The sequence below is a fragment of the Triturus cristatus genome, chromosome 2_1 (assembly GCF_964204655.1).
Source record: "Triturus cristatus chromosome 2_1, aTriCri1.1, whole genome shotgun sequence".
Classification (NCBI taxonomy): Eukaryota; Metazoa; Chordata; class Amphibia; order Caudata; family Salamandridae; genus Triturus; species Triturus cristatus.
The window spans coordinates 62,657,328-62,801,506 of record NC_140581.1 but is presented as its reverse complement, the minus strand read 5'-3'; positions in this window follow the sequence as shown (position 1 = coordinate 62,801,506).

Genomic DNA, 144,179 nt, shown 5'->3' with positions numbered 1-144,179 from the left:
AAATGGGAGGCCGAGGTGGTTAAATACCTGGGCATTTGAATCAGCTGAAACTTACAGGAGGTGTGGAACTTAAACTATGGACGTGCCATTATCTGGTTGGAGGAAAAGGATGCACTATGGGCTAGACTCTCATTATTATGCCTGGCAGGGAAAATCGCCCTAGCTAAAATGGGAGTATTACCAAAATGTCTTTATTTATTTGCCATCCTCCCGATCCCCCTTACACATACCTTCTTGAAGTCCTTAAGATCACTGCTAGATTCACTGGTATTGGCGGGTGGGCAATTAAATGCCTGGTGTGTTCAGGCTAAATTCCTCCACCACTGGGTTCACCCGACACTCTGCCAACCTCATGTAGTTGTGGAGATGGACGCGGTGGCACCTGTTCCACTCTGTGTGGTGCTGTACAAACCATACCGCTGCCATTGAGATGGCACAGATACCACTGAGACCCTACGCTGGGTATGACATGAGCTGCAAAAGAGGGCAGGTGCTCCCATACTATATGCCCCTTCTATGCCACTAGCACACAATCCTATGTTACCTAACATGAAAGGCGGAATTAGCAGAACAATAGCACAAAAGTTGAACCCCCCCATATTCGCAGACCTATACCTGTAGAACACATTTCGACCCCCCCAGTTGCAGACGAGGGTCAAACGGTGCCATTTACTGAAATGTTCCTATATCATAAGCTCCGGGCCACCTGTTGCTCCCTGCACAACAGTTTTCCGGAGCCCCCACCACCTCTGTCAGCATTAGAAAATGTGCAAAGCTCACCTTCACCCCGTAAGGTTGTTACATGACTTTACACACACAGGCAAAACACAGCACCATTGGTTAAGCCCAGAGCATTACAGGGGTGGAACGATAAGCTTACGGTCCCGCTCACTGAGGACCACTGGTCATTTTGTTGCTGCCAGATCACTGAGTTATCCCCCTATTCTAGGCTTCGCCTGGTCCATTTCAAGTTCCTCCACCGTTTATACAGGACACCCATAGGCTTGCATCGCATGGGGTTGAGAGATGATGAAAGCTGCTGGCCCTGTGGGTTTACTCCTGCGTCCTTCTTACACATGGCATGGGATTGTCCGAAGCTAACGACATTCTGGTCCACGATCTTTACACTGATCAATCAATCAAGGAATTTGTAAAGCGCACTACTTACCTGTGAGGGTCTCAAGGCGCTGAAGGGAGGGGGAGCTGCTACTGCTCGAAGAGTCAGGTCTTGAGATGTATTCTGAAGGTGAGCAGGTCCTTGGTCTGCCATAGGTGGGTGGGGAGGGTGTTGCAGGTCTTGGCGGCGAGGTAGGAGAATAATCTGCCACCGGTGGTCTTTCGTTGGATGCAGGGGACAGCAGCGAGGGCGAGGTTTGCTGAGCGGAGCTGGCGGGTGGGGGTGTAGAAGTTGAGTCTGTCATTCTGGTAGGCTGGTCCGGTGTTGTGGAGTGCTTTGTGTGTGTGGGTGAGGAGTTTCAAGGTGATCCTCTTGTCGACAGGGAGCCAGTGCAAGTCTTTCACGTGGGGGGTGATGTGGCTGTGTCGGGGTACATTGAGGATCAGACGTGCGGAGGTGTTTTGGATGCGTTGTAGTCTATGCAGGTGTTTGGCTGGTATTCCTGCGTAGAGTGCGTTGCCATAGTCCAGCCTGCTGCTGACGAGGGCCTGTGTAACAGTTCTCCTTGTTTTGGATGGGATCCACTTGTAGATCCTGCGGAGCATGCGGAGGGTGTTGTAGCAGGAGGAGGAGATGTCGTTGATCTGCTTCGACATGGAGAGGGAGGAGTCAAGGACGAATCCGAGGTTGCGTGCTTGGTCGGTAGGTGTGGGTGCTGTTCCCAGCGATGTTGGCCACCAAAAGTCGTCCCAGGCTGAGGGGGTGGATCCGAGGATGAGGACCTCCATCTTGTACGAGTTCAGTTTCAGACGGCTGCTCTGCATCCAGTCGGCGACGGCCTTCTTTCCCTCGTGGAGGTTTGTTTTGGCGGTGTGCGGGTCCTTGGTGAGGGAGAGGATGAGCTGGGTGTCGTCGGCATAGGATATGATGTTGAGGTTGTGCTGACGGGCTACTTGTGCGAGGGGGGCCATGTAGATGTTGAACAGCGTCGGGCTAAGTGATGATCCCTGGGGAACGCCGCAGATGATGTTGGAGGCTTCGGATAGAAAGGGTGGGAGTCGGACTCTCTGGGTTCTGCCGGAGAGGAAGGATGTTGTCCAGCTGAGGGCTTCCTCATGGATCCCGGCTTCTTGGAGGCGTGTTTGTAGGGTGCGATGGCAGACTGTGTCTCGAGGGTGGCCGACAGGTCCAGGAGGATGAGGGCTGAGGTTTCGCCATTGTCGAGTTGTCGCCTGATGTCATCTGTGGTGGCGATGAGGGCTGTTTCAGTGCTGTGGTTTCATCTGAACCCGGACTGGGATGGGTCCAGGATGTTGTTGTCTTCGAGGTGGTGGGTTAGTTGTGCGTTGACGATTTTCTCGATGACCTTCGTCGGGAACGGGAGCAGGGAGATGGGTCGGAAGTTCTTGAGGTCCTTGGGGTCTGCCTTGGTCTTCTTGAGGAGGACGTTGATTTCGGCGTGCTTCCAGCTGTCCGGGAATGTGGCTGTCTTGAAGGAGGCGTTGATGACCTTCCGTAGTTGGGGTGCGATGGTTGCGTCGGCTTTGTTGAACACGTGGTGAGGGCAAGGGTCTGACGGTGATCCAGAGTGGATGGAGTTCATGACCTTGCGTGTTTCTTCGTCGTTGACGTTGGTCCAGGAGGTCAAGTGGTTGGTCCAGGTGGTGTTTGCAGGGGAGGAGTCTGGTGAGGTTGGGTCGATCGGGATGTTGAAGCTGTTGTGGATGTCTGCTATCTTCTGGTGGAAGAAGGTTGCCAGAGCTTTGCACAGTTCTTGTGAAGGCGGGACGTCGTTGGCGTTGGGGTTGGAGAGTTCCTTCACAATGCTGAAGATGTCTTTGCTGTCGTGTGCGTTGTTGTCCAGTCTGTTTTTGAAGGAGGATCTTTTGGCCATTCTGATGAGGTGGTGGTGTCTACGAGTGGCGTCCTTGTGGGCTGCGTGACTGTCAGATGTGCGATCATGGAGCCATTTCTTCTCCAGTTTCTGGCTGGCGCGTTTGGAGGTCTTTAGCTCGACGGTGAACCAGGTGGCTTTCTTGCTGGCGTGGTTGATGGGGGGTTCCCTGAGTGGTGCAAGGGTGTTGGTGCAGTCTTCAATCCACTGTCTGAGGTTGCGGGCTGCTATGTCTGGGTCGGTGGAGGCCTCAGGTGGGTTCTGGGTGAGGGTGGAGGTCAGTTGGTCTTCGGTGACTTTGCTCCAGCATCGACGTGGGAGTTGTTGGGTGCGGTGGTGCGTGGTTGGCTTCTTGAAGGTGAAGTGGATGCAGCGGTGGTTGGTCCAGTGGAGTTCGGTGGTGTGGTTGAAGGCGACGTGGGTGCCTGTGGAGAAGATGGGGTCCAGCGTGTGGCCGGCGGCGTGGGTGGGGGCGGTGACGAGCTGCCTGAGGCCACGGTTTGTGAGGTTGTCGATCAGGGTGGCAGAGTTGGCATCGTTGTTGTTCTCGAGGTGGAAGTTCAACCAGATCATTGGTACACCTGTGTCCCCCACCCCTCTGTTGGGCTTGCAGAGCTATGTCAAAGACACGCCAATTAAGGTACGCAAACTGTATGCACTGCTTCTTCTGTTTGCCAAGCGCCAAATTGCCGTGCACTGGGGAAGAAGGAGGGAGCCTTCTATCAAGGAGTGGATCAGGGACATCACGTATGGTCACGCTCAATTAACCACATTCTGGGAATTAATGCCCCCCACTTCGTGACCTAGGGACATTTGAGAACCGTTAATCACTTGGCCCAGGGAGAAGCAGGGGTCAGATGGGGACACCTCGACATACACGGGGTCAGCAGATGGGCTACTGTGAAATGTTGTAGCTATCTTGCTTTACAGTTAACCCACCTGCAGTGCATGCGATACAAGACGAGGCTCTGGACCTAAGGTCATGTTCCCCATTTGCTTATTTTTCGATTGGTATTGCAATGTGGTGCTCATTTACATCTTTCTGTTTAGTCTTAGTGCGATGGGTGCATATTGTATAACACTTGTAATCTGATTGTGCAGATTCTACTCCTAAACAAGCATTGCTAACATACTGGCTGGTTGTTTATTGTGATGATGTATTTTCTTTTGAAAATGCCAATAAAAAGAAATAAAAAAAAGAAGACAAACGTCATCTAAAACCACACATTTACAACAGATGTCTGTGAGGAAATCATCTGAAATCTACAGGAACCACACATTTCCTACCACCCAGCATTCCCCCATGTCTGGCAATAAAAATGGAGCCTCATTTGTGTTGTAGGTGTAGTGCTGGCAATGGGAAACATCCCTGAATCCAAAATATATATATACACATCACATTTTTGCAATGAAAGCTGACCCTTTGTTGAATTGTGAGTAGCTGTGGATATTAAGTCCTACCTTATCCAACACCTATGCAAATCTAACAAACATGCACATTTTTGACAACTGCACAACCAGAGAAGTCCAGAGGTGTATGACTTGCTTGAGTCTCACTAGATAATTTTAACCAGAAGCTATTGCAAATGCCAAATACTGATATGAAACATCCATTTGCCTCACATTTCTGTGATGCAAACTTATGGAATCTGTGGAGAGCCACACATTTCCTACTACCTTAACTTTCTCCATGAACACTGATAAGTACAGTACTTCACTTGTATGGGTGGACTAAGAGACCAAGACACAACAAGTCCCAAAGAGCTACATTGAGAGATAAGCAATAGCGGTAGCAGTGGTATTTGGGGCCGTGCTGTAGTCCCACCCATTCAAACCGATAAAACATAAACATTTTGAAAATAAGACATCCAAGGAATTCCTGGGTGGTGTGCCATGCATGGATCACAACAGGATTTCATACCCTGTATGCCCTGCAAACCTCAAACTTTGCCTGAAGTCACTCATTTTCATTACAATGCTCTGATGGAAACTTCAGGAATACACAGGAATCCCCAAAAGTCCTACCACCTGGCATTCTCCCAATTGTACTGACAAAGATGCTGGCCCACTTATGTGGCTTGGCCTACTGCCCACAACAGAAATGGATGGAGCCAAAGTCAATATGAAAACTATTGTGAGGGCTCCCATCAACCTTATTTTGAGTAGTTTATGTAGCGGGGTCCCACGGCAGCCACATGAGGCTCAATAGGTATGCCTTTTATGAACCTTTAGCGCACAGACTGCTAAATTAAACTCCTTCCAGATTGAGGATGTAAGTTGGGGTTTTCAAGGAATGCCTTCCGAGGCCACATTCTTTGAACTGAGGGCCATATTTATTAAGAGTTCTGTAGCTTTTGCACCACTCAAGAGGGTGCAAAAGTGAAACAACCATTGAGATGTGATTTATCAAGCTACACCAGGCATCTTTCTGTGCCCCTGGGTGGCTTGATAAATCCAGAATAATGAAACACAGTGCAAATTGATGTGCCTCATTAGTCTGCCCCAGGGATGCATTCCATGGGTGATGATTAGGTGCTCCCATGCAAAACCCATGGATTTTGATGCATTCCCTGATTTACCATAAATGGTAGATCTGGGAATGCACCAAAACTGCTACTCCCCAGGTGAGGCGTGAAAACATTTCTCCCTATTTTTCCTCTTTCACTGTGTGCTGCATTTTGCAGCACACACAGAAAGAGGACAATGCATCAGGGGAATGTTTATGTGCAAAAATGTGCCCTTTTCTGCACAAAAACAATACTTCCAACAAATCAAACACCCTTGTACTATGGTGCAAGAGTGCCTGTGTTGGTCCCTGGTAGCGCATTGTGCGCCAACGCTTGAAAAAGTCAGAAATGCACCAACCAATGTTATGTATGGCCATATATGACCTTTCCATTTCACTCAATGCAACAAGTTAACTTGCTGCGCTGGATTAAATCATGATAAATATGACCATGAGTGACCATATCGACATTTGAAGCTCAGGCAAACATGCTAGGGAAGACAGCCTCAGTTCCCTAAAGAGCATGTCCTAAACTACAAGGAATGTTAGGTTTGACACACAAGGTAGTCAACGAGATTGTGATATATGTCCTGTTCACTGTTAAGTGCGGTGATATGACTATAATGTACTTGTCATATGACAGGGATGAACATGGCGAGCAGGACAAACATATTACCCATACATGTAGGGTTAGATGCAGAGTTCTTTGCAATGTTACGATCTTTCGTAAAGTGCACTGTCACCTGGAAGAGTATTCTGTCTCCAACGCAGGAGCAGTCAGGGCTGATACATGGATTCACCTGGTTTAAAGAGCCAAGTGTTTAGCTTTCTGTAGAATATAATAAAGTTAGAGATGTGTAAGAGAAGGTAATTCTGCACTTTTAGAGGACCCTTTTGCTGTTCGGGTACTTTGTAAGCATGGAATGTGTGTGAGTGTACATATCCTACTGAGCAAATGTGTTTATAATGTTTCTGAAAGCGGGGGTGGTTTTGAGGTATGTTGTGCCAGTGCTGCGTAAGGTTTTGAATGCGTGTGTCAGGGGTCTGAAAATAGCTGTGGATGGGGACACAGTGAAAGTTTTTGAAGTACAGGGTGATTGTGTGGTGGGAGAATGAGTGTGGGGGCTCCCTGCTGTGCTCTGTATGGTTTAGAGTCATTTGCTCAGTTGAATGTGGGAGTAATTCAGTATCAGAGTGAGTGTGGCTCCTATCTTGTTGAATCCATTCGTAAAGGTGAAGTGATGGCATGTGTAGCTCTTCGTCTTCTGCATTTGATATATCCCTGTGAAAGCACACCTAGCCTAAACGTTTCCTACCTGTTCATGTCTCTGTTCCTTTCAAAGCCCTGACTAATTATGTATACTTGCTGAGTGAACCTTTACGAATGCCTTGTGTTGATAGCTACTTGAAGCTTAAGGAACCATGTCTTTCATGCACCTTCTGTGCACTCACTGTTCTTAATCCAACTACTTCCAATTTGTGTATGCACATTGGAGGTATCAGCAAATGCCTTGCAAGGCACACAGTGCTCAAACTGAGTGAACATATCTACCTAGCATATCCGGTATATCAGGGTGAGATTGAAAATCATGGTGATGGCATGACACAATAGAAAGGTGTGCTTGGTACACAAAACCATCCTGCAGTGGCAAATGGATTGCTCAGGATCATCACAATTTGTATTGTGTCACACTGCCACATTGAGAAATGAAGAGTTCAAAGCAAAATTAGAAGTGACTGAGTCCTGTGGGACATTTGTTTGGCTCATTACACTTGCCCTGGTTCTCGTGGGCAAACAATGTGGTCGTTGTGTTTTATATATAAGTTCCCTGAAGAGCACTTCAAAAACTAGTCAAGTCATTAATTTTTTATCGCAACGGGTACTTTGCGACAACATGACTTTTTTTCCATCCACCATTATGTGCAGTGTGGTGACTATAATGCAATTGTCATTCGGTGAACGGAACACCTACCACGCTCTGACGGTGGATAAATGCTAGGAGCAAGCCATAAGCAAGTCCATCATTTCCTCAAGAGGAGAAAAAATATAATCTACAGCTGCTTGCCTAGTGAAGTAATGTCCTTTGGAAGGTAGGTATCTATGCGCAGCCATTGAACGTGCTACTACAGCTCCACCTCAGTCAATTTCTCAATACTTTTGTATGATACCACATAAAGCACATTGGGCTGGCTCAGATAAGCACTGGGGACAGTAACTCCCCACTGCCTAAAGTATGCAAAGTTTACTTGCATAAAGCAGATTCTACAAAAATAACATAGCTGAGTCTTTTTAGTTTTTGCAGGAATGCAGTCATCAAAGTATCAATCCTGCAGCATTGCTACATCCTTCTGAGCATATGAAGAGGAGGCTGCTGCTTCTATAGCATTGAAACTTCAATGATGGTCAAGTAAAAGTCAAGGAAAAACACGAGTCTTCCTGTGTTGGTCTGATGATAAACAACATACACTTTGTATGTTGCTATCGGTATCAGGTGGATGAACATTTTCTAATACCAAGTGTGTATTTCACAACTCACATTGCATGGCTGAATAACCTTGAAATTCTTATCCACTCCTCCCATGTACTTGGCATGATTTAGTATACAGATAGGCTTGTGGACTTCAGCCACCTGATCTCAAACTGTGATGCGTAAGTGGTCTCTTCATGAATTGTAGTGAGCATGTATGCATCTCGACTATCAGAGAACTTGATGGCATGATATTTTGTAGGAATGCAATTGGGAATATTTGAAGTTTCTTACAAATAAGTTCTCTCTGGAATCCTTTGTGGTGACAACAAACTGGACTGCATGCTACAGTGCCAGCTTTGTACAGCTCAGTGAACAGCTCTACTCCTGTATAGAAATGGTCCACACAAAGGTTATAACCTTTGAGAGGAGTGGCTGATCAAACTCTCATACAGTCTTAGTATGCGTTCTAGCATGGAGAACAAACCTACAGAGGTTAGAGTGGAGTCTTTCATTGTGTTCACTCTCAGACTGTAAAAATTGCCTTTAGAGCTCTCACATATATTATGTACAACAATATACTGCCTGAATAAAAGACACACCTTGAAGAGGATCAAGGTCTAATTAATTGATACATTCTTTCCAGGAGTATAAATATCTTTAAACCTGGCAGACAAATGATCCACAACAGGGCAACTGTCATAGTCTGAATGGTTCTGGGGCAATTCAGCAGCATTTTATCATTGGAATGCAGTATATGCTGCAATAACAAAAAACGATCTCTGCTAATGGATGGTGTGAAGATGGACATTACACAAACCATGCAAGTAGACCTGTAGTGCTAAGCACAAGACCTAAAAATTAGGTGAGGTGGGAGTCCACTGGTGTGCCATAGAATGAGTTCCTAGAGTGCCTCCATCCTCCCTCAGAAATTGTTCTGAACTCAAATGTGTTTGCTTCACAATTTGCTAAAAGAAGTCAACATCCAACACAAAGAAGGACACAGTCAACTGGCAAAAAATGTGCTGTATTGACTTTACATCTAGTATCACTATGAGAACGGGAACATTTGGGCCACACAAAATTGGCAAATCCCAAGAGAGAACTCCATGTTTGCTTGCTTGCTCCATTGCACAGACTCTGCTTGCAGGTGTACATAATGACTGCCATCATTATGTGCCTCAGAATCACTGGAACTCTGCTTACTTATAGTCTCTTCCAGATTCTGCTTTATTTTCCTCTCTCTCAGATGCTGTCTCAGTATCTGATCCTGCCTCAAGGAGGACCTCCATAACCTGAGTTAGGGCCTGGACTGTAGTCATTTATCGAGATGTCATCTCACTGACTGGTTAAAACCTCCCTTCTAAAACAATGCTCTATGCAGAAGGCAGAAGTATTGTTCTAAATCAGTTGGTGGGTGTGTGTGAGATGTGTGCAAAAGTAAATAAACACAAACGTACTTTTCTTGTTCGCTAAACTTGCAGGTTTCTCCATAGACATTAAAAAGACAATAAAACACACTGTATTACTTCACCTTGTCACATACTAAATACAACGGCATAATTTTGTCATGGTGTCTGAAAAATATTATTGTAGGGGAAGCTAGTGGGCCTTTGCCACTATAAACCTACTTTCCGAAAGCCAAAATATCTACCACTCTGATCTCAAGAGGCACACATTTATATAGTATTTCCTTCAACTTTGTGAGCAGGTATGCCCCTTGATAAAACACACATTGTTATCAGCAGGGTCACTCTAGTATGTGACAAAGCTGACTAACTTATGCAGCAACAAAACACAAATTACGTGGAATAATGCAGCACGTTTTCTTATAGAATTACTTCAGTATTACTTCATTATTTTGGTATTTCCAAAGTTGATAATACAGGTTGGGCAGAGATTCCACGTCATTATCTACAGCATGGCAACAAAATAAAGAAATAAGCAAATAAAATAGCAGCAGTCAACAATTTTGCAGGCGTTTCCACTGCATGCGAACATGTGTTGCACATTTTTAGCAACTTTTGGCCTGTTTTACTAACAATAATTTTATTTATAATCTACAAAGGGGGTCGGCCCACGTCCTGAGTGCTGACCCCACCTACATTTCCTTTATATTTATTTCAGAAATATCTTGAATATCATAAAGTTCATTTAAGTAGTCTATCCGAGCACAGTAAGTGCCCAAGTAAATCGGTGCTCAACTTACATTTGTCTCTGAAAGAAGAGTTTTCATGTATATATATCTGGCCGTTGCTTGAGCCTCATTTTGCCCGTGAACAAGAGCACAGGAGTGCTTGAAACGCATTGGGCTGTGAAATGTGAGGGAGAGACTGTTCTTCCGCTGAGCTGTAATTCTGCAATTAAAAGGTGAAAACTTCCCGCTGTGGGCGTCTCCTCATTGACCCAAACTCAGTTTGTGGATGTTTAGCGGCCGGGCTCCGGTTACTTGACATTGATGTTAAGGGATATGTATGCGATGTTTTCGCACATGACGGGCGGAGGGACGGGGAGGGTACTGACCGGGCATACGAACAACCTTATTGATGCTGGTCTTCACATTTGTGATTATTTTTATTTTCGCGTTAAGGTAGTGTGGCTCATGATACTCGACGCCTCTCGCACCGTGGCCGGCCTGTACGGTTGTAGGCCCGTATTTGTATACTGACATTTTTTCTCAATAAAGGGTTTTCGAATGAATTATGGGATCAGCGTCATAGCAAATCATTAGGGTTGGCGAAGGTTTTTAATAATGACCAATATTCCCGAACAATAGAAGACAGATAATACAGACCCTTTGCCTGAATTTTGGATTGATGAAAAATTTGTATCCATCACACCTGTCTTTTTCCAGAGTTGTTAGAAAATGGTTGACTGTAGCTTAAGGTATCTGCCGAATGCAAGGTATGGTACTTTGTCCCATAATATACGACTGATTGAGAAACAAATGCACGACGAGGGAACTCGAATTTAGGGACAAATAAAATGAAGCATCTTTGTATAGTACAAAGGAAGGATATAGCAGATCTGTGGTATTATACGCTCCTACAGCTAGCCTGGTACGTGGTAAGTAGAACTTTTTCGTGTTTATGCACGCTGACGCACTTTGAATGCTGTCCCCCCCGTTCTTTTCTTCCCTGTAGGCTACATCGGAGTTCCGACTGAAGAATGGAGTGGCCATGGAACGCACTCTGCTCAAATGTAGGGAAAGACATAGACAAACGTTGTGAGATGGTGCGTGGAGGGCAGACCACCACTGGGAACGTGAAAAAAATGTATGGTATGACTGTGCGTATGTGCCCTGATTGTACGGTATGAATGTGTATGTGTTACATATGCCTGGGTCGCTTGTGAGAACGTCTTCGTATGACTGAAATGCTTGTCTATCGATCAAAGGGAGGGGAGTAAAAAAGTCCGACACCTCCCCCCAAAATGAATTACGGAGAATACTGAAAATGCGCAGCACGCATAGAAAAAGGACAGGAAAGGAAAGGTCCCCTTTACCCAAAATAGCTCTATGTCTTCATCTTAAGTTTCTGCGCTTGATGTATGTACTGTTACGCCCTATCCGGTATTTGTGTGTACGTGAACGTTGAATTTATGTTTTTCCCCAGCTTGTGTTTTTTTTTGTACGTAAAACCGACCCGTGCTGCTCTATGTTGTGTGTACACCAAGTAGTCTATTATCGTACACATTTGTCACTCTCTCACTCTCGTTTTATGTCGTACGTGTACCAAATAGCCTACTTGATGCGCATGTCTCTCTCTCTCTCTCTCTCTCTCTCTCTCTCTCTCTCTCTCTCTCTCTCTCTCTCTCTCTCTCTCCCTCTCACTCTCTCTCTCTCCCTTGCACTCTTTTTGAATAGATGACAACACGGTACCTCCCCAGTATGTGTATAATTGGCCTAAACATGACGGTGTTTGAACAAATTGACAGAAGCAAAACGACCGTAGTTTACCACACTACTACCTCGCCTTTCTGTAAAATGTTGAAACTTAATTGGCTGAGAAAGAAAGGACAGGTAAGATGACTGATGTCTTCCAGTCTGGCCCTTATCACGGGAACTATTAGTCAGTGGTTTTTGTTTTAGAGCTCTAACGATTCCACCTCCATCGCTCAGAATCGCCCCGCCCAATTGCACAGAAATAGAGCATCTAAGCACCCCGTCCTTCCAGTATAGTCCCAGTCCTGTACTAGCCGTCCCTGGATATATTAAGCAATACAGCTGATGACCTTGTTTCTGAAGATACATCGCCTAAAACTGATAAAGGTCAACTATTGTCTCCAGCAAGAAAAATGTTTAACTTGTGTTCCTCCCCAAAACAGATACTTGTGAGCCTATGACAGTAGCACCTCACACTTTTTCATACACTTAGCAGTCCCCGGAGAAAAATATGGATAGACAGGGCTTGTGTTAGAAGAACGAGTCTCTACCGGGGAAGCCGGTTCGAATTTTGATAGACCAGAAAGTTAATAGATGTCAGACTTCTTGCAACGCTTATAAGGTACAGGAATGAACACATAGCAGACCTGATGATGGAAATTTGCAAGAACACTCACAAACCTGCACCACAGCAATGATTAAAGAGTTAATAGACTTCCACCATAGAGTGACCGATAAACGTTTCCCCGACCCCTTGGGGTTGGGAGAGAGAGAATGAAGTGTGTAAACGTCTTCCCTACTAGTTCTCTAAGATTTTGTTTCTTGTACTCATTCAAAGATAACATGTGGTCATCGGAGAAGAGGGGTCGGACGTGACGCACAGCCAGGCTGCGGATCATGGAAAATCTATGGCATCGACCAAGGGGGAGCCACGGAGCAAAAGGATGCGGGACGAGGCACCATCCTCAGCGTGGAAAGCGGTAGAAAGAAGGGTTATCCCGAAGCCCCCGCTCGCTGATCGGCCCGTGCCTGAAGTCCCAGCCTGTTGAGCCCGATTGATGGGCCCAGTGCTGAAAGATTCTGCCCTCCTTGGTCCGCTTTTTGATCCGATCCCACTCCACCCCCTCTTCCCTCGGCCTCCCAAGGCACCCCTATTTTGAACTTGACTTGACACAAGAAGAATGAGATGCGGGTACTCCGTCTCAAGGTACCTATGATAAGACCAGTCAAGGGACAGGACAAAACAGGACTGTGATCCAGGAGCAACGAATGGTCACACCCTGCAACGCGAAAGCCTGGATTTGAGCTGGACCTTAGCTCCGCCGCCGGTGCTCAACAGCGCCAACTAAAGAAGAAGAACAATGAGAGCTTACCAGTGATGGCTCACAGTAATAAGACACTGGAAAGAAGAACCCCCTTTTTTTTTTACATTACCCCCCCCTCCCTGACTGTAACTCATGGTGAGTTGTATACCTCTCCCAACCACCTTTGAATTGACTATCTTCCAATCAAGTTTCCAAAGTCTTTTATCGGTCACTTCCAACTGCACACTAATAGTTAAGAAACATTAACTTAGTATAAATGATAATTGTATAGCATTAGCCGTACACATGACTATGCTGTTTAGTTTGATCCACACGAAGTCTAGGCCTTAAGTAATGTGCGTAATATTCCTTGTTTTGCCAGACCACTCTTTACAGTATCATGTTTGTGTTTAAGCGAGCTTCCCTCCACCTATCTCCGGGTCTGACATATGACGCAGCTGATGTAACTCTGTATGCGCTACCTCCTCGCCTATCACATCAACTACATACAATTATGTACAATTGTGTCAGATTATTCCTGTCTGTCCTGAGGCTCTGTACTTTGAAACAGGAATGCATGAAAGCATTTACGATGCCGTGGCTAAAAGTTTAACGAAGGTGGATGTCGGCTAGACAAGCTGGCTAGATATGTTGAAAAGGGAGGACTGTTAAAATCTGGTTTGCGATGTCAACATAATCGGCGCCATCCTGTCCCCTCTCAGGCCCGCACGCTCGCTCAAGCAGTAGCCATTTTTAAAAGCGCCATGGCCCCTCTGCCCCTCACCGATCACCAGCGCGTTCCCTAGGCACTGCGAACATCCCCCGCGCGCCGGCCACCCCCGCTCTCTCATACATGGGCCATAAACCCCCTCCTTCTGCGCGACCCTGCCATGGAACCACATCCCGCGCCTGACCAACACCCCCTTTCATCCCATACTTTGTCATATATCCTTTTGGTAACCCCTTCCTCCACGCCTGATCGCCCGAACTAATCCCAGGCCATCACCTAGCCCTGCGGACGCAGTTTATTGCCCCTACTGTAAAGGAAACACCTCACATCTAAGGTATTGCAGTAGATCAAGGCCCCCAACCCTTGTGACCCGATCAGTTGCGCACACCCCCGGAAATTGGCGGAATGTCCAGCTGTGTGATAGCCATCTCCTACTATGGGTGGGGTGGGGACTTCCACTGTAGTTATGTGTGGGAACGGGTCCGAGCCGGGGATTCCGAGGATGTTCTTTCATGTATCAAAGCAATCTCAAGAATGTGCCATGTACAATAAACCGGTAATAAAGCAATAAATCTGTGTATAAGAGGCCAGGCCTCAGAGATGTAGAGAGAGCACCTCGTGACGATACCTTGCTGTCTGATCTGATGTGTTCTCCTCCGGAGAGAATAAACCTTTGTTTCCTGCCTTCCAGTCTTCAGCGCCTGCCTCTTTTGTTGGTTAATCATCGAATGGTATAAGAGGCGATTACCGCCGGGCAATACTTGAAAGGTTATCGACTGAAAATGCCGCTACCATTTAACACATTGACCACTACATTAGCATAGAAGTTGACACCTGAACTATTTTCAAACTGATAACCAAAAATTTCTTCAACAGTGTCCAATTTCTTTTTACTTGCAATTACAACATTATATTGTTCTTTTCCCTTCTCGACACCTTCAGAAACGACATTTGGTATAGAACTTATCCTTTGACTTGTACTTTCCTTGTCAGTATTTTCCACATCGATGGCTTTGGAATCATAAGACTTGTTGTTTTAAGTTTTTTTTGTTCTCTGCTATTGGGTACAACAGCACATGTGGCATAATCTTCAAAGAAAGACAAAACAGTTTCATCTGAATCTGTTCCAAATTTGGGAGCGTCCTTGATCCATAACAACATATGTATATGAGGAGCACCTCTTGCTTGATACTCCTTTCTCCAAAAGAAATCAACAACTTCTCCAAGAGGAGGATTCTTTTTATTGCAGATGAAAGACATCATAGCTTCAAACCTATGATTGAAATATCTGCATAGATTAACAGGATCCAAAGAGCACAATTCTCCAGGTGTCTTGTAGTCAATATTTTTTATATTGGAAGAAATTCAAGTAAATCATCCCAAGCATACTCAGCACAGCTTAGTGTAACAAACCATGTAGGAGTTCCCAAGTTCCGTAGCATACATTTCAGTTCTCCATGACGACGATACCAATATTCATTAGTCCCACGCTGACATGCCATCAGATTAATCAACTGAAATTCTAAATGATCATCTCTCTGATGCACTTTATCCATAAAATCCTTTGCAGTTACATTTTGCAGATGCATTCCAGTTTTTAAAATGTGATTTACTGCATACGAAAGTCCAGAGAAGTCACTTTCAAACAGAAGATGAAACATATAAGGGATACATTGTCAAAATCTTCTGCATATAATCTTGTTGTCCGATATTCAGATGCAGGAATCTGCACAGGACGTTCATCATATCGTCCACCTTTTCCTGTTGGAAACAACTGTGGGAAACAACGAGCTTCCAAGCTCTCTTCCCATACACTCATGGGACTTCCTGTTGCTTTTTTCATTTGGAACAACTCAATCGTATTCCCCATCACCTCTTTGGAATGAAGTGGGTGTACACTAAAATGTTCATAGATTTCTTCACATCTGGACATGTCCACTTTTTCAATTTGTCCACTTAATGTTTCACTATCTTCTGCTAAATCAATTTCTTCTTCTCCAACAAACACATTTCTATAGTACTGATTATTTTTTAACAGATACAATGATGCCTTGTGCACTTTTCTAACATCCACTAACTCTTGCCAGATTTTCTTATTCTTAGTAGGAACTAGAATGACTAGTGGCTCATTTTCTGCATGGTCTACACTAATAGTTTCAATATTTTTCATTAAATCTAATGGTAAATACACAACTCTTCCTTTCAATCCTCTTTGCAACTCTGATGGAGGTAATTTACCTGTGTTAGGCTCCATACGAACAATAGCCTGAAACGGGTGAACACATTGAATGAGAATAGACGCATACGTATTTAAATCTATCAGCTCTGGATGAATAGCAACCAACTCTAGATTATTATGAACAGCTCTAGCTGGCATTTTATTCTCATCTAATATGTAATAACAATATTTGCAAATACGCTGCTCAGATCCCAAATCAAAACAATCCTCTACCAACAAAAATGTTGCAAATTCCATCCACTGATCATTATCTTCTATTTCACTTTTTAAATACAGATTGACACCCCTAGTCTGAATTTTATAGTGAGTTTGCCGACAACAAATACAAGAAACATTTGGTCTTTCACCTGAAATTACCTTAAACTTTGTGATTTCATCCTCAAATTTTTTTGTAATTACGGGTTCTACATTGTCTTCAACATTTTGTTCTACTAATGTGTCAGTTTCTGCACTCTCTTGCTGAGGACCAAAGTAACAAAACTCAATATCATCACAAACTTTCTTCACATCTGATACTGACCAACGCAAAAGAGCACTGTTCAACTCATTTAACTTTAGTGCTGGACTTTTCGCATCATACAATCTTCTCACTAACTTCCGCATTTGAGTATGATGTACTGCCAGCATCCTGAAATGGTGAAAAACACTTTGACAAACTTTCCTAGAAAGACAAGCCAGAGAATGACCTTGCAAACCAGTTTTTTTTCTCACTCTGCAAGGGTCTAGTCCCTGCAACACCTTAATCATTTGTTTAACACTTTTTTTACTATATGCTCGTAAAAAAATACATAATTTATCAATAGCTTCCATTCGTACACTACAAATACTACTCCAATTCCAAGTGTACACAGGGTGTTTAGGACGTCTCCCTAGAACTTCATCAGCTATCACTTCTTCTGCATTTCTTTCAACCATTTTCTCTTTCTCAATTGGACAACCATCTCTAACCTCATAACCTCTACCACTGGTGTCAACTGCATATAGTCATTTTTTGCTCTGTAAATAACTTTCTTCATTAACGATAAGGCTCTGAACTGGAACTGTGTTTCCATTCTCCCCCAAAAAATCAAAAAAAAATGTTCTATTAATTACTCTTTTCCTCCTACTTTTGGCCTTCATTAAATGGATTGGTTTATCTAGTTATCAAATTCTGTTATACTAAAATGAATAGTTTCCTTTTTACTTCAAAAGCCTTTCAGCAATGTTTTCAATATGCTTCTTCTTTTTATAAAATAGAGCTCTCTTTTTATATTTCTTCACATCTTTCAGCAAATTATGTACTAGTCTCTTGTAAAATATTTTTTTGCGTAATTCCTTATACTGATTTTGCCTTGTTTTACCATACATTGTCTACTTTGACTGAACATTAGCTTTTTTGCTTTTCCTCCTATTTTGATTTTTTTTTGTCTAGTTGAAGCATTCTCAGTGGTTTCAGCATTCTGTACATTCTGTTTGCTCCTACAAACATTTTTAATAAATTGCTTTGTGATCTTACCAGAAGATTTTTTTCTTTTTATCCACATTATCTTGTACATTCAATACTTGTTACTGTTTCTTCAAGTAATTCTCCTGTCTCTGTTCTTTTCTTTTTCTTTTTTCTGGCATGATTTCTCTATTTTAACGTTTAAAAACAGTATCTGTATAAAAGAATCACAAATAAAAGTATATTAATAACTTTCAAATGTATACTATTCTATTACTGTAGAAACACATTTTATACAAAAACTGACTAAGAAGCTATAGCCCTGAAGCACAACTATGGTTAAAACACTACATGCATAGTGCATACTACTTTGAAGCAGTTCATGCCCTAAAGCCTACCTCACTAAAAAACTACATGCTAACTGACTGAATGATTACAGTACTATAAGGAGACACACTTGGTGAGTGACAGGGTGTTTGCTAGAAGTGTATGAATACTGACATGGATATTGATGGTGTGAAAGACAAGTGTGTATGTGATTAGAGCCCTACATGCATAGTGGACATGTGTTTGAATCCATCCATATGATAAGGCCTGTCTTAGTCCAATAGTACTTGCATACTGACTGAATGTTTTGAGTATTGCAAGGAGAGTGCCAGGATGAATTTATAAGTATTTGTATTTTGGTGCAGTAAATACATTAGTACATGGTGCTGAATAAGTCACTGGAGAAGTATAAAGGGAGTGACAGAGTGTTTGTGGGAACTGTATGAATACTGTCTGGGATATCGAAGGTGTGAAAGACAAGTGTGTAGGTGGCTAGAGACCTACATGCATACTGGATAGACATTTGAAACAGTCCATAGAGTAACACTTGGATCACTGCAAAACTGCCTGGAAGTGTTTGAATACTGACTGGGGAATTGAAGGTGTGAAAGACAAGTGTGTAGGTGGTTAGAGGACTGCATACATAGTGGATAGGTGTCCATGTGCTAAGGCCTGTCTCACTGCATGAGTACTTGGGTACAGACTGAATGATTAGAGTACTGCAAGGAGAGTGCCTGGGTGAATTTATAAGTGGTTGGCTTTCGGCACAGTGAATGAATTAGTACATGGTGCTGAATGGGTCACTGGAGAAGTATAAGGAGAGTGACAGAGTGTTTGCGGGAACTGTATGAATACTGTCTGGGATATTGAAGGTGTGAAAGACAAGTATGTAGGTGCTAGAGACCTACATGCATAGTGGATAGACGTTTGAAACAGTCCATAGAGTAACACTTGGATCACTGCAAAACTACCTGAGTACTGACTGAATCATTAGAGTACTACAAAAAGAGTGACTCGGTGAATCTTTTTAAGATTTTGGATTCTAGTGTAGTGAATAGATTAGTACTTACTGCCAAATGAGTCAGTGGAGGTGTGCAATTAAAATGACTAAGTGTTTATTGGAGTTTACAGATACTGACAGAGAAATTGAAGGTCTGTGTTGGTAGTTAGAGGCCTCCATGCATAGTGGAAACACGTTTGAATCAATCCATGTGCTAAGACCTGCCTCACTCCATTAGTACTTAGGTACTGACTGAATGATTAGACTATTGCAAGAAGCGTACCTGGGTGAATTTATAAGTGTTTTAGTTTTGGCGCAGTGAATGCATTACTACATGGTGCTGAATAAGTCACTGGAACTGTGCAAGGGGAGTGACAGGATGTTTGCTGGAAGTACATGGATACTGACTCGGGAATTGAAGTTGTTAAAGACAAGTGTATAGTATGTTAGAAGACTGCATGCATACTGCATAGACTTTTGAAGCAGTCTATGTGGTAATGCATGGTTCACTACATGAGTACCTGGAAACTGACTGAATCATTAGACTACTGCTAGGAGAGTGCCTGGGTAAAACTTTTAAGTTTTTCAGTTTTGGCGCAGTGAAGAGATTAATACATGGTACTGGATCAGTCACTGGATGAGTGCAAGATGAGTGACATGATGTTTATTGAAGTATATAGATACTGACTAGTTAATTAAATAAGTGAAAGACAAGTGTGTAGGTGACTAGATGCCTGTATGCATACTGGATAGGGGTTTGAAACAGTCTATGTTGTAAGGCCTGGCTCGCTGCATGAGTACTTGGATACTGACTGAATGATTAGAATACTGCAAGGAGAGTGCCTGAGTGAATTTTAAGTGTTTGGGTTTCGGCGCAGTGAATGGTTTAGTAAATGGTGCTGAATGGGTCACTAGAAGAGTACATGGGTAGTGACAGGGTGTTTGCTTGAAGTGTATGGATACTGACTGTGGAATTAAAGGTGTGAAAGAGAACTGTGTAGATGGTTAGAGAACTGCATGCATAGTGGATAAGCATTTGAATCAAAGCAGTTATGTGTATTCAAAGATATGAAGTACCCAAATGCTTCTCTCACAGTGGTTCCCAAATGCACACAGACTCACAGTGTGATTCTAGACAAGCAACACTATCCCTAGGAGTTTATCAAAACTCATTCACTACTGTGGAAGGGGTAAGGGGACTGCACACAATCTACATATTTCAGTACTGCACTTTACTGTCAATGCCTGACTCATTTTATCAGTGCATAAGCAATGACTGGCTTCTAATGCTACTAAAACTTGACAACATGACAGGTTTTAAAATATTTATCTGTCAGCAAATACACGATGTTACCAAATGCTTCTCTTACAATCCTTACCCAAATGCACACAGACTCACAGTGTGATTTTGGGCAAGCAACACTATCCTAGGAGTTTACCAAAACTCATTCACTAGTCTGGAAGGGGTAAGGGTACTGCACACAATCTACATATTTAAGTACTGCACTTTAGTGTCAAAGCCTGACTCATTTTACCAATGCATAAGCAAAGACTGGCTTCTAATGCACCTAAAACTTGACAACAAGACAGGTTTTAAAACAGTTATCTTTCAGCAAATAAACAATGTTACCAAATGCTTTTCTCACAATCCTTACCCAAATGCACACAGACTCACAGTGTGATTTTAGACAAGCAACACTATCCTAGGAGTTTACCAAAACTAATTCACTAGTCTGGAAGGGGTAAGGGTACTGCACACAATCTACATATCTAAGTACTGCACCTTAGGCTCAAAATGATTCCTAAATGTACACAGACTCACTGTGTGATCCTAGACAAACAACACTATCCCCTGCACTATACCAATACACATTTCTTAATCAACGAATAATACATTTTAGTGTTCAAACATGACTCATTTTGCAAATTTATAAACAATGACTGATTTCTAATTGTACCAAAATATAAAAACAGCACATTTATCTTCCTGCAAAGAAATGAAAAACACAAATGCTTATCACAGAATGATTTCTACATGCACACACACTGTCAATAAGATTGTAGACAAAAAAAGTACTCCCTGCACTTTACCAGGAGAAATCAGCACATACATCCCCTCACAATTAAATAACTCACCTTTCAAGTTGTTTTGTAGATTAAGAAGTATATCAGTCACACACCAGATATCAGTCACACACCAAATTTTCTTATATAGAATCTCTGCACTGTGCACCTGTCAGCAAAGTTTCCCTCTCATTTTCCACATATATACATGTAAACATCAAATCACATTCCTTCCCACATAAATTCAAAAGTAAACACACATTTCTATTGGTTAAACATTTCAACCCTTTCCAAATGACATAAATGTGAACTCTACCCCCAATCTGCCTTCTGCCTGTTACCATAGAAACAGGTCATGGAACACTGAACCGAGCACACAGGTCACAAGTTCAGCACACAATGTTGCTAATCAAAACAGCAAGTGTGCTTGACTTTTCAACATATCAGCTTATCATATATAATGTTCCTTTCAATCACTTTTTGTTAACCAATAAGAATCATGCGTTTAAAAAACAGAAACATGCACCCTACCTTTCAGTGTAGAAGGTTGTCAAACAACCAATGATTTCTTGTCTTTTTTCAAAACTGCATCTTTGCCACCATTTTAGAAAAATCTTACTTTTCAAACTGCCATTTCATTTACAGAGACCATCTGAGTGCATCCAGACCTCCCTTCAAGATGCTTAGAGTGTGGATTGTGGGACACAGCTATATATTCTGGAGCCAAAGGTATGCAGAAAACAAAGCCATTCACAAAGACCTAGGTTTGCCAAATGTAGACATTAAATGGATTGGACAGAGAGGGTTAAAGTGGCACCAATTGATGCCATTGGTAAAATCCTGTATGCATATACAACACCCTGACTTCATAATAGTGCACTGTGGTGGCAATGACCTAGGCACTTTGACTGGGGTAGGTCTGGAAATGCTTATGAAGGACACCTTTGCAGAATTGATTTCACTTTTTCCCAAAACTGCCTTTATGTATTCTAACATATGCCGAAGGCAGAAATGGAACTGGTCCAATCATTTTTGTCCACAAATTGAGAAAGCTAGGAAACATGTGAATAATACTGTTTCTGCTTTTCTCCGAGACTATAGAATGGGGTCCATTTACAATAACAATCTGCGCTTTCATATGCAAGAGATGTATAGGAGAGATGGAGTACACTTTACTGATGAAGGAAACAGAGTGACTTCCTCAACAACTTTAGACTCTGTATAGGTACTTACTTATAAGTACCAAAAACTCTGAATGAACAGAACGGCTCTTTTTAGAGCTACTCAACAACAAAACACTTAAGCTTGATGTTTATCTCCCAAAAATGTCAGTTTTTTTTCATTGGATCCGCGCACCCAACGCGTTAGGAACCGCGCACCCTGCGCTCATTTCGCCGTTTAAAAAAAAAGGGGGTCCCCAGGGGGTCCTTCGGGGACCCCCTAAGCGACACTAGAGGGTCAGAGTATTTCTACCCTGCCCCTTTACATCTTTCACACACTTGTTTACCTTACTTAATCAGCCTCGCTTCTACCGAGACACAAAATGGCTGCCAACAGTTCCTGGTTGCGAATGTAGACAGACACTTGACAGCCAATTAGCATTCAGTGCGTGATTGGGAGGGTGCGCGCTCAGTTCGGGGAGGGTGCGCTTAGGATGCGCATAGGGTGCGCGGATCCTCCGAGGCCATAGATATGGCCCCCCTAAGCCCCAGGGACTGCCACCTTCCCGGGGCCTATAATAATTATAAGGGAGGGCCTCGCAGTTCCCCCAATCCTCGGGGACCACCGCCTCCCCGGAGCTTCATAGTAAATTAGGAGGGCTTGCAGGCCCCCAAGCCTCGGTGACCACCACCTCCCCAGGGCTCTGCAAATTGAGGTAGGGGGGCTGCATGGCCCTCCTCCAGGAGCCCTTGAAGGCCCTGGGGACTGCCACCCCCCAGGCCAGCTTCTGCAATGTCCCGGGGTGCCCACCCCTGGGACATTTCTATTTGCTATGGCAGGGCAGGAACCGTGTGGCTTCCACACTGCAATAGCAAAACCATAGCAAAACCTACTCTTGCTTCAATGAAGCAAACTAGGATTGTTTTTGAGCAAGGGAAGCTGTGGTGTGAAAAGGGTGCATGGCCTCGTATCACCTCTATGTAATCCAGCTTTTCACTGAAAAAAACACATAAGGTTTTAGGGACGTTATAGTTAGAAATTAGCATTTAAAAAACCTTACAAATTCACTGAAAAAAACACGGGTCTCAGGGATGTTATAGTTTGAAATTAGCATTTAAAAAACCTTAGAAATTCACTGAAAAACCCACAGGTTTGAGAGACGTTATAGTTAGTTGGACAATTCTCTCGTACAAAACCAGAGAAATGTGGCCGTTATAGTTAGTAGAGCAAACTATAACTCGCGTTCCCGCAATGCACTGCTGATGACATCAAGTATTACATCACTTATGACATGGTCAGTGACATCACTGATGACATCACTGATGACATCTCAAATGACATCACTGATGACATCACTGATGATATCATCAAGTGGATGTGTATTTCTATAAAGTTTAAATATGTTATATATATATATATATATATATATATATATATATATATATATATATATATATATATATATATTATCTACTGGCGGTCGCCAGTAGATAGTTATAGTTAGGACCGAGTTCCCATAGGAAATCTGAAAATTCTATTTTGAATAACTTTGGTGCCGGTTGACTTATCTTCGTGAAATTTTCAAAATTAATGGGGCGCTCCGCTCAGCTCCTACCCTGAAAGTCTTGGGGTCATTCGTCAAGCGGGGGCTGAGAAAAAAGGGGGTCCCAAAACGCGTTTTCCCCATGCATTTTCCCATTGGACCTTTAGTCGAAGGTACAGCCCGAACGGCTGAACAGAATTACTTGAAATTTGGCATGGAGGTAGTCCTGAGGTCAGGCATGTGCCTTTTCCTTAAATGGTGTCAATCTGTTCAGTAGTTCTTGAGAAAATAGCAGTTAAAAGTACATAAATATCTATAAGCGCGCACCGTGCGCGCACCGTGCGCGCACCGTGCCGTGCGCAAGCGTAATTCTGATTGGTGGTTAGATGTCAGTCAACATTTGAATTGGTCGAAATCAGGAAGTGTCGCACGCCATTTTGTGTGTTGCACTGAAAAACAAAGGTGGAGAACGTGAAAAGGGGGCAGGGTAGAGAGTTCCTGACCCCCTAGCCTTTGTCAGGGGGTCCCTGAAGGACCCCGAAGGGTGAAAAAAACATTTTATTTCCTTTTCAAAAAATCGCGGGGTGCGCGCACCGTGCGCGCATGGTGAAAACCCTCCCCCCCCAAAAAATATATATATATTAAAAATATATTAATACATACATAAATTAGCATTTAAAAAACCTTACAAATTCACAAAAAAAAACATAGGTTTCACACACGTTATAGTTAGGAATTAGCATTTAAAAAACCTTGCAAATTCACTGAAAAAACCATAGGTTTCACACATGTTATAGTTAGCTGGACATTTCACTCGTAAAAACCAATGAAATTCCCCCGTTATAGTTAGTTCAGGTAACTATAACTCGCACGACCGCAAGCCACAATGTGTCATTTCAGATGTCATCAGTGATGTCATCTGTGATGTCACTGACCATGTCATGAGTGATGTAATATGTGACGTCATCAGCAGTGCATTGCGGGGGCGCGAGTTATAGTTAGCTGAACTAACTATAACGGGGGAATTTCATTGTTTTTTTACGAGTGAATTGTCCAGCTAACTATAACATGTGTGAAACCTATGGTTTTTTCAGTGAATATATATATATCTATGCCAAGGTGTATTGAAGAATGAGTGGGTGTATAAGTCTGAAAGGATGATTTAGGAGGTGCGTGACTGATTGTATAACTGACTGATTAAGCATATCTTACTGAATGCATGGGTTAGTGAGTAAACTGTGTAAATGTTTGTATCAATCTGTCAGTTGGTGTAAAGGCGGCTGCATGGGTTGGGGAGTAGCTACATGACTGTCGATATGGCTTATTGATTAGTTGGGTGCGTATCTGTATGGGTGCCTGAGTGCCTTTGTGAGTTGGTGGGGGTAGGTGACTCTGTGCATAGATGTGTGAGTGGGTGATTCACTGTGTGTATGGGTTCAAGAGTGCATCTGTGAAGGTCTATATATGTAGGTGAGTGTGTGTATGGGTGTGTTGGTGAGAGTGTGGAAATATGGATTTTTATGGTCAGTTATGTCCTCTATCTTGGACCCCAACGGTTTCATGTATAAATCACAAGTACATGTATGCTCCCTCCAGTTCCAGTTAGGAAGACGCAAACACATGTGCGTCCACCGTCAACATGTCCTCTTTCAGATCCGCCATGAATGGGCCGGATATTCTATTCCTAAGTATGAAAGGCCACCGGCTTTATATGGTTCATTTATGCCATTTTACAGTCCAGGCGAGTAAGGCCCTGATTCTGCCATTAAGCCTTTCCCTGCCTTCTGCCTCTGAAAGCTCCAGTCTGAGCTCGCATCTGTATCCATGAACTTTGTCCTATTCCCTGCGCGGCTAACGGTGCCTGACTCAACCTGTCTGCTTGCCAAAAAACTGTATTTCACCTTCGAGATTATCTGCTCCGCTCCCCATCCAATGCATTCCTGTCTAGTAGTTTAAGTAAACATTCTTCCAGCTACCGAGCAAAAGGCCCGGCTTCTCTGTCTTTATGCAAGTAATTCATAGCCCTGTTACTATGGAAGATTTCTGCCCTCGCATCTAGTGTAGACACTTAGACGCTTGTACACGCACTCACAGTCAGTATAGAATAGATTTTGTCCGAAAGACCTTTCTTTTTGGATAACATAGTTCTTTAAACATAGGATGTTAGATATGATTTGGGATTAGGTTGACTTGACCCCCCAGACTTCTGTCTCCACATGTAGAGCTAAATGTCAAGTCCCCTTCACCCCCTAGTTGCACGTCAATCACACGTCATGCTGCTGCGCGCGCATCTCTGCCGAGTATTTCTGCTGACATTGCGAAATTCTTTCATGGAACCACCCTATTGTGACATCATACCTGATGACGTTCTTTAAGTTACGCCCAGTTACACCCATTTTAGTTACGCATGTATGTTTTTATCTTTGTTATCAACTGTTACGCCTCATGCATCTGTTTCACTGTAATGCCTATTGTATAAAAATGATTACTTGTCAATAAAGTATTGTCCTTCACTTCCTGAACCTTCGTGGTGATGGAATATGGAGTCCATCAATTCGAATTGATTTTGGAATAAAGCCCGTTCCGAACCTCTAATACCACGGATTCTGCCTCTTATTTTACTGAGCTATTATTATAGATTTTCCGCATCAAATTAAGAACCGGTAATTAAATTATTTACCACATATATGGCGCCCGAATAGGGACACTTTCTCATCTCACGCGCCGGAGGTGCGTTGCAGGCCCGGTCTCCTGTCACAGCTGGACGGACAACAACGCGTACCCACAGGATTTCCTGTATCTCCCTCCTGCCGAGCGGGGGTAACTGAGGCTGCGATCAACACCCAGACGAGGCGGTGAGAAGTGCGAAGTATCCCAACCAGAGCCTAGCTGAGAGAGCAAGATCCGAGGTATACAGAGGCCCACCAGTTTCCGAAGTTTCCGAAGTTTCGAGTCGAGTCCAGTCCGGTTCAAGTCCAGTTCAGTTCAGTTCCGAGGCCTTCCGTTCCGAGCTACCCGGTGAGTACCATTGTCGGGGAGGCGTTCTGACGTGCACATAGTTTGTGCCGGTCAAGACGGGTTTGGGTACACAAATCCGGTCTGCACTGTTTCAGCAGTGTATCTGTACTGTTCAGCAGTATATCAAGTATGTCTAGTATATAATTCAGAATTACCTAGTTAGTGCCGAGTATTATGCTTAGTGACTAGTTCCCTAAATGGCCATCATTGTTGTTCATTAAATGTTAAATGTTAAAATGTTTTAAATACGTTCTGCATATTGTGGTGTGAATGACTGTTCATTATTGTGTCTTGTTGTATTAAACGTGTTCAAAATTAGGTATCAGATCAGTTCTCAATATGCCACTCTTTTCGAAATTAAGACAGATCAAAACTAGAAAAGGGGTACTCGAAGAAGCTGTTCCCATTCCTCCTAGGGACACTCCAGGGTACTTCATGTATCATAAACATGGCCTAGACACCATATTATTTCTTGATTTATGGGTAGACTACACCAAGGAATTACCAGAAAGTCAGAGGTGGCCCGCAGCTGGGACCTGGGATGCAGATTGCATCATGAAAGTAGAGGAAGAATTATGGAAAAAGAAAGCTAGACAGTCACAGAAAGATGCCATTGAATTATGGCGTAAAGAATCATATAGACGTACAGAAAAAGCGCTCAGACAGGAAGAGAAAAGTAAGGAGAATTCAAATAAAGTTCGAGAAAATCTATTAATTGAAGAAGGTACTCGAGTAAAATCAGAACAAATAGACAGACAAAGAAATGCCCTTATGAATGGTATGTATCCTCTTCTGGCCGAAGGGTTACCTAAGGCTACTCCGGAGATACCAAAAGATTTGCCACCCCCATTGTTTCCGATAAAAGTACATCCCAAAGGGCATCCCAGAACCGCAGAAGATGTTTTTCTTTCCTCTTATTTAGACGACGCAGCTCCCGAGTATGCTAATACTGCGCCACACAGACCGCCTGCCGAGGGGGTTCAACACCAAGACCCTCCTCCGTCTGTACCTCCGCAACAGCAAACTCCGACACAAGTTCCGGCAAGCACATCTGTTTCTACATCTGTATCCACACCTATGGTTGCTATATCACGTTCAACAAATCCTTTCACACCCAGCACCCCAGGTGGTGCTACCAGAGGTACATCAAACATTTTTTCCACGCCACCCAGAGTAAATAAACTTTCCTTTCAAGAATTAGCCCACCAACGTACGCCCAAACTAGTAACTCCCGACATGCTCAAGGAACTTCTAATAGATTGTAGATATGACCCTGTGCCCGGAAAAGGGGACGAAATGCTGCTGGCATCATTACGTATCCGACGAGCTGCAATATATTTAGGGAGGCTACCAGGAATGACTACACATTTAGAAAATATATATCACTTTGTCCAGTCAGGGCGAGATTCTGAGAGTATTAACAGAGCCATGGAGTACCAGAAAGTGGAAATACAGGGGGAACTGTTACGTTTCCTCATAAACTGTGTGATCAGAAATCAAGACCGACCAGGGGTAAATCCGGAAGAAATGCAAATTCTTACCACATGGAGTCGGAATATATCAGAGGGGAGACATGATAAACGATCATGTATAGTAGCTATGTGCCGCAAGATCCGCAAAGAAGTAGAACGAATACACGAAGAAAGATTAGCAGTAGACGAGCCTGAACAAACCGAAGAGGAGGAAGAATTAGAACTGCCCACAGGACAGTTAGAAACCATGGCCTATGTAGGTAAAGGAAGATCTTGCAATAATACTAGATGCTTTACTGATCCGATACGTCCGATACGTCCAGATAATAGCAGAAATTTCCAAACCCCTATAATAAATATAAGGTCCCCCGAACATTCGTTCCAAGCCGCTGACAAATTACTCCGAGAACGAAGGGGTTATCATATACTCGATTCTATGGACGAACAAGAATTAGCCAGGTCAGCCGTTCATTGGATTGATAGTCCCGGAAAATATAGTGATGATACATTAGCGCACACGTTTTTGAACCTCACCCCAGATGAACAGCGTTTAGCTGGTATCTATATGGTTCAACAACTCCTTATATTATATAAAAGCCAACACTCCGATCCTGGCCCCTTACCTGATATATTGACTGAATTACTCACGAATAAATGGAGAGGTTCAGGTACTGAGTTAATTAGAGAAATACTAGAATCCAGAAAGCAGTACATTCTTTTTGTATGTCCCGAACATGTCTCACTGCCCATCAAGGAAAGAACGACGTATTATATGGATAGACAGAATCCCTTACGCGAAGTCCACCCGATAAAAGGTGAGGACAATCAGTTTAAACGTGTGTTTGTATACACACCCATATCTAAAATAGAACTATTAGAAATGAAGAAAGTGGTACCCAGTCATGACAAAGACCCAGCGGGTTTCCACCGTGAAATTAAAGACATGTTGCTCATGGGAGAGTATACCTATCCCGACATTATGACAATATTGAAGGTATTAATGCCTGCGGGCATTTACGAAAAACTCAAGGAAAAGGATTGGGAGGTGGGAGACCAGAAGATAGATTGGACAGCATTAGAAAACGAAGAAAAAGCTCGAGGTCCAGGTTCAGGGCTTGGGGAAAAGACCAAAACACTACCAGGTTTACTAGTACAGGTACTGCCACGTTTATTAACTACGAAAAAGGAAGACTGGGGTGCAATCTCAGCCTGTAAACAAAAGCACGATGAGGACACTAGTGATTTCTATGCCCGATTCGAAAAATGTTTTGGTATAAATAGTGGAATAAAAGCAAGTAGCGAATCGTATCCACATCTGTTTGTGACAAAATTAGTTGAAAATTCCTTGCCCCAAGTTAAGAATAGAGTATTGAAATTCGAGAGTACATGGCAAGGTAACACTCCGTCACAAATGTTACAAATGCTACAGTACCATCACAATAGAATTAGAGAGGAACAAGAACATGAACAAAGACGCATGAAAGACACGAAAATGAAAATGCTAGTTTCCCAGACAGTTCCAGCTGACGGTCATAAAAAGGGTATGACACAGTCCAGTGGTCCAGCAGGTCCTGTAAAAGGGACATGCAACTATTGTAAACAGCCAGGCCATTACGTACACGATTGTCCAGTTTTAAAACATAATATCGCCATAGGTAATACAAAAGAAAGACCACGGCCACTTAGACAGGATCAGAACCAACAAGGAGCTCCGCAGCATGCACAGTCCATGCCAGCTCCGCAACAGTCTATGCCAGCTCCACCACCGCAGCCTATTGCTGCCACACAAACAACGACACAACAGATGTACCAGACCGCACAGTATGACTATCCTGATTATCAACGATATTCATGAAACAGCCTAGAGAGGGAAGTTGGCTTACCCCTTATCGAGGTCCCTGTAGATCAAGAAGGACCTTATGTACACAGTGAACTATTAGGCCAAGATAGAACATTTTTACTTGATACAGGGGCAAGCCGAACAACAATAAAACGTAGTGAAGTTCCAGGGGCACCCCTCTCAGGCTCACAGAACATTTCCCTTGGCTTTTCAGGAAAACCTATCATTAACGAAGTATCACAGCCTCTTCCACTTACGATTGGTCCCTTGACACGAACTACAGATTTATTACTTACTAAATCATGTCCAGAAAACTTGTTAGGTATAAAAACATTGAAAGCTCTAGGAGCTATAATATGTTGTTCTCCGGAAGGAGTAAGATTGTTTTTACGTGATTTCAAAGGGCACTACGTGTCCCGAGACATGGATCACCGACTGCAGACTTTACCCACACATTTATGGGCACAAGGCCCTACAGATGTTGGTTGCATGAACATTACCCCATATCGAGTCACACTAAAGGCAGGAGTGGTACTACCACGAATGCGACAATACAAGTTACCCCCAGATGCTGTAGTGGCTTTACTGCAAATCATTGACGAACTTATTACCCAAGGAGTGGTTGTGGAAACCGACTCCAATGTATGTAATTCCCCGATAATTCCGATTCTTAAACGAACTGATCCGAAAGCCCCGCCAGTATATCGATTGGTTATTTATCTGCGCGAATTAAATAAATGTATTGTACCACAATACCCCGTAGTCCCAGACATTTCTTCATTACTGACAGCCATTGATTCCGAAGCAACATTCTTTACTGTAATTGATCTCAAGAATGCCTTTTTCAGCGTCCCAATAGATCCGGAAAGCCAATACTTGTTCGGATTTAGTTTAAATGGACGAAGCTTTAAATTCACACGCGCACCTCAAGGATTCACAGAAAGCCCCAGCATCTATAGCCAAGCACTGAAACGAGAACTTGACAGTATCCACATGCCAGTCAACACTGCCCTGCTTCAATATGTCGATGATCTGCTGATCACCGCTAGAAGCGAACCTGAATGTGAAAAAGCCTCACTGACGGTTTTAAAATTTTTGGCCGAAGAGGGGCACAAGGTGTCCCCTTCTAAGCTGCAATTCTGTGTCCAGCGAGTTGTTTACCTTGGGCACTCGCTGTCCAAGGAGGGAAGGCAGCTTACACCCGATCGCATCCAGTTAATTGCTAACATGCCAATACCCAAGACACAAAAGGAGGTGCGGGCTTTTATAGGCCTCACTTCATATTGTAGGCAGTGGATCCCGCAGTATGCATTTCTAGCAAAACCACTCATTCAGTTGACAACACAGGAGGCAGCCACATCGACTGTCCTCCCTTGGACTCAGGAACATACACAAGCTTTTGAAAGCCTAAAGAAAGCTTTATGTCAAGCACCTGTTTTAGCAACACCATGTTACAATAAACAGTTTACACTCTTTGTTACAGAACGCGAAGGCACTGCCTTGTCAGTACTCACACAGGAACAAGCAGGATCACACAAACCATGTGCTTATTTTTCTAGTACATTAGATCCCGTAGCTCAGGCTCTGCCTGCGTGCCTGAAATCAGTGGCAGCGACAGCTTTAGCAATCCGACAAAGCGATGCCATAGTGTTAGGACACCAATTGACGGTACAAGTACCACATGCAGTAGAGGTTCTCTTGAACCGCACACAAACACAACACTTGACTATAGCAAGACTCACCGGTTACGAATTAACATTGTTTCAGCCACACATAGAAATCAGACGTTGTAGTACATTGAATCCTGCCACACTGTTACCAGTAAACGGAACAGACCCACTAGCACATGATTGTATTGAAGTTATTACTATCACGACGAAACCTAGACAGGACTTGACAGACGTCCCATTGTCAGATCCAGACCTGACGTTGTATGTAGATGGTTCATGTATGAGAACAAGTACAGGAGAGTTAGTGGCCGCTTACGCAGTCACAAAAGACACTGAAATCATTGAAACAAATTGCATAAATACCTTGTCAGCTCAAGCAGCAGAGCTCATCGCTCTGACACAGGCCTGTATTCAAGCCACAAATAAAAAAGTCAACATATACACTGATTCACGTTATGCATTCGGAGTTGTACATGACTTCGGCGTGCTGTGGCGAGAGAGAGGTTATTTAACTTCTCACGGTGCCCACATTCAGCACGGACCCCTCATTCATGCCTTATTAGATGCAATACATCTACCCACTGCAATATCAATTATGAAATGTAAAGCTCATACGAAAGTTACTGATATCATTTCCCAAGGCAATGATCTAGCTGACAGAACAGCTAAACAGACTGCTCAAACTCACACATCTGACATGACAAAGACAATAGTTCCGACACCAACACATTGCATGATGGTTAAGGATCCCGCTCTTGACGTAATTGACATACAGACACATGCTACACCAGATGAAATAAAGAAATGGACTGAATTAGGAGGGATCCAAACGGATCAAGGATGGATGACGAAGGAAAAATCTGTATGGTTCCTTCCTGATTCAATGGTCCAAATTATCATTAATACTGTACATAGTCCAGCGCACCTAGGAGAAAAAGCTATGCTAGACAGCATTCAACACATTTGGTTCAACAAACATTTACGAGCAGCAGCTAAACAAAAAGTTCGTACCTGTATGATCTGTTGTCAGTTTAACCCAGGTAAAAGCATTCCCGTAGAACAAGGTGGGTTTCAGCCTCCTGATCACCCTTTTGAAGTCCTCCAGATGGATTATATCCAGATGGAACGATGTCGAGGATTCAAATATGTTCTCGTAGTTGTCTGTGCTCTTTCCCGTTGGACAGAGGCATACCCGGTTTCAGATTACACTGCCCCGACTACTGCCAAACAGTTAGTTCGAGAATTCTTCCCACGGTACGGTTTACCACGTGTTGTCTACTCAGATAACGGCCAGCCGTTCTCATCCGAACTAATGAAACATGTTTCACTTTTGTTAGGCTATCAGTGGAAATTTCACTGTGTCCGACACCCCGAGGCAGCAGGTCTCGTGGAACGACATAATCAAACTCTGAAAATTAGATTGGCCAAAATATGTAGAGAGAAAGGTGTCGACTGGGTAGTAGCCTTACCAGTTGCACTCTTTTACATGAGAATGGTAGCGCACTCTCGAACAGGGCTATCCCCTTATGAGGTGGTCTTTGGCAGACCACCAAATATGTGGGGGACGCCTATACCACGCAAAATAACTGATGTTGACTGTAATATGCTGACAGATTACCTGGCTTCCTTGATGTCTGCACTACAATCTTGTCGTTCACAGGTAGCTGCAGCCTTTCCCGACAACACCGAGGTGAAACCCCATGACGTAATTCCCGGGGACCTGGTGTTAGTGAGGAACTTTGACCGGAAGTCTCAGCTGGATCCTAGGTGGAAATTGCCTCAACTCGTACTGTTAACCACAAGGACAGCCGTGAAGATCGAAGGTCGCAAAGGCTGGATACATTCAAGTCATATCAAGAAATTTCATGGACTACAATCAGATGTAAACGATACACCTCGCGTGTCTTCACCGATTGACTCAAAGCTTCCTTTGGTTGAACAGAGTAATCAGGAACAATATAAACTAAAACTAAGGTCTAATAAGTCAGACAATTTGATTGTTTAATTCCTCTCCAAGGTGAATCGGTCGAATTTGTCTCTGACATGAATCCCCTAGACCTGAATAGAGAAAGACACCGAAAGAAGCAAATGAAACAACATGCGTACTGTAAATCACTGCGTAGTCATTGCACAGTGACGTTATTAATTTTGTTTTTCTTAAGTCTTTTAATAATAGCTGCAAGTATATTGTTGCACATATATTATCCTATTTCTAAACATGTTTACAATGTTACTGCTGAACATTCTTTTAGTGAATTACCCCCGCATGAGTTGTCCTATAGATTTGCGCTGCGCAATAACACTTTCATTAGTATGTTACATCATTCCCATCAGGCTAGCAATGCTACAAATTGTTGGATATGTGGCCGACTCCCTCCCTATCAGAATTATAAGGGAATTCTGCCTCTCTTTCCATATCCGTTCACACACAATGGCTCCTGTGGAGCATGGTTTAGTTTGATCAATTCCCTAGATTCGAAGTCCGCAGTTTATCAAGACAACTGGGTATGGGGAAACCTGAACTTAGTTTTACTCAAAGTCTGCTACCCTGACAAGAAGGGACTTCCCAAAAGAACAGGAACTGACTTAGAAAATGAAGTATATGGATTAGGTAATTTCACGCTTAATCTCATGATCCTGAATGTTGAATCTGAAGCTGCACCAATTTTGCCCGCTATGTCAGTATTTCCAGTTAAAGGTGAATTATGTGTAAGAAAGAATGGTTCTATACATATGGGCCATAGTAGATGCACCACTGTAATAGAATTCAGTGATCAAGGCAAGTCTACATTTAGAGCTTCTCGCCATTCCTACTTCATATGTGGTCAGACTGCATATACACGTTTGCCTCTAGATTGGGATGGTACCTGCTACATCGGATTCCTTTTGCCACCTGTTTTCCTAGCTCCTCCTGATTATCACAGAAATAATCATGTAGTACACAATAGAGAACGGAGAGATCTCCCAATAGTCGATTACACTGAGACAGCATGGGAAAAATACACAGATTTCAATAAAGGTCTCTTTCCCTATATAGGTACAGTTACCAATAGTAAGCTGATACGTAGATTAACCAGAACCCTTGAAGCAGTAGTGAACGAAACTATTTCCGCCTTAGGCAATTTAACAGAAGAGCAGTCTGCTATGCGGATTGTTGTGCTTCAAAATCGTCTTGTCCTTGACGTCATCCTGGCCGATAGGGGCGGAGCTTGTAGGGTCATCGGATCAAGTTGTTGCATTTTCATACCAGAAAATTGGCCATCTGTATATAAAGCCATAACTCGCCTTCATAAGATTGTAAGCCAGATACACCAGAATCCAGGCACCTGGACTTGGTCCGGTTGGTTTTGGAGTGTATTATCTACCTTTGGATGGAGGGTCCTATCCTTCCTAGGTATTGGCTTTCTCATACTATTCAGTTGCTGCTTATGCCTACAATGTGGACCAGCGATTTGTGGTCTGTGTGCCACATCGTGTATTCCACCATCAAGATTTCATTCATCCCGGAAGAAGAAAGAAGAACAAATGATGCTATATGAACAGATCAACGGATTGATGAAGATTGATATCTCTTAAGGGCAAGTAGGGGACAAGGAGGGAATGTGGAAATATGGATTTTTATGGTCAGTTATGTCCCCTATCTTGGACCCCAACGGTTTCATGTATAAATCACAAGTACATGTATGCTCCCTCCAGTTCCAGTTAGGAAGACGCAAACACATGTGCGTCCACCGTCAACATGTCCTCTTTCAGATCCGCCATGAATGGGCCGGATATTCTATTCCTAAGTATGAAAGGCCACCGGCTTTATATGGTTCATTTATGCCATTTTACAGTCCAGGCGAGTAAGGCCCTGATTCTGCCATTAAGCCTTTCCCTGCCTTCTGCCTCTGAAAGCTCCAGTCTGAGCTCGCATCTGTATCCATGAACTTTGTCCTATTCCCTGCGCGGCTAACGGTGCCTGACTCAACCTGTCTGCTTGCCAAAAAACTGTATTTCACCTTCGAGATTATCTGCTCCGCTCCCCATCCAATGCATTCCTGTCTAGTAGTTTAAGTAAACATTCTTCCAGCTACCGAGCAAAAGGCCCGGCTTCTCTGTCTTTATGCAAGTAATTCATAGCCCTGTTACTATGGAAGATTTCTGCCCTCGCATCTAGTGTAGACACTTAGACGCTTGTACACGCACTCACAGTCAGTATAGAATAGATTTTGTCCGAAAGACCTTTCTTTTTGGATAACATAGTTCTTTAAACATAGGATGTTAGATATGATTTGGGATTAGGTTGACTTGACCCCCCAGACTTCTGTCTCCACATGTAGAGCTAAATGTCAAGTCCCCTTCACCCCCTAGTTGCACGTCAATCACACGTCATGCTGCTGCACGCGCATCTCTGCCGAGTATTTCTGCTGACATTGCGAAATTCTTTCATGGAACCACCCTATTGTGACATCATACCTGATGACGTTCTTTAAGTTACGCCCAGTTACACCCATTTTAGTTACGCATGTATGTTTTTATCTTTGTTATCAACTGTTACGCCTCATGCATCTGTTTCACTGTAATGCCTATTGTATAAAAATGATTACTTGTCAATAAAGTATTGTCCTTCACTTCCTGAACCTTCGTGGTGATGGAATATGGAGTCCATCAATTCAAATTGATTTTGGAATAAAGCCCGTTCCGAACCTCTAATACCACGGATTCTGCCTCTTATTTTACTGAGCTATTATTATAGATTTTCCGCATCAAATTAAGAACCGGTAATTAAATTATTTACCACAAGAGAATGAATATCTGAGTGGTATTTTTGTAACTACATATGTGAAAGGCAGTGTATGTGAGTGTTGGAGTATATAAATGACTATACATGAGAGTGAGTGATTTCGAGAGTGGCTGTTTGGATGAGTGAGTGCTTGTATCAGTGATTGTAAAAGAGAGTAAGTATGTGTCAGAATTTGTATAAATAAGTGAGGTGGTTAGTGCATAACTGTAGAGGTGAGTAAATGGGTGTGAGTTATTTTATTTTATTTATTTTTACGGTTTTGTGTAGTGCGAACAAGACCCTTGCGGGTATCAGAGTGCTTTACAGGGTAAATACAGGTGTGTGAAATATACATATAAATACAATGAATTGTGTGAATACAGTACTGGTAACCATTAGAGACTAGCACATATCTACAAGCGTGTATAAGAAGGTTCAAGTGAATTTGGACAAGAGAATCGATTTCAATTTAAAAAACAAAAAAGCAGCAGACAGATTAAGTCTTGTGTCTAGGGGCAAGGCATTCCAAATCTTGGCAGCCATTCCTGAGAAGGTACGATTGTATGTTTTCTTCTTGGAGAACTCCTAGTAGATCTTTTGCCATCTGATAGTACTAGTTTCTCCGCAAGGAATCTGTGTCATGCAGGTGATTTTCAAATGGATTCTGGCATCAAAAGGTAACCAGTTGAGGGCACGAAGGTCAGGAGAAATGTGGCAGTTTGTTTTAGAACCTGTGATGAGTCTAGCAGCTGTATTGATTGAGGCTCTTAGCAGAGCGGTCATTGATCTGGGAAGGCCACAGAGTTCGACACTCCCATAGTCCACTCTGGGAATTACTAGAGTTTGAACTGCCTGTTTAAAGTCATTTGCGGGTATGAAGAGTTTCAGTTTTCTTAGGGTGTTCATCTAAAAATTAGCTCCTTTAGTTGCAGCGCTTATGTGCTTCTGCATATTTAGCTTATTATCCAGGTTTATTCCTAGAAATTTAGCGGAACAATGATGAGAGGTTGACCATCAAGTGCATTTAGGTTCTTCATCCACTTGTGGATTATGGCTGTTTGGTTGGGGGGAGTGATTAGGAGGAATTCTGCTTTTAGTGTGTTTAGTTTTAAATGGTTCTTTGCCAGCCAGGTCTGTGTTTTTTGTAGGGGTGGGCGGAATTTGCGAAATTAACTTTCGCAAATTATCGCGAAAATGCTGAAAATCTCCGCAAACACGCCGGAAATATCGCGAAGACTAGGAAGTTTTTTCCCGCCTGTTCGCGGTATTTTTTGCGTGATCGCGGGTCGCCAACTTACCCATGCGGTTGCTCACGGGCGCGGCCATCTTGTTTTCACTTGTCCCACCCTCTCGCGATGCTCACTTCCTGTTCCGGGTCGCGCACTGCATGTTCGCGCCCGTTCGCGGTCGATATTTCCTGTTCGCGACCGCTTTTACTTGATCGCGTTGCTTTTTGCTTGCTCGGGGAGAAAATATCGCGCAAACTTGCGCACGTGGTCGCAATGGGCGCGGCCATCTTGTTTTTCACTCTATTGCATGGTTCTGGGGCCTAATTTTGAATCCTCCCAAAATCTTTTCAACCATTTGTTTATAGCCACTTTTTTTGGATCTTTCTTACTTAATATTTCTCTAACTATTTTCCTGCTTCTATATTTTTGGTTTTTGTCAACTTTTTTTTTGTTTTTTAGCTACTTTTTCTCTTTCTATTGCCTGCTATTTATTTCCTTTACTCCTTTATTTATTTTACCTTTTCTTTCCTGCCCCGTCCCCAGAACCATGTCCAAGGGTAGGGCTGTTCGCCGGCGCAGCCAGAGCCGCGACCGCCTTTCTTGCGGAAGGCGGCGCCCACAAGGGGTGCAGGCACGGGCCTTATTTGGGGAGGTGGAGTTGGCTGCACTAATTTTCTTTGTGCAGCGCCACCTCCCCTCAACCCTGGCAGCAGGTGGCAGGCCTGGGTCCGGGTAAGGCCTCCGGGAGCGTCGGCAGCGGTGGGGGAAGGTGCGCCGGGCAGTGTCACGCTTCTCTGGTGTCCGGCGCACCCAGGCGCAGCTGACGCACCGGTGGTCCGACATCTTGGACCATGAGCAGGACCTGCTGGAGCTGCTGGGAGTGGAGGTCCCGGGGCTTGGTGAGTACCTATTTAATTATTACTACTTTGTGTCTGTTCTTCTGCTCTGTGTTATATATTGCGAATATCTTTTTTTTCTTCCAACCAGCTAAAATGTTGCTGCTTACATTCCAGGTTAATTACATTTAAAAGTCTGTGATTTATTTTGACACAGGTGCTCTTCTGCGCTACTACTAATCTTACTTGTTTGCAGCTTTGCGTTTGCGCTTGCTTAGCGTGATTCTTTACGAGTTTATTTTAGAGAAATTAAGTTACGTAACGCTACAGTGACTCTAGTCCACTCCTTACTTTGTCCTGTCACTAATAGATAGGGGCGGATTGATACTTAGGTTTAGGTACTTTGTATGAGCTTCTAATTTGTTAGTGGTATGCGTGAAGTCTTTATTAGAACCGTTTCTAGTTTGTTCAATGAGTGGTGGTAGGCTTAGCAGTTACTTAGCACTAGCAGATCAGCATCAATCAATCAAACCCAAATTTGGTGTATACAAAAAATGTAGTCATGTTCATGTGTCCTCCATGATTTGACCATATGCATTGTTGAGGAATACAGTGGAAATGCATACTTAATGTACAATTGGCATGCCTGGAATAGGTGGGCTAGGTTGGGTGGTACGTTGTACTTAGGCTTAGTTGTAACTTAGTATTCTGGAATCAGAATGGAAGACTGGATTACTGTTGATAAATAGTAACTTAAGTAGTCGAACTGCGAATCCCCCGATATTACTTGTTGACCAGATGAGATCGGTCAATTTAGTTATTGCAATTGTTGTTTACATAAGTGTTTTTTGACCGTTGTTGAAAAATATTGTATTTGTTTGACACCATCCATCAATGTTTGTCTCTTTCTTATATCTTTCCTGTTCATCAGCACCCAGGGGCAGACCGACAGGGACTGGGCAGTCGGCGGGACACTCAGAAGAACACCACCAGGAGGACACCGCTGAGGGCTCCTCTGCTGGCCCCAGTAAGTCTTCTTGTTTTTAATAATATTTCTTATTCCATAACTTTTACTGCCCCATATTTTTCCCGAACTATTGTTTGTTTCCAAATGCTATTTTTTTTACCACCAATTATCCTTCGATCTGTACGGTTTCAAAAATCTTATCCCTGCCTCCGCTATGATGACTCTGAGTACTACTACTACTACATACTATCAGTCTGTCTGTACTGTAGTAGCTAGTCTTGCCCAGTTGGCCAGTGCCACTCTTTGTGAAAGGTTGTAATATAAAACTCACATTCACCAGTAGCTCGAGCCATTGAGTCCAATCCGTCGTCTTCTACTACTTTTACTCTTATTGATCTTGAGGCTTTGCAAATTCACAGCAACAACAGCCCTACCAGATTTATTACTATTTTGATATGATACCCTATAGGACATACTACTTTTGTAGGGATCTTGCACATACACAGACATTTGCACCAGAAAATAGGATGTTGGTGATGGTAGGTTGGACCTTCCTTGCACACCTCAATCAGAAATTCCGCACACACCACAATTCCACTGCTTGACTATAGTACTGTCTTGTCATAACTATTAGGTCTCGGAACCCTCCCCCCAAGATACCCAACAAGTAGACAACCCAGAACATAACACACCCAACCTCTCAGTCGTGGAAGCAATTCACATGCACCCCCTTACTTTAATTTGCTCACTCGTGTAAGTTAGTCCACACCAAATACCACCAAGTCTATGTAAGTTCAAAATGTTTATTTCAATTTGAGAAGGTCTGTACACTGTTTTCTTATAAATGCAGCACCAACCGGAAAATCAATAACATTAAAACAATGTACATTGTTACACTTATACAGTTGGGAATTAAATCATGATAACTGAACAGTGGTGGAAGGCAGCTCCACCATCCCCTAGGAATTTAGTTTATATAAATTTATAAATGAAGATGTGAGTGAAGGGACCCCTCACCTTAGAAGAACCTAGTACTGGTAGTTGTTGCATCATTCAGAAGCTCTGGTTCGTAGAAGGGAATCTTGCGTCTAATGCGAAAAATGAAATGGTGTGCGTTAGTATATTGCAACTTGCAAGCATTTCTCAGCCGTGCCAAAAAGTGTAGCATTTATGGATAAGCAATATGGACTAACAGTAATAGTAGTACACCAGTACTTCCTAAAAAAGTGGCTTGTTAATGTTTGTTGACCGCTTGTACGCAGCGCGTAGACTAGACAGTAGCAGTGTGAGGCAGGTCATGTGGGCTCAAAGGTGTCTTAAGAAGCTGCAAGGTAATGTCACATGTCTAAAAATAAAAGACACAAAGGTAAAATGGTAGCATGGCTAGGGCTAATTAAGCAAAGGCTACAATGATCAAATATAACTATTAGTGTCTACTCTACTACTACCTGATTTGTACTAGTGATGTATGTTAGTATTAACTCATTTTTCAACCTTGCTACTGATCAATAGGGGGGAGGTGTATATGACGCCTAATAAATGTGTAATGTTTTCTAGGCGCACTACCGACCACCATTGCCGGGGCCAGCGAACAAGGCGACGCGGAGGGCGAGGATGCGGCAGTTGCTGCCAATACCGACGATGGAGCGGTAGGGGGAGTGGCAGCACCAGTGGCAGGCGGTGGTAAGTTAGATTCATAATCCTTAACTATTGTTGAACTTGACAATACACTCACTGCAAGGGTGTACTGTATGTATACGTATACTGTACAGTTGTGACTTAGGGCCCCATTAGGATGGTGGGCGTATTGCCCCCGCTGGGCCGGCTGAAATTCACTGCTGACACCGCAGGGGCAAACCTTCCGCCATCCCTGTAGAAAATATTCAGACCCCCCCACATGTCAACCAGGCGGAAAAGGGTTCAATATGCCAGTGGTGTCTCTCTGAACACACCGCCAGCCATCTAATCTGCATTTTGGAATGCCTTTTCGTGGCGGCATTGCCGTCCGCCACGGAAAGGCATGCAGACATTGCAGAGTATGCTTGGATGCCCCCATGGAGGGCACCTACCTATGCTATGGTACCCCCCCGCCTTTCAAAGCAAAACGTGACAGGCTCCGTGCGGGGCCCGTCATGTTGTGCTTGGAAAAGCAGCACAACATTTTAGCATTGCTTTCAGCAAAGCCAACCAGAATGTAAAAAAAACAGGATGCGCCCGCCACTGTGCCGGGCGCATCATCCTAATTAATTGTCCCCACGGGACCCCCACCCTTTTTAGCATGAGGATGGCGGGCGGACAAAGTCCGCCCGCTATCCGATGTCGTAAGTAAGTATGAGTTGTTGGGGACTTTTGAAGAGTGAACTAAAAGACTAGAATTCCTTTAATTGGCATAGGAGCGGGAGTATTGAGTAACCAATGGCCTCATCTATCTGATTTCAACTCTGCTTTGGAAGTTTTAAGGAGAAGTGTACCTGGTGCACTGTTCAACTAAAAAGTGAAAGACGGGTGGAAGGAAGAAGGACGTGCAACATTTAAAATGTTATGTACTACTGTGCTTTATTTTATAGTGCTACTCTACCATGCCACTATGTGTATAAATAATTACCGTGTCCTACTGTTTTTCTAAGAGTATATTTTACAATTGTCTTGTTCTTTCCTTTTTGATACACAGCTACTCCGGAACAAAATCGGAAGGAGTTGGCCGCCAAGGCACGGCACCGGAAGCTGGAGGCAATCCAGCGAGAATACCGGCGGCTGGTGGTCTTAGCCGAGGAGGAGGAGGAGACTGCGGCTGCAATTGTTGAAGCCTCCTCCAGTGGCCCGGGCCCCAGCCACCACCCTCCAGCGGTACGGCACCACCGTCTGGCAGGTGCCCGCCGCCACCGTGCCATCTCCGGTGCCCCCCCCACTGTGGCTGCAACTGCCGCACCCTTAGACGCCACGTCGCCCGTTTAGAGGGCGAGATGCGCCAGATGCGTGTCCTCCTTGAGTCCCGCCCCACCACTTAGTCTCTGTCATCCTGTTTTGCCCCTTTTTTAATTCTTGTTTGGGTGGGTGGGTGAGAACTTGTTTGGGCGTTACGGACTACTATGGACATTGGTTGGGGTTAGGGAGGGGGGGGCAGCTTTTGTGGGTTTAGTTTATTTTTGTTAGGGTAAATTAAATATATTTTTCTATGTTACATGCAATGTTGTTAATGTTTTGTAGGTGGGGTAACTGTTTTACATCACACTGTTTCCTTGCTGGTGCATGGCTGCCCATAGCCTGTGTTTGATTTCAATAATTGGCTGACTGTATAAGATACAAACAGATAGATGCGACACACCTCACTCATTGACTGGTCCTTCTTGTACTTTCAGTCTGTCCTCTAGTCTATGCATTCTTTGTACTGGTGTGTGAAAATGAAATCATTGACAACATGTCCATTATTAATTCTGCCTCCCCCAAACTTCTCTCTTACCGGTGCTTGATGTTTATGTCCAACTGTGGCACAGCACTGGCTGCATGGTGAAGATGGTTTCCTTTTTCATACATGCCATGATTGGGGTGGTGGTGGTGGTAGCATAGTAGTAGTAGTAGACACTGGCAGGGCGGCAGCATTTGCAAAAAAAGAAAAGGAGACAGTCAATCGCCTTTGAGAGACTGTTAGAGGAGTAGTTGAATGAAGTACAGTACAGAACTTACCGAGCAACAATAATATGCTCAACTATTTGACAAAAAACCAGAATGGTGGTTAGGATAGCCTACTAGACAGAGTTACAAACTATAGTTGTGTCGAGTCACTTGACTAGGCCTACAGCCTAACAGTTAGTGCTGTATATGAGGAATGACAACAAACAAATCCAATCAATGCCGGCAATTCATGCTGAGGTATATGTTCCTTTGTTAAAAAAAATAACCTCTGAAATATCCTGCTCATGGGTGGCCAAGCAGAAGAAGATCATCGCTCTGCCTTGAAATTGAAGTAGTGTTGCTTTCACCACATCCGCCCCAGCAAGTGTGTGATTAAGTATTGGTGTACATTTAATTTAGTTACACCTCGACAATAAGTCACACAGCATGGGGGAAGAGGGTTAGGGTTTGTTGAATGGATGGGAAGGGGGTTTTTGGGAAAGGTTTGACATAGAAAAACAGTATGCATACATAGACAAACAAACAACAACCATTGAAGACTACCATATCCATATGTTAAGGGAGAAAAAGGCAATGCATGCATGATGATGAGACCCGGATTACATACACTTCTAGTTCTTGTTCTGTTATTCCGGCCTTAATACTTTTACAGATAGCAAATAGAAATGTTAAATATTGGTAGGGAAGAATCGTACACACAGAGCAAACCTAATGATGATAATAACAACTCCAAGAACACACTGTTGTAAAGATTGTATAGAAAATATTAATCAAATTATTTAAAAGAAGATTAAAGTGGATACTGTTACTGTGTTATCCTGGTAAAAAATGTGGACTGGATTTGCATCTCGGCATTCCTCTTGCTGCTCTCGTCCATCAATCTTTGGTGTGTCGCCTCGCCACTCACCACTGCCCGGCTGGAAAAAAAATGTTGATTTATTGGTAAGGTAAGAATGCATTGTAATGTTTTCCAAAGTATAGGGCAAGGCCCGGCCTGTAATTGTAGATGGGAAAACCAAAGGGGATATTGAGAAACAAAGTTGAAACAAATGCACAAGTTATGGTGTAGTGCAACAAGAACACTTTCCGAGGTGGCATGTATGCATCATCTCTACTCTAGTCTGTTTCCAGCATTGACCTTCAACAGTAACAGGAGAGAGCAGGCCCACAGTGCTTAGCAGTAGCACATCCTACGTTAACACTTTAGAGTCCTTTTTTTTTCTCTCAAAGAGTTGGACAAACGCAAAGCACATTATCCATTCCAAACATAGCATTTTACAGTTTAAGTTAGTAAAATCAATGCACTGCAGTCATCCCACCGCTACACTCTATTCAACTTCTACACAGACATTTGGGTCTGCTGTGGTTGTTGTTGATGTGTTTACCTTTAGGCTTTTCCATTTTATGCCACTCATGAAACGTCCTCCTGACTTTATCATCATCTCTGATACTTTTACTGACTGACTGTGAAGATCGGCCTGCAGTATAAGTACAATTTTTATGACACAACACAACAAGAGTAGAAATATAAATATTACTGACTTGAGTCATTCTTATTGTGTACAGAAAGATAGATTACTAGTACACTTTGACATCACTTTGTGCACAACAAACAAACAACGGAAACACAAAGACCAATCGCTCAGAGTCAGGTGTCCAATGCATGCCATTAATTGTCATCATTTCCTGTTCCTTCTCATCTTAAGTTATCGGGCCGTCTATTTCGCCATCATCATGATGGACGGTGCTGTTGTGTCAATCATACTAATTGCGCAGATTGAGTGAGTCCCCTTCCTGTATTGAATTAAAAGCAATGTATCACCAAGCTGCAGGAGAAGTACAAATTTCTTATTTGCAAGAAGGGGAAAATTGAATTCACCTTGAGTTAAGTTTAGTGTGTTCTGTAGAAAGTTGATTAGTGGCAGTGCACAATTACGTAAATTCATGCACAACAAACACAACAAAATCTAAATCATTCAGTCTGCGACTCTGCGTCCAATGCATGGCATCAATCATTACCTGTTCCTTCTCATCTTAAGTTAACGGGCCGTGTATTTCGCCATCATCACGATGGACGGTGCTGTTGTGTCAATCATACTCATTGCGCAGATTGAGTGAGTCTCCTTCCTGTATTGAATTAAAAGCAATGTATCACCAAGCTGCAGGAGAAGTACAAATTTCTTATTTGCAAGAAGGGGAACATTGAATTCACCTTGAGTTAAGTTTAGTGTGTTCTGTAGAAAGTTGATTAGTGGCAGTGCACAATTACATAAATTCAAGCACAACAAACACAACAAAATCTAAATCATTCAGTCTGCGACTCTGCGTCCAATGCATGGCATCAATCATTACCTGTTCCTTCTCATCTTAAGTTAACAGGCCGTGTATTTCGCCATCATCACGATGGACGGTGCTGTTGTGTCAATCATACTCATTGCGCAGATTGAGTGAGTCCCCTTCCTGTATTGAATTAAAAGCAATGTATCACCAAGCTGCAGGAGAAGTCCAAATTTCTTATTTGCAAGAAGGGAAAAATTGAATTCAACTTGAGTTAAGTTTAGTGTGTGCTGTAGAAAGTTGATTAGTGGCAGTGCACAATTACATAAATTCATGCACAACAAACACAACAAAATCTAAATCATTCAGTCTGCGACTCTGCGTCCAATGCATGGCATCAATCATTACCTGTTCCATCTTATTTTCAGTTAATGGCCAGTCTCTCTCGGCTCTGAAAGGAGGATAGCTATAGTAGTCATCTGATTCATGCTCCTCTTCTTTTGGAAGGACTAGGAAAGTTTGAATTTGTTGTTACCATCATCCAATCATCATTCATGAGGGAAATGGAATTGAGCAGGAGATTCAGTATGATGGAGCGGAGGAGCTGGATTCGGAGGATTGTACTGTGGAAATATGGATTTTTCTGGTCAGTTATGTCCCCTATCTTGGACCCCAACGGTTCTATTCGCATGTTACAAGTACATGTATGTTCCCTCCAGTTCCAGTTATGAAGACGCAAATACATGTGCGTCCACCGTTAACATGTCCTCTTTCAGACCTGCCATGAATGGGCCGGATATTCCATTCCTAAATACGAAAGGCCACCGCCTTTATATGGTTCACTTATGCCATTTTACAGTCCAGGCAAGTAGGCCCTGATTCTGTCATCAAGCTTTTCTGCTTTCTGCCTCTGAAAGCTCCAGTCTGAACTCGCATCTGTGACCATGAACTTTGTCTCATCCTCTGCGCGGCTCACGATGCCTGACATCAGCTTGCTGCCTGCCAAGAACTGTATTTCACCTTCGAAATTATCTGCTCCGTTCCCTGCCCAATGCATTCCTGTCTAGTAGTTTAAGTAAACATTCTGCCAGCTACCGAGCAGAGGCCCGGCTTCTCTGTCTTTATACAAGTAATTCATAGCCCTATTACCATGGAAGACTTCTGCCCTCGCATCTAGTGTAGACACTTAGACGCTTGTACACGCACTAACAGTCAGTATAGTCAGTATAGAATAAGATTCTACTCCAAGAAGGCCTCTCTTTTGGATAACATAGTTCTTTAAACATAGGATGTTAGATATGATTTGGGATTAGGTTGACTTGACCCTCCAGACATCTGTCGCCACATGTAGAGCTAAATGTCAAGTCCCCTTCACCCCCTAGCTGCACGTCAATCACACGTCATGCTGCTGTGCGCGCATTTCTGCCAAGTATTTCTGCTGACATTGCGAAATTCTTTCATGGGACCACCCTATTATGACATCACATCTGATGACGTACTTTAGCCACACCCAGTTACACCTACTTTTGCTACGTATGTATGTTTTATCTTCCTTATCAATTGTTACGCCTCTTGCATTTGCTTCACTGTAATGCCTATTGTATAAAAGTGATTAATTATCAATAATGTATGTACTTCACTTCCTGACCCTCCGTGGTGATGGAACCTGGAGTCCACGATTTCGAAATCGTCCATTGGAATAAAGCCCGTTCCTAACCTCTAATACCACGGATTCTGCCTCTTATTTATTGAGCTATTTTTATTATGTTCTGTATCAAATTAAGTCCCGGTAATTAAATTATTTACCACATGAATGGCGCCAGAATAGGGACACTTTCTCATCTCACGCGCCGGCGGTGCGTTGCAGGCCCGGTCTCCTGCCACAGCTGGACGGACAACAACGCGTACCAGCAGGATTTCCTGTATCTCCCTCCGGTCAAGCGGGGGCGACTGAGGCTGCGATCAACACCCAGACGAGGCGGTGAGAAGTGCGAAGTATCCCGACCAGAGCCTAGCTGAGAGAGCAAGATCCGAGGTATACAGAGGCCCACCAGGTTTCCGATGTCCCGACGTGTCCGAAGTTTTCGAGTCGAGTCCAGTCCGGTCCAGTTCAGTTCAGTTCCGTTCCGAGGCCTTCCGTTCCGAGCTACCCGGTGAGTACCATTACTGGGGAGGCGTTCTGGCGTGCACATAAGTTGTGCCGATCCAGACGGGTTTGGGTACACAAATCCGGTCTGCACTGTTTTAGCAGTGTATCTGTACTGTTTAGCAGTATATCTAGTATATCAAGTATATAAATTCAGAAAATTCCGTTAATATCGAGAATTATGTTTTGTGATTAAGTTTTCTTAGATCGTCATCTTCATTGATGCTCATTTAAAAATGTTAAATGTTAAATGTATTAATACGTCCTGCATATTGTGGTGTGAATGACTGTTCATTATCGTGGTTTATTGTATTAAGTTTGTTCAAGACCAAGTATCAGACCAGTTCTCAATATGCCGCTCTTTTCAAAACTAAGACAGATCACAACTAGAAAAGGGGTACTCGAAGAAGCTGTTCCCATCCCTCCTAGGGACACTCCAGGGTATTTCATGTATCATAAACACGGCTTAGACGCTATATTATTTCTTGACCTATGGGTAGACTACACTAAGGAATTACCAGAAAGTCAGAGGTGGCCCGCAGCTGGGACCTGGGATGCAGATTGCATCGTTAAAGTAGAGGAAGAGTTATGGAAAAGGAAAGCCAGACAGTCACAGAAAGACGCCATTGAATTATGGCGTAAAGAAACGTATAGACGAACAGAAAAAGCACGTAGACAGGAAGAGAAGAGTAAAGAGAATTCAAATAAAGTTCGAGAAAATCTATTAATTGAAGAAGGTACACGAGTGAAATCAGAACAAGTAGACAGACAAAGAAATGCCCTTATGAAGGGTATGTATCCCCTTCTGGCCGAGGGATTACCTAAGGCTACTCCGGGGATACCAAAAGACTTGCCACCCCCATTATTTCCAATAAAAGTACATCCTAAGGGGCATCCTAGAACCGCGGAAGATGTTTTTCTTTCCTCATATTTAGATGACGCAGCTCCCGAGTATGCTAACCCCGCCCCACATAGACCGTCGGCCGGGGAGGTTCAACGCCAAGATCCTGTATCTGTATCTCTACAACAACAAAACCTGACACAAAATCCGGCAAGCACGTCCGTTTCCACATCTGTTCCTACAGCTACTTCTATAGCTGTGTCCACACCTATAGTTGCTGTATCGCGTTCCACGAATCCTTTCACGCCCGATACTCCAGACGGGGCTACTGGAGGTGCTACCAACATTTTTTCTACGCCACCCAGAGTAAATAAACTTACTTTTCAAGAGTCAGCACATCCACGTACCCCCAAACTCATAAATGCCCGCACGCTTAAGGAACTTCTAGTAGATTGTAGATATGACCCCGTGCCCGGCAAAGAGGACGAAATGATCATGGCATCATTACGTATCAGACGAGCCGCGGTGTATTTAGGGAAGTTACCAGGAATGACTGTGCATCTAGATAATATATATCATTATGTCCAAACAGGGCGAGATTCTGAATGTATTAACAGAGCTATGGAATACCAGAAAGTGGAGATACAGGGGGAACTGTTACGTTTCCTCATAAATTGCGTAATCAGAAATCAAGACCGACCGGGGGTAGATCCGGAAATAATGCAAACTCTTACCAGATGGAGCCAGAATATATCAGAAGGGAGACATGATAGGCAAAAATGTATAATAGCCATGTGCAGAAAGATCCGAAAAGAAATAGAACGCCTACACGAAGAAAGATTGGCGGTAGACCAGTTTGAACAAAACGAGGAGGAAGAAGGATCAGGACCGTCCACAGGACAGTCAGAAACCATAGCCTATGTAGGTAGAGGAAGATCTTGTAATAGTACTAGATGTTTTACTGACCCAATACGTCCGATATGTCCAGATAATAACAGGAATTTCCAAACACCTATAATAAATATGAGGTCCCCCGAGCATTCGTTCCAAGCCGCTGACAAATTACTGCGAGAACGAAGGGGTTATCATTTACTCGATTCTATGGATGAACAAGAATTAGCCAGGTCAGCCGTTCATTGGGTTGACAGTCCCGGAAAATATGGTGATGATACAGTAGCACACACATTTTTGAACCTCACCCCAGATGAACAGCGTTTAGCTGGGATTTATATGATTCAACAACTTCTTATACTATATAAAAGCCAACATTCAGATCCTGGTCCCTTACCTGATATATTGACTGAATTACTCACGAATAGATGGAGAGGTTCAGGTACTAAGTTAATTAAGGAAATACTAGAATCCAGAAAGCAGTACATTCTTTTTGTATGTCCAGAACATGTTTCACTGCCCATCAAGGAAAGACCGATGTATTACATGGACAGACAGAATCCCTTACGAGAAGTGCACCCAATAAAGGGCGAGGACAATCAGTTTAAACGTGTATATGTATATACGCCCATATCGAAAATAGAATTGTTAGAAATGAAGAAAGTGGTACCCAGTCATGACAAAGACCCAGCGGGTTTCCACCGAGAAATTAAAGACATGTTACTCATGGGAGAGTATACCTATCCCGACATTATGACAATATTAAAGGTATTAATGCCTGCTGGCATTTATGAAAAACTCAAGGAAAAAGAGTGGGAGGTAGGAGACCAAAAGATAGATTGGACAGCATTAGAAAATGAAGAAAAGGCCCGAGGTCCAGGTTCGGGGCTTGGGGACAAAACTAAAGCACTACCAGGTCTACTAGTACAGGTACTGCCACGTTTATTAACTACGAAAAAGGAAGACTGGGGTGCAATCTCAGCCTGTAAACAAAAGCAAGATGAAGACACTAGTGATTTCTATGCCCGATTCGAAAAATGTTTTGGTATAAATAGTGGTATAAAAGCAAGTAGCGAGTCATACCCACATCTGTTTGTGACAAAATTAGTTGAAAATTCCTTGCCCCAAGTGAAGAATAGAGTATTAAAATTCGAGAGTACCTGGCAAGGGAATACCCCATCACAAATGTTACAAATGTTACAGTATCATTACAATAGAATTAGAGAAGAACAAGAACATGAACAAAGACGCATGAAAGACACAAAAATGAAAATGCTAGTCTCCCAGACAGTTCCAGCTGAAGGTCATAAAAAGGGTACGACACAGTCCGGTGATTCAGCAGGACCTGTAAAAGGGACATGCAACTATTGTAAACAACCAGGTCATTACATACACGACTGCCCAGTCCTGAAGCGTAATATCGCCACAGGTATTACAAAAGAAAGACCACGGCCACCTAGACAGGATCAGAATGAACAAGGAGCACCGCAGCATGCACAGGCCATGCCAGCTCCACAACAGTCTATACAGTTTGTGCCAGCCGCACCAGCGCTGCCGGCTGCTGCCACACAAACCACGACACGACAGCTGTACCAGACCGCACAGTATGACTATCCTGATTATCAACGATACGCATGAACCAGCCTAGAGAGGGAAGTTGACTTACCCCTTATCGAGGTCCCTGTAGACCAAGAAGGACCTTATGTACATAGTGAATTATTAGGCCAAGATAGAACATTTTTACTTGATACAGGGGCAAGTCGAACAACTATAAAACGTAGTGAAGTTCCAGGGGCACCCCTCTCAGGCTCACAGAATATTTCCCTTGGTTTTTCAGGAAAACCTATTGTTAATGAAGTATCACAGCCTCTTCCACTTACGATAGGACCCTTGACCAGAACTACAGATTTATTGCTTACTAAATCATGTCCAGAAAACTTGTTAGGTATAAAAACACTGAAAGCTCTAGGAGCTATAATATGTTGTTCTCCGGAAGGAGTAAGATTGTTTTTACGTGATTTCAAAGGTCACTATGTGTCTCGAGATATGGATTCCCGACTGCAGACTTTACCAACACATTTATGGGCACAAGGCCCTACAGATGTTGGTTGCATGAACATTACACCATATCGAGTCACACTAAAGGCAGGAGTGGTACTACCACGAATGCGACAATATAAGTTACCCCCAGATGCTGTAATGGCTTTACTGCAAATCATTGACGAGCTTATTGGCCAAGGAGTGGTTGTGGAGACCGACTCCAATATATGTAATTCACCGATAATTCCGATTCTTAAACGAACTGATCCAAAGGCTCCCCCAGTATATCGATTGGTTATTGATCTGCGCGAATTAAATAAATGTATTGTACCACAATACCCCGTAGTTCCAGACATCTCTTCATTACTGACAGCCATTGATTCCGAAGCAACATTCTTTACTGTAATTGATCTCAAGAATGCCTTTTTCAGCGTCCCAATAGATCCAGAAAGTCAATACTTGTTCGGATTCAGTTTAAATGGACGTAGCTTTAAATTCACACGCGCACCTCAAGGATTTACAGAAAGCCCCAGCATCTATAGCCAAGCACTGAAACGAGAACTTGACAGTATACACATGCCAGTCAACACTGCTCTGCTTCAATATGTCGATGATCTGCTGATCACCGCCCGAAGCGAACCTGAATGTGAAAAAGCATCACTGACGGTTTTACAAGTTCTAGCCGCAAAGGGACACAAGGTGTCCCCTTCTAAGCTGCAATTCTGTGTCCAGCGAGTTATTTACCTTGGTCACTCGCTGTCCAAGGAGGGAAGGCAGCTTACACCAGATCGCATCCAGCTAATTGCAAATATGCCAATACCCAAGACACAAAAGGAGGTGCGGGCTTTTATAGGCCTCACTTCATATTGTAGGCAGTGGATCCCTCAGTATGCATTTCTAGCAAAACCACTCATTCAATTAACAACACAGGAGGCAGCCACATCGACTGTCCTCCCTTGGACTCAGGAACACACACTAGCTTTTGAAAGCTTAAAGAAAGCTCTATGCCAAGCACCTGTTTTAGCAACACCATGTTACAGAAAACATTTTACACTCTTTGTTACAGAACGAGAAGGTACTGCCTTGTCAGTACTCACACAGGAACAAGCAGGATCACACAAACCGTGTGCTTATTTTTCTAGTACATTAGATCCCGTAGCTCAGGCTCTGCCTGCGTGCCTGAAATCAGTGGCAGCGACAGCTTTAGCAATCAGACAAAGCGATGCCATAGTGTTATGACATCCATTGACAGTACAAGTACCACATGCAGTAGAGGTTCTTGTGAATCGAACGCAAACACAACACTTGACTATAGCACGACTTACAGGTTACGAATTAACATTGTTTCAGCCACATATAGAAATCAGACGTTGTAACACATTGAATCCTGCCACACTTTTACCTGTAAACGGTACAGACCCATTAGCTCATGACTGTATTGAAGTTATTACAATAACGACGAAACCCAGACAAGACTTGACAGATGTCCCATTGTCAGATCCAGACCTGACGTTGTATGTAGATGGTTCATGTATGAGAACAGGTACAGGAGAGTTAGTGGCCGCTTATGCAGTCACAACAGACACTGAAATTATTGAAACAAAGTGTATAAATACCTTGTCCGCTCAAGCAGCAGAGCTCATCGCTCTGACACAAGCCTGTATTCAAGCCACAAATAAAAGAGTCAACATATACACTGATTCACGTTATGCATTCGGAGTTGTACATGACTTCGGCGTGCTGTGGCGAGAGAGAGGTTATTTAACTTCTCACGGTGCCCACATTCAGCACGGACCCCTTATTCATGCCTTATTAGATGCAATACATTTACCCACTGCAATATCGATTATGAAATGCAAAGCTCATACGAAAGTTACTGATATCATTTCTCAAGGCAATGATCTAGCTGACAGAACAGCTAAACAGACTGCTCAAACTCAAACATCCGACATGACAAAGACAATAGTCCAGACACCAACACATTGTATGATGGTTAAGGATCCCGCTCTTGATGTAATTGATATACAGACACATGCTACTCCAGACGAAATAAGGAAATGGACTGAATTAGGAGGGATCCAAACGGATCAAGGATGGATGACGAAGGAAAAATCTGTGTGGTTCCTTCCTGATTCAATGGTCCAAGTCATTATTAACACTGTCCATAGTCCAGTACATCTAGGAGAAAAAGCTATGCTAGACAGCATTCAACACATTTGGTTCAACAAACATTTACGAGCAGCAGCCAAACAAAAAGTTCGTACCTGTATGATCTGTTGTCAGTTCAACCCAGGAAAAAGCATTCCCGTAGAGCAGGGTGGATTTCAGCCTCCTGATCACCCTTTTGAAATTCTCCAGATGGATTATATCCAGATGGAACGATGTCGAGGATTCAAATATGTTCTCGTAGTTGTCTGTGCTCTTTCCCGTTGGACAGAGGCATACCCGGTTTCAGATTACACTGCCCCGACTACTGCCAAACAGTTAGTTCGAGAATTCTTCCCACGATACGGTTTACCACGTGCTGTCTACTCAGATAACGGCCAGCCGTTCTCATCCGAACTAATGAAACACGTTTCACTTTTGTTAGGTTATCAGTGGAAATTCCACTGTGTCCGACACCCCGAGGCAGCAGGTCTCGTGGAAAGACATAATCAGACCCTGAAAATTAGATTGTCCAAAATATGCAGGGAGAAAGGTGTCGACTGGGTAGTAGCATTACCAGTTGCACTCTTTTACATGAGAATGGTAGCACACTCTCGAACAGGGCTATCCCCGTATGAGGTGATCTTTGGCAGACCACCAAATATGTGGGGGACGCCTATACCACGTAAAATAACTGATATTGACTGTAATATGCTGACAGATTATTTGGCTTCCTTGATGTCTGCACTACAATCTTGTCGTTCACAGGTAGCTGCAGCTTTTCCTGACAACACTGAGGTGAAACCCCATGACGTAATTCCGGGGGATCTCGTTTTAGTGAGGAACTTTGATCGAAAGACTCAGCTGGATCCTAGGTGGAGGTCGCCGCAATTGGTCTTGCTCACCACAAGGACAGCCGTGAAGATCGAAGGCAGAAAAGGCTGGGTACATTCAAGTCATATCAAGAAATTTTATGGACTACCATCGGATGTGAAAACCACACCTTGCGTGTCTTCACCCATTGACTCAAAACTTCCTTTGGTTGACTCGAGTAGTCACGAACAATATAAACTAAAACTTAGATCTAACCAGTCGGGCAATTTGATTGTTTAAGTCCTCTCCAAGGTGAAGCGGTTGAATTTGTCTCTGACATGTATCCCTTAGATCTGAATAGAGAAAGAACCCGAAAAATGTTGAAACGACATGCATACTGTAAATCACTGCGTAGTCATTGCACAGTGACGTTATTGATTTTGCTTTTCCTAAGTCTTTTAATAATTACTGCAAGTATATTGTTGCACATATGTTATCCTATTTTTAGACATGTTTATAATGTTACTGCTGAACATTCTTTTAGTGAATTACCTCCGCATGAATTGTCATACAGATTTGCGCTGCGCAATAACACTTTTATTAGTATGTTACATCATTCCCATCAGGTTAGCAATGCTACAAATTGTTGGATATGTGGCCGACTCCCTCCCTATCAGAACTATAAAGGAATTCTACCTCTTTTTCCATACCCGTTCACACACAACGGCTCCTGTGGAGCATGGTTTAGTTTACTTAATTCCCAAGATTCGAACTCCGCAGTTTATCAAGACAACGGGGTATGGGGAAATCTGAACTTAGTTTTACTTAAAGTCTGCCACCCCAACAAGGAGGGACTTCCCAAAAGAACAGGAACTGATCTAGAAAATGAAGTATATGGATTAGGTAATTTTACGCTTAATCTCCTGATCTTGAATGTCGAATCCGAAGCTAATCCAAGTTTGCCCGCCATGTCAGTATTTCCAGTAAAAGGTGAATTATGTGTAAGAAAGAATGGTTCCATACATATGGGCCATAGTAGATGCACCATTGTAATAGAATTCAGTGATCAAGGCAGGTCGACATTTAAAGCTTCCCGGCATTCCTATTTTATATGTGGTCAGACGGCATATGTACGTTTGCCTCTAGACTAGGATGGTACCTGCTACATTGGATTCCTTTTGCCACCTGTTTTTCTAGCTCCTCCTGATTATCACAGAAATACTCATTTAGTACACAATAGAGAAAGGAGAGATCTCCCAATAGTCGATTACACTGAAACAGCATGGGAAAAATACACCGATTTTAATAAAGGTCTCTTTCCCTATATAGGTACCGTTACTAATAGTAAGCTGATACGTAGATTAACTAGAACCCTTGAAGCAGTAGTGAACGAAACTATTTCCGCCTTAGGCAATTTAACAGAAGAGCAGTCTGCTATGCGGATTGTTGTACTTCAAAATCGTCTTGTCCTTGACGTCATCCTGGCCGATAGGGGCGGAGCTTGTAGGGTCATCGGATCAAGCTGTTGCGTATTCATACCAGAAAATTCGCCATCTGTATATAAAGCTATAACGCGCCTTCATAAGATTGTGAGCCAGATACACCAGAATCCAGGCACTTGGACTTGGTCCGGGTGGTTTTGGAGCGTGTTATCAGCCTGGGGATGGAGAGTTCTATCCTTCCTAGGTATTGGCCTTCTCATACTATTCAGTTGCTGCTTATGCCTACAATGTGGACCAGCGATTTGTGGTCTGTGTGCCACATCGTGTATTCCACATCAAGATTTTCGTTCAAGATCCCGGAAGAAGAAAGAAGAACAAATGATGTTATATGAACAGATCAATGGATTGATGAAGATTGATATCTCTTGACGGGCAAGTAGGGGACAAGGAGGGAATGTGGAAATATGGATTTTTCTGGTCAGTTATGTCCCCTATCTTGGACCCCAACGGTTCTATTCGCATGTTACAAGTACATGTATGTTCCCTCCAGTTCCAGTTATGAAGACGCAAATACATGTGCGTCCACCGTTAACATGTCCTCTTTCAGACCTGCCATGAATGGGCCGGATATTCCATTCCTAAATACGAAAGGCCACCGCCTTTATATGGTTCACTTATGCCATTTTACAGTCCAGGCAAGTAGGCCCTGATTCTGTCATCAAGCTTTTCTGCTTTCTGCCTCTGAAAGCTCCAGTCTGAACTCGCATCTGTGACCATGAACTTTGTCTCATCCTCTGCGCGGCTCACGATGCCTGACATCAGCTTGCTGCCTGCCAAGAACTGTATTTCACCTTCGAAATTATCTGCTCCGTTCCCTGCCCAATGCATTCCTGTCTAGTAGTTTAAGTAAACATTCTGCCAGCTACCGAGCAGAGGCCCGGCTTCTCTGTCTTTATACAAGTAATTCATAGCCCTATTACCATGGAAGACTTCTGCCCTCGCATCTAGTGTAGACACTTAGACGCTTGTACACGCACTAACAGTCAGTATAGTCAGTATAGAATAAGATTCTACTCCAAGAAGGCCTCTCTTTTGGATAACATAGTTCTTTAAACATAGGATGTTAGATATGATTTGGGATTAGGTTGACTTGACCCTCCAGACATCTGTCGCCACATGTAGAGCTAAATGTCAAGTCCCCTTCACCCCCTAGCTGCACGTCAATCACACGTCATGCTGCTGTGCGCGCATTTCTGCCAAGTATTTCTGCTGACATTGCGAAATTCTTTCATGGGACCACCCTATTATGACATCACATCTGATGACGTACTTTAGCCACACCCAGTTACACCTACTTTTGCTACGTATGTATGTTTTATCTTCCTTATCAATTGTTACGCCTCTTGCATTTGCTTCACTGTAATGCCTATTGTATAAAAGTGATTAATTATCAATAATGTATGTACTTCACTTCCTGACCCTCCGTGGTGATGGAACCTGGAGTCCACGATTTCGAAATCTCTCTTATGCCTCTTATTTATTGAGCTATTTTTATTATGTTCTGTATCAAATTAAGTCCCGGTAATTAAATTATTTACCACAGTACTGTCAAATAGCAGACACCTGAAACTTGTATATTAAATTAGAAGAGTAGAAAACGGTGGTAATGGATTTGTTGTGATTCACAAGTTTATAACGGGAACGACAGACACATGAACAAAGGGGGAAAAAAGGGAGAAAGACAGTAAGTGCGAGCCTAATTGTCAGGGAAGTATAGCTCGTCCTCAAACTCTGGGGGTTCAGCCAGTAGTAGGTAATCATCTGACACAATACTTCCGTCACCTGAGCCGCTGTCCTCATCTTCCTCCGTTGATTCATGTATTGTGTAATTCGGTGGTATGAAGTGCTGATTCATTTTGATCATTGTTAACCTCTCCACGTGTTTTGGAGATAGACTGGTCCTTCTCAATGTTACAATGGAACCAGCAGCACTGAAAACACGTTCGGAAGAGACACTTGCGACAGGGCAAGCCAGATAGCTTATCGCCAGCCTGCTGAGCTGTGGCCATTCAGACCTTTTCCTATACCAATACTGCAATGGGTTTTGATCAACGTACACCTCTGTTGGGTCGTCCAGATAGGCCTGGACCATCCGCTCAATTTTCAGGGTTGCTGCTGGTAAGCTTTTGTGCTGTTTTTTCTGTGCATCAGCACTGTGCTTACAAAGGCCCATCTTTACATACCAATCCTGTAATGATAATGATTGTACTCGGCCTAATGATCCAGTTATTGTTTCTGTAGTCGATAGTGATGGTGAGTGTTGTGATTGTGAGCCAAACACACTGCCTTCAGCCGACGAAGTTGCACTTGATTCTGCATGGCCTGCTTCAGTACTTGTTGTGGGTTGATCTTGCGGGCTTTTTATTAGCAGCCCTTCGTTTTCCAACTTACTGGCTGCTTCAGCTATACAACTTTTGTAGCGGGCAACATCAATGTCGGAAAAAGCAAGGAATGTCTTCAGTAGTCCTAATTTTGCACGTGGATCCAGAATTGTGGCACAAATGTAATGTTCTTGTGACAAAATTTTATTTTGTATCCATACATTTTCAGCTAAGCGCCGGGATAAGCTCTCCACCAAGTCATGGGTACAGTCCTCCTTGCTGACTTCACGTGTCAAGACCTCAAAAGGAGACAGCATCTCAGTCAGGCATTTAATTAGGCTCCATTGCTCCATGTCAAGGTTCATGCCTTTAACAGTAGCATTTCCTCTTCTGTTCCAGACATATTCATGGAGTGACCTGTACTGCTCATACAGACGATCAAGCATGTAATACGTTGAGTTCCAACGTGTTGCCACCTCCTGGATGAGTGCCTTGACTGGCATCCTATGTTCACGTTGGATGATCCTCAGCTGCTTCCGAGCTTTAAAAGAAAGGCTGAAATAAGTGCATATTCTTCGGCAGATGGCCAGTAAATTGCTGACTATGGGTTCTTTTTTCAGAAAGTCTTGAACTATAATGTTTATGCAGTGCGCCAAACACGGAACCCTGAAATAGGAACCAAGTTCCATTACTGCCATTGTGTCATGCCCCGCGGTCCTGCCCCTGAGACGTGTATAAGTATATAAGGAGCGAAGGGCGTGCAAACGCTGCTTAGCGTTCTTGCACGTAGCCCCATTTCCGTCCCCTTGGTGTTTGCCTGACTTCCTGTTCATTAGTGTTTCCTGTTTCTGGTTGCAGTTGATCTGAAGAGAACGAGTGCTGGTGGACTCGTTGTTCCTTGTCTGGCGGGTCGTTGGCGTTGTCGTGTTTGCCGAAGCGGCAACAGTAGGTGCGCGATTCCATCTGGTTGGTGTCGCTTTACCCAAGTGAAGTCCCGTGATCAAGTAAGGTCTCGGATTCCGTTTCAAGTCCTATGGTGTTACCGTGGATCCCGTTCCACACGCTGTTCTTCTGTGTGGACACCTGTGTTGAACCGTGCATTGGTATTTTGTTGTTCATAGTAGTGGAGCCTGCAGTTAAGGCGCCTCTTGGTCATTGACAGGCAGGTGTGAAACCTGTTTTTGTTATTGTGAAACCTGTTCTGTTATTGTTCATTCTTGAATATCACTCGTCCTTTGATATAAAAGATCCTCCATTGATTTAGAAAGGTATTCCCGATTTATATCCCGCACTACATTCCCCTATACGTATTGTAGGTGGGGTTAACTAGCGTGGACCACCGCGCACCATTTAGGAGGCAGCAGTGCATTACAGAAAACCCGGTAATCTTCCTTTGCAACACTTGTCATAGAGATAGGGTGGGGTTTACATATGATTATCCTCCTTGAATTTCTGACCAATGAATATCTCCTCCCTTCAGCCCTTTAGTAAACCACTCACCTTAGGAGATTATTAGAAGAAGACGTTAGTTTGCCTCCTTCCCAGTTCGCGTGGATACTGACGGGGTGAGCCCGACACATTCTTTGTTTAAACACCGTCTCAGAGAGATTGCTTGTTATTAAACTTGTATCTTGTCATAGGGATTTCTAGCATTGCGAGGCAACTAGAACCATGCTGAGAGTTCCACGAGAGGTGAAAGATAACCATGGTAGGTTTCCCTAACCTAGAGGGTCCATACATTGAGGTCACTTGAAATTGATGCACATTAATTTCGATTTTATTTTACAGCTGGGAGCTCCTGCCTTTTAACCCTGATGTGGTCCACCAACACAACCTGCTTTTCTCCCCACCTACCCTTGTTTTGTTTCCCTGTTTTCCCCTAGCGTGTCCTCCATTACTCTAGAGTCTGATAGAGTCGGAGGGCCGTGGGGGACGACTGAGGACTTATCTCCAGGATCCTGACGCTCCTGTGGAACATACTCAGCGATCCTTACACATTGTCTGTGGCAACAAAACCAATACCAAGCCCTCTTGGCCGCAGCCATTCCAAAACCTTGCTGCGAAACTCGTGTAAAATGTTTTCAGCCGTATGAGATTTCTCCATGGCGAACATGGCTACATTTGCATGTTTCCGAGTACCTTCAAAAATCGCAGCTGTGTCAACAACACCTTGTGCAGATAGTTTATCTCTAACCCCCACAAAAGAGATCCAGTGTGCAGTGATGCACATGTAATCTGTGGCTTGGCAACTGCTCCACATGTCTGTTGTCAGGTGGATATTGTGCACAGCACTCTGCTGCAAAGCTTGTCCAACCAATTCCAGCACATCATGATGTAGTTTCGGAACAGCAATTCTTGCGAAATAGGACCGGCTGGGAACTTTCCATTTCGGGCAGATGGCAGACACAAATTCAAGGAAACCCACCCCTTCCACAAATGAAAAAGTAAGAAGGTCCAGCGGTAACATTTTAGCCAGCTTCGCATTGTACAATCGTGCTGTTGGGTGGTTGTGTTGGAACTGCCCCTCCAACCTAAACATGCTCTCAATGGTAGGCTGGCTTACTTTCCTCAGTGGTGCTGTTTTCATTAACCCACTAAGGTTCAACGACACAGATTGTCTCATTGAGGTACTCGCCGGTCGCCTTGGTGTCTCACCCAGACTCTGAGTATGGCTCTTACTGCGGTGCCACTCTGATGTTACTGAGGAGGATGTGGGCGTTACCACTGCACTACTGGGGACAGGGCTAGAAATGCCTCCCTCTTCTTCACCTGCCACCGCAATAATATCGCTCTCTGATTCATCCTGACCAACTTCAATGGGTTGAGTTTTTCTACTTTCTTTTAACTTAAGTAGGTTATCATCCCACACAATAGTGTGGTGTATTCTTAGATGACTTGCTTGTCCTCCGGTACCATAGTTTGTACCAAGCTTACCACGCCGAACACCTTGCCGACAAATTGAGCATATAGCAATGTTCTCCTCCTTGGCGCTAACAGAAAAGAAGTCCCAAACTGGGGAGGAGAACTTTCTGGCACTGCTGGATGTGCCACTTCCAACACCAGATTAACTGGAGGGGGTGCTTGAAATGTGACCCTGTGCACCTAGACTGTGACTTTTACTACTACTACCTACTGAGATGGTTGAGCTGGATGTAGGTCCCTGCCGGGCCTTGGAAAATATGGCAGTTGGAGGTAGTGGTGGTGTAACCTGTGTTGGTGATATCCGTGCTACATCCCGCTCAGTAGCAGCCTTTCTGGATAGGGTGAGAATGTTGGTCTCCAATCCCTTTGGGGCGGGAGTAATGTGCGTGATGACTGGCTCGTCTTCATCAACATCATCACCCCCCTCTTCTTCATCTACCTCCATAACTCTAAGTTTTTCTGGGACCTTCCTTTTCAGAAGCATTGTCTTGTGGCCTATATCACTCTCAGACTGAGCTGGTGGGAGCCAAGTGGCATCACGATCATCAGAAGCGGGGCTTGAAGAAGAAGATGATGGACTAAGTCTCCTTTTCCTTGCTGGTGGTCTGGAAGACAATAGATCTTCTGAAACAGTGGTTTCACTTTGCTCCACTTTGTCTGCAGGAAGCTCTATTTCCTGAAATGCCCCTACGTCAGGAGCAACAACTACTATGGTGGGCTGCGGCGGCCGCTGCTGTTCTTGTTGCGGCGGCCGCTGCTGTTCTTGTTGCAGCGGCCGCTGCTGTTCTTGTTGCGGAGGCCGCTGTTGTTCTTGTTGCGGCGGCTGCTGCTGTTCTTGTTGCAACAATGTCTCAACGTGGGATTCATTGGAAGAACAAGTTATTCAAAGGTGAGACATATCTTAAAGTATCAGAGGAATGAATCTATATAGAGAAGACACAGGGAGACCCAGAATGTAGGAAGGAATTGTATTTTCAACACACGATGAACATATTGCGTCATATGTACATATCATATAGGTTAAAAGCACTGCGTGACACTTAGTGAAAGTGTAACCGATAAAATACTGTGCACAAGTGCTCGTGAAATTTGTGACGGCGCAAGTGACACATAAAGTGGTATATACAGCGGTGAAAAGGCGCAACAGGAAGAACAATGGTACTTTAAATATGCCAGAGTTAGGGCATTTACACAATAAATGTATGAAATTTCAAGGAGCAATAGAGCAAATGCCCATGTTATAAATGCGCCAAAAGTAACGCTGTTGAAGTCGACGGCGTTTCGGCCTGTAACACTCTAGGCCATCATCAGGACTGGTTACACATATTTTGAACAGTGCTAGGGTAAAGGAGAAACAAATCTCAAAGAGAAGAACTCGATTTCAAATGGACCAAAGAGGGAGAGAAAAGGGGACAGTTGTGCAAAGGAGTGGTGGCCAAGGGCGACGCAATGCGGCCATATGTGCAGGGCTACTGAGTGGCCGTGGGTGACAGGACTCGGGAAAGGCCAAGGAGCAGTGATCGGTCAAGTTGTTTGAAGACGAAAGTGGGTTACTCCCAAGTGCACGGAATGAACGCAGAATGGGAAGTGACCGAGTTGGAGAGAGCGAGCGAGGTGGAATGTCCAAAAAGTGATGAGCGACGTGGTCGAGTTATTTATACATGTGCTCGATAGACGAAGAAGTAGACTACGGGGGTGAAAAGGTAGTCGAATTAAAGAGCGAGACCGAGCCTCGTGAGATGTACAAATAAATAGTGATTATAAAGGGGTAGGGAGGGGAACTATGTGCCTCCGAAGCGATTAGGTGGAGTGGACGGAAGTAACCAAGAGGTGACAGCGGGAAGACCCCAGGAAAAGTCCGGGGACAAAAACTTACTCGCACGGTACTGAACGAAACGGCAAGGCAGGACCACGTGTGGAATCAGGCAGGTCCGTGGTAGTCACAACTGGAGCGGGGAGAGAAGGCAAGGGGTGAGGGGAAGGGCAGAAGGGAAACATTAGAGGGGAGGGGGAGCAAGGATTGCATTTACTTAAGGAGGGAGGTGTGGCGCAGTCAATAGTGAAGCTGAAAAAAGGAAAGGCGAGATTAATTACGGGCCAGGTGGACGGGTCAAGGGAAAGGGAGTCGCAAGGAGACACTCCCCATCTTCAACCTCTCTCAATATAATCTCACGCCATATGAAACCAACCTCCTTAGTAAAGGATTATCGTTTGTACCCACAGACCGAAGTAATTTTTTCGAGATCCAGGAGAACTTATTATTGTTCTTCAGACGAATCAGACTGAAGCAGTTCTTCTCGGAGAGACCCTCATGGGACCTGAACACACGCTCCCCATTTCATTTACCATCCACCTTTAATCCTCCATCAGTACTAATGCCCCCAGAAGTTCTTACTTTTGAAAGAAGGATTCTACTTGAAATGAAGAACATTCAATCACAACATGAATTTGTCCCTTATAATCTATCCTTGGAAGAGAAACAGGCCCTCCATCACCTTAGCAAAAACAAGGATTTAATCATCAAGCCCGCAGACAAAGGGGGAGGTATTGTCATACAAGATCAAACTGAATATGACAAAGAAATTCTCCACCAACTTAACAACATGGAACACTACCGTACTCTTCCCTCTGACCCTCTCCCGGGCATAAGATCCAAGATTCTTACTCTGACTAACCAAGCTAAACTGGACAATATCATCTCTGACAAGGAGGCCTTGTTTCTTAACAAAATCAGTCCACGTACTCCAGTACTCTATGTATTACCCAAGATACATAAAAATCAACAAAACCCTCCTGGTAGACCCATAGTCTCTGGGTGTGGTTCCATCCTGGAGCCCATTGGCAAATACATCGATAACATCCTTAAGGAATTCGTACCTAAAACGGACACTTTCGTGCGAGACAGCATGGATTTAATCAACCTGATTGAAGACACCCCTTTCAAACCTGGTACCAATTTGGGAGTAACCCACTTTCGTCTTCAAACAACTTGACCGATCCCTGCTCCTTGGCCTTTCCCGAGCCCTGTCACCCATGGCCACTCAGTAGCCCTGCACATATGGCCGCATTGCGTCGCCCTTGTCCACCACTCCTTTGCACAACTGTCCCCTTTTTTCTCCATCTTTGGTCCATTTGAAATCGAGTTCTTCTCTTTGAGATTTGTTTCTCCTTTACCCTAGCACTGTTCAAAATATGTGTAACCAGTCCTGATGATGGCCTAGAGTGTTACAGGCCGAAACGCTGTCGACTTCAACAGCATTACTTTTGGCGCATTTATAACATGGGCATTTGCTCTATTGCTCCTTGAAATTTCATACATTTATTGTGTAAATGCCCTAACTCTGGCATATTTAAAGTACCATTGTTCTTCCTGTTGCGCCTTTTCACCGCGGTATATACCACTTTATGTGTCACTTGCGCCGTCACAAATTTCACGAGCACTTGTGCACAGTATTTTATCGGTTACACTTTCACTAAGTGTCACGCAGTGCTTTTAACCTATATGATATGTACATATGACGCAATATGTTCATCGTGTGTTGAAAATACAATTCCTTCCTACATTCTTGGTCTCCCTGTGTCTTCTCTATATGGATTCATTCCTCTGATACTTTAAGATATGTCTCACCTTTGAATAACTTGTCCTTCCAATGAATCCCACGTTGAGACATTGTTGTTAGATATCATGTACTGCCCCAGTCTCACTGCGGTTTATGGGCTACCTCCTGTGGTCTGATACTGTTTACTTTGAGCAACTGCTTGTTGCGAGAGGTGGTCCCCCTTGGGACCTGTTTCAATATCATTGCTTGATTTTTTCTAGCTCGCCCTGTGCTGCGGTTATTTCCCCCACAGCATGGTTTCCAGGGAGACCCCAAACTATTCCGACGAATATATCCAAAGAATTCTTTCTGGACCTTCTCTTCTTTCATCCTCCATCACTCCTACACCGCCTGGCGCTACTGAATCACGCATCTTACTGGACAGACTTGAAAGGCTTAAGAAGAAACAGATCCGTACTGATCTTCATGCACGCATGCTGATGGAATATCTCAAATCCAACGTCATCCCACTTGGTCTACAAATTCGCAACGTCCCAGCTATCTTCACACAGGACCCCAAATTTAGGTCTGGGTTTAGCCATCTGGCCACCACTTGCTCGAGACACTGGATGGTCCTTAAAATCGATACGGCCTTGGAACATAGTCGTAAGGAACTAGCAGAAATCGCTGAACTGGAAAAACTTATCCTTGAGGACACTACCATTACCGATGCCAAGAACCTTCTTGACAAAGTGAACGACACCATCAATACCTTTAATACCTTTGAACAAAACAAGAAAATCAACAATATCCAAAGAGACATCCGCTACTACAACAACGACCACACCTACCCATACTTAAAGGACGATTTTTATGACACACCATACCAACCCCCTAAACAACAAAGAAACTGGGGCCGCTATCGCAATCATCAACAAGTGTCATTTTCTGATTCTTCTAATACATCAGCTGAGGATTCTAGCCCAGGAGAAGGACCTAGTACCTCACGACCCCAAAGATACCAACCACCAAGACCACAACCCCTACTGCCTGCCGGTTTTTTAGAGTCAAACCGAGGGAGGGGCAGAGGCCGATCGAGAGGCAACAACCAATACCAATACTCCGGAGAACGTCAGACCAGGAGAAAATTTTACCAATGGTGATCGAAACTAACACTATGAACTCTCCTATGACACTCCCCATCTTCAACCTCTCTCAATATAATCTCACGCCATATGAAACCAACCTCCTTAGTAAAGGATTATCGTTTGTACCCACAGACCGAAGTAATTTTTTCGAGATCCAGGAGAACTTATTATTGTTCTTCAGACGAATCAGACTGAAGCAGTTCTTCTCGGAGAGACCCTCACGGGACTTGAACACACGCTCCCCATTTCATTTACCATCCACCTTTAATCCTCCATCAGTACTAATGCCCCCAGAAGTTCTTACTTTTGAAAGAAGGATTCTACTTGAAATGAAGAACATTCAATCACAACATGAATTTGTCCCTTATAATCTATCCTTGGAAGAGAAACAGGCCCTCCATCTCCTTAGCAAAAACAAGGATTTAATCATCAAGCCCGCAGACAAAGGGGGAGGTATTGTCATACAAGATCAAACTGAATATGACAAAGAAATTCTCCGCCAACTTAACAACATGAAACACTACCGTACTCTTCCCTCTGACCCTCTCCCGGGCATAAGATCCAAGATTCTTACTCTGACTAACCAAGCTAAACTGGACAATATCATCTCTGACAAGGAGGCCTTGTTTCTTAACAAAATCAGTCCACGTACTCCAGTACTCTATGTATTACCCAAGATACATAAAAATCAACAAAACCCTCCTGGTAGACCCATAGTTTCTGGGTGTGGTTCCATCCTGGAGCCCATTGGCAAATACATCGATAACATCCTTAAGGAATTCGTACCTAAAACGGACACTTTCGTGCGAGACAGCATGGATTTAATCAACCTGATTGAAGACACCCCTTTCATACCTGGTACCAATTTGATGGTTGCTATGGACATCGAATCCCTCTATACCAATATACCCCACAGAGAAGGTCTTGAAGTCATAAGAAATATCCTTAACACTAGACCATCTCCCTCAAGAATACCTACCGATTTCGTGATGGCTCTCTTGGAAATTGCCCTGGAAAATATCTACTTTCTGTATAAAGATACCTACTATTTACAGATCAAAGGAGTCTCCATGGGCGCATGTTTTGCACCAAATTTTGCCATTTTGTACGTGCATCACCTCGAGAATACACTGATCCTTACTGACCTTAACCCTTTCAGGAATAACATCACCTTCTGGCGTCGCTATATAGACGACATTCTACTTATCTGGACAGGCGACAAGACCTCTTTGTCCCATTTCACTGACTGGTTACACAATAGCCAACAACATCTCAAATTCACAGTGGACCCCAAAGAGGATAATCTTCCATTCTTAGACCTCACTCTACGGGTTGAAGATGATAAAATTGAGACCAACACCAAAATAAAGGTGATAATCTGAGATAGTGGGATGTATCGTGAGACAGCAAATCCAGAAGTTACCCATTCTGCTGTAGGTTTCCTTGCCTCTCTTTTCTCTTCCTGTAGAGAACAGAACTGGTCCATTTAGGGTTGCAGCTGCATTGCTGCATGACCTTGCAACATCCTTTTTGCGGACTGCAAATACTCATGCACCAGCCCCTGTTAGGCCACAACTACACTGCAGCATGATTCCTGCTCTAATCCATATATGGCTACAACTGCATTATTATGATGGTTGGTGTTGCTACAGAAACAATCCACAATTCTTGAAAACTCTGAAGGTACACTGAGCAGCATTTGCCTGCACACCGGAGAGGCTTTACACACTCAACTATGGGATGCAATAAGCCTTCAGTCAAAACAGCGCATGAAGCCCACGGGTCTGAAACTGCAGTTGCAACCAAGCCAATATAATGAGTGGAGTGTGAATGAGGACTTGAGACTGCAACATGCCTGCTGCAACACCAGCTGCACGTGTTATTGTGGAGACAAAGTGTGTACTTGTGCCAAAACAAGGTTCCTGCCACAAATTACTATGGGTCTCTCTTAGAGAGCATCATTGGGGTGGAAACGAGGGTAGGAGAGAAAGGTAGGGTACAACTACTACAATAAAATGGTGACAGGTGTATTGTACTGTATAATTCAATTGGACTGTATATGATGTAGTATTAAAAATCCTTTCTTTTCTCACTTGAGACCGTTCACACCTGTATGTTGGAAATTACATCCTGGTTAAATCAGAACTCATTACAATTTAATAGTGACAAAACCGAAATAATGCATTGCAAAGTAGGTAAAATCACTAGAAGTCTACCCACGGACTTCTGGCCTCTGGAGCCAGGTGAGTCATTAACCCCAGTGAAATCAGTGAGGAACCTTGGAGTCAGTTTCAATGACAGTCTGAGTCTAGAGACCAATGTCAATAAGCAGGTGAGCAGCTGCTTCGCCTTAATGCGAGGACTTCGAAAGCTGCTGCCCCTTTTACCAACACAGGTTAGAGCCACCATAGTTAGGAGTACCATTCTCAGCCACCTGGATTACTCTAATGCCCTGTTACTGGAATCCCCTGCCTACCTGATTTCCAGACTTCAGAGCATCCAGGCGGCTGCAGCAAAATTGAAACTCTCCCGAGGGCGAAGATCCTCTACTACCCTCGCTTTGGCCGATTTACACTGGCTACCTGTACACCAGAGGATCCTTTTTAAATCCCTATGCACTGTCTTTAAGGCAGTGCATGGGATGGGCCCCCGACCACTTCAAAACAAATTTAAGTGGTATGAACACACTCGGTCCCTTCGATCCTCCTCTTCTAATCTCATCAGTATACCCAGGATCAGGAAAGCCACCTGTGGTGGCAGAGCCTTCAGCATAGCGGCAGCTCATCTGTGGAATAGACTACCTATTGACATCAGGAAAACATATGAACTGATGGCCTTCCGAAAAAAGGTGAAAACATGGCTTTTCCCTAAAATCTAACTATCCAGAATCAAAAGATATCCCTTCTGCCCCTGATGCACAGCGTTTTCAGCTATATGTACACAGCGCCAGGATGCCCGTAGGGTTGCAGAGCGCTTTACAAATGCTATAAATAAATAAATACATTTTTAAAAAAGACAAGTGCTGGGCTGGACATTGAATTATTGTGGCTGGGATCTAAGTTTATGCCCCCTTCACTACCTCCCTTAGAAACTTATGACAGACTGTCCTATATACCTTGAGAGTGTAGAAAGGGTTGTACCTGTCCTGGTTTGCAAAGTCATAGTGGGAGGAACCCCAACACACCAGAGTTAAACTCTCTCTCTGTCATTTGGCCATAGAACAGGGTCTGACAAGAGGCCTTGGACCCACCACCTTTCCCATCCTATATAGGTATGTGTGGGCAAAAAAGAATGAACTCTCACCTACAAGTGAATCCACCTCTCTGAGGATGTTCATCTGTAAGCATTATATATTGGACACATAATTCACTCTATCCACTATTCTGGCTTACATTTTCCTATGATGACTCATGGTAGTCGATTGCTCCTGTGCTCTAAACACATGTCTAAACCATCACAATCTAATAAACCATTATAGTTAGCTCGTTCTTTAAGAAGTAGGTGGTTAATTTGGTTAACTTGGTAAATGCTTCTGCTAGCATGAGAAAAAGGTCCATAGTATAAGTGGCAAATGGAGTTTCTTTAGGTGTTTGGAGGGGAGCCAACAATTTTAACAATGGGTTCATTCTGGCAGGTGTCTTGTGACAGAACATCTGTGAAAATTTGGTGAACATGCACCTCAATTATCCTATCAGCCATTTCCATCTTCGTTGATTATGCTAAAAAATGATAAATATTGTACCCCCACACATATACCTTAACAGAGGTATGACCACTAATGAATGATGGAGGAAGCACAAACAGAGGATGTCAACTCCACCAACAGATGAACATGACCAGCGTTACACTAAATACAACAGCTGTGCAAAGCCATTGTAAAATCCCCGTCCCATCAATAAGGAGGAACAGAATTCCTGCCACCAAACTCCAAGTGAAGTCTTGTTGGACGCTACAGCTAGTAATGACACCACAATCACAAATAAGGTCCAGTCAGGTTCTCAGTTATTTAATCCTTACTCAATCCTTGGTAGATTGGCTGCAAGTAGAAAACATTAACTTAGGAGACAGGTGTGTAACGCATTTGAAAAATAACAATACATTATATAAATAAGACACACACAATATAAATCCAACACCAATTTATAAAAATAGGAAATATTTTTATGAATAAAATTAGGCCTGGGCGAAAATTTCGTTCCGTTCGCGGAAATTGCGATAATTTGACATTTTCGCGTTCCGCGGAAAGCGCAAAAATGTCAAAATTTCCGCATTCCGCAGCTTAGCGATAATTTGGTTCTTGCTCGTGCTGTAAAATAATACATTCTCGCGCGCGCGCGATCGCCTTACCTGAATCCCTGCGTTCGCCGACAAGTTTTCTTGATCCAGTCGCGTTCTCCATGAGATGTTGTATTGTTTTTAGCCATTTGCGCTGTCTCGTGACAGTTCGCGCCCGCAGTGACGTCATGCGTCGCGCGATCACGTCTTTCTTCTCGCGATCATGCACCGCCAGGCAACTGAAAACAAGATGGCCGCGCCCGCGAGCAACCACATGGGTAAGTTGGCGAGCCGCAACCATGCAGAAAATCTCGCGAACATGCGGGAAAAAAACTTCCGCATCTTCGCGATATTTCCGCGTGTTTGCGATAATTTTTAACATTTTCGCGATAAATTGCGAAAGTGGATTTCGCAAATTCCACCCACCCCTAAATAAAATGACACCAATACAACAAAAATCCAATGTAGAGAACAGGAGATATGATTTTTAAAGATTATGGGCCACATGTACATAGACTTCTGCTTGCGATATTCTATTAGCAAATTTTTGTGATTGGCAATTGGGAAACAGTGTGTTTTGCGACCCATTGGGAATCTCTAAAAACTCAGGAATGGTGCACTACTGTGGACAGCAGACCACCATGTACGGGGTTTGCTTTAAAATAAAACAATGCTTTTTTTTAATGCGGCACGTTTTCCCTAAAAGAAAAATGGATGCATTTCAAACACAAAGGGGCATATTATTATGAACGGGTTAAAATTACGCTGCTTTAGCAGTAGGAAACTGTCGCTAATGCGGCGATAGTAGGCTTGATAATATGCCCTAGAGAATTCCAATAGAAGCACATGTTCTGGTGTGAACCTGGGCTTCTATTGGAAATCTCTAGGGCATATTATCAAGCCCAATATCACCGCTTTAGCGGCAGTTTCCTGCCGCTAAAGCGGCGATAATTTTAACGCCGTTCTTGATAACATGCCCTAAAAAGTTTTTGTTTCATTTTTTAACGGTAAGCAGTAGTGTGTGGGACCACTGTCTGCTTTTTTAGTCAACTTCACACCTTATCAGAGCAGTTTGTCTCAGCATGTCAAAGACTTGCCAATCAGGAGAGGCTACTCCTGAGATGGAGTTCAGGCACATCGAAAAGAAAGTTCTATAACTTAGTTTCTGTCATAGTTATAATAATAACAACATTGGAAAGTGTTTAGGTTTATTCTGACTATTTTGTTAACACTTAAAATTATTATTTTAGCTAACTCCTTTCAGAAGTTATACTTTATTAAATTGTATTAAAGCATTCTCATGATAGCCTATGGAGCTAATGTACTTCAAAGGGGAACCAAGACATTGGCAGTTTTTCCCTCACCTGGGCATATAAAACATGTTTTAAAATGTCCCTACGTATTTTCACAATTCATTCTACTTTTGGGCACCTTTGGTAGACCTTAGTGGTGACTTATATGTAAAAATAAGCTAGTTTAAGACTTTGAAAGTCCCCCTAATTCCACAGTTGATTTCCAACATAGTTTTAAATTGAAAGCACCTTACAAAGCTGTGTTGCCTTTAAAATGGCAGTAGGAAACACATCTGTGCAGACTCTAGAGAGCAAAATCTACTTGGCCTCTAAACCTACATGCCCTACCATATACTGCGGCTTACAGGTAGGTTGTCACACCAATTGTAATTACATCTTATTATCATATACCTTTTAAACAGCGCACTGGCCCTGGATCTGGTTAGCAGAGACGCGGTAACAATCAGAGTCAGTTACTACCAGTATCAGTAAAAAAAATGGGGGTAAAATTGGCAAAAACACTGACCTTCTCACAGGTCTTATTTATCCATAGCACCCTCCAGAGACTTTGAACTATTAATGATAGCAGTTTTAGACTCAAGAATATTTCACAAATCAATCCAGGTCTGGGCCAGTATATGAGAATGGTTCTATGAAATGAAGATATTTTGATTATTTAGTGGGTTCATTTTCAGTTGGTTATTTAGTCTTGTAAGTTTTTTATGCTCACTGCGTAGAACTGGGCCGTTATTGGAGTGGAGATATTTGAGCTTGATATTAGCATATTGACAATAAAAATAATTCTTGAGTAAAGCTTCAAGAGGTTCTATAGAGATTTTAAAGAAAGTTGAGCCTGGGTAGGTAATTCAGAAACACCCAATAATAATGTGAAGAGATGTGAGAAGCATCTATCAAGATTGACCAATTGTCCTACTAAATATCATCACCAAAAATATTTGTTCAGAGAAATATTGAAGTCAAATATCTACATATAATATGTTGAAAATCCTATACTGATAACCAAAATAACCAAAATATTGAATCCAAAATAGCATCATACAAAAATACTGAAAGTTGAAAAATTAAAATTTTAAAATATTGATAACGATAATATGTTTCTTAAATTAACAATAAAAATAACCAAAATAGCTCAAATTGAAATATAGACTTAAAAAATGTTCTTTATAAAAAATAAGTAAGGTTAATTAAACACATTTCAAATGTAAATCATATTTATAACATAATATTATAAATTTAAAATTGATTATTGTTGTAATTATTGTATGAATACATATGCAGGAATGTGTGACCATGCTTTCATGAAAAAAGTCCACTGCGGCAGGATTAACAATTTCAGGCAATGCCATGATATTCACACATGAATACACACAGATAGTTGTTTTTAAACATTGTTCCTTAGGCTAGTTAAGCAGTATCTGACCACCATACTGGTTGTGATGGCTTGCCTGGCTCTGAATCAATGTTCTTTGATTAGTTGCCCATTATGAACCAGACTCCTATTTGCAGATATCTTTTTTGCAAAGCTGATCACTTAAGTACTATGAGCATGATTACATGGTTAGTGAAGTGTTGTCCAGATCAGAAAATATTCCTATTGGGAGGCCAATATTACTGGCAAAAACAAGGAACAGTTATAGGAACCTGCTTTATGCAAGTTTATTTGTGGGCTGTGGGAGAAGTAGTTGGCTTGGAGAAATGATTACATCAGTAGGTGGAACATTTACTATTATGGGTCCACTATATAAGCAACCGTATCATAGTTTGAAAAGGAACTCAAGATTTAGTGGAAGAATCTATTTCCCACTATTTAGAAAACCCACAGCGGTTAACTCCCTCCTACATGCTAAAAGTAGCCATCCATGTAATCACAACTAGATTGTCCCTTATGTGGAACTCCTACATAATAATCTTAACTTAACTGTTCTACTGACGAAGATTTCCTAACAACAAAGGCTGATTTGATAGTAGATTCTAGTCTACGGGACAACCCATGACTGCTCTCGAAACAACTTTAAATAAGGTTAAGCAACACACACATGAAGAATGGCTATTAGATAAGAAAAATCAAAAAATGTGGCACAGGTTAAGATGATCACAGATTTCTCCTCAAATTCATCTCAAGTAGGTGCTATCCTTATAAAAAAAACTGGCAGATACTTCGAACATAAACCATCATAGGATCAAATATAAAGATTCACCCTCAGATCACATTCAGGAGACGTCCTTCACTAAAAGTCTATCTGGTACATAGTTACTTCTCTTATCACACAGAAAGGCAACCAAATAATCAGCTAACAGCATTTTATCCCTGTATGGAGTGTAAAGACTGTAAGTATAGTAACAGGGTAAAGGAATACAAAATACCAGGGAAGACCAATCCCTCTAAGATCAATCACCTGATTAACTGTAATTCAGACTATACGTTTTATTGTTTACTCAATTGCTGTAATAAGAAAAACATTGGCAATACAACACACTTCTCATTTCTAACATGTGACTTACCCAGTAGCCAGATATTTTACTTTATGTAAGCAATGGGAATTCTTTTGGCTTGACCGGGTACCTCCCGAGTAAAGGGAAATAAATAGACTTTTGATGCTACAAAGATTAGAGTCCAGGTACATGATAAGTTTGTACCCAAAAATGCTCTATGGATTAAATAGTGATGAAGAACATTCAGTCCATGTAGGTGAATACAAGTGTGCAGTTTCAGGAATAGATAAGGGCAACTGGATTTGAGTAAACAATAGGATCAAATATATGTAAAAAACATAAACAAGCCTAATATCTATAGGGGTCAATGGAAATACTTTAGACTCACGGTAATCAACCCATTTGGGCATGCTTTTCAGAACCATAAGGTAAAGTATTACTTCAGTACATTGAGGATTAATTAGGTTGGTGCATGTCAATATAAATTTAAGTAATTTACAGGAATTATTATGAGTTACACTAATAATTTACAATCATATATGATATTTAGTGAAAAGAAAGTAATTCGTTAATACGTGAATAAATTGACAAACATAAGTTGATCTAATTTTCGATTTTGGCATTCTGTTTTTTAAGGATTTGATAACTTTTTAATTTTAACATATGTCAATTCTAAAACAATTGGAAAAATATAAGTGCATTTATTGTGAAAATATAATTACTGACGTTGACACCGATGAGTAAGAAATCTACATTGTTAATCAATTTATACCTTGTTATGATGTTATTTATGATAGTTCTAAGATGGCTGCCAATTATCCTACCTTCACTGCTGCAAAATGTTTGCCTTTATGTCAATGACTGACTTGTTTCTATGTGAATTATTTCAGATTTGGACAATGTATATAGAGAGAAGGGATTCATGATGAGCAAACACAGTGACCAAAGCTGTTTGCCAAACTCATCTGTGTGGTTGATAGAGGTATTGTCAGAATAAATAACACTTTCAGCCACCCTGTGAATGCCGTTGAATTTCCATTTGCAGAAGCATATACGCATGAGTTCAACCCTCACCTTCCCACTAGGATAGGCAGAGTTTTGGTGGTATGGGAAACATAAACACCCACTGATGAAGGCATAGCCAAGTTACCTAAAGAGCATTATCAGAAAGTCCAAGGACTTTAGGGTTTGCTACAAAATCAAACCTTGGCTATTATTCTGTACACATTTATGTGTGGTCTGTTGAATGTAATGTACCTATAATACAGCAGAATGAATTTTCACCACATTTTCAGAAACATTATACTGGCAAGAAGACCCCAAGTCTCCCTTTTTACTGCAGTCAGTTAAAACATAGTGCCTGAAATATACAACCATATAACCTCCTTTTTCAAGGAGTATCCCAAAGCTCTTCTCAGTGTCATACAAAATGAAATGTTTGGGTTAGCATAAGGCAGGATTTGAGGGACACTGGGGACAGTAATTTCTGCTCTCTTGTGTTTTTCTCTTTCTGGATCAAACTTGATATCTCTGATAAGGTTTGTATTTCTTCTTTTTTAGAAAAATAATTTTTGGAAATTGTCACATAAATAACCTTGCAGCACACTCCAGCACAGTTGGAAAATGTCTAGCTTCAACTTAAACAAGTTAGCAGATGACTGCCTTCTAAAATTCAAGAAAGCAAATCTCATGTCTAGTTTAATGATAATAACATGTACCATTGCCATTTATATCAAGTACACAGCTTTCTTCTTACACCAGATTCAGATCTTGCATACAGCATTGGAGGGATGAAGCATCCGGCTGTGCTTTTCAACCCTACCTTTGTATTTGTTGTAGTTCAGAATTCAAAGTGGTTTCTGGACTTCAGCCATCTGACCATGTACTGAGACTGAGGATTCTGTATCGAAATGTGTGGTGGTCTAAAAATACACTTGTCTATAATTTTGGAATTTGAGGGTTAGTACTTCCTCCCAATGTGAGCCACAGTAATACACTTTTCCAAACTACTTCCTAACCACTTTCACTATAATCCCTATTTTGTTGATCCTAGTTGCACCATGATCAGGGCTGTTCATATAAATAGTCCATGAAAAAATAAAATTTCAGTGTAGAAATTGCCTAGATACAAGTGATGCTCCTTGTTCAATAGGAGATTTTCTTGATCCGAAACAGATTTTCTGTTAGTAGCTAATGACTGAGAGGAATCAGGTGGTGAAATGCTGGAATCCGCTCTCTGAGTATACTTGCATGTTGTATCTATAGCCAGAAGAGATTTCACAAAGTAGATACAATTTAATACTATACTGAGCTCTCTTGCATTTGGTTCACTGCTTAAACAGCTGCCACCCTTTGTGTAACACCAAAGAACTCATTCAGAGCTGTGTTTTGTTCCATTTATATATGTGTTAGAAATGCCTGTCAACTTGTCCATCGCAGCACACGTTTTGAATAGCTGATAAGAGCCTTAAATGTGTCTGATAATGGCCTCAGTGGTATTATTGTGATGCCACAAGCAAAGGAAACACACAAAACAACTTTGACTAATGGCAGGAGGGTATATTTGAGTGCAGCACAATGGGTAACAGGAGCAGTAAGACAACCTAATCAGCTTGTAAATAATGCTCCTCAAGAGAGTAAGATCCCAAAATGTCCTCAATTCTTCAGCATTGGATGGAGTCCGCCGGTTCACTTTTGAAGGGTACTGAAACCTGGCATAAATTAGTACTGAAACACACCATTTTGGAAAAGGCAAAGCATTTTAGGATTTGCGGGATCATACAAAGCATGCCATTTTGAGCCCCATCATCAAGACACACCAAAAACTAGATCTCTACAGCCAACTCAGTATCTACTATGCATACCTCAATTCAAGCGCGGCATAAAACAAACCTGAAACAAACCATCCTAAAAAAGGAAAATGTTTATGGAATGCAGGATGATATAAAGAATAGGATTTGGTGACCCATTATGAAGACCAGCCCACAACCTGACCACTGTAGGCAATTCAGGTTACAGGATCCATTATATGTGGCTTTCATGTGCCACTAAACAGTACTGAAATGCACCTTTAAGAAAAATCAAAGTCTCAATGGAGTGCAGGATGTCATAGAGAATAAAATGATCAACATTTTACAATTTATTCCATTATGCCATTATGAGTATTCTAATTCATAACTATAAGTCTCTGTAACCTTGGGTTTTTTAAGTGAATTTCTAAGGATTTTTAAATTCTATTTCCTTACTATAAGGTACTTGTAGCCTTTAATTTATAAAGTAAATTTCCATGGTTGTTTAACTAGTAGTCACATTTGTAAAGTGTTGAAGAAAGAGAGTGGTGCCTCCAACCAGCTCTTAGCAATCCTGCTGTGTGGAACTTACTATAGGTAAGAGTAGGAGTTCTTGGCCTTCAAGTACCATCACTGTCCAATGAGACTTCATTCCCCAACCAGTAGTGCACCCAAAGGTTTGTTTTCAAAGTGGTGGAGAAAGGGGCATAGCCTCCGAAGATCTCTGAGCAATCCTGCTATGTGGGACTTACTGGCGGTAACAGGAGGGGTTCCTAGCCCCTAAGGACCCTCAGCATCCAAGAGGACTTCATTACTCAACAAGTAGTGAGCCAGGAGGTGCACTTGAATGTGGTGGAGAAAAGGGTCTTGGCCTTTAAACACCTCTCAGCACTCCCTCTGTGTGGAACTTACTAGAGTTAACAGGAGGGGTTTCTGTCAGCATCCAAGGGGACTTCATCCCTCAACCAGCAGTGCACCAAGAGGTGCATTTGCAGAGTGGTAGACAAAGGGGGCAGGGCCTCTGATGAGCTGCATCAGGATTCATGGTTTTACTGGGGACAGGTCGTGATCAGCAGTCTTGGGGATCTGGATTCCCATGCATGTTGAAAAAAAACAGGCAATATATTTGCCATTATGAGTCCCTCTGAGGCCCTCTAACAAGCACACGGGGTCAGTATACCTCTACCCTGACCCCTTTATTCACTTTACACAGACATTTCCAGCCTCGGGTACTGTTTCTGGATACATAAAATGGTGGCTACAACTTCCCAGTCAGTTAGCAGCCAGCTAATCAGGACCCTGTTATTGCATACGGACCCCTGAATCTTCCATGGTGGAACCGCGCTCCTAGATATGCAAATTTGGATTTCAGTTAATAGCTTAAAACTGCTGCACAATTTTACACCAGAATACCAAAAGGCACTGCTTTGGATGAATATCTACTTTTCTGATAAATTTGGTGTAATTGTATCCAGCATTTTTGGCAGTAGTTTTGTATAAAGTCCCTATGGGAATTTACATGAGGAAAATGTATTTGGGACCCCCCCCTTTTTCTCAGCCCCAGCTTGACGACTAATCCTGAAACTTCCAAGATATCAGCTGCAGTGACTGCCAAATATATTTTGAAAATATTATGAATATTTATCGAATGGCACAAAACTTACTAGCAAAACAATAAATTATTTTTCTATAGAATCTAGGTTCTATGTATAACTGCCTTCGGGACTTGCTACATAGACGATCTGTACATAATTTGGGAGGGTCCCAAACATGAACTTTGTCTTTTTTTTTTTAGCACATATTGCTCAAAATAATCTGAACCTTGTTTTTACACGCAAACATCTGAAGACATAGCTATTCCCATAATTCCACCTACTCCTCTATTGGCCTCCGCAGCGCTGGGATGCCTCCGGGTAGCCATGCGCTATACAAAAACATTTTTCATTTAATTTCATTTCAAGATACATGGACTTTCTTGATTTATCTATCAAGACAGTCAACGGGAGGATACAAACCAGTCTATACCGCAAGGCAGGTAATAGTGTTCTTGATGCCAACAGCCTACACCAACATAAGTTGCAATTGAGTGTGCTGTGTGGGGTATTGTTGAGAGCCAATTAGAATTGTAGTATATTATGTAGTTTCAGGGAAAAAAGAAGAGAACATCACTTCCAGATTCAGAGGTATGGGCCACCCCTCTAAGGTTCTAATAGTTGCTAGCAGTAAAGCTGCCCAGGCATCCAGGTAAAGTCAGTTAACTAAAAAAGAGAGGATGGGACAGGACCCACTTGTGGCGTCAGATATATATCAGCACTAATAGTAGTGAGTCCGATGCCTTCAGAACAATGCTTAACTGGCATTGCCACGTGGTTAAGACAGACAGATTCATTGCCACCTCATCCCCTCATGACTTACCATAAATAAGAATTCCTTCAAGACTTTTTGGTACACAGCTGCACTAACACACAAGCAGACAGGAGAAGTTGGCTGCAAGAACATAATGGCTTTTTTAAGTATTGCAGGTCCAACGCCTGTAAAGGGAGCGGCAACCAGAGAGATTACTCACTTTCCACGGTAAAGTGACGCCACATAAATAGGTTCATCACATGTGGGAGTGATTACGTGGTCTATGTTCTCCAATGTCTGAGTGGTTATCAATATGTTGTCAGTACCATGTGCCCTGTAATGAAGAGAGTTATAGAACCCTATAAATCTACTGAACATGGTGATGTAAATTACCCAGTTGCCAGACATTGGGCGAGAGTGCACAACCAGAATGCTAATCTGCTGTTGTTAATTTGGTATTGAGAGCCAACCACTAGGTTCTCTGTTGGTAGTTGGTTTATTCAGCCTTGTGGTTAATCTGAGGATAATCTGAGGTAGATAACACCTGGATTATAGAGCATATAGCAGGAAATTATGTCACAGTAGGTTTCTAATGTCAAGCTGACATTGATGAAATGATGTAAGCAACTTGTATCGTTCACAGCTACTCCCTTAGTGTCCCGGCGCTTAACACAGATTGAGAAAGATGGAACCCTTTACATTTATTCCTGCACAAAATGTCAGATTTACAGCCTTTTTTTAAACACTGCAACATTAATGGATGCACAATGCTCTGGGAGGGGGGGTGATTCCATGCTGCTGGGCCTAGGTGAGTAAGCAACCTTCCTCCCACTCTGGCACATCAGATTGTGGGAGTCATTGATAGTAATTATTAGCAGACCTCAGGTTTCTTGATGGAGCATGAACCTGGTTCTAAGATGGACCACCCCATTCTGGTAAAGAGCTCTAGTACTAGAGAATTGAACAAGATTCTTTCCCTAATAGGAAACCAGTGAGGAGCACGCAAATAAGGAATAATCAATGTTATCACTGGGGAATTCAGAAGAAGGTGAGCTGCTGCATTTTGGACCACTTGAAGCCTGTCTAACAGATGTTCTATAGCCTATAATAGTCCAATCTGAATAACCTTTTTCTGCTGAAAAGGTCAGGTAGTGGGGGAACTTTTTTTAAGAGCAAAATATACCAAAACAAGTGTCTACCACTGACCTAATTTAAGCCTTAAAAGACAAACGGTCATCAAATTGGACCCCTAGATTTTTGTCTACATGTAACTGTTGGCCCGGAGGAGTAGCATCCTTAAGTCAGAAAGTCTGCCAAAATTCTGGAGGAATATTGCCAAAATAAAGAATTTCTGTTTAATCTGCACTACACTTCAGTTGGTGTCATATCATCCAGTGGGAAACTGCAGTCATGCACTTTTGATCTGTGCTCCTGAGATCTCTTCTCCCTTTTCCACAAGAGAACAGCTGCTGCATATCATCAGCATAAAAAATAACTTTTGCCACAAGGTCTTCAGCTATCTGTGCCAAGCCATTGAGATAGATATTGAATGGGCTTAGGGCAGAAGAAGGAAGACTCCACACATGTTGAATTCTGTTTTGCCTGAAAGGAGGTGAGCCAGTCCAAGGCTTGACCCATTTAACCTATAGAGTGGATATGCGCCAGAAGTCTGGAAAGGGGGAGGCCATATCAAAGGCTGCTGATAGATCTAACATGATCAGCAGTGCCTTTCCCCCAGTATCTATGATGCCTTTGATGTAATCAGCAATGTCCATAAGTGTTGTATCAGTACTAAAATGGGGTCTCAAGCCAGACTGGCTCAGGTGTAGCAAATTATTGCATTCCAGATTTAGGAAAAGTTGTTGATACATGTGTTTTTCAAGCATCTTGGGTAGTATCGGCAATAGAGAGATTGACTTGTATTTAGATGGATTCGCAGATAGTTTCTTCAACAGATGCAGGATCTTTGCTTCTTTCCAGGAACAGGGAACCATAGCTGTTGCTAGCAACAAGTTGAGCACCATGTTCACCTGGAGGATTGATGATGGAAGCCAATGAGTCCAACAAATTAGATGGGTACGGTTCTGAAGGAGAGTCCGACTTAAGAGTGCTCAAGACTGTCAACAATTCACTCCATTCAAATAAAATTGAGTCACATTGGTTGAGGGGACCATACTGGCTTGCAAAGACCCCAGTAGATCTTCCTTTGGCAGCACGATGGAGGACTATCCTGCATGGATGTTCAAACTCTTAGTATGGAAATAGATACATTTGACATAGTCAAACAAAGGAACATCCTAGAATACCCTTTGTTAATGATGCTGGACTCTTCGCTGGGCATCCTTTTTAATGCACTGCGTTCTTGTCTGCTCCATAGCAGCATTTTCATCCTCTTTTCATTCAATTTCAAACATAAACTGGACAGACTGCTAAAGTTTATTGGCCATCGTCAATCGGGTTTGTATGTTAAGGCACAGAATTGTAACTTTTGAAATTCAAATGTTTTCATTTCTCCTTGTTTTTTCTCTCTTTGCATTTGTGCTGAACTTTACACCTCACATACAAGGTGTGAACATCTTCCCTCTTTTGTCAAAGCATTGTTTTTGTAGAAAAGGGACCCCTTCCTGGAAAAAACCATGCTCATAAAAACACCAACACCCTTCACTATGGCACAAGGATGTCTACATTGGCATGGCAGCCAAAACTGTGCCGGTACAGGAAGAGAGCAGAATAGTGCCACATCTTAGTAGATATGGTGCTGTTCTGTTTTCTCCCCTTCACCCAACTCAGCACAGTATTTGTTTCCTGCACTCTGTTGTATGATGTTTAGCAATCTTGACCTAACTGTACAATCTTTATACATCATCTTACACTATTGCATCTGGAGTCCACAAGCACGCTTCTGGGGCATAACTGATGGCCAGTTTATTGGACTAAAAGCACATGTACCCAACTATTTACTGCAAAATGCAGTTATTATGGGGTTGTAACACCTCAAACACCTCCCTCAAACAATGCACAGGAATGTACTGTGAAAACATGTTTATTATTTTTTGATGAAATTGCGACAACCACCATGAATAATACAACTGTATGTTTAGGTCCAGTGAAAGGTTTAAATAATTTAAATTTGAGCTCAACCCCCAGGCAGTATTGCACAATGCGGTGCATTTTCCATGATTGTGCCAGGCCTACCTTTCAATAGGTGCTCCTGCACAGACAAAGAGAATGTGCCATATTAGTTTGAATGCCCCATGGCAGCTTATTCAAGTGAAACACTGAGCGTCTTTGAAGCAGCTGCTCCATTTTTTTCACTTTGTAGGCGGCAACCCGCCTGCACTTTTACAAGGGTTGAGAGATCCTCTTGCTGGTGGGTACAGTGAGTGAGTGCACCTGCCTGCAAGGGGATGTCTAGGGTTTCCATTGTACCCAGTTCTCCCCAACAGAGTGCTGCCCTCAGGGGGTACACTGACAGGGTGCCACATTTTAGGTGGTCCACTATCAGTGTGACCCTTAAAAGAGGCTAAGAGATTCCCTCATATGCATGAAGCCACGGCCCCATGTAAAGGAAGGAGCACCCTCTGATGATAGTGCTGGTGCTATTATTGTGCCAGCCCAATCTGTATTACAGAATGGGCTGCACAAGTGTCTGTGGCCCCTTCTGCAAGACCAAAGTGCACCAGGGGTGTGTAAAGTAGGCACAAATACCCGTTGTACCTACAGGGCACTTGTATAATAGGGCCCCTGGTGGCTGTGGCACAGAGAATGCAAGCCAAAATCTCCCTTGATGCTGCACAGATCTGCTTCCTCCCCGTTTTTCTCAGTGGTCTCTCCTGCTATTCTCTAATTTTTCACTGTTTATCATAGTTTTTTCCTAATTTGCTGCTCCCACTTGCTGTAGTGAAGACAGGGTTTTGCCTGCACACATTGTTGTTAATGTTAGCATAAGCATTTTAGATGTTAACGCCATCTTGCTACTTTGCTGCTTTTGCACATGACACTACTTATAAGTAAAACTGCTTGCTTGCTTGCTTTTTCTTCACATGGGAACAGTCTGTTTTTCACATCCCTAGACTTACACCGCAGCCTTAGTCTGAACACTGTGTGTAGAAACCGTCTAGGTCAAATAACAATGTATGCTGTTGAATTCAGGTTGATCAGCCCATGCTCTAGACACAACAAGCACACAGCTGCAAATATCTGAAACTCGAGTGCCTTTAATATCGCATTGCATGCATGATGCTTGCACTCTTGGAGAAAACCTTTCCAGACACAGAAAGAAGTGCTGATCCTGTGATGTGATTCACCTAAGCTGATCTTGGAGGTATGAGGTTCCCCATTCAAGCCTAGCGACCTTTTATTATTATGATAAAACTAGCTTGTAGTCTGGGGAGGGTGGTACACAAGGTATTATAGGACCTGTTTCCCGGTGTATAACATGATTTCTCCCTTTGTGTTTTATGGAATTGTAACAATGCTGATGGCTTTATTTCTAATCATTTGTTTGCTTATGTTAGCCAACATACTGCATCTTAGAGCACGTAGTTAAAAATAAAAATTTTAAACCTTTCCATGTCTCTGATTACTCACGTTGTGGACTGATATGAGAATAACAACAAAAAGGTGTTCTTGATTCCCACCATTCCTGAGAGTAACCGAAGTCGATTGTTCTGGGTTGTCTAATCATTGGTGGCTTCGCTGTAGTACGGAGAACGAATGAGTCACTGATGCTAGTCGATAGGGGTTCTGGGTACTGAGGTGAGTTGTTTGGTACACCACAATTCACTGAGGTCCTGGTTTCCTGCGCATAGTTCTGTGCATGAGCAGAATCCCCGCAACATTGCCTCCTGTTTCCCCCCCTCCTGCCCAGTCCTACACACTGCCTCCCAGGACCTATTTAATGAATGATACAGTGCAAGGTGTGGTGGATGCATGCAGAGAACACTTCACCCTCATTCTGAAGGTACGTTAAAGGTAACCCCTTCTGCACCTGTACTCATGTAGACCGCACCCAGAGCCAAGATCCCTGGTTCTTCCTGTCTGCGCAGCTACATAACCACAGACCACTGAGCCCTGGACCTTGGTTGCAACAACAACAGCTGTCACACATCTCCACATACCACCAGAGGACTGTTCTCCTTCCAGCACTTCCACTTCACCTACCAAAGCAACCAACAACACCACTGCATTCACCATGCTGACTGAGACCACCACTGCACAACTCCAGCTTTACACGCAGAAGCTGGAAAAAGTATCAGAAACCAGTGGAACAACGGTCTCAACTCTCTTCTCCCAAATACATTCCTCAACCCAGAGCAGGCTGTAAATGTCCCTAGTAGATCATAGCATGCACCAAAACAATCGTACCCTCCAAGCCAGCCAAACCGAAAATACAGGCCAGAAGAGTCAGCTGGTTCACTGCAGAGCTGAAATCCTTCAAACTCAACTGCTGGCAACTAGAAAGGAAGTGGCGTACTAGGCAAAAGATAGAAGACCATACCCCCTTCAAAACAGTACTCAATAGGTACTACCACCATGTGAGAAAAACTCTCTAGGAGACCACATGGAAGCCAGCACAAACCACGGCAAGGAGCTCTTCACCATGGTGAAGGAGCTCCACAACCTCAGAGCTATTAGGAACAACTTTAAACCCTCCCAAGAACTGGGTGACACCCTGGCAAAAATTCTTCCATGACAAGATCTAAAACTTCAATCCCCAACTCCCTCTCTCGACAGCCATGAACATAAACCCTAAACACCTGCACACCTGTTGGGACCCTGTCATAACTCAAGCCACTCATCTCTATCATGAACTCCATAAAATTGGGAGCACCCATGGAAAAATGCCCCCACCACATCTTCATCATCTGTAGGTCTGAGGGGTGTAGGTGTGTCTGTGGGAGTGTCACAGGGATATCATCAGCATCCTACAATATCTAACACTGAAAGTCAACCAGACACAAAATAATTTTCTTGGCATCCTATTAATATCCTTTCAATTATGATATAAGTGTTTTATGGGGCTCAAATGACTTTTCAGACAGTATTTAACAGCTCAGAGCCACCAGATGCCCAAAAATCCCACTCTGAATATTCTGAGGAGTAGAGTTCAGAAGAGGCATTTCTCCCTATTCAGCTCAACCTATTTTGTGCTCCTGGGAAAAATTGCAACCGTCTTTCACACTAGCAAACACCTTATTTATGCCAAGTTCAGGCAGGGAATAGCTGGAGAGCAAATGCAAATTAGTCTACTGGAACTTTAGCCAGGGAAAATGTCACATTTAAAAAGTTACTTGTCCTTCATATTTATTGAAAATCCGACATGGTGTGATAGCATTACATTTTTTAAGCTGTACTCTGGTTTTCTACATAGGATAAATAGTCCTGCTATTGTGATAGTAGCTTTAATGGCCCTGTCAGTGCAGGGACATAGTAACATTCATTTTCTACATGTACCACAAGAAATTACCAGGTCCCTTACCTTGTGAACTACAAGGCTTTCATATGGCTGACTAATTGATATTTTAAAGGATGTTTTTTACCTATCAAAAAGGCTTATTTTATCATGTCATACTGCAGGTTTTACATTGCTATAACTAGGCAACAATGGTATGCCTAGAGCAATGTTTCTGTTGTAACACCAGGAGATGGCACAATATATGTTCCAGTCTACAGCTGACAGCTGACTTTTCATACCATGGATTTACTTGATTAATTGGATTCATAGCCTTATAGAAAATGTAAACATGGAAAGCAAGGATCATTCAATTTCTATATTTGTTATAGGTCAGATCACATACACTAGGTATTGAACAACAGTGGCATAGTGTGCAAAGTCTAAAAAACAGCGATAAAAAAACAGGAAAATATTGGTCTGACCACGCAAAAAAGATAACATTTTCTATTCATACTGATCAACTTCACAGTCCCAATCATAATTTATTCAGTCAAGGCCAGCATCCTATACACAACCAATAAATAAAAAAGACAGGACCTTCTCCGCCACAATACCCACCTCATAAACATTCTCATGTGGAAAGTCTGCACTGCCTTGAACCCCATGTGGTTCAGATTATTTAAACTCTCTTCTAAGCCCAATCCATTGTCTTTCCTAGCCCTCTCTACTACTGTGGTCAATTGTCTGCTCGCGGCCCATCAATCTCAGAAATCTTCAATTTAGAAAGCCTCTAAGCAACACTATTACTCTTTCTAATATAATCAAAACATATTCCAGCTTATTTTATGATGTCATGTATTTGTTTGCTAGATGTGATCACCATAATCATTGCCTGAGGTCCCACTGTTATATTAATTTCTCCTCACTTCTATGCACAAACAAAAAACTTTAAGCAGTATTTTTACTATTGAGTGTGTCGCTTTAAAGGAGACTGCCTACTCTGTCTATCTATGCTACCACCTGGGTCTAATAGCAGCCCACTCAGTCCAACAGCAAGGTACTCGGTGCTACCTGAGACGAATATGTATGTGTAAATTATGTATTAGTACGAAGCAAGCCTAAGCAAAAGATAGCAATGTGCTCTATAGGGTCCAATGCAAGCATACAGTACATGAGTGATAGGGAAGGAAGCTGTATTCTGGGAGCATATATGCACTGTTGATGCTTTGCGGTGCAGTATTCTTTAAAGAGATGTGTCTACAATTATTTTCTAAAGTGGAGCAGTTTTGAGATGTTCTTTTGAGAGTCATCCGGTGTCACCATGCCTTGTGAAGGCTGGGTGATGGTAAACACAGGTTTCTCTAAAGGTTTGCTTTTTGCACCACGAGGCTCCAGAGCATCGTTTTCATAAAATATCATGTCATATTGATCTGACCTCCAGGCACAAACTCAGCTTCTGTTTGGCCTCAGTAGTCATCAATCTACAGGCAGTCACAAGGGCACTCTGTTATTTCTTTAAGGACGCTTAGAGTCTGCCAGGAGACACATATTGTCATGTGAACCTAGCTAGAAATGTTACGTATGAGAACTAACTGATCCTGTGAGTCTACTGCCCTCTGGTGTATAATGTTTGTTTTATTTTTGATGTTCAACACAACAAAGAAAGTAATGGTTCAAATTAGATTTTTCGGTAGTCATTCAACACCAAACTCATCCCAACTTTTACTTACTGTTCCTCAACTAATCTTTTCACAATAGTATCAAGTGAGAATGAAAGAAACATGCTAAGAATGTTTCTACAGTATATTTACAAGCATTTACATGGAGTCTATCAGTTTAAGAAACAACAAAACTCACTATGAATGTTCATTAATCACGTGTAATACAATTTAAATTCTTCTCTAAACACTTATCAAATCCAGAATCAGCCCTACTCACACTCTAAGAACTGACATGAATACACTTAGGGATGTTTTCAATGTTTATTGAACTAAAGTGAATCTTGTAAAGAATATATGTGCTGCAATGATCAATAGACACTAGCAGATAAAAGTTATAAGGAGTATCAGGACAGTGAACAATACACAATGTTTCACCTTCGGGCTGAAACAACGTATATATGCAAGCGCATGAAATACTATTACAGTCCGGCATACTCCTAGTATGCAAACCCTAACCCATCTGTCTAGGGTGAATGTGTATGTTTTGCCAAGATTTCCTTTACTGTATTATCCAACCCCATTTCCTGGTGCATGATAATGTAGGACCTTGTCTTGGTCATGAGCTGGACACACCTCACAGAGATGTAAGTCAGCTGCTGGGCAAAACCATCAGCCAGCCGAGACCTCACGATATCAGCAGTAGTATTTCTTCTGGCTATGCATGGAAAAAGATCTTTATTTATAGGAAAAGGCATCCTTGCCTTGGGCTGAGATTGTGATCAGGCTGCCTTTGTCTGTGTGCTACAGATAACTGTGTCAACATATGGATGATAATAACAAACACATTTGCACAACATACATGTAGGCCTTGTATATAGTGCCAAGGCAATATGATTGTGGTCTTGCAAAGTTGACTTGTATAAGCATGGACAGTGTTTCTAGGAAACTAACTCAAAATTTCACAAATGTAAATGTGTGTCAAAAGTTGAGACATGTGACGGCAACTTCAGGAATGACCAGTGTTCATGTAAAATGGCAACGTTTCCTGCTAGGGACACATGATACTATAGTGAAGGAAAGAACCCTTGTGGATGGTCACACCCACATTTTTTGCCCCAATGCTGATGGTTTTGACTCCGAAAGTGCACTGGTGACTGCTGCCCAGGCCCCTGTGCCAGTGTTCTCACCCTAAACTCTATGTAACTAAATTGGTACTCTCAATTAGCAAAGGACTTTAAACCCTAATACATCCCTAGTAAAGTGGGACTAAGGGTACCCAGGGCACGGATATTAAAGGGGTTACCAGGGCCTGAAGCACTATTTGCACCACCCTGATCGGCTCATGTGAGCAGATGACAGAAAGCCCACCATTTCAGACTGCAGGAGCAGTTCAAACTGCTCCAGTTCAAATGTGCCATCACTATGAATGTCAAAGTCCAAGCACTGTCATTTATATATGTCAGTCACCATGTAGATAAGCATATTAGGCCCAAGAGGCAGGATGCAGTATATTATAGGTGTGAACACATATGTTCAAGACTATATGTCCCAATAGTAATACTTGCCATTAAGGATTACTATAAATGATCAACAGTCAGTAGGATAACATGACTTGGGCACCCTGAGGATGACAGCTCCATGATGGTACAGCCAAAGATAGACATAATTGGTATCCAATAATGTGCCTCATCACCCCAGAAAAGATTCCAATGTGAATATTGATCTGGTAAACACTCAGGGGGCTACCTATGTGGTTTTCTCATTTATTTGGCCCAATGTTTCCTGGCTGGCAGCCTGCAGCTGCTACTACCAAGATAGGAATATGATCTCCTGCCAGGCAGTGTGAATACTCCAAGGAGCGAGAAACAAAGGCCTGTGTAGGAAGGAGGTAACACCTCCCTCAGTGGCGGGATGGCTAGTGAAGTGGCACATCAGGGCTGTGAGTTTCAAAAGATACACCACCACTAATAGGAATGCGGGGTGATTCCCAAATGAGGAAGCTGCCCTCCCCCAGGCACATTTTCACTGGGCAGGCTGTACAATTAGATAGTCAGAAGCTGTACACCCCTAGAAGGCTAGCTTCAGCTCTAGGATGGGCTACCTTGTCTGGAGAGTCAAGGAATGTTTGTTTAATTTTTTTAAGTTGCAGAAAAAAGGTTCCGGGTAGAAAATGTGATGTGGTCACCTCAGGGGTGGATTATTTATAGGGGATAGTACCCCATTGGCTGTTTGTACCCACAACCCTAAAACACCTGGCAAAAGAACCTCAGATATGAGATGACTGCAAAGAAGGACGAAGAAGATACAGGAGTCTGTGACATCAGGAGATGAACAAAAAAAGGCAAGATTCACTGCCTTCCTGGACCTGAAGGACTGGGACTCATCTTGGACCCAGACAGGAGAACCCCTTTGAAAGCCAAAACCACCTCCAGACATCCTTAGACAAATGGCACTAATATCCTGAAACTGCAGGTAAAAACAACATATCAGAACCAAAGTATTGCTGGCCATATGGACCTCTGAGGGATCGGCCAAAAGTAAATGATCCAGGGAATTTTGGGAAAAGATGTCGAAGGATCACCTTGCTGACCTTACCGCTGCCAAGGCTTATTGGTGGATAGTCCAGCTACCAATACCTTTACTCAACACTGTAACAAGAGGAAACTCCACTGTAGCTTTGGTCTGATGTCAGCAGTGACTCTGTGGTCGATTTTTGCATCCATTTCCTCCCCAGCACCATTTAAATGGTAAAACTAGCTCCCCAGTGGCTGTGGTTTCAGCACCAAGGACAACCAAGACAACACTACTCCCGGGCTTCTTGAGCCAGGTAAAATCAAGTTCACTACTGATGTTTGGTCCTAGGACCTAGATCACCTTTACTCCCTGTGGGTTCCACACAACATGACCTACTAGTGACCGATTGTCACTAATGCCATTTACTATTGACAGCAAGGTTAATGTTTTATGGTAGTGAAATGCACTGATTTATTTTTCTTCTAAAGTTCATAACTCCAGTTATACATATCAAATTTTGTTTGTTTTGGTGTTTGAATTTATGTATGAACCTGCTTTTTTTCATAATTTGGTGTTGGATTTCCTTTCAGTCTGAACACTTACTTATTGTTCATGTTGATACTTTGAAATGCTTAACACATGTTCCTTCATTAAATCCTGACTGTTCTTTGTCAGACTTCCAGAACTGAGCTAAGGAGTTATTAATGTGAACCCAAGGACCATCTTTAGGGTTTTGCTAGAGTATTAGTTAGTGAAACCTACGCAGCATCACTATATAATGCTACACTTTCTTAAACACAGCCAATACCTCTAGGGCTCCTTCGGCAGAGGTAGCTGCATCCCATGATCAGGGTTACCAGTTGTATGCAGATGACACTTGGATCCTGCTGGGTTTCCATGAGGACTACTCTGACACAATCCATTTTACCTTGTATATTAACCATAAAGGCCTGAATGCCCACAAACTACCTTTGCACAATTATGGGCAAAACTGAGATTCTGGCATCAGAACTTGATCAGCAATCGATATGCCTGTCACAAATTTTAACAAGTATTATAAAGCCAAATGCTAAGGACTGCATTTTCAATCTAAGCCAGATCTAATAACCTACTGCCTTGGCTTTGGTGGGCGACCTCTATGCTGCATTAGTGCATTTTTTGTGCAAAAGGTACCCTTAACATCAATTGTTCACCTGGTGTGTATATCCCTTTCAGAAAGGAGCACAGGAGAGATAGAGTGGTCTTTTGGTGGCTCCCTGTAATGGAAATGCTAATCCTGTGAGTTCTTAAAAGCCAAGTGCTATGAAGGCAGCACAGAACTGACAATTGTGGACATATCAAACGCTTTCCCATTCTACAACAGATAGTGACAGCTCACCAAATGCTCATGCCTGCTCTCAGTAGACTTCAGGAATGCCAAGAATCCACAATTCCCAAATGCAGCTGCCCTAATGAGAGAAGCCATTGTAGCAGCAGCCTCCAATTGGCAAATTTCAGTAAATGGCCATATTCTTCCAAGCAAATGTGCCAGAAGAACCTTACTGAAGAAGTGATCTAGAAGTACAACATATGGAAAGTCATGTTCACCAACAACCATTTCACTGCAGTGCCCATCCAGGGGTAGCTGCCTATTCTGGCCTCCCATAAAATGTGCTGGGTGCCAATACTTGGAATTTTAAAATACCTTTCAGGTCTTCAATAGAACACACAATCTCTCAGGCTTTTTATCCCTTTTGTTTAACTTGGGTCCTTACCTGTCTGTTAACAGGCTCATCCTAAAGTTTTACTTCAAGAAAGTTGGGGCCCCCTTCCTAGCCTGCACAACAAGTGAATGAAGTGCTGACAGTTTACGGCCAGTACAGCAATATACTACAGCAGCACACAACATGTAATTGATATCAGCAGCAGGGGGCCTGATTTAAAGTTTGATACGCAGGTTACTCCATCACTAATGTGTCAGGTATGCAGTCTGTCGCGACGCCTTGTGCTTTACTCCTGCTGTGAATAAACATAATGCATGTGGTACTAGGGTCAGTCACTTGTTCAGGGAAGGGGCAATAATACCTGGTCAGAAACTGGGTCTGCCCTCCATGTACTAATGTGCAATGCAAGCCTGTGTGCACCACTGGGCAGATCCCCAAAGAGTGTGAGGTGTAGGGCAGAGCAAGGAGTCACACTGTGCAGTGCACCACCCATTACACAAACTCTTATTCTCATGCACTGATGTACCAAACAAGCAACATACCTTTTTATTTAGTTTTACACCATAATATTTTGTCCTAAATAAAACCATTACTTATGTTTTTATTTATTTTTCTATGTTTCTACTTTTTTGGGAGCTGAAACAAAAACTATGACTGAGACAGTAGAAATAGAACATGGATTATAAAGAATACATTTTTTGGTATATCTGCTAATATAATCAACCAAAATATAAGGTGTGGGTCAATAGATGTCGCACTAGTGTATACTTATAGTCGATATCTATTGTCTTTTGTGAACCCACTGCATCGAAGTCACAAATAATCCAAACACCGATGAGCACAAATGAAAGACAGCATATAATTATTTAATAAATATAGCTTAATTCAAAGCAAATAGGACACAAAAATGAATACATCCAATGATATTCCTCAGGAGTCTTGCACGTCAATTTTAGATCCGCTTTATTGAAGTTTATTACAGTTCGACATCAGCCCAGTCAACGCGTTTCATCTATGTAGACTTAATCAGTGCTGTAGAATTTTAAAATACAAATCAGAATTTGTATCTCTTGTATAAATACATAACAAAATTTACAATAGGCTCAATAAATAATACATCAAAATATTTTTAGACAAAAAACACAAGTCCTCATACTTATAAACACTTTAACTCTAAAAAAAAACCAGCCGGTTTCTATAAATGTTCAAATATATTCATGTATTGACCATACAGTTCTATTTATTCCTTCATATGACAGGTTTCCTGATGATAGTGCTGGTGCTATTATTGTGCAAGCCCAATCTGTATTACAGAATGGGCTGCACAAGTGTCTGTGGCCCCTTCTGTAAGACCAAAGTGCTCCAGGGGTGTGTAAAGTGGGCACAAGTTCCCGTTGTACCTACAGGGCACTTGTATAATAGGGCCCCTGGTAGCTGTGGCACAGAGAATACAAGCCAAACTCTCCCTTACTGCTGCACAGATCTGCTTCCTCCCCGTTTTTCTCAGTGCTCTCTCCTGGTATACCCAAATTTTTCACTGTTTATCATTGTTTTTTCCTAATTTGCTGCTCCCACTTGCTGTAGTGAAGACAGGGTTTTGCCTGTACACATTGCTATCTTAGCATAAGAGTTTTAGATGTTAACGCCATCTTGCTACTTTGCTGCTTTTGCACATGGCACTACAGGTAGCTGTTCTTATAAGTAAAACTGCTTGCTTGTTTTTTCTTCAAATGGGAACAGTCTGTTTTTCACATCCCTAGACTTACACCGCTGTCTTAATCTGAATACTGTGTGTAGAAACCATCTACGTCAAATAACAATGTATGCTGTTGAATTCAGGTTGATCGGCCTACGCTCTAGACACAACAAGCACACAGCTGCAAATATCTGAAACTCGGGTGCCTTTCATATTGCATTGCATGCATGATGCTTGCACTCTTGGAGAAAACCTTTCCAGACACAGAGAGAAGTGCTGATCCTGTGATGTGATTCACCTAAGCTGATCTTGGAGGTATGAGGTTCCCCATTCAAGCCTAGAGACCTTCTATTATTATGATAAAACTAGCTTATAGTCTGGGGAGGGTGGTACACAAGGTATTATAGGACCTGTTTTCAGGTGTATAACACGATTTCTCCCTTTGTGTTTTATGGAATTGTAACAATGCTGATGGTTTTATTTCTAATCATTTGTTTGCTTATGTTAACCAACATACTGCATCTTAAAGCACGTAGTTAAAACTAAACATTTTAAACCGTTCCATGTCTCCTATTACTCACTTTGTGGACTGATATGAGAATAACAACAAAAAGGTATTCTTGATTCCCACCATTCCTGAGAGTAACGTAAGTCGGTTGTTCTGGGTTGTCTAATCATTGGTAGCGTCGCTGTAGTACGTAGAACAAATGAGTCACTGATGCTAGTCGATAGGGGTTCTGGGTACTTAGGTGAGTTTTTTAGTATACCACAATTCACTGAGGTCCTGGTTTCCTGCACATAGTTCTGTGCAGGAGCAGAATCCCTGCAACATTGCCTCCTGTTTCCCCCCTCCTGCCAAGTCCTACTCACTGCCTCCCAGGACCGATTTAATGAATGATACAATGCAAAGGTGCGGTGGATGCATGCAGAGACATTGGTTGCAACAACAACAGCTGCCACACATCTCCACATACCACCAGAGGACTGTTCTCCTGCCAGCACTTCCACTTCTCCTACCAAAGCAACCAACACAACCACTGCGTTCACTATGCTGACTGAGACCACCACTGCACAACTCCAGCTTCACACTCAGAAGCTGCAAAACGTATCAGAAACCAGTGGAACAACGGTCTCAACTCTCTTCTCCCAAATACATTCCTCAACACAGACAGGCTGTAAATGTCCCTAGTAGATCATAGCAGGCACCAAAACAATCGTACCCTCCAAGCCAGCCAACCCGAAAATACCGGCCAGAAGAGTCAGCTGGTTCACTGCAGAGCTGAAATCCTCCAAACTCAACTGCTGGCAACAAGAAATGAAGTGGCGTACTAGGCAAAAGAGAGAAGACCATACCCCCTTCAAAACAGTACTCAATAGGTACTACCACCTTGTGAGAAAAACTCTCTAGGAGACCACATAGAAGCCAGCACAAACCATGGCAAGGAGCTCTTCACCATGGTGAAGGAGCTCCACAACCTCAGAGCTATTAGGAACAACTTTAAACCCTCCCAAGAACTGGGTGACACCCTGGCAAAATTCTTCCATGACAAGATCTCAAACTTCAAACCCCAAATCCTGCTCTCAACAGCCATGAACATAAACCCTGAACACCTGCACACCTGTTGGGACCCTCTCATAACTCAAGCCACTCATCTCTATTATGAACGCCATAAAATTGGGAGCACCCATGGAAAAATGTCCCCACCACATCTTCATCATCTGTAGGTCCGAGGGTTGTAGGTGTGTCTATGGGAGTGTCACAGGGAAATCATCAGTATTCTCCAATATCTAACACTGAAAGTCAATTTATAGCAAACCCTGTATCCACAATAAACGAGAGACAGAAGTTCGGTAGGGAGAAAAAGGCTCCTACAGCAACCAGGCAAAAAATAATTTTCTTGGCATCCTATTAATTTCCTTTCAATTATGATACACGTGTTTTATGGGGCTCAAATGACTTTTCAGACAGTATTTAACAGCTCAGAGCCACCAGATGCCCAAAATTCCCACTCTGAATATTCTGAGGAGTAGAGGTCAGAAGAGGTATTTCTCCCTATTCAGCTCAACCTATTTTGTGCTCCTGGGAAAAATTGCAACCGTCCTTCACACTAGCAAACACCTTATTTATGCCAAGTTCAGGCAGGGAATAGATGGGGAGCAAATGCAAATTAGTCTACTGGAACTTTAGCAAGGGAAAAGGTGACTTTTAAAAAGTTACTTGTCCTTCATATTTATTGAAACTCAGACATGGTGTGATAGCATTACATTTTTTAAGCTGTACTCTGGTTTTCTATATAGGATAAATAGTCCTGCTATTGTGATAGTAGCTTTAATGGCCCTGTCAGGGCAGGGACACAGTAACATTCATTTTCTACATGCACCACATTTAATTACCAGGTGCCTTACCTTGTGAACTACAAGGCTTTCATATGGCTGACTAATTGATATTTTAAGGCATGTTTTTTACCTATCAAAAAGGCTTATTTTATCATGTCATACTGCAGGTTTTACATTGCTATAACTAGGCTACAATGGTATGCCTAGAGCAATGTTTCTGTTGTAACACCAGTAGATGTCACAATATATGTTCCAGTCTACAGCTGACAGCTGACTTTTCATACCATGGATATATTTGATTGATTGGATTTAAAACCTTATAGAAAATGTAAACATGGAAAGCAAGGATCATTCAATTTCTACATTCGTTATAGGTCAGTTCACATAAACTAGGTATTGAACAACAGTGGCATAGTGTGCAAAGTCTAAAAAACAGCCATAAAAAATCTGCTAAATATTGGTCTGACCACGAAAAAAAAAAAAAAAAATGTATTCATACTGATCAGACTTCACAGCCCCAATCCTAATTTTTTCAGTCAAGGCCAGCCTCCTATACACTCCTATACACAACCAATAAATAAAAAAGACAGGACCTTCTCCGCCACAATACCCACCTCATAAACATTCTCATGTGGAAAGTCTGCACTGCCTTGAACCCCATGTGGTTCAGATTTAAACTCTCTTCTAAGCCCAATCCGTTGTCTTTCCTAGCCCTCTCTACTTCTGTGGTCGATTGTTTGCTCGCGGCCCATCAATCTCAGAAATCTTCAATTTAGAAAGCCTCTAAGCAACACTATTACTCATTCTAATATAATCAAAACATATTCCAGATTATTTTATGATGTAATGTATTTGTTTGCTAGATGTGATCACCATAATCATTGCCTGAGGTCCCACTGTTATATTAATTTCTCCTCACTTCTATGCACAAACAAAAAACTTTAAGCAGTATTTTTACTATTGAGTGTGTCGCTTTAAAGGCGACTGCCTACTCTGTCTATCTATGCTACCACCTGGGTCTGACAGCAGCCCACTCAGTCCAACAGCAAGGTACTTGGTGATACCTGAGATGAATATTTATGTGTGAATTATGTATTAGTACAGAGCAAGCCTAAGCAAAAGATAGCAATGTGCTCTATAAGGTCCAATGAAAGCATACAGTACATGAGTGATAGGGAAGGAAGCTGTATTCTGGGAGCATATATGCACTGTTGATTCTTTGCAGTGCAGTATTCTTTAAAGAGATATGTCTACAATTATTTTCTAAAGTGGAGCAGTTTTGAGATATTCTTTTGAGAGTCATCCGGTGTCACCCTTCCTTGTGAAGGCTGGTTGATGGTAGACATAGGTTGCTGTAAAGGTTTGCTTTTTGCACCACGAGGCTCCAGAGCATCGTTTTCATAAAATATCATGTCATATTGATCTGACCTCCAGGCACAAACTCAGCTTCTGTTTGGCCTCAGTAGTCATCAATCTGCAGGCAGTCACAAGGGCACTCTGTTATTTCTTTAAGGACGCTTAGAGTCTGCCAGGAGACACATATTGTCATGTGAACCTAGCTAGAAATGTTATGTATGAGAACTAACTGATCCTGTGAGTCTACTGCCCTCTGGTGTATAATGTTTGTTTTATTTGAGATGTTCAAAACAGCAAAGAAAGTAATGGTTCACATTTGATTTTTCGGTAGTCATTCAACACCAAACTCATCACAACTTTTACTTACTGTTCCACAGCAAATCTTTTCACAATAGTATCAAGTGAGAATGAAAAAAACATGCTAAGTATGTTTCTAAAGTACATTTACAAGCATTTACATGGAGTCTATCAGTTTAAGAAACAACAAAACTCACTATGAATGTTCATTAATCACGTATAATACAATTTACATTCTTCTCTAAGCACTTATCAAATCCAGAATCAGCCCTACTCACACTCTTAGAACTGACATGAATACACTTAGGGATGTTTTCAATGTTTATTGAACCAAAGTGAATCTTGTAAAGAATATATGTGCTGCAATGATCAATAGACACTAGCAGATAAAAGTTATAAGGAGTATCAGGACAGTGAACAATACACAATGTTTCACCTTCGAGCTGAAACAACGTATATATGCAAGCGCATGAAATACTATTACAGTCCGGCATACTCCTAGTATGCAAACCCTAACCCATCTGTCTTGGGTGAATGTGTATGTTTTGATAAGATTTCCTTTACTGTATTATCCAACCCCATTTCCTGGTGGATGATAATGTAGGACCTTGTCTTGGTCATGAGCTGGACACACCTCACAGTGATGTAAGTCAGCTGCTGGGCAAAACCATCAGCCAGCCGAGACCTCACGATATCAGCAGTAGTATTTCTTCTGACTATGCATGGAAAAAGATCTTTATTTATAGAAAAGGCATCCTTGCCTTGGGCTGAGATTGTGATCAGGCTGTTTTTGTCTGTGTGCTACAGATAACTGTGTCAACATATGGATGATAATAACAAACACATTTGCACAACATACATGTAGGCCTTGTACATAGTGCCAAGGCAATATGATTGTGGTCTTGCAAAGTTGACTTGTATAAGCATGGACAGTGTTTCTAGGAAACTAACTAGGCCTGGGCGGTAAATTCCGTTCCGCTCGCGGAATTTGCGTAATTTGCGTAATTTCGCGTTCCGCGGAGAACGCGAAATTGCTAAAAAGTCTGCTTTCCGCGATTTCGCGAAATTTTTGCTTGTTCGCGATCTCAAAATGCGTGTTCGCGAGATATTTCTCCCCGAGCACGCAAACAGCAATTGTGAACAGGAAAAAAGCATCGCGAGCAAGCAATTCCGCGTGTTCGCGGAATTTCTGCGTGTTCGCGGAGATTTTTACCGTTTCGCGGAGATTTGCGTAACGCAATTCCGCAAATTCCGCCCACCCCTAAAACTAACTCAAAATTTCACAAATGTAAATGTGTGTCAAAAGTTGAGACAAGTGACGGCTACTTCAGTAATGACCAGTGTTCATGTAAAATGGCAACGTTTCCTGCTCAGGACACATGATACTATAGTGAAGGAATGAACCCTTGTGGATGGTCACACCCACATTTTTTGCCGCAATGCTGATGGTTATGATTCTGAAAGTACACTGGTGACTGCTGCCCAGGCCCCTGTGCCAGTGTTCTCACCCTAAACTCCATGTAACCAAATTGGTACTCTCAATAAGCAAAGGACTTTAAACCCTAATACATCCCTTGTAAAGTGGGACTAAGGGTACCCAGGGCACGGATATTAAAGGGGTTACCAGAGCCTGAAGCACTATTTGCACCACCCTGATTGGCTCATGTGAACAGATGACAGAAAGCCCACCATTTTAGACTGCAGGAGCAGTTCAAACTGCTCCAGTTCAAATGTGCCATCACTATGAATGTCAAAGTCCAAGCACTGTCATTTATATATGTCAGTCACCGTGTAGATAAGCCTATTAGGCCCAAGAGGCAGGATGCAGTATATTATAGGTGCGAACACATATGTTCAAGACTATATGTCCCGATAGTAATACTTGCCATTAAGGATTACTATAAATGATCAGCAGTCAGTAGGATAACATGACTTGGGCACCCTGAGGATGACAGCTCCATTATGGTACAGCCAAAGATAGACATAATTGGTATCCAATAATGTGCCTCATCACCCCAGAAATGATTCCAATGTGAATATTGATCTGGTAGACACTCAGGGGGCTACCTATGTGGTTGCTCATTTATTTGGCCCAACCTTCCATGTTTCCTGGCTTGCAGCCTGCAGCTGCTGCTACCAAGATAGGAATATGATCTCCTGCCAGGCAGTGTGAATACTCCAAGGAGCGAGAAACAAAGGCATGTGTAGGAAGGAGGTAACACCTCCCTCAGTGGCGGGATGGCTAGTGAAGTGGCACATCAGGGCTGTGAGTTTCAAAACATACACCACCACTAATAGGAATGCGGGGTGATTCCCAAATGAGGAAGCTGCCCTCCCCCAGGCACATTTTCACTGGGCAGGCTGTACAATTAGATAGTCAGAAGCTCTATACCCCTAGAAGGCTAGCTTCAGCTCTAGGGTGGGCTACCTTGTCTGTAGAGTCAAGGTATGTTTGTTTAATTTTTTTAAGTTGCAGAAAAGAGGGATCTGGGTAGAAAATGTGATGTGGTCACCTCAGGGGTGGATTATTTATAGGGGATAGTACCCCATTGGCTGTTTGTACCAACAACCCTAAAACACCTAAATCGAAGAATTAAGGAGCACGCCTGGCAAAAGAACCTCAGATATGTGATGACTGCAAAGAAGGACGAAGAAGATACAGGAGTCTGTGACATCAGGAGATGCACAAAAAAAGGCAAGATTCACTGCCTTCCTGGACCTGAAGGACTGGGACTCATCTTGGACTCAGACAGGAGAACCCCTTTGAAAGCCAAAACCACCTCCAGACATCCTTAGACAAATGACACTAATATCCTGAAACTGCAGGTAAAAACAACATATCAGAACCAAAGTATTGCTGGCCATATGGACCTCTGAGGGATCGGCCAAAAGTAAATGATCCAGGGCATTTTGGGATAAGATGTCGAAGGATCACCTTGCTGAATTTACCGCTGCCAAGGCTTATTGGTGGATAGTCCAGCTACCAATACCTTTACTCAACACTGTAACAAGAGGAAACTCCACTGTAGCTTTGGTCTGATGTCAGCAGTGACTCTGTGGTCGATTTTTTTCATCCATTTCCTCCCCAGCACCATCTAAATGGTAAAACTAGCTCCCCAGTGGCTGTGGTTTCAGCACCAAGGACAACCAAGACAACACTACTCCCAGGCTTCTTGAGCCAGGTAAAATCAAGTTCACTACTGATGTTTGGTCCTAGGACCTAGATCACCTTTACTCCCTGTGGGTTCCACACAACATGACCTACTAGTGACCGATTGTCACTAATGCCATTTACTATTGACAGCAATGTTAAAGTTTTATGGTAGTGAAATGCACTGATTTATTTTTCTTCTAAAGTCCATAACTCCAGTTATACATATCACATTTTGTTTGTTTTGGTGTTTGAATTTATGTATGAACCTGCTTTTTTTCATAAATTGGTGCTGGATTTCATTTCAGTCTGAACAATTACTTATTGTTCATGTTGTTACTCTGAAATGCTTAACACATGTTCCTTCATTAAATCCTGACTGTTCTTTGTCAGACTTCCAGAACTGAGCTAAGGAGTTTGTTGTATTTGCATTGCTAAGGCTTGTTTATTTTACTCCATATTGAGCATGTGCACCAGAGCATCTTATGAATAACATTCTGGTTCCATGTGGAACATTGAAGATGAGTCTGGTGGTTGAAGGACAGTTGTATCTGGATTGCTGTACTGACCACTGGATTACTGGTTGATGTGCTGCTAATATTAAACTACAAGAAAACTACTACAAGTTTGGAAGTGTTATTTCAACATTTGGCGACGATCGGATGGGATGTAGAACACCTTACCAACCAAGGACCCTGCAGCACAGGTGTTGTGTGTTCTACCGATTTTAAACTAAAACGGATTCATTTGGTGTTCCCGTGTTCTGCTCATTACAAGAACTGTCAACGTTATGAAGAACCGTGTCTTCGTAATGAATTAGCACCTGATCCGCTTTTGGGAAGAAATAGTAAGTTTCAGCGCTTGCTTAATCTCGTGCGACTGGCATGCAAATCGGAGGCAGCAGCTGTCTGTATAAATTAGCGCTGTGGATGGATCTCAGTACCCTGAAAGGCTGAGGTTTCTGGGACAGACACAGCAAGTAAAGTGAAAGTTCGTATATTTTAAGTTTTTTTTTTACTGATTGAGTTTTCTTTTGAATACCTGGATGACGTGGTATGCGCGTGTGGCCATTGTCGTCGCAGAAGGATTCGTGTGCCTGGAGCTTCTTGGCTGTATTCCCGAGTAGAATCTGTGACGTCCTTCTAGTTGATCAGCTACGTGAGGCCGTAACGCACTGTGCGCGTAACGCTCGAGTTCATTTCCTGCTTTTCAGTTCCCATGGCAACATCAGACGGGCATCAGTCGGGAGCACGGGAACAAGTTTAAGTTTCAGCGAAGCAGTTTCTTCGTGAAAAGGAATTATTTACGAGTAAGAGGTTTTGGTCAGCTTTAAAAAAAATATATTCTTCTAGAGACAAGTTTAAAATAGGAATCTTAGACATCCAGTAGTAAACACATCATAACAAGGAAAAACTACTTATGTACACCATAATTCAAAGATTAAGCTTGTACCACTGATACATATATATATATATATGAGGTAGTGTTTCATGAGATACGAGTTTTTTTTTGTGTGCAAATGTTAAACAGCTGTGTACAAAAATTTTGATCAGTTTACTTTGGGTCATTTTTTTTTTTTTTGTGTTCAGTATATATATACGAGTATAACATTAAGCAATCTTTGTGCGTTATTAATACAAAAAACAATGCAGTTCGATCCACCTGATAAATTTCTTCAAAACAAAGGTGATCCACCTATACCATGGACACGATGGAAGGAAGAATTCCTTAACTATATGAAAGCGATAGATGGTGAACGCATGGGTGCAGAGAGAAAAAAATGTATTTTCTTGCATTGTCTAGGTTCAGAAGGTCAGATGGTATTTAGAGCATTACCACAACTTCCACCATTAGATGGAGAGGGCGAAGGAGTTAATGTCTACAAAGAAGCGATGCTACGTATGGAACTAAGGTTTAAGCCAGTCACTAATATTGCACTAAACAGGTACAAATTTTACACCAGAAAACAGCAAGAAAGTGAATCATTTGATGATTTTTTAACTGCGTTGAGAGCGTTAAGTATTCATTGTAATTTCGGTGCAATATGTGACGAGATGATCAGGGATCAGATTATTGTGCATGTCAAAAACAAAAAAACGCAAGAACGATTATGGGAGATCGGTGATCCTAAGCTAGCAGAAGCTATTGCCACAGCAAAAGCCTTAGAACAATCAGAGAAGTGGATGCTCACAATAAAGAATACGACCATCAATACGACAGAGGTAAATGATGAAGTTTGTGTTGTCAGGCGCTCAGAGCTGCAACAAAGTGGGTATCCGAATGCTAGGACTAAGACAAGTGAACAAAATTCTCAAGGATCAAATACTCAGCGAAATTTCAGCTATAGTAACCAAAGGAGATTTCAGAAATATGAGAGAACAGGAGCCTGTTATAGGTGTGGTAGCAAACTACACGTAGCATCTTATGGAGGTTGTCCAGCAATTAATAAAGAATGTAAAAGTTGTGGTAGAATAGGACATTTTGCGTCAGCATGTAGAGATTTAAGGAAAAATAGTGGTCCTGGACAAGGTAAAGTATCTGCAGTGTTAGAAGTAAATGACACTCTACATAAATGTAATTCTTGCGGATGCATGGAACCTAACAAAGGTTTTATTGTGTCAATATATGAAGATATTTCGAGCATATGTGAGGATGAGGCCAACAATTGTAAAATATCTCCTATGTGTATAGTTGAAATATCTGGTGTTTGTTTGGACTTAATGGCTGATTCTGGTTCCCCATGGACCATTATTTCAAATGAATATTTTCAAGAAAAGTTTAACAATGAGTTACCGACATATGAAATGCTACCATCTGATATAATTGCACGAAGTTATGATGGATCAAAGATAGATATGTTGGGGTATTTCAATGTGAATCTCTCTTTTAAGACTAGGAAAGCAGACATAAAATTATACATTGCTGTGAAAGGTATTAATGTTTTAGGATGGAGAGACCAATGGAAACTAGGCATCATGTTAAATCCTCGTTCAGTTGAACCGGTGTTACTTTGTGAGGATATTAATATGAATAAGGTGTCTACAGTTGTTGAGCAAGAAAAGGAAATTCTTTTAAAAAACAAATTTTGTGATGTTTTTTCAGATACGTTAGGTAGGTTGAAGGATTTTTCTCACAACATTAAAATGAAAAAGAATGTTACTCCTGTGAGACAAAGATTAAGAGGGGTGCCTATTAACATTAGAGAGGAGTTGAAAGGTATGCTAAATGATTTAGTTCTAGAAGGTATTATTGAACCTATAGATTCAGCAGAATGGGTTTCTCCCATTGTTTTGGTAAGGAAACCTGATAAAAAATTGAGAATGTGTGTTGACCTTAGAGCATTAAATGCTGGAATTATCATAGACTGTCATCCTCTTCCTAACATAAATGAAGTAGTTTCTATGTTGGAGGGAGCAAAAGTTTTTTCAACATTGGATCTAAGGTCTGCTTACCATCAAATTCCTCTCACAGAAGGCTCCAAATCACTCACGGCTTTTATTACTCCCCAAGGCTTGTATCAATTCACCAGAATGCCGTTTGGTTTGGCTTCTGCGGAATCTGTTTTTCAGAAAGTAATGTTTAATATTTTCAGGGACTTGGATAAATTTGTTAAATGTTTTCAAGATGACATTTTAGTATTTTCTAAAAATGAGGATGAACATTTCAGACACTTAAGTGAGGTTTGTGAGAGATTAAAGAGCAGTGGTTTAACGCTCAAGGCAAATAAATGCAAAATGTTCAAATCATCGGTAGAGTATTTGGGTCACACGTTATCTAGTGAGGGGGTGGTACCCAAGAAGTCTAATGTGGATGGTATTGTTAATGCTCCTCCACCTTCCACAAAAGAGCAGTTACTATCGTTCACTGGTATGTGTGAATATTATAGTAAATTTGTGGACAATTTTGCTTCTAAAATGGAACCGCTAAGGAAATTATTGAGACTTAAAACAGTGTTTGACTGGGGTTTGGAACAGCAACAAACGTTTGAACTTATCAAATCTGAAATACTTAAGGCTCCCACTCTCAAACCTTTTTGCATGAACAAGGAATGTATCATAGCTGTGGATGCAAGTTTGTATGGCATTGGAGGAGTGTTATCACAAAGATGTGGGAAGGAAGAATGGAATGTATGTTTTGCCTCCCGCACTTTAAATGACACTGAACGCAAGTATGCGGTAATTGAGAAAGAATTGTTAGCGTGTGTGTGGGCTATTGAGCATTACCGGAACTACATTTGGGGAAGTAAGTTTGTGTTAAGAACTGATCATAAGCCCCTTGTGAACATACTTTCGCCTGGTGGTGGGTGGAATTCTACAGCTCGCATTGCTAGACTTACGTCTAGGTTGCAAGAATATTGTTTCAGTCCAGAATTTGTTCCTGGAAAAAAAAATGTTGTGGCAGACTTCATGTCCAGGTTACCTTGTCAGGTTAAGGACAATGGCAAGGGTGATGATTCTGAGATTATCACAACTATTCAAGATGTTGTGGCAGGTTCTTTTGAGGATATTTCTGAAGAGGCTTGGGTTTTGTGTGAAAAGCAAGATCTCATGTGGCAGATGGTCAAAGGCTATATTTTGGAAGGATGGCCGGAGAGGAAAAATTTGCAAGAAGAAATTGTTCCTATGTTTAATGTGTCTGATGTGTTAGAGCTTGAAGGTGGCATCATGTTTAAAGATGGGAAATGTGTGCCCCCGTGTGGTATGCAAAAAATTATTTTGGATTTAGCACACAAAAATCATCCTGGCATGTCAGCAATGAAGCGATTGATTAGGAATTATTTTTGGTGGCCTGGTTTGGATCGCATGGTCGATCGCATGATTAGAGAATGTGGAGTATGTATGGGAAGTGAAAGAATGTTGAAGGTCAATGTTCCTCCATTAAAAAGTTCAGATTGGCCTACTGAACCGTGGAAGAAAGTGGCTTTTGACATATCTGGTCCTTTCATGTGTTTACCGCAGGACTCTCGTTATGCGTTTGTCTTGGTAGATTATCATTCCAAGTGGCCGGAGGTAAAGTTTTCATCAGGTACTTCCACCACTTTGGTCATGGAGTTTTTTAAAGAGGTTTTTTCTAGAGAAGGGTGTCCTGCCACACTGGTAACTGATAATGGTGTGCAACTTACCTCAAATGAAATGGAAAGTTTCCTAAGAATTCATGATATCAAACATTATACTGTCTCGGTGTATGAACCACATGAGAATGGTTTGGTAGAGCGTTTTAACAGAGTGTTAAAGGGATATGTTTCTGATGGGCTTAAATCTGGTTGAAATTGGAAAAATTTTGTGAGAGAGAAGTTATGGTTATATCGTATCACGCCTCATACTACTACAGAAGTCAGTCCTTTCCGACTTTTAAAGGGCAGAGATCCTGCTTCTAGGATTTGTCCATGGTGGTTTAAGGAGAAGTGTAATCATAAGGCGTTCTCGGACCAAATGGTCATTGGTGTGGAAGAGAGGGTGTGTTTGAAACAAACAAAAACAAAGTCTTGGTATGATAATAAGTGGAAAACTAAGATTCATGATTTCAAGAGTGGGGATTGGGTCAGAATAAAGAAACCTGGTTTAAACACGAAGTGTTCTGATACTTTTGGCAAGCCCATTAAGTTAGTGAAAGTGTTTGACAACAGTGTTTTGACCCAAGATGGTAGGTATTGGAATGTTAAACGTGTAGCCAAATGTTCCAATGTCTCTCAACAGATTGTGGGTCCTCCTATTGTACATTCTCATGATACTGTAGCTTCAAGGGTAAAAAGTTCAGTTCGTGAAAGATGTTCTCCAAAAAGATTTCATGATATGTAATGTTTGTAGTTGATGTATGTTCATCATTCATTTTCTTGTTTTGCTGAAAAAGGGAGATATGTTGTATTTGCATTGCTAAGGCTTGTTTATTTTACTCCATATTGAGCATGTGCACCAGAGCATCTTATGAATAACATTCTGGTTCCATGTGGAACATTGAAGATGAGTCTGGTGGTTGAAGGACAGTTGTATCTGGATTGCTGTACTGACCACTGGATTACTGGTTGCTGTGCTGCTAATATTAAACTACAAGAAAACTACTACAAGTTTGGAAGTGTTATTTCAACAGAGTTATTAATGTTCACCCAAGGACCATCTTTAGGGTTTTGCTAGACTATTAGTTAGTGAAGCCTACGCAGCATCACTATATAATGCTACACTTTCTTAAACACAGCCAATACCTCTAGGGCTCCTTCGGCAGAGGTAGCTGCATCCCATGATCAGGGTTACCAGTTGTATGCAGATGACACTTGGATCCTACTGGGTTTCCATGAGGACTACTCTGACACAATCCATTTTACGTTGTCTATTAACCATAAAGGACTGAATGTCCACAAACTACCTTTGGCCAAATATGGGCAAAACTGAGATTCTGGCATCAGAACTTGATCAGCAATCGATATGCCTGTCACAAATTGTAACAAGTATTATAAAGCCAAATGCTAAGGACTGCATTTTCAATCTAAGCCAGATCTAATAACCTACTGCCTTTGCTTTGGTGGGCGACCTCTATGCTGCATTAGTGCATTTTTAGTGCAAAAGGTACCCTTAACACCAATTGTTCACCTGGTGTGTATATCCCTTTCAGAAAGGAGCACAGGAGAGATAGAGTGGTCTTTTGGTGGGTCCCTGTAATGGAAATGCTAATCCTGTGAGTTCTTAAAAGCCAAGTGCTATGAAGGCAGCACAGAACTGACAATTGTGGACATATCAAACGCTTTCCCATTCTACAACAGATAGTGACAGCTCACCAAATGCTTATGCCTGCTCTCAGTAGACTTCAGGAATGCCAAGAATCCACAATTCCCAAATGCAGCTGCACTAAGGAGAGAAGCCATTGTAGCAGCAGCCCCCAATTGGCACATTGCAGAATATGGCCATATTCTTCCAAGCAAATGTGCCAGAAGAACCTTACTGAAGAAGTGGTCTAGAAGTACAACATATGGAAAGTCATGTTCACCAACAACCATTTCACTGCAGTGCCCATCCAGGGGTAGTGTTGGTTAACACCAGCTGCCTATCCTGGCCTCCCATAAAATGTACTGTGTGCCAATATTTGGAATTTGAAAATACCTTTCAGGTCTTCAATAAAACTCACAATCTCTCAGGCTTTTTATCCCTTTTGTTTAAATTGGGTCCTTACCTGTCTGTTAACAGGCTCATCCTAAAGTTTTACTTCAAGCAAGTTGGAGCCCTCTTCCTAGCCTGCACAACAAGTGAATGAAGTGCTGACAGTTTGGGGCCCGTACAGCAATATACTACAGCAGCACACAACATGTTATTGATATCAGCAGCAGGGGGCCTGATTTAAAGTTTGATAAGCAGGTAACTCCATCACTAATGTGTCAGGTATACAGTCTGTCGCGACGCCTTGTGCTTTACTCCTGCTGTGAATAAACATAATGCATGTGGTACTAGGGTCAGTCACTTGTTCAGGGAAGGGGCAATAATACCTGGTCAGAAACTGGGTCTGCCCTCCATGTACTAATGTGCAATGCCAAAGCCTGTGTGCACCACTGGTCAGATCCCTAAAGAGTGTGAGGTGTAGGGCATGGTAAGAAGTCACACTGTGCAGTGCACCACCCATTACACAAACTCTTATTCTCATGCACTGATGTACCAAACAAACAACATACATTTTTATTTAGTTTTAAACCATAATATTTTGTCCTAAATAAAACCATTACTTATGTTTTTATTTATTTTTCTATGTTTCTACTTTTTTGGGAGCTGAAAAAAAAACTATGACTGAGACAGTAGAAATAGAACATGGATTATAAAGAATAATTTTTTTGGTATATCTGCTAATATAATCAACCAAAATATAAGGTGTGGGTCATTAGATGTCGCACTAGTGTATACTTATAGTCGATATCTATTGTCTTTTGTGACCCCACTGCATCGAAGTCACAAATAATCCAAACACCGATGAGCACAAATGAAAAACAGCATATAATTATTTAATAAATATAGCTTAATTCAAAGCAAATAGGACACAAAAATGAATAAATCCAATGATATTCCTCAGGAGTCTTGCACGTCAATTTTAGATCCGCTTTATTGAAGTTTATTACAGTTGCACATCAGCCCAGTCAACGCGTTTCATCTATGCAGACTTAATCAGTGCTGTAGAATTTAAAAATACAAATCAGAATTTGTATCTCTTGTATAAATAAATAACAAAATTTACAATAGGCTCAATAAATAATACATTTTAATTCTAAAAAAAATACAGCCGGTTTCTATAAATTTTCAAATATATTCATATATTGACCATACAGTTGTATTTTTTCCTTCATATGACAGGTTTCCTGTTGCTTGTCCAAACTCTCAATAGACCGGTGTTATCACAGACCAGTTTTGCTCAAATAATATGGATTTAAACGACGCTCACTTGAGTTTTTCTTCAGTGATTATTGTCTATTCAAGTGGGAAAAAACATAAGATAGTAGAAGTCCAACAATATGTAGAGTGGTGTGGTACCATCTTGATCAATCAACAATATGAAGAAATCAAATTCACTGATGTGAAAATGTCAAGTGCATTCGACATATGGAATATAAAATGTAAAAGTGTGTTCTTAAAAACACCCCACCCATGCCACTGGATATACTCTCAATTTGATGACTATCCCAATTTATTTCCCAAATGATTAATATCTTATTTTAAAGTTTTTCCTGAATATGTAACCCAAATAAAACAATAATGTATTTCATCTACTCAAGTCACTGACCCACACATTTTTACCAAAGCTAGAATCATTATAGACTATTAGTCCTATAATCAAAGATGCATTTTATCCACAATCCATACAAGAGTAAATAAATGTTTTCTTATTTCTCCTGTTTTCAACTGTTACGTGCTAAAAATCCCAGATTTCCTTGTAAATGCATCCTACCCAAAATACATAAGTCCAAAGAACATCCCCCAGGTAGTCCGATTATCTCCAGCACAGGCAGTTTAACGGAGCATCTGTCAGAATATGTTAACTCCTTCCTTACACCTATAGTATTCAATACGTCTTCTTACATTTGTGACACCATGAATTGTGATATATATATATATATATATATATATATATATATATATATATATATATAGCTTGTTCAGAACATTATTTACGCAACAGGTATTCCTTACTGAATTCATTTAGCTTATAAGAATCCTCTATAAGTTGGCACTGTATCCCTGAATGCCTACAACACTGCACATAGGATTTGAGTTCCATTTGTATTGTTTCCAACCCTGAGGAAGTCGAGGGTTAATACCCTAACCATGACACACGTGTTGGTTGGACCTTGTGCTGTTATCTTGAATAAAGACAAAGAAGACTCAATAAGAATGCATAACTTGCTTCCATCCATTTCAAAGATGATTTGGTGAACTTTTGTGTTATTTGAATGCGTCTGCATAAGAATTGACATTGTTCATTTTGGACCTTTGGGTCCCAACTTTGAGGGTTTAGGGGTTTTCCTTAACCTGTGGCACCTCAAGAGTTTTCTTTTATTTACATTACGTAATTTGACGAGTGCCGTTTTCCTGTGAGAATCAATACCCCCATTCTGTAGAGTACATGTCTAAACCATCACAATTTAGTTAACCATTATAGTTAGCTTGTTCTTTAAGAAGCAAGTGGTTCTTTTGGTTAACATGGTAAATGCTTCTGCTGGCATGAGAAAAAGGTCCATAGTATAAGTGGTAAATGGATCGGTTCATTCTGGCAGGTGTATTGCAACAGATCATCTGTTAAAATTTGGTAAACATCCACCACAATTATCCTTTCAGTCATTTCCATATTCATTGATTATGGTAGATGTTACTAAAAATGACAAAGATTGTACCCCCACACATACCTTGACAGAGGTATGACTACTAATGAATGATGGAGGAAGCACCAACAGAGGATGTCAACCCCAACAACAGATGAACATGACCAGCGTTACATTAAACACAACAGCTGTGCAACCCCATTGTAAAATTCCCCTCACATCAATAAGGAAGAACAGAAGTCCTGCCACAAAATTCTGAGTGAGGTCTTGTTGGACGCTGGCTTATTAGTAGGTGCAGGTAGGTACCTATGGCTAGTAATAACACCACAATCACAAATAAGGTCCAGTCAACTTCTCAATAAATGAATCCTTGCTCAACCCTTGATAGATTGGCTGCAAGTTGAAAAGATTAATTTAGGAGTGTAAGGCATTTGAAAACAACAATACATTATATAAATAAGACACACACAATATAAATCCAAAAACAATTTATAAAAAATAGGAAATATTTTTATGAACAAAATGACACCAATACAACAAAAATCCAATGTAGAGAACAGGCAATATGATTTTTAAAGATTATGGGCCACATGTACATGGACTTCTGCATGCAATGTCCTATTAGCAAATCTGTGTGATTGGCTGTTGGGAAACAGTGTGTTTTGCTCTGTAAGCGATTCCCATTTGGTCGCAACTGACCTACCTCATTATTATTCATGAGGTTGGTCACCATTTGCGACCCATTGGGAATCACTAAAAACTCAGGGATGCTGGACTGCTGAGGACAGCAGACCACCATGTAGGTGTTTGCTTTAAAATAAAGTAATGTGTTTTTAGGTCAAGCATTCGAGACCTCTTGTATATACTTTAGTACATTATAATAATACTGGAGTTTTTATAGTGCAAACAGCTACCTCTATAACAGAGGTGTTCCGGCGCTCTAGTAGCAAATACAGCATGCAGGGAAGTTTGGGTATTTGGGCCATACCTAGTCATTGCTAAAAAGCCATGTCTTCAACGCTTTTCTAAAACAGGTCTCTGTGTTAGCTTGTCGGAGGTAACCAGGCAGGGCATTCCACATTTTGACTGTTCTTGCTGAGAATGCCCCACCACCCAGCCGGGCTTTCGCAAAGCGGGGAACACAGAGCAAATTCTGAGAATTTGACCGAAGAGATCGATTTTGCTTATAGCAGCAGAGTCTTTGTTTAAGGTAGCTGGGAAATTTTCCATTAAGAACCCGATAGTCAAGGCCTTGAATTCTATTCTTTTAGCTACTGGGAGCCAGTGTAGCTCCTGTAGGTGTGAAGAGGCATGATGGCGAAAGGGAATACGTCTAATCAGTCTCACAGCCACATACTGCATCATCTGCAGACGTCTCATCGATTATTTAGCCAGGCCGAGATATAAGCTGTTTGCGTAGTCCAGCCTGGATGTCACAGTGGCATGGACTACAGATTTGCAGCAGTCTTCTGTCAACAGATGTAGAAATTTACAAAGGTATTTTAATTTGCTAAACCATGTAGCGGAGACCTGTTGGATTTGGGCCGAGCCTCCCATTTCACCCACAGATTTTTAATACTAGAGTTGGGGGAAGGTGGAGGGCCCATTTCTGATGGCCACCACAAATCTGGAGCAGGTCTTGGGCCCTTTCCAAAAAACAGCACCTTTGTTTTTCCCGCATTGAGCTTTAGTTGTTTATATTCATCCAGAGGGCTATGTCTCGCAAACAGGCTTTAAAATTCTTAAAAGTCTCTGCCGTCTGCTCTTGAAAAGAGAAAACCAACTGGTTATCATCCGCGAAAGAGATTGCCTTCACACCCGAGTTGGCAATCAAAGAGTGGGGCTAAGTACAAATTGAAAAGTAAAGGGCTCAGCGCAGAGCCCTGAGGGACGCCACACCATAGAGATGCAAAAGGTCGTAAGGCAACTCTTTGGGTCCGGTAGATATGATTTCAGCCAGGTCAACACTTTCCCCCCAAAGCCCGTATCTTTTAATCTCTTGACCAGCAGGGCATGGTCAACGGTGTTGAATGCTGCAGACAGATCCAGGAGCACCAGCAGTGCTGATGCCCCTGAACCTAAAGCCCATCACACTGACTCAAGGAGGGCAGTCTCCGTGCTGAAACCCACCCGGAAGCCAGATTGTGTATCATGCAGGGCGGCATTACACTCAATAAAGTTGTTCAGTTGACACTGGACCAGCTTCTCTAGCATTTTTTCCTGGAGCGGGCAGCAGAGAGATTGGCCTGAGATTGTTGAGGTCTCCTGGGTCACCAGTAGGTTTCTTTCTCAAAGGGAGAAGGGTAGCATGCTTCCACTCGTCGGGAAAGATGCCAGATTCAAAGGATGCGTTCCAGACATGTACTAGCGTATCAGTAAGAGAGTTTAGGGGGGCATGGGTCATCTAGGGCACCTGATCTACATTTTTGAATTTCAGCCATTGCATCCTGATGCGAAATAGGTAGGAAATCTATCAACAAAGGAACCTCCGCACCTCCCGATGGTGTATCCGGTATCTCTGTTGCCTTGGGTGCTGAAAATGAGTCATAGACCTTTAGGATTTTGTTATCAAAAAAGCTAGAAATGTCTTCACACAGAGCTGGAGAAGGTTGCACTTCAGTCTCTATTGCTTTTGGCTTAAAAAAGGTCTGTACTACCTTAAACACTTCTTTACTGGAGTGATCTGCCTTGTGGATAGAGGAGACAATGGTGTTTCTCCAGGCAGTTTTTAGCGACTTATGTAAATCTTTCAAATATTTTTTATAGATTGCTTTAGCTTGGTCAACATAGTTTATTCTCCACAGGCGTTCTAGTCTTTTGCACCTTCTCTTTTCTTCTCTGAGTGAATCAGAGAACCATGGGGCCGATGGGGACAGTCTATGAGATTTCACCATTCTGGCTGGGGCAATGGCCTCCACAGCTGTGGGGATCCATTGATTAACTGCACGAGCATCTGCATTGGCGTCTGAGGATAGAGAGAGGTGATTGTTCTTTAAAATAGGACCTAGTGCTGCTATAGTCAGATTTTTCCAATTTCTTTTTATGGTGGAGCGCTTGCCTCTAGCCTGGCCGGAATTGGTCAGCATAACTGAGAAAGGAATCAGATAGGGATCCGACCAAACGAGGGGACAGTGTGTCTCGATCACCATTGAAGAGATGTCAGAGAAGACTAGATCCAGAGTGTGGCCTGATATGTGTGTAGGAGCAGATACCATTTGCATTAGATTGGCTCCTGCCAAGGAGGAAATCAGTTGAACTGCTTGAGAGCAGTTGGGGTCGTTCACATGTAAATTAAAGTTGCCTAGGGCCAGGAAGTTGGCATAAGCTTGCAATTTTGGAGCAATGTTGTTACAGAGATCCTGACAGATGTTTGCTACCCAATCAGGTGGTCTGTTGAGGACTGTGCCCGCAAAGGATGAAGAGGGATTGATTTGGAGGCAGAAGTTAAGGCCTTCAATGCCTTGTATATAGAGTGGGGCAGAGGAGACTACCTCCCATGAATCTTTGAAAATAATAGCCACCCCATCTCCTCTTTTGTTACCCTCTCTATTTGAATAGCACATTTTGAAGCCTGACGGGATGACAAGGGCGATTGCTGCCACTGTCTCCTCATTGAGCCAGGTTTCTGTTAAAAATATTGTGTCCCAAGTTGACTCAGTTAGGACCTGCCCGATATCTTCAGCATGTTTTTGGAGGGATCTATGGTTGACTAGGCACGCCCTAATTGTGTCAGCATGCTTCGGCGTTGTGTCCTGTGGGCTTGTTATCCCAGAGTTGCACTTTTTATGCACCCCTGCTGCATAATTTAGCACCTGACCACAGGAGTGGCAACTGTCTGGCAGAAATGTCATAGTAAGTTCAATGTGGTGTAACTCGGGACAAGCTTCATTTTAGCATGACAACTGCTCGTCTCGAGACCCGCATATAACCTTCTCCTCGCCATCCCAACCGGCAGCATGGCTGGTGCTGGCCACGTTCAGGTCGCGGATGGGTGCAGACAGGCTTGCCTTTGGCGTGCTTGCCTTTGGCCCACCTTCGGCACGCCAGCAGCGCGCCCGCTGCACGTGTCCACTGGCAAGCCGGGTCCCCATCTGTAATAAATACGCCGGAGGCAGGAAGTAGGGTAATTGGGGGAGGAGTCGCGTCCCTCCGTGCAATCAGCACTAAAAGGCTGTGACGGACCGGGGACAGCGAAGACAGGCAAGTAAAATCAGCATCAATGTGTAAAGGGCAGAGTTACAGCGATTTTTTAAAACTAAGGTTTTAAAACAGATATATTTAAAAACCACGTGGCACGCACTACTACCTGCTGCACGGCCGGGCCCCCATCCACATTAAATAGGCCGGAGGCAGGAAGTGGGTAATTGGGGGAGGAGTCGCGTCCCTCCGTGAAATCGGCACTAAAAAGCCATGACGGACCGGGGACAGCGAAGACAGGCAAGTAAAAACAACATTAAAGTGTAAAGTGCAGAGTTACAGCAATTTTTTAAAACTGAGAGTTTAAAACAGATATCATTAAAAACCACGTACATACTTATATACTTTAGTATATACTTATGTGTATGTACTTTGTGAGCGCTGAGGATCAGCCCTAGGAATTGTCTGCTTCCACTTAGGGACTTTATTTTCTATTCTACTGCCTCTATTTAACTGTATTGATATAAACGACCAGCGGAGTTCAGTAACATACCAGAATCACTTTAGCATTCTCTAGATTCCAGTCCATAGTAATTATCTTCCTTGCGCACCCGTAGACAATAATATTTTTTTTCAAATCTTGTAGTTTCAGTCATATGAGCACTGAAGGCCCTGATTGTATATTAAAAACAGAGCTTTGGACTATACCATTTCCTGCTGAAAGGTAATATTTCTCTCCATGTGTTCCAGTACCAGGCGTGTCACGCAGTTTGGTGCTTATTTTCCATCCATGTTAAAGAACAGTAGATGTTTAGCACCTAGGCTAATGTGCTGCGTAGCTAAATACATATAAGGTCCCAAACGTGAGACCGATTGCATTGAAAATGCTAGTTTTTTAATGCAGCACCCTAAAAGAAAAAGGGATGCATTTCAAACACAAAGATGAAAAGTTTTCTTTTCAGTTGTTTAAGAGTAGGCAGTAGTCTGTGGGACCACAGTCTGCTTCTTCAGTCAACTTCACACCTTTTCAGAGCAGTTTGTCTCAGCCTGTCGAAGACTTGCCTACAAGGAAAGTCTGCTCCTGAGCTGGAGTTCAGGCACATCAGAAAATAAAGTTCTATAACTTAGTTTCTGTCATACGTATAATAAATCCAACCTTGGCAAGTTTTTAGGTTTACTCAAACTAATATTTTAACTCTTAAATTTATTATTTTAGCTAATTCCTTTCAGAAGCTATACTTTATTAAATTGTATTAAAGTCTTCCCATGTTAGCTTATTGAGCTAATGTAACACAAAGGGGAAATATTGGCATTTTTTCCCTCACCTGGGCATATAAAACATCGTTTAAAATGCCCCTACTTATTTTAACAATGCACTCTACTCTTGGGCACCATTGGTAGACCTTAGTGGTGACTTAAATATAAAAATAAGGTAGTTTAAGACTTTGAAAAAGTATCTTTAATTCCAAAGTTTTATTTCGACATCGTTTTACTTTGAAAGCACCTTACAAAGCTGGGTTGCCATTAAAATTACTGTAGGAAACACATCAGTGCACACTTAAGTGTGTTAAATCTACGTGGCCTCTAAACCTACATGCCCTTCAATATACTGCGGCTTACAGGTAGGTTGTCATACCAATAGTAATTACATCTATTTATCATATACCTTTTAAACAGCGTACTGGCCCCGGGTCTGGTTAGCAGAGATCAGGTAACAATCAGAGTCAGTTACTACCAGTTGAAAAATGGGGTTGATATGGGCAAAAACACTGACTTTCTCACAGGTCTTATTTATGCAAAGCACCCTCCAGAGATGTTGAACTATTAATGATAGTAGTATTAGACTCACACATTTGTCATAAATCAATCCAGGTCTGGATCGGTATATAAGAATGGTTCTATGAAATGAAGATATTCTCAGTATTTATTGGGTTCATTTTCAGGTGGTTATTTAGTCTTGTAAGTTTTTTTAGGCTCACTGCGTAGAACTGGGCCTTTATTGGAGTGGAGATATTTGAGCTCGACATTAGCATATCAACAATAAAAATAATTCTTGGGTAAACCTTCAAGATGTTCTATGGAGAGGTTAAAGGTAGTTGAGCCTGGGTAGATAATTCAGGAACTCCCATTAATATTGTGAAGGGATGTGAGAAGCATCTGTCAAGATTGTCTAATTGTCCTACTAAATATCATCACCAAAATATTTTGTCAGAGGGGAGTGTATCAGTTGTGCCAGAAGTGATAAAAGTAAAATCCCACACAGAGCTCCATTGGCCCCAGTCAGTGTTCCAATGACCCCATGGACAAAGTTGGCCATGGATATCATTGGACCCATGGATATGTTAGGCCCACAGATGCGTTTCATGTTTGTGCTGTTGGATTACACCTCCCATTGGGTCAATTTCAAGTTTACTGCATCTACAACGACCAAGAACCTCATCACGTTTTTGAAGATCATCTTTGTATATGAGGGTATCCCAAGCACCTTAGTCACAGACAATGGGGTGCAGTTTGTATCTGAGACAATGAAGGAGTTTCTGGAGGAGCTTAATATAAGGCATGAGAAGACTGCACTCTATTGTCCGAAAGCCAATGGCTTAGTTGAGAGGGTGAATAGAATGGTGAAGGAACACATTCAACTGGCAATCACCAATGGGTTCAATGTGGAAGACTCGTTAAGAGAGTGGTTGTGGGCATACCACAATGCTCCCAATGTTGTTACAGGAGTGTCTCCCTTTGTGTTCCTAAGAGGGAGGGAGCCCGGTACCAAGATGTATCCCAGGTGGTTGGGAAGTGGGAAAAGTGTCTGTCATGATCTAGACCAGAGCAGAAGGAGAGTTGAGGGTCATCAACAGAAGTACAAAGCCTGGTATGATGTTAAACACGGTGTAAAGGATGTGGATTTCAAGCAAGGTACGCTGGTGAGGGTCAAGAAACCAACACATGTCCCATCAGGTGCGAGTAAGTACCGGGATTCCACACTGGTAGAAAAGGCAGGTAAGAACGTAGTTCGCCTGGAAAGTGGGCAGACATGGAGTAAGGATAGAGTTGTGAACGCGACCTGATCAGGGAAGGGCATGCAGCTATATATATTGCTTGTTCAGAACATTATTTACGCAACAGGTATTCCTTTCTGAATTCATTTAGCTTATAAGAATCCTCTATAAGTTGGCACTGTATCCCTGAATGCCTACAACACTGCGCATAGGATTTGAGTTCCATTTGTATTGTTTCCAACCCTTAGGAAGTCGAGGGTTAATACCCTAACCATGACACACGTGTTGGTTGGACCTTGTGCTGTTATCTTGAATAAAGACAAAGAAGACTCAATAAGAATGCATAACTTGCTTCCATCCATTTCAAAGATGATTTGGTGAACTTTTGTGTTATTTGAATGCGTCTGCATAAGAATTGACATTGTTCATTTTGGACCTTTGGGTCCCAACTTTGAGGGTTTAGGGGTTTTCCTTAACCTGTGGCACCTCAAGAGTTTTCTTTTATTTACATTACGTAATTTGACGAGTGCCGTTTTCCTGTGAGAATCAATACCCCCATTCTGTAGAGTACATGTCTAAATCATCACAATTTAGTTAACCATTATAGTTAGCTTGTTCTTTAAGAAGCAAGTGGTTCTTTTGGTTAACATGGTAAATGCTTCTGCTGGCATGAGAAAAAGGTCCATAGTATAAGTGGTAAATGGATCGGTTCTTTCTGGCAGGTGTATTGCAACAGATCATCTGTTAAAATTTGGTGAACATCCACCACAATTATCCTTTCAGCCATTTCCATATTCATTGATTATGGTAGATGTTACTAAAAATGACAAAGATTGTACCCCCACACATACCTTGACAGAGGTATGACTACTAATGAATGATGGAGGAAGCACCAACAGAGGATGTCAACCCCAACAACAGATGAACATGACCAGCGTTACATTAAACACAACAGCTGTGCAACCCCATTGTAAAATTCCCCTCACATGAATAAGGAAGAACAGAAGTCCTGCCACAAAATTCTGAGTGAGGTCTTGTTGGACGCTGGCTTATTAGTAGGTGCAGGTAGGTACCTTTGGCTAGTAATAACACCACAATCACAAATAAGGTCCAGTCAACTTCTCAATAAAGGAATCCTTGCTCAACCCTTGATAGATTGGCTGCAAGTTGAAAAGATTAATTTAGGAGTGTAAGGCATTTGAAAACAACAATACATTATATAAATAAGACACACACAATATAAATCCAAAAACAATTTCTAAAAAATAGGAAATATTTTTATGAACAAATTGACACCAATACAACAAAAATCCAATGTAGAGAACAGGCAATATGATTTTTAAAGATTATGGGCCACATGTACATAGACTTCTGCAAGCAATGTCCTATTAGCAAATCTGTGTGATTGGCTGTTGGGAAACAGTGTGTTTTGCTCTGTAAGCGATTCCCATTTGGTCGCAATTGACCTACCTCATTATTATTCATGAGGTTGGTCACAATTTGCGACCCATTGGGAATCACTAAAAACTCAGGGATGCTGGACTGCTGAGGACAGCAGACCACCATGTAGGTGTTTGCTTTAAAATAAAGTAATGTGTTTTTAGGTCAAGCATTCGAGACCTCTTGTATATACTTTAGTACATTATAATAATACTGGAGTTTTTATAGTGCAAACAGCTACCTCTATAACAGAGGTGTTCCGGCGCTCTAGTAGCAAATACAGCATGCAGGGAAGTTTGGGTATTTGGGCCATACCTAGTCATTGCTAAAAAGCCATGTCTTCAACGCTTTTCTAAAACAGGTCTCTGTGTTAGCTTGTCGGAGGTAACCAGGCAGGGCATTCCACATTTTGACTGTTCTTGCTGAGAATGCCCCACCACCCAGCCGGGCTTTCGCAAAGCGGGGAACACAGAGCAAATACTGAGAATGTGACCGAAGAGATCGATTTTGCTTATAGCAGCAGAGTCTTTGTTTAAGGTAGCTGGGAAATTTTCCCTTAAGAACCCGATAGTCAAGGCCTTGAATTCTATTCTTTTAGCTACTGGGAGCCAGTGTAGCTCCTGAAGGTGTGAAGAGGCATGATGGCGAAAGGGAATACGTCTAATCAGTCTCACAGCCACATACTGCATCATCTGCAGACGTCTCATCGATTATTTAGCCAGGCCGAGATATAAGCTGTTTGCGTAGTCCAGCCTGGATGTCACAGTGGCATGGACTACAGATTTGCAGCAGTCTTCTGGCAACAGATGTAGAAATTTACAAAGGTATTTTAATTTGCTAAACCATGTAGCGGAGACCTGTTGGATTTGGGCCGAGCCTCCCATTTCACCCACAGATTTTTTATACTAGAGTTGGGGGAAGGTGGAGGGCCCATTTCTGATGGCCACCACAAATCTGGAGCAGGTCTTGGGCCCTTTCCAAAAAACAGCACCTTTGTTTTTCCCGCATTGAGCTTTAGTTGTTTATATTCATCCAGAGGGCTATGTCTCGCAAACAGGCTTTAAAATTCTTAAAAGTCTCTGCCGTCTGCTCTTGAAAAGAGAAAACCAACTGGTTATCATCCGCGAAAGAGATTGCCTTCACACCCGAGTTGGCAATCAAAGAGTGGGGCTAAGTACAAATTGAAAAGTAAAGGGCTCAGCGCAGAGCCCTGAGGGACGCCACACCATAGAGATGCAAAAGGTCGTAAGGCAACTCTTTGGGTCCGGCAGATATGATTTCAGCCAGGTCAACACTTTCCCCCCAAAGCCCGTATCTTTTAATCTCTTGACCAGCAGGGCATGGTCAACGGTGTTGAATGCTGCAGACAGATCCAGGAGCACCAGCAGTGCTGATGCCCCTGAACCTAAAGCCCATCTCACTGACTCAAGGAGGGCAGTCTCCGTGCTGAAACCCACCCGGAAGCCAGATTGTGTATCATGCAGGGCGGCATTACACTCAATAAAGTTGTTCAGTTGACACTGGACCAGCTTCTCTAGCATTTTTTCCTGGAGCGGGCAGCAGAGAGATTGGCCTGAGATTGTTGAGGTCTCCTGGGTCACCAGTAGGTTTCTTTCTCAAAGGGAGAAAGGTAGCATGCTTCCACTCGTCGGGAAAGATGCCAGATTCAAAGGATGCGTTCCAGACATGTACTAGCGTATCAGTAAGAGAGTTTAGGGGGGCATGGGTCATCTAGGGCACCTGATCTACATTTTTGAATTTCAGCCATTGCATCCTGATGCGAAATAGGTAGGAAATCTATCAACAAAGGAACCTCCGCACCTCCCGATGGTGTATCCGGTATCTCTGTTGCCTTGGGTGCTGAAAATGAGTCATAGACCTTTAGGATTTTGTTATCAAAAAAGCTAGAAATGTCTTCACACAGAGCTGGAGAAGGTTGCACTTCAGTCTCTATTGCTTTTGGCTTAAAAAAGGTCTGTACTACCTTAAACACTTCTTTACTGGAGTGATCTGCCTCGTGGATACAGGAGACAATGGTGTTTCTCCAGGCAGTTTTTAGCGACTTATGTAAATCTTTCAAATATTTTTTATAGATTGCTTTAGCTTGGTCAACATAGTTTATTCTCCACAGGCGTTCTAGTCTTTTGCACCTTCTCTTTTCTTCTCTGAGTGAATCAGAGAACCATGGGGCCGATGGGGACAGTCTATGAGATTTCACCATTCTGGCTGGGGCAATGGCCTCCACAGCTGTGGAGATCCATAGATTAACTGCACGAGCATCTGCATTGGGGTCTGAGGATAGAGAGAGGTGATTGTTCTTTAAAATAGGACCTAGTGCTGCTATAGTCAGATTTTTCCAATTTCTTTTTATGGTGGAGCGCTTGCCTCTAGCCTGGCCGGAATTGGTCAGCATAACTGAGAAAGGAATCAGATAGGGATCCGACCAAACGAGGGGACAGTGTGTCTCGATCACCATTGAAGAGATCTCAGAGAAGACTAGATCCAGAGTGTGGCCTGATATGTGTGTAGGAGCAGATACCATTTGCATTAGATTGGCTCCTGCCAAGGAGGAAATCAGTTGAACTGCTTGAGAGCAGTTGGGGTCGTTCACATGTAAATTAAAGTCGCCTAGGGCCAGGAAGTTGGCATAAGCTTGCAATTTTGGAGCAATGTGGTTACAGATATCCTGACAGATGTTTGTTACCCAATCAGGTGGTCTGTTGAGGACTGTGCCCGCAAAGGATGAAGAGGGATTGATTTGGAGGCAGAAGTTAAGGCCTTCAATGCCTTGTATATAGAGTGGGGCGGAGGAGACTACCTCCCATGAATCTTTGAAAATAATAGCCACCCCATCTCCTCTTTTGTTACCCTCTCTATTTGAATAGCACATTTTGAAGCCTGACGGGATGGCAAGGGCGATTGCTGCCACTGTCTCCTCATTGAGCCAGGTTTCTGTTAAAAATATTGTGTCCCAAGTGGACTCAGTTAGGACCTGCCCGATATCTTCAGCATGTTTTTGGAGGGATCTATGGTTGACTAGGCACGCCCTAATTGTGTCAGCATGCTTCGGCGTTGTGTCCTGTGGGCTTGTTATCCCAGAGTTGCACTTTTTATGCACCCCTGCTGCATAATTTAGCACCTGACCACAGGAGTGGCAACTGTCTGGCAGAAATGTCATAGTAAGTTCAATGTGGTGTAACTCGGGACAAGCTTCATTTTAGCATGACAACTGCTCGTCTCGAGACCCGCATATAACCTTCTCCTCGCCATCCCAACCGGCAGCATGGCTGGTGCTGGCCACGTTCAGGTCGTGGATGGGTGCAGACAGGCTTGCCTTTGGCGTGCTTGCCTTTGGCCCACCTTCGGCACGCCAGCAGCGCGCCCGCTGCACGTGTCCACTGGCAAGCCGGGTCCCCATCTGTAATAAATACGCCGGAGGCAGGAAGTAGGGTAATTGGGGGAGGAGTCGCGTCCCTCCGTGCAATCAGCACTAAAAGGCTGTGACGGACCGGGGACAGCGAAGACAAGCAAGTAAAATCAGCATCAATGTGTAAAGGGCAGAGTTACAGCGATTTTTTAAAACTAAGGTTTTAAAACAGATATATTTAAAAACCACGTGGCACGCACTACTACCTGCTGCACGGCCGGGCCCCCATCCACATTAAATAGGCCGGAGGCAGGAAGTGGGTAATTGGGGGAGGAGTCGCGTCCCTCCGTGAAATCGGCACTAAAAAGCCATGACGGACCGGGGACAGCGAAGACAGGCAAGTAAAAACAACATTAAAGTGTAAAGTGCAGAGTTACAGCAATTTTTTAAAACTGAGAGTTTAAAACAGATATCATTAAAAACCACGTACATACTTATATACTTTAGTATATACTTATGTGTATGTACTTTGTGAGCGCTGAGGATCAGCCCTAGGAATTGTCTGCTTCCACTTAGGGACTTTATTTTCTATTCTACTGCCTCTATTTAACTGTATTGATATAAACGACCAGCGGAGTTCAGTAACATACCAGAATCACTTTAGCATTCTCTAGATTCCAGTCCATAGTAATTATCTTCCTTGCGCACCCGTAGACAATAATATTTTTTTTCAAATCTTGTAGTTTCAGTCATATGAGCACTGAAGGCCCTGATTGTATATTAAAAACAGAGCTTTGGACTATACCATTTCCTGCTGAAAGGTAATATTTCTCTCCATGTGTTCCAGTACCAGGCGTGTCACGCAGTTTGATGCTTATTTTCCATCCATGTTAAAGAACAGTAGATGTTTTAGCACCTAGGCTAATGTGCTGCGTAGCTAAATACATATAAGGTCCCAAACGTGAGACCGATTGCATTGAAAATGCTAGTTTTTTAATGCAGCACCCTAAAAGAAAAAGGGATGCATTTCAAACACAAAGATGAAAAGTTTTCTTTTCAGTTGTTTAAGAGTAGGCAGTAGTCTGTGGGACCACAGTCTGCTTCTTCAGTCAACTTCACACCTTTTCAGAGCAGTTTGTCTCAGCCTGTCGAAGACTTGCCTACAAGGAAAGTCTGCTCCTGAGCTGGAGTTCAGGCACATCAGAAAATAAAGTTCTATAACTTAGTTTCTGTCATACGTATAATAAATCCAACCTTGGCAAGTTTTTAGGTTTACTCAAACTAATATTTTAACTCTTAAATTTATTATTTTAGCTAATTCCTTTCAGAAGCTATACTTTATTAAATTGTATTTAAGTCTTCCCATGTTAGCTTATTGAGCTAATGTAACACAAAGGGGAAATATTGGCATTTTTTCCCTTACCTGGGCATATAAAACATTGTTTAAAATGCCCCTACTTATTTTAACAATGCACTCTACTCTTGGGCACCTTTGGTAGACCTTAGTGGTGACTTAAATATAAAAATAAGGTAGTTTAAGACTTTGAAAAAGTATCTTTAATTCCAAAGTTTTATTTCGACATCGTTTTACTTTGAAAGCACCTTACAAAGCTGGGTTGCCATTAAAATTACGGTAGGAAACACATCAGTGCACACTTAAGTGTGTTAAATCTACGTGGCCTCTAAACCTACATGCCCTTGAATATACTGCGGCTTATAGGTAGGTTGTCATACCAATAGTAATTACATCTATTTATCATATACCTTTTAAACAGCGTACTGGCCCCGGGTCTGGTTAGCAGAGATCAGGTAACAATCAGAGTCAGTTACTACCAGTTGAAAAATGGGGTTGATATGGGCAAAAACACTGACTTTCTCACAGGTCTTATTTATGCAAAGCACCCTCCAGAGATGTTGAACTATTAATGATAGTAGTATTAGACTCACACATTTGTCATAAATCAATCCAGGTCTGGACCGGTAAATAAGAATGGTTCTATGAAATGAAGATATTCTCAGTATTTATTGGGTTCATTTTCAGGTGGTTATTTAGTCTTGTAAGTTTTTTTAGGCTCACTGCGTAGAACTGGGCCTTTATTGGAGTGGAGATATTTGAGCTCGATATTAGCATATTGACAATAAAAATAATTCTTGGGTAAACCTTCAAGATGTTCTATGGAGAGGTTAAAGAGAGTTGAGCCTGGGTAGATAATTCAGGAACACCCATTAATATTGTGAAGGGATGTGAGAAGCATCTGTCAAGATTGTCTAATTGTCCTACTAAATATCATCACCAAAATATTTTGTCAGAGGGGAGTGTATCAGTTGTGCCAGAAGTGATAAAAGTAAAATCCCACACAGAGCTCCATTGGCCCCAGTCAGTGTTCCAATGACCCCATGGACAAAGTTGGCCATGGATATCATTGGACCCATGGATATGTTAGGCCCACAGATGCGTTTCATGTTTGTGCTGTTGGATTACACCTCCCATTGGGTCAATTTCAAGTTTACTGCATCTACAACGACCAAGAACCTCATCACGTTTTTGAAGATCATCTTTGTATATGAGGGTATCCCAAGCACCTTAGTCACAGACAATGGGGTGCAGTTTGTCTCTGAGACAATGAAGGAGTTTTTGGAGGAGCTTAATATAAGGCATGAGAAGACTGCACTCTATTGTCCGAAAGCCAATGGCTTAGTTGAGAGGGTGAATAGAATGGTGAAGGAACACATTCAACTGGCAATCACCAATGGGTTCAATGTGGAAGACTCGTTAAGAGAGTGGTTGTGGGCATACCACAATGCTCCCAATGTTGTTACAGGAGTGTCTCCCTTTGTGTTCCTAAGAGGGAGGGAGCCCGGTACCAAGATGTATCCCAGGTGGTTGGGAAGTGGGAAAAGTGTCTGTCATGATCTAGACCAGAGCAGAAGGAAAGTTGAGGGTCATCAACAGAAGTACAAAGCCTGGTATGATGTTAAACACGGTGTAAAGGATGTGGATTTCAAGCAAGGTACGCTGGTGAGGGTCAAGAAACCAACACATGTCCCATCAGGTGCGAGTAAGTACGGGGATTCCACACTGGTAGAAAAGGCAGGTAAGAACGTAGTTCGCCTGGAAAGTGGGCAGACATGGAGTAAGGATAGAGTTGTGAACGCGACCTGATCAGGGAAGGGCATGCAGCTAGGTGACCACTTACACAGTAAAATGCCAATTGGTAATGGGCTCAGGTTTTCCTCCCCTACATAGGGAGATGTGTTGTAATTTATTAAATATTGTAAGTTCACAGGCATGTTTTTATAATGTCATATGTATTACCTATGCAATGGTTCGCTCCGCTCCCCCTGCCTGTCCCCAGTTGTTGGTCCCTCCCAGGGAGCTCAAGTTAGAATGTTGGTGTACCATCCTGTGAGATGGAGAGTGGATGATCAGGAATAAAGATACTTGGACTCACCTGTCTTGGAAGCTGTGATTCATTATACTTTATAACAATATTGAAGTAAATTATCTACATACACTATATTGAAAATCCTATACTAATAACCAAAATAATCAAAATATTGAATTAAAAATAGAATCATACAAAAACACTGAAAGTAAAAAAAAAATGAAATGTAAAACAATAATATAAGTGTCTTAAATTAACACTAAAGATAACCAAAATAGCTAAAACTAAAATACAGACTTAAAACATGTTCTTTACAAAAAATAAGTAAGGTTAATTAAACACATTTCAAACTTAAATGTAAATCATGTATATAACATATATTATGAAATTAAAATTGATTATTAATGTAATTATTGTAAAAATACATATGCAGGAATGTGTGATCATGCTTTCATGAAAAAAGTCCACTGGGACAAGATTCACAATTTTAGGAATGTCATGATATTCACACATGAATTCACACAGATAGTTGTTTTTAAACTTTGTTGCTTAGGCTAGTTAAGCAGTATCTGACCACAATACTGATTGTTATGGCTTGCCTGGCTCTGAAACAATGTTCTTTGATTGGTTGCATATTGTGAACCAGACTCCTATTTGCACAAATCATTTTTGCAAAGCTGATCACTTAAATATTATGAACATGCACTTCTTTATTTATTAATTTTTAAGAGTTTTATATAGTGCTGGCAAGACCCAAAGGTATTAGAGCACTTTACAACATTTCTTGTGATGCAATCAAACACAAGTATTTCAATAAACAGCAATGTCTTGTGTCAAATCCTATTAAGGGTGGGGGGACAAGAGAGCGAGTCAGAAGGTAGGTGAAGTAAATGCCTTCTTATAGAAATGACTATGTTGTACGCTGGTCAAGATTCCTGTGACAAAGGAAGTCTGTCTCGTTCAGTGGCAGCTTGTGAGTTTTGGGGGGAATGAGAAGTAGAGTGTTAGTACTCCTGAGATTCTTTGTCTGGTTGGCCTTATTGAGTTTGGAAGCCAGGTAGGCAGGTTTACCAGTTTTAAGAGCTTTGTGTGTAAGACAAACAGTTGTGAAGTTAGAACGCATTTCAATTGGGAGCCATTTTAGCTCTCTTACCGAGGGAGAGATGTGTTTGTATTTCTTTACTCCGGTGACAATCCTGGCAGCTTCATTTAGAGTTGGTCTGAGGGGAGATAAGTAGGATTTTGCCGAGCCTGTGAGGATTGCATTCCCAAAGTCTAATCTGGACAGAACTATGGATTGTGTGGCCTATTTAAGATCATTGGGAGGGATGAAGTGTTTTATTTTGTTGAGTAGTTTTAGGTTGAAGAATGAGCTCTTTGCCGTGTTCTTGATTTGTTTGTTCATGTTTAGGTTTGGATCCAGAGTGATTACCAGGGATTTTACAGTCAGCCAGGGTGAGATTGCAGTTAAGAGCATCAATGGTTTTTAGCCCTTCTGAGACTTGGGGGGTCTGCTCTTTGATGGATATGAGAAGGATTTCCGTCTTATCTTGGTGATTTTTAGGTGGTTGTGGGATAGCCAGAGTTGGACTTCTCTTAGAGTATCATTTAGTCTCTGTATTTCTCCAATTAAGGAAGTTTCTAGGTATTTCTGGGTATCATCCACATACGGGTGGAAGGGGATGTTGGCTTTTTTAAATATGGTGGTGAGGGCCCCATGTAGATGTTGAACAGATATGGGGAGATTACTGATCCTTGAGGGACACCGCTGGTTATGGGGAGAAGGTGAAACGTGAAGTTGTTAATTTTTATTCGTTGGGTGCGGATCTAAAAGAAGGAGGTAAACAATTGTAGGACCACCTCGTCTGCTCCAATCCTTTCTCGAAGTACATTAATGGGCAATTTGTGGTTGACTGCATCGAAAGCTGCCGATAGGTCAAGGAGTATGAGTAAACAGCATCTGTCTTTATCAAGTGATTTGTAGACATGATCTATTACATTCAGGATCGCTGTCTCTGTGCTGCATCCTTTTCTGAAGCCTGATTGGTCAGTATCCAGAAGGTTGTTTCTGTCAATGTGTTGGTTAAGTTGGAGGAGAACACATCTTTCCAGGATTTTGGCTAAGAATGGGAGATTGAAGACGGGCCTGAAGTTATTGTTTTTTTTGGGTCAGAGCCCACTTTTTTTCAGTAATGGCATGACTTGGCCAATTTTAAGACAGTCTGGCATGACTCCTGTTCTCAGGAAGCTATTAATAATCTTGGTCCAGAGAGGGGCTAGGGCTAGGTTGAGCTTTTTAGCCAGATGGGCAGGAATAGGGTCCGCAATGTGTAAGGAGTGTGTGGACTTGATAATCATTCCAATGATTTCTGCTTCGGAGATGGGGTTGAAGGACTTCTAGCTGTTAGTGGGCGTTTGGGGGGGTTATTTGCTTTTTTCCAGGGGGGCGGGCTTACGTTGTATGACAGGAGGTGGTCATCAAGGGAGTGCTCAATATTAGTGATTTTCTTGTTAAAGATGTTGGCAAAGTTGTCACATAAGACTTTGGAGGCCTGCACTGTTGTAAAGGGTGTAGAGGTGTTGAAGGAGGATTGGATATTTGTTGTCTGATGAGATTGAAGAGTTCTTTGGGATGATTTTTGTCCCATGGAAAAAGGTGTTTTTTTCATTCTTGATGTGTTTTTTACATTTCCTGCATTCTGTTTTGAGTTGGTCAAGGCAGGTTGTGGACTGATTGTTCCGCCAGAGTCTTTATGTAGCTCTGAGGTGTCTTCTTTCAGGGTTTAGGTCTGTGTTGAACCAGGATGTCGATGGGATGTCCCTGCCTCTTTTTTGTTTCAAGGGAGCTACTTGGTCTAGTATGGTTGTCATTGTTGCATTGTAACGCGTTGTATGTTCAGTTGTAGAGAGGTCGCTTGTGGCAGGGGAAGTGGTGATCTTACCCTTTCTTCCAGGTCAGCAAGGGGAATCTGTCTTAGATTTCTCACCCAATGAAGGGATTCCTGTGTACGGGATAGGCAATGAGTCATTTGGTTAATGTGAAATAGAATGATGTGGTGGTCTGGCCAGTCGACAGGAAGGATGTGGTCAATAGTAACTATCAGCAAAACACACAAGATGATGGACGGAATCTTGCACATTGGCAAAACATTCACCCCCAGTCACAGATATGGGTTTAATCCACCATTATTTTGCTCACCACGCCACTCCAGTTCAGACATGGCCATATGCAAAACTGTCTTGACACTGTGCCTCATGGGAACAGTCCAGCCAGAAATGCTAAGCCATTTCTTCCCTGGATCGGAATCAAGCATCCTAGGACCGGCTTCGGAGTTTCACCCCTCTTCAGCCAGGATAGCTTGACTCCAATGGCGTAGTGAGCACGGGACCCATGTCTGGGCATACCCTTCCCACATAGGGCGGACAGCAAAACACACAAGATGATGGACGGAATGTTGAACATTGGCAAAACATTCACCCCAGTCACAGATCTGGGTTTAATCCATTGTTATTTTGCTCACCACGCCACCCCAGTTCAGACATGGCCATATGCAAATCAGTCTTGACCCTGTGCCCCATGGGAACAGTCCAGCCCAAACTGCCAAGCCATGTCTTCCCTGAACTGAAATCAAGCATCCTAGGACTGGTTTCAGGGTTTCACCTCTCTTCAGCCAGGATAGCTTGATTCCAGTGGCGTAGTGAGCACGGGACCCATGTCTGGGCATACCCTTCCCACATAGGGCGAACAGCAAAACACACATGATGATGGACAGAATGTTGCACATTGGCAAAACATTCACCCCCAGTCACAGATCTGGGTTTAATCCACCATTATTTTGCTCACTACGCCACTCCAGTTCAGACATGGCCATATGCAAAACTGTCTTGACCCTATGCCTCATGGGAACAGTCCAGCCAGAACTGCTAAGCCATTTCTTCCCTGGATCGGAATCAAGCATCCTAGGACCGGTTTTGGGGTTTCACCCCTCTTCAGCCAGGATAGCTTGACTCCAATGGCGTAGTGAGCACGGGACCCATGTCTGGGCATACCCTTCCCACATAGGGCGAACAGCAAAACACAAGATGATGGACGGAATGTTGCACATTGGCAAAACATTCACCCCCAGTCACAGATCTGGGTTTAATCCATCGTTATTTTGCTCACCACGCCACCCCAGTTCAGACATGGCCATATGCAAATCAGTCTTGACCCTGTGCCTCATGGGAACACACCAGCCCGAACTGCCAAACCATGTCGCCCTGGACCGGAATCAAGCATTCTAAGAATGGCATGGTGAGCAAAAAACGATGGATTTAGTCTCAGATCTCTGCACTGGGGTGAATGTATGACATTGTTCTGCATTCTGGCCATCAACTGTTGTTTTTGCATTTATCACCCGAGTGGGACGGGTATGCTCAGACCTGAGTCCTGTGCTCTCCATGCCGTTGGAATCAAGCTATCCTGGCTGAAGAGGGGTGAAACCCCGAAACCGGTCCTAGGATGCTTGGTTCCAGTCCAGGGAGTGCCTGGCTTGGCAGTTCGGGCTGGACTATTCCCATGAGGCACAGGGTCAAGACTGATTTGCATATGGCTGGGTTCAAACTGGAATGGCATGGTGAGCAAAACAACAATGGATTTAGTCCCAGATCTCTGTACTGGGGTGAATGTATGACATTGTTCTGCATTCTATCCATCAACTGTTGTTTTTGCATTTGTCACCCCGAGAGGGACGGGTATGCTCAGACGTGTGTCCCGTGCTCTCCATGCCACTGGAATACAGCTATCCTGGCTGAATAGGGGTGAAACCCCAAAATCGGTCCTAGGATGCTTGGTTCCAGTCCAGGGAGGACCTGGCAGGCAGTTCGGGTTGAACTGCTCCCATGAGGCACAGGGTCAAGACTGATTTGCATATGGCTGGGTTCAAACTGGAATGGCTTGGTGAGCAAAGAAACAATGGATTTAGTCCCAGATCTCTGTACTGGGGTGAATGTATGACGTTGTTCTGCATTCTGTCCATCAACTGTTGTTTTTGCATTTGTCACCCCTAGTAGGACGGGTATGCTCAGATGTGAGTTCCGTGCTCTCCATGCCACTGGAATAAAGCTATCCTGGCTGAAGAGGGGTGAAACCCCGAAACCGGTCATACGATGTTTGGTTCCAGTCCTGGGAGGACCTGGTTTGGCAGTTCAGACTGGACTGTTCCCATGAGGCACAGGGTCAAGACTGATTTGCATGTGGCTGGGTTCAAACTGGAATGGCATGGTGAGCAAAAAAACGATGGATTTAGTCCCAGATCTATGTACTGGGGTGAATTTATGACATTGTTCTGCAGTCTGTCCATCAACTGTTGTTTTTGCATTTATCACCCCGAGTGGGACGGGTATGCTCAGATGTGAGTCCTGTGCTCTCCATGCCACTGGAATCAAGCTATCCTGGCTGAAGAGGGATGAAACCCCAAAACCAGTCCTAGGATGCTTGGTTCCAGCCCAGGGAGGACCTGGCTTGCCAGTTCGGGCTGGACTGTTCCCATGAGGCACAGGGTCAAGACAGATTTGCATATGGCTGGGTTAAAACTGGAATCGCATGGTGAGCAAAAAAACTATGGATTTAGTCCCAGATCTCTGTACTGGGGTGAATGTATGACATTGTTCTGCATTCTGTCCATCAACTGTTGTTTTTGCATTTGTCAATAGTAACTATATCTTTGTGAGCTATTTTGGCTTCAAGGATTGAACCTCTGTTATGGATTTGCTCTGTGCAGTTTTGGACAAGGTTATTATTGAGAAGAAGATCGTTTAAAGATTGACTGACTGACAGACTGGTATACGTATAAAGCACTAGATTGCTGAGGTGTCTTCTCCCCAATCTAAGCGCTTAAGGGAAAAGCAAGGTCTTGACCTGTTTACTAAAGCTAGACCTATTGGATTGTAGTCTAATCGAAATCAGGAGGGAGTTCCACAGCTTTGCTTGATTGGAAAAGCTCTTGCGGCCCCATCTAACTTTTTATCTTAGGGACCAGTAGCAACCCTGCATTGGCTGACCTTAGACTACGTAGCAGCATGTACCAAGAAAATAGATTTTGGATTTCCATGGCACCTCCTCCATATAGCGCCTTGTGTACATGGCAGAGGGCTTTGAATTTTACTCACCGAGGGACTGGGAGCCAATTAAGCTGTCTAAAGGTGGCAGACAGAGGGTGATATTTGGGGGAGAGCAAGCAGCATTCTGCAAGGACTGCAGTTTAGCAGTCTGGCCTTTATCTTTTCCTAGGTATAATGCACTCCCATATTTGATTCTAGAAAGGATAATGGCTCCAATTACCGTTTTCATATGAGTTAGTGGAATAAACAGCAGGATTTTATGCAGGACTTTCAGGACGAAGAAGCAAGAAGAGGTAAATTGATTAATTTGTTTTCCAAACTTTAATTTATCGTCAAACACAAATCCAAGGATCCTGGCCTTAGTCAGCTGAACTGGATAGTTACCAGCCTCAGAAGGCCACCATAATTGGCTCCATACTGAACGACCCTTCCCAAACTCAATAACCTCAGTCTTTTCAGTGCTTAGTTTGAGAAAGTTAGAGTTCATCTAGGCCATAACAGCATTAAGACAATTACGAGAGATTTACCCTCTGCATAACCAACACCACTATCTGGGTATCATCAGTGTATGATACTAAGGTAAGGTCATGTTGTTTGATTAGTCAGGCCAGAGGGGTGAGATATATATTGAACACTGTAGGTTACAAGGCTGACCCCTGTGGCACTCCACACAGGAGGCACAGGTTTGCCGACTTAAGACCATCCCAGTGAATCAGCTTTTCCCTGGATGCCAAGAAGGAGGAGAAGGGTTAGAGCTGATACCTACTGCCTTCAGCCTCTGCAGCAATACCGCGTGGTTGACAGTATCAAATGCTGCTGATAGGTCAAGAAGGATGAGGACAGCTCTTCCCCCACATCCATCAGTTTTCGGATTTCTTCTGTGGCCATTATCAAGGCACACTCAGTGGAATGTCATGATGGGAAGCTGTGTTGGGTGGAATCTAGAAGGAGATTACCGTCTAAATAGTCAGTGAGTTCCAGATTGATGGCTTTAACTAGAATTTTGTACGTTAATAGAAGGCCCAATATAGGGCAGTTGTGCTTGACCTCAATGGGGTCCAGTGTCTTTTTCTTCAGCATAGGCCTGATACAGACCTTTTTCCATAGCTGTGGATAGATCTTTAAGCTAATAACATTGTTTAAAAGGGGAGTCAAATGGACACTAATCTCCCTGGAAACCAGGTGCAGAATAGAAGGGGGGCAGGGGTCCATGGGTGAACCTGACTTTGTCAACCGTAGCAGATCCTCCACTTTCTCTGCCACTAAAACAGAGAACGTTAACAGACTGCTGTGAGTGGGGTTGCCCTCCAGGGAATCTTCATTATTTTCAGTTGACGAAGATACTGTCTTCTGAATTTCCTTAAACACTGTACTTTATTTTGAAAAAAGGAGGCACTCATATCCACAACTTTGATGAAGCTGTGACCGTTTTAAAAAGGTCCTTCGAGGAGTTTTTGGCAGCCTGTATTTTAGTTGTAAAATACGCCATTTTAGTAAGTTTTATAGCTGCCTTATATTCCTCCAGGGCTAGATTATAGCCCCTTCTAAGTTTTTCACTGTAATCTGTCCTCCACAATCCCTCAAGACGTCTGCATTTAGCTTTTATGGGTCTGAGCATTCCAAGGTGCTGAAGCTTGATTTCCATGAGGCTGTTTGGTTACTTCTGGAGTGACCCGATCAACTGATGACCTAATCCAGTTAACAAATTTCATTGCTTGCAAATTAGAATCCACCATAAAATTTGGGGGTGGGGGTTCTGCCAGAACTGCTTCCAATTCTCTTTTTTGGATAGCTTGCCACGAGCGGGATGTGACCATAGGCGGTCTGAGCCGATGAGGTCTACTGATTATGCGATTTACTATAGTAAAGTGTATTGCATTGTGATCAGGCCACGGCATTGGCATCACGTTTATCAGTTTTATGTCCTGTTTATTGGTGAATATGCCATCCAGAGTGTGACCTGCTATATGTGCGGGCTCTAATACTATCTGCTTCAGACCATATCCTGCAAGAATGTCCACCAATATTGCTATTTCAGGTTTATTATTGGCTTCAAGATGGAAATCAAAATCCCTTAAAATTGTGTAAGTCTATCTAGTCGTGACTCAAGAAAAGTCAGAAGTAAGCGGGTGAACGAGGACCGTGCCCCTGGGGGCCTGTAAATAAGGAGCCCCGGGAAGGAAATGGTGTGTTTACATGTCATGCTAAAAGTCATCACCTCAGCTTCCAACAATGGTGCAGGTTCAATCCTCACTGTGAAATAGGACTTGTAGATAATAGCTATCCCCCCATTTTTCTCCACCCTATCTGTACAGGCTACCTGGTAGCCCGTGGGTAAAGTCACGTTCCAATCCGGTTCAGAAGCGTTATTTGCCCAGGTCTTTGTCAGGAAGATGAGGTCAGGGTTTGTAAGCTCTATCATACATCCTAGTTCATATCTATGTTTCCTCATCGATCTTGTTTTCATTAAAATACACATAATATTGTCTGTGATAGGACACTGCACATAGTGTGGATAACCTCTGGGCCGGGGACCTGGTCATTTACTAGGCCAGAAGAGCCCCCATGCCAAAAGGCTACCATGCCCAAATTCATTCTTACTTATGTTTATACTGAACATGTACCAAGCCACCAGGTCACAGGAGTTAGGTCATTGATCCCATAGTCTATCAGCAAAATAGGGTTTGGGCACTCACCGGTATGTGCCCAAACCCTATTTTGCTATCCTGTGTGTAGCTTTGTCGCATAAAACGGGCAGGGATTCTGCCACTGGGCGCTCTCTGGGTGCCAATGGGCTCAGACGGGCTTGCCTTTGGTGTGCCTTCAGCACGCCAGCAACGCGCCCGCTGCACATGCCCACTGCTCGGTCGCAGCAACGCCTATTTTATGGAGTTTCCTATGAACAACTAGAGGGCTAAACTATCCTGGCGGGCCCGCTCTTACAGATGGGCACCGCCGGTAGCGCAACAGATAACCCCCTTAAGCACACTGCAATAAAAAATAAAACAATATTATCCAAGAAAATCTTTAAAATTATAAAATATCTAAAGTGCGATTCTACTTCAGGCGGCCGAACGAGGCTATAGCATCAACGTGTCACCGATGGATCAGAGTATTATGTTAATCATTCTGATGGAGGTTGAGGTCACCTAGGATTATGTTGTTGGAGTCCAAGAGTAAGCAGTGCTACCAGGTGGGAATGGTGTTCTCCGAATGTGGGAGTGTTGCCTGGCGGATGGTAGAGGATATGGCAGTATAGCGTTTTGTTGTCATTCGTCTTAATGGTGGAAGTTAGATATTTAAATGTGCTATATGTGAAGGAGTCAGTTTCCTTTAGGGAAATGTTGCTCTTGTGCATGATTGGAATCCCCCCGCCACTATGGTTCTTCCTGTCTTTATTGATGATTGAGAACCCAGGAGGCACCAGCATGTCAATAATTGGGGAGGAGGACTCATTCAACCAAGTTTCTGTGATGAACGTGATATCGATGTCATGGGTTAGGCTGGTTTCTGCCACTTCTGTTGCATGTTTGGATGCAGATCTGCAATTTAAAAGCATCCAGTTGGTTGTTCCCTTGTTGTTGAGTTTTTTTGTGGGAGGTGCCATGGGGATATTGATGTGAAAGGCTGGTGGCCTCCTCATTCTAGGTGTGATGTAGTCTCTCCCAAATCCAGTGATTACCTGGATCTTGGAACTGGGGTTGACAGTTATAGATGAGTCATAAGAGTTGGCAAGATCAGTCACCTCTGTCAGGGACATTGCAGCGCTTGTTCTTTTGGGTCTCTAAGGCTGGTTTATGAAGGGTGTTGAGTTCCATCTGCGTCTCTGTGCCTTGGGAAGACTTGAGTGTTGAATGTTGTTGTCTGTGGGTGGAAGGTGGAAGCGTTGGGTAGGCTCCAGATGTGGGGTGAGGCTCAATAAGATTTTGTGAATGCCCTGTATTACAATCTCTAATTGGCTTTACAGCAGAGAAAGTCTCTGAGAAATAATCAGTGAGGAGGAGGTAGGGGAGTTTAGGTTCAAGATGTCCTGAGTGGGACAGTCCAGAAATGGAGAGAGCCAGTCAGTGAGAGAGTGGCTCACAGTGTCATTGGTACCAGTGTTGCTCTTGTGGTTAGCCATGAACATGTGGTGTGAGAACTCTAGTGGTGAATCAGACAGCAGTTTGTTGAGTGTTTTGGAAGGTGAGAATTGGGAGGTATTGACAGAGGGTCTGCTTTACTAGTTACCTGTGGGGAAGAGTTTCGTTGTAGAGTAAGGGAGAGGTGGGGGTCGGCAGGGGGTTGGGGAATCTTAGCAAAGACGTTCCTCTGAATTGTTCTGGATGAGAACTATTTAGTGTGTGTGTAAAGCCTAGTGGTAGAGGAGGAGAAGGTGGAGTCGGAGGGAGTTGGTGAAATGAGTCTTGGGATTGTTTTGTGATTTCACAGGGGGGGTTGGTAGATTGGGGATAGGGAGATGTGCGAGTGGTTATAGTGTAGGTGAGTGAGGGCATTCTGTACTGTGGGGAATAGTGAATCAAAAGAGTATAGGTTGGTGTTTTTAGATTGAATCAGGACCATTGCTGTAAAAGGTCACAGAGGTGTTGCCCCTGCACGTAGGACGCCTTTGAGTTAGAAATCGTCAGTTTGCAGCTGAGAGGGGTGCTAGTTGGCTTGGATATGTGAAGGTGGGTCCTAAGAATGGTGTTCCCTTTCGCAGGTCACTGGGTGTGGAAAATGATATCCTTTTTTCGCTGGCCTTTGGCGGAGCAATGGTATATATCAGCAAAGAGTGTTTCCAGGTGTTGTCTAATCAGCCTATGTTTGAAGTTTCTTTTCGCTTTGAGTGAGAGATTGGGGGGAAGATAATGGAGAAAGAGTTAGGGCCATCGTTTTTCAGGCATTGCGGCAAACAGGGGTGGGGGAAGTTGATGTTGCAGGTATCATCTTGTTTCCGTGGGTGCCCTGATGTAATTTGCACGTAGATAGGTGGATTACCACCCAGAGGACCCACCAGTCTGTTGGTATATGGGGCAGATCTAGGAGGTGCTGGGGAGGTCAAGAACTAAATCTGATCTCAGTGGATTGGCATTTATTTTAAATTTCTTATTATATTTATATTGTGTGTGTATCCATTCCTGCCTATGAAGTTGAGAAAAGACAGATTATGCGAAGATTAGGTGGAGCGGAAGAGGAGTAGGAATCCTTACTATTTCTCTGATCTGAGACTTTTTTTGTTTCCCCGGTAGTATTGTTTCCTCTTGGTGGGAGGCCTATTCCTTTTCCTATTTCTCAGCCTGATTTGAGAAAAAGGAATTAGTCCTTTTTTGTTTCCTCATTCCAGGTTCTCAGCCTGGCTTGTGGGAGAGGAATTAGTCCTTTGTTAGTTTCCATGAATCCTCAGCATAGGTGGAGGAATTAGTCCTTTTTTAATTTTCTCTTTCCAGGCTCTTAACCTGGCTTGTAGGAGAGGAATAAGTCCTTTGTTAGTTTCTCTAAGTCCTCAGAGTAGGTCGGTTGGGGGTTCTCCTTCCCTTGGAATGCCTGGGAATGGCGTTGGTCCTCTGCAACCAGGCCAAAATGGTAGCACCCATGTAGCCAAGGGGGCAGGAGCACTCCAGCCTTCATTGGGGGGAGTTCTACACATATTAGCAGTGCCACAGGCGAGTCCATGCACAACAGCAATATATCAGTGTCAATTGGAGTCGAGCTCCTTCTCTATCAAGAAGACGTACTCAGCACTCGGCCATCAGCATGAGTTATTTCTTGTGAAAGCATTATTAAAATCGTGTCTCCGGTCCTGTGGCAAAATCAATCCCATCCTGTGTCAAGGGATTAGCACCAACCACAGCCACAGCCAAGTGCACAATTTCCCCAGTCCAGTGGGCGCCCGTGAGTGGGATCGCACAAACATTTGGCTTGTTATGCCTGCACAGCAGGGAGCAAGTCCCTCACACGGCCTGCAGCCGCTCTCAGCTGCTCTCAACCACTCGCATGCAGGCTCACCTGGAGGGAGGGGGGATCCACGACATCTCAAACCTCTTCCAGTGCTCCTCAAGGCATCGGGTCATTCGGGGGGGTCAGCGCAGCACTGCTCAGACTCTCAAGCAGGATCAGCTGGCAGATGTGAGGCTACACCTCTGACCTCCTTCGTTCACCTCCGAGATATCTGTACGGCCTGGGAGGCAGTGAGGTGTGGCTCAGCACTCTTGGGCAAACAAGCATAATTCAGGCTCACCTCTGAGGCTGCTGTTCCGGACCGGGAGGCAGAGAGGCACGGCTCAGTGCTCTCAGGCAAACAAGCCTGATTCCCACTCACCCCTTCGGCCTTGTGCCCCGATAAGTCCTGGTGGCCGTGGGGGGGGCAACAGGGATATACACTAAAAAGTGATCCCAAAGCCCGGGAGCTCGAACATAGCGCTCATTCCCCACGGCCATCTTGCCAATCTATAGCATGATTACATGGTTAATGAAGTGTTGTCCAAATCAGAGCATATTCCTATTTGGAGGCCAATATTACTGGCAAAAACAAGGAACAGTTATAGCAACCTCCTTTATGCAAGTTTATTTGTGGGCTGTGGGAGAAGTAGGTGGCCTGGACTGATGATTACATCAGTGGGTGGAACACTTGATTTTATGGGTCCACTACATAAGCAACCTTTTCATGGTTTGAAAAGGAACACAAGATTTAGTGGCAGAAAACATTTAGAAAACCCACAGCGAGGAACTCCCTCCTTCATGCTAAAAGTAACCATCCAAGTAATCACAACTGGATGATCTCTTATAGGTAACTCCTACATATTAATCTTAACTGTTCTACTGATGGAGATTTTCAAGCAACAAAGGGTGGTTTTAATAGTAGATCCAAGGCTAAGCCACATCCCATGACTGTCCTCAATACAACCAGAAATAAGGTTAAGCAAAACACGTGAAGAACGGCTACTAGATACTAAAAAAGCAAAAATGTGGCACAAGTTAGGATGATCACAGATTTCTCCACAAATTTATCTCAAGTAGGTGTTTTATTTATACAAAAAACTGGCAGATACTTCGAACAGATACCATCATAGGATACAATATACTGATTCACCCTCAGATCACATTCAGGCAAAGTCCTTCCCTAAAAGACTATCTGGTACATAGTTACTTCTCTTATCACACAGAAAGGCAACAAAATAATCAGCTAAGAGGATTTTATCCTCGTATGAAATGTACATCCTGTAAGTATAGTAACAGGATAAAGGAATACAAAATACCAGGTAAGACTAAACGTACTAAGATCAATCACCTGTTTAGCTGTAATTCAGACTATGTGGTTTATTGTTTACTCAGTTGCTGTAATAAGAAAAGCATTGGCTATAAAACTCACTTTTCGTTTCTAACATGTGACTTACCCAGTAGCCAGCAATGGGGATTCTTCTATCTTGATTGGGTACCTCCCGGGTAAAGGGAAATACATAGAGTTTTGAGCCTACAAAAATTAGAGTCCAGGTGCATCATAAGTTTGCAAACAGAAATACTCTATGGATTAAATAGTGATGATGAACTTTCAGTCCGTGTAGGTGAATAAAAGCGTGCAGTTTCAGGTATAGATAAAGGCAGCTGGATATGAGAAAACAAATATATGTAAAAAAACCCACAAAAAAGCTGAATATCTATAAGGGGTCAATGGAAATACTTTAGAATCATGCTAATTAGCCCATTTGGGAATGCTTTTTAGAACTATAAGGTAAAGTATTACTTCAGTACATTGAGGATTATTTAAATTGATGCATGTCAATATAAAGTTAAGTAATTGACAGGAAATATTATGAGTTACACTAATATTTCATATTATATATATATATTACAATCATATCTGATATTTGGTGAAAAGAATGTAATTAATTAATACATGAATTAATTGAAAAAAATAACTTGATCTAATGTTCAACTTTGGAATTCTTTTTCCAAGGATTTGATAACTTTTTAATTTTAACATATGTCAATTCTAAAACAATTGGAAACTTATAAGTGCATTTATTGTGAACATATAATTACTGATGATGACACCGATGAGTAAGAAATCTACATTGTTGTTAATCATGTTATGATGTTATTTATAATCGTTCTAAGATGACTGCCAATTATCCTACCTTCACCACTGCAGAATTTTTGCCTTTATCTGTCAATGAATGGCTTGTTTCTATGTGAATTTTTTTCAGTTTTTCAGAATTGGACAATATATAAAGGGAGAAGGTATTCATGATGAGCAAACACAGTGACTGAAGCTGTTTGCCAAAACACATCTGTGTGGTTGACAGAGGTATTGTCAGAATAAATAACACTTTCCGCCACCCTGTGAATGCTGTTGAATTTCCATTTATAGAAGCATATATGAATGAGTTCAACCCTCACAGAAGTTGACACATGCCCACTAGGATAGGCAGAGTGTTGGTGGTATGGGAAACACAAACCCATACTGATGCAGGCATAGCCAAGTTACCTAGAGAACATTATCAGAAAGTCCAAGGACCTTAGGGTTTGCTACAAAATCAAACCTTGGCTAATATCCGGTCCACATTTATGTGTGGTCTATTGAGTGTAATACACCTATAATGCAGTAAAATCAATTTCCACCACATTTTCTACCACATTTTGATAACGCATTATAAGGGCAAGTAGACTACAAGTGTCCTTTTTTGCTGGAGTCAGTTAAAACACAGTGCCTGAAATGAACAACCACAAAACCTCCTTTCTCAAGGAGAATCCCAAAGGTCTTCTCTGTGTCATACAAAATAAAATGTTTGGGTTGGCATAAGACAGGATTTGAGCGACATTGGGGACAATAGTTCCTGCTTTTTTGTTGTTTTTCCCATTCTGGATCAAACTTGATATCTCTGATAAGGTTTGTATTTCTTCTCTTTTGGAGAAAGAATTTCTGGAAATTGTCGCACAAATAACCTTGCAATACACTCCAACACAGTTGGAAAATTTCTAGCTTCAACTTAAACAAGTTAACAGATGACTGCCTTCTAAAATTCAAGAAAGTACATCTTGTTTCTAGTTTAAGGATATTGAATAACACATACCATTGCCATTTGCATCAAATACACAGCTTTCTTCTTACTCCAGATTCAGATCTTGCATACAGCATTGGAGGGATGAAGCATCTGGCTGTGATTTTCAACCCTACCTTTGTATTTGCTGTAGTTCAGAATTCAAAGTGGTTTCTGGACTCCAGCCATCTGACCATGTACTGAGACTGAGGATCTTGTCTCGAAATGTGTGGTGCTCAAAAAATAAACTTGTCTATAATTTTGGAACTTGAGGGTTAGTACTTCCTCACAATGTGAGCCACTGCAGTGCACTTTTCCAAGGTACTTCCTAACCACCACCATTATAATCCCTATTTTGTTGATCCTAGTCGCACCATGGGCAGGCATGGCCATAGAAATAGTGCATGAAAAATGAAATTCCAGTGTAGAAATTGCCTAGATACAAGTGATGCTCCTTGTTCGATAGGGGATTTTCTTGATCCAAAATAGATTTTTCCATTAGTAGCTAATGATGGAGGGCAATCAGATGGTGAAATGCTGGAATCTGCAACCTGGGTATACTGGCAGTTTGTATCTATAACCAGTAGGCTTTTAACAAAGTAGATGCAATTTAATACTATACTGAGCTCTCTTGCATTTGGTTCACTGCTTAAACAACTGCCGTCCTTTGTGTAACACCAAAGAACCCATTTAGAGCTGTGTTTTTTTCTGTCTATAAATGTGTTAGAAATGCCTGGCAACTGGTCTATCACAGTGCAAATTTTAAATAGCTGATAAGAGACTTTAATGTGTCTCACATTGGCCTCAGTGGTATTACTGTGATGCCACAGGCAATGGAAACACACAAAAACAACTTTGACTTATGGCAGGAGGGTATATTTGAGTGCAGCACACTGGGTCACAGGAGCAGTAAGACACCCTTATCAGCTTGTAAATAATGCTCCTCAAGAGAGTAAGATCCTAAATGTCCTCAATTCTTCAGCATTGGATGGAGTCCACCGGTGAACTTTTGAAGGGTACTGATTCCTGGCATGAATTCATACTGAAACACACCATTTGGAAAAGGCAAAGCTTTGTAGGATTTGCAGGATGATACAAAGCATGCCATTTTAAGCCCCCATCATCAAGACACACCAAAAACTAGATCTCTGCAGCCAACTCAGCATAACCCAAACCTGAAACAAACCATCCAAAAAAGGAAAACATGTATGGAATGCAGGATGATGTAAAGCATGGTATTTGGTGACCCATTATGAAGGCTAGCCCACAATCTGACCGCTGCAGGCAACTCAGGTTACAGAATCCATTATCTAGGGCTCTCATGTGCCACTAAACAGTACTGAAATGCACCTTTAAGAAAAATCAAATAATTAATGGAGTTTAGGATAAAGAATACAATTATCAACTTTATGCAATTATGAGCATTCTAATTCCTAACTATAACGTCTCTGCAACCTTGGGTTTTTAAGTGAATTTCTAAGGATTTTTATATTCTATTTCCTTACTATAATGTCCTTGTAACCTTTAGTTTATTAAGTGGATTTCTATGGTTATTTATCTAGTAGTCACATTTAGAGTGGTGGAGAAATAGGGTGGTGCCTCTATCCAGCTTTTTGCAATCCTGCTGTGTGGAAGTTACTGTAGGTAAGAGGAGAGGTTCTTGGCCCTCAAGGACCATCACAGTCCAATGAGACTTCATTCCCTAAGCAGTGGTTCACCAGAAGGCATGTTTGTAATGTGGTGGAGAAAGGGGCATAGCCTCCGACGATCTCTGAGCAATCCCATTATGTGGGACTTACTGGCTATAACAGGAGGGGCTCCTGGCCCTTAAGGATATTCAGTAGCCAAGAGGACTTTATCACTCAACAACTAGTGAGCCAGGAGGAGCACTTGAATGTGGTGGACAAAAAGGGCATTGCCTCTAAACACCTCTCAGCACTCCCTCCGTGTGGAACCAATTTATAGGTAACAGGAGGGGTTTCTGGCCCCCAAGGACCCTCGGTACCCAAGAGGACTACATAACTCAACAAGTAGTGAGCCAGGAGGTGCATTTGAATGTGGTGGAGAAAAAGGGCATGGCCTCTAAACATCTCTCAGCACTCCCTCCGAGTGGAACCTACTGGAGGTAACAGGAGGGGTTTCTGGCCCCCAAGGACCCTCAGCATCCAAGGGCACTTCATCTCTCAACCAGCAGTGCACCAAGAGGTGCAATTGCAGAGTGTTGGACAAAGGGGGAAGGGCTTCTGATGAGCTGCATCAGGATTCACAGTTCCACCGGGGACAGGTATTGCTCAGCAACCTTGGGGATCTGGATTCCCCAGCTTGTTGAATAAAAACAGGCAATTTATTGGCCATTATAAGTCACTCTGAGAACCCTATAACACACTCACGGTGTCAGGATACCTCTACCCTGAAACCCTTTATTCGCTTTACATAGAAATTTTCAGCCTTGGGTACTGTTTTGATACATAAAATGGAGGCTGCAACTACCCAGTCAGGTTGCAGCCAGCTAATCAGGGCCCTGCTATTGCACTCGGACCCCTGAATCCTCCATGCTGGATCCGCACACCTAGATATTCAAATTTCGATTTCAGTTAATAGCTTAAAACTACAGTACAATTTTACACCAGATTACCAAAAGGCACTGCTCTGGATGAAGATCTACTTTTCTGATAAATTTGGGGTAATTGAATCCTGCGTTTTAGGCTGTAGTCGTGTATAAAGTCCTGATGACAATTTACATGAGGAAAATGCATTTGGGCCACTCCCCCTTTATCTCAACCCCAACTTGACGGATCATCCTGAAACTTTCAAGACAGCAGCTGCAGCGACTGTCAAATATAGTTTGAAAATGTTATAAATATTCATCATTTGGCACTAAACTTACTAACAAAAGAAAAATTATTTTCCTATAGAATCTGGGTTCTAAGTATAACTACCTTCTGGATTTGTCACATAAACGATCTGTACATACTTTGGGAGGGTCCCAAACACAAACTGTCATTTTTTTAGCACATATTGCTCAGAATGTTCTGAAACTTGTTTTTACACACCAGATATGTGGACTTTCTTGACGTCTCTATCAAGATAGTCAGCGGGAGGATACAAACCAGTCTATACCGCAAGAGCAAGGCAGGCAATAGTGTTCTTGATGCCAACACCCTACAACCATATTAGTTGCAATGGAGTGTGCTGTATGGGGTATTGGTGAGGGCCAATTGGAATTGAAGGGAGTTTCAGTGAAAACAAGAAGGGAGGATCACTTCCAGATTCAGAGGTAGGGGCCACCACTCTAAGGTTCTAAGACCTGCTAGCAGTAAAGCTTCCCAGGCATCCAGGCAAAGTCAGTTAACTAAAATAGAGAAGAAGTGACAGGACCCACATGTGGCATCAGATTTATATCAGCACTTATAGTAGCGAGTCTGGTGCCTTCAGAAAAATGCTTAACTGGCATTGCATCTGGTTAAGACAGACCTGGTCATAAGTAGATTTAGGCCACTCAAACCCTCATGACTTACCATAAATAAAAATTGCTTAAAAACTTTTTGGTACACAGCTACACTAACATTCGAGCAGACGGCAGAGGTTGGATGCAAGAACAAAATGGCTTTCATAAGTATGGCAGGTCCAAAGTCTTTAAAGGGAGCAGCAACCAGAAAGATTATTCACTTCCCATGGTAAACACACGATACATAAATAGGTTCATCACATGTGAGAGTGATTACGTGGTCTATGTTCTCCAATGTCTGAGTGGTTTTCAATATGTTGACAGTAACATATGCCCTGTGATGAAGAGAGTTATAAAACACTATAAAGCTATTGAAAATGGTGATGTAAATTACCCAGTTGCCAGACATTGGGCGAGAGTGCAGAAACTGAATGTTAATCTGCTATTGTATTTTGGTATTAACAGCCCAACCACTAGGTTCTCTGTTAGTAGTTTATTTATTCAATATTGGGGTTCATCTGAGATTAATCTGAGGTAGATAAAATGTGGATTGT